Source organism: Rissa tridactyla, chromosome 1 (assembly GCF_028500815.1).
Source record: "Rissa tridactyla isolate bRisTri1 chromosome 1, bRisTri1.patW.cur.20221130, whole genome shotgun sequence".
Taxonomy (NCBI): Eukaryota; Metazoa; Chordata; class Aves; order Charadriiformes; family Laridae; genus Rissa; species Rissa tridactyla.
The window spans coordinates 100,763,946-100,880,254 of NC_071466.1; the positions used below are offsets into that span (position 1 = coordinate 100,763,946).

General features: G+C 42.0%; 2 protein-coding genes across 2 annotated transcripts; both read right to left on the reverse strand.

The window, feature by feature from the left end:
- Positions 1-2,677: 2,677 nt before the first annotated feature.
- Positions 2,678-54,513, reverse strand: PCP4 (Purkinje cell protein 4). The gene is made up of 3 exons (XM_054186372.1): positions 54,410-54,513; positions 34,471-34,522; positions 2,678-3,033 (listed from the first exon to the last, which is right to left on the reverse strand). Exons 1-3 carry the CDS (start codon positions 54,416-54,418, stop codon positions 2,906-2,908), a joined length of 189 nt encoding a protein of 62 aa, XP_054042347.1. The 5' UTR covers positions 54,419-54,513; the 3' UTR covers positions 2,678-2,905.
- Positions 54,514-73,882: 19,369 nt separating this feature from the next.
- Positions 73,883-110,096, reverse strand: IGSF5 (immunoglobulin superfamily member 5). The gene is made up of 9 exons (XM_054188198.1): positions 109,845-110,096; positions 106,844-107,041; positions 98,283-98,600; positions 96,950-97,258; positions 91,714-91,845; positions 91,179-91,203; positions 86,837-86,949; positions 84,759-84,835; positions 73,883-75,787 (listed from the first exon to the last, which is right to left on the reverse strand). Exons 2-9 carry the CDS (start codon positions 106,899-106,901, stop codon positions 75,719-75,721), a joined length of 1,101 nt encoding a protein of 366 aa, XP_054044173.1. The 5' UTR covers positions 106,902-107,041; positions 109,845-110,096; the 3' UTR covers positions 73,883-75,718.
- Between the last annotated feature and the right edge of the window lie 6,213 nt (positions 110,097-116,309).

Sequence of the window (116,309 nt, forward strand, 5' to 3'; positions counted from 1 at the left end):
ATAGGTAGTGACAGTTAACTATACAGCTCAGTGAATGTCTGGAATTTAAAAGATCCACATAATATCTGGACTGTTTAAGTGTCTTCTTTCGCCCATCTTAGTGAAATTCCTGGCTGAATCAAACTCCTTTCCTCACCTCAGCAATATTCAGACAGGTCTTTGAAAAATATGACTTAGTGGTAAGAAAGGAAATTAAAACCTGCCACTTTGGATATGAACAAAGGATCAATGAAAAGCAAGACTCAGAGGTGAGAAAGCTCTCCTCTCCTGGGAACATGAACTGAATCTGTGATGCAAACACATTTCCATAAAAAGGAAATTGTCTGACGGGGCAGCCACAATTAATCCAAGTTTCATGCCAGTTCACTATTTCCTCATTATGTTTCACTGTATATTAAGACTGTATTTGTAAGATGCACCCTGAACTTCAGATTAAAGAACAGCCCTGCTGCTAAAAGAGCCATAATTCATTCACTAACAGCCCTTGTTGCTGTGCTTCAATAATGTAATTGTTTTCTCCATGTCCCAACCATACGATTATTCCTGTTGTGTAGGAAATTTAAGTCCAAGGAATGTCAGATCAAATATAAAAGCCTAGTGCTTACCCACAGTTTTTATTCAATTAGGTAGCCATTACAGAGCTCATGCTATTTCAAATGACATAATGCAGAATGCAAATGCAGTCCTTTATTACAGATATATGTTCATCTAAACAAAATGGCACCAACACAATCCAAACCCATTACAATTTTTAAATTATTATGCTAAGGCGATTATTATATGGTGAGCAGTCACTGTGAAAGACAAGTGGGGAATCCGTGGCCTCCACAAACCACGCTTTGAGCACAGCAGCAGCATTATTTGAGGTTTATTTGTGAAATTCCTAAATGCAGAGAAACTGTGCTGCTAAAATACGCTCCTAGAGAGAAAGCACTTTGCTGCAGCTTGGAGCACTCTGACTTTGCAGGTGGTGTGTCATGCATAGGGTCCCAACGCAGACAGAGGTGCCAAAGGCAGGGTCTGGGCAGCATTTAGATGTTTATCTAAGATCTAAAAAGCCATGACCATTCCCACCCAGTCTTGCTGTGCTTATTAAGCACTTCACACGTTGTCTCGGCACATGCCTTCTATGTCACCCACAGGACCCTTAAGGCTTCCTCTGCTCAACATCTCTGAGGGCTCCTCCTAACCAGCACCTTCCCAGAGTTCCCATCACCCACCACCAGGTTTGGGCTCCTCTCTTGCCCAGCACCGTAAGTGCCTTAACCCGCAAAAGGCTGGAGGCCTTCCCTTCGCAGTCCCGCGGCCCACCTTTCAGGCACAGCTCTGCACCCCTTCCGTATTGCTGCTATGGTGGGCCCCCATGAGAAATGACTGCCACCGGTGTGAGATCCTTCCTGTCCCTCTATTTCTACCCCTTGGTTGTAGCTTTCCGTTTACATGAAGGGCCTGATGATATATATGTCCTCTGCCCTGGTGGTGAGAATATTCCTGTGGGAGAGGAAGAAATGAATCTCTCTAGGCAGAGCTGGGAATTATACCTGAATCTCTCACACCTGAAGCAGTCCCAGCTCCAGGCTGCTCAGTTGCAGGCGGGCAGGCTGTCACCACTCAGCACGCCTGCCTCTGTCAGCCTGGAGGGGAGGCTCACGCTGCCTTCTTGGAGAACCACTCAAACACCAGTCCTTCAGAAAAGGCTTCTGTCTCCAATTTCCCTAGAGACGAAGATGCCTACTGGAACCCCTGAAATCTGCTGATGAAGCCAAGAAAAGGATGAGAGTTTTTTACACATCTCTGTGTAGTGCATTTCCCGCTTGCTCAATCTAAATAGCTCCTTTTTCTGAGTACAAGGTACTTGTTTAAACCTTTTTTGAACTTTCCTCCTGCACTATATGGGCACCCAATTCCTGATGAGGTCTGAAGCCAGGCAAGATCCTTGCTTAGATCCGGCCTTTTTGTTAATCAAAAACTGGGCTAATACAGTGATAAAGTAAGGGGCTCCTATAAAGTGCAAGAGAGAACGGTGCAAATGGATACAGGGAGTCTGTTATGATTTACTCATCAAATACTGAAAATAATATGAAAAGAGAGAGATGGCATACAAATAGTTACTGACTATGTAGAGAGTGAAAAGCTGCATGAAAAAGAGATTTTAGAGGGTTAGTTTCTATTTTTACAAATAAAAAAGAAAAACAACAAAAAACTTCCAAATATTTCTGGAATTGTTTTTTGTATTTCGTGTCCGATTCATTATTTTTTTTTCACAACAGTCAATGTGGTCCAAGCTGGGTAATTCTGAACACTATCATGCAAAGAGGAAGGACAAGGACAATTTCCCCACTTAAGCCACTTTATTGGCATAATTGCAAGACAAAAATAAACTGCTTGCTGCTTCCTACACCTCTTCCCCTCATGCCAGCTTCTGTCTGCAACTTTTTACTCTCAGCTCATTACGAGAAAGTAATTTCATTGTCACATTTGGCTGGCAGCTGGAATTCTCCAAATGAGGTGAGCAGGGCTGAGATGCGTGCTCTCATCCCTCAGCAAAAACCTTGTAACATACGGTGCTCTTATGTCTCCAAGCTTTACGTCAGGAGGAAAACAGGCATCTGGGCAAGGTTCATTTGTAAAGCTGTGGTTGCTGGATTAATATGAAAAGACAGATGAAGGCAGACACTTTAATTACTTCACCCTAACTTTTTATTACAACATCAAGTAAAATGGTGAGTTACAGAGGATAATGGGCGTGAAACATCTGGGATGAAATCACACACAAGCTCATGGTTTGTTAACTGCCAATGGGGTTTTAAATATTGATAATTTCTGTACATGCATCTTTGTGTTATTTCTGATTTTCTTGATAAGTCATTTCAGGATTACTTTGTTTTAAGCTGTGAGGTAGCTACTAAGACTGGGACCCCGCTTTTTTCTTCTGGAATTTTCTGAACTGGGACTGTATCGCCACAGCCGCCCGCTCTGTCTCTGGTGCGTCCATGTCTATGTCAAATTCCTCTTGAACCTTCTTCTGCCCATCTGCTCAAAGAAAACAAAACAAAACATCAACAGTTTTTTCAAACAGTGATAACCACTGGACAGCACAGATGAAAAACCCTACCCCTCTCTCCTTCACAGACGCAGCCGTGACGATGGGAAGCATATTCAGAAAAAAAAATGGGACCAGTTTCAGCAAACACAGCTGATCAAATCCCCCCCGCCCCTCAAAGGCAGAGTCTGTGACAGCCGGTTAGTAGCTAGGCACCAAGGAGTGACATCTGAATGACGCAGTCACCAAGCATCGCCCTGATGTCTGAGCAAGTCCCCTCCTGCCTGGGGAGCTAACAGTGAGGGGCAGAGGGGCCCTCCTGTGTCACCTTGCAGGTAAAAGTTACTCATATCCCCATGTTTACTGTAAAACTAAGGCATCTTAAAATATTTTAAAGTAGGGATTAAGACCCTGTTCCTATCACACCTCCTGCATTAGAGGAAGAGATAATACTTCCTAAGGCAAATTTCTATCCTTTTCACTTATTTCCTGCCTCAACCCTTTCAACACGTACTGCTCTTCCCCTTTGAATCTTTTATGTTCAATCTCTCTGCCACTGTACGGCTTCCCTCACTTCTCTTTGGGCTCTGTTGTTGTTGCCTTTCAGCCTCGATCCTTGGCTCTTTGCCTTCCTTTATTCCCAGTCCTCAGCTTTTGATTCGACCGCTTTCGTTCTCCACATGGACAACCCCGCTGACTTCGCTGAATTTTGCTCCATCCACCTACATGTTAACAGTGCAGCCCTGGGAAAACTCCTGCCCTCATTGCAAAGATAACCCTAATCTGCCTGGACCAAAAAAGTGTGAACACACATTCACTCCACTAACCTCGTCCTACCACTGAGTTTCTCCGCTATGTAAACTTGTTTGTTAAACTCACTTATATAATTGTCATATTCCAGAGCTGCAGTGAACGTCATGTCATTCTGCAGACAGCTCTACTTAAAACAGTTGTGGGAATTCACCCATTTTGAACAACTTTGCTTTTTATTCGTGAGATTAATACCTCCAGGATGCTCAACCCCAAGTACTGATAATGCAAATCAAGGGAAATACTTTCAATGTACCATTAAAATGAAAAGAAACTTATTCCCCACTCTCTCTCTTCTTCTCAGTAGAAAACAGGGATACCATTTCATGATTTTAGCATGAGTCTTGCAGTATTTCTTGTGTTTACTTCTTGTTCTTATTGAGAACTCAATTTTTGCATCCATTTTCCATGACCAGATTCCACTCTATACCAGGCAAATATTTAAAGGGAGTGTTTTGCCATATTCCATACTGATTTTATTTTAACTACAATAACCAAATCACTGCAGCTATGTTAACATAAAAAAATGTTCACTTAATATTTTGTTTTACATTTAAGAAGAAAGACGAACATGTAAGAAGAAAGAGGAAGTCTGGAGAGGAAGAACAGCTTGAGAGCTTTCCAAAACTTTGATTATTCAGTATAATGAAAAGTTAGGCTACCAAAATGAAGATTTTATGGAAGAAAATGAATTATACCAACATTACATCACACTTCCACAGCCATTAAACCTAAGAATCTGCATGTTTTGTATAACTGTTCAGGCAACATAGCCACCTTAAGTACAGAAATACAATTATTCCCTTAATTTTCACGGGGAAAGGGAGGTGAAGGTCAGAAGTGACCTCCTTATGCTCGCAAGCTGTCGACACAGCTAAGGAGAAAACGGAACTCTCCCATTAAAGCCATGTTACATACTGAAACTTAAAGCAGCTTGTTAAAGCAATAGAAATGTCTGTACCAGTTCCTAAACTAATAATTATAACACAGCACTTTGTGAAAGTTTTCCTATTGCCAGCTACCATCTCCTCCACATTGCTGCGTACACAGCACAGAAATGGAGATTATTTTATTAATCACATTTCAAAAGGAATTATCATTTTTATAATGACTTAGTATCTTTTGTTAGTATTTTGGGGGGTTGGTTTTGATTTGGTATTTGATTAAAGGGAACTAAGAAAAGAAACCACAACACTTTATATACAAACAAACCAAAAAAGGACTTCAGGTCATCCTGTGAAAAACCAAGAATTTTCAATCAGAACATGTAAATATAGACTTTTCATTTGAAATTTTTGAGTGAAAAAAGTCAATAGCCTGATCAGCTAGCTCCAAAAGTAACCATTTTGTGATATCAGTAATAAGAAAATAAAATCTGTTTAACTTGTCCATATGTCAGAAACTCGCCTTTATTAATAGGGTCCTATTAACTTATTCTAAAGAGAAGAGTATCACTTATGGAGAAATGCTCTTATTTCTTATGGAGAAATATTTTATCAAAATGTTCATACTACCAATGTAATAAGCATTTAATCAAGTTGGAAATTGATGAGACTAATATATTCTCATTACTTGACGACTTTAATTTTTATTGTAAATTCTGAGTTTTAGATTCCACCCTATCCACTGACTACACAGCTGTCAGTCTTAACAGGAGAAAACAAAAGTGGAGCTTTATGCATCAATTTTAACTTTTCAGTATATAAATTACTGTCCCTTGGAAATGTCAATAGGGAAAGCTACATGGATGGATGAGTCGACACAATTGCTTTCATACCTCTTGATGAAATCTGGCTTGTCCAACTCATTTCCTATTACAGCCAAGTCTTAGCAGTATGCTAACCTCCAGCAGTGACTCAGCAATCTTACACTAAGATTTTATAGATTTTAAAAACCCAGAATTTAGTACAATTTTTCTCTAGAATTTTCAGGCCAGTTAATCTTTGCTTGATGTGAATCATCATCACTGCCTTAAAATCAATTGTACTACAGTAGTTTACCATGCCTGAAGATCTACAATAACTTACCATATCTTAAGGGCTGAGTTCCTTTTATTTTTGAGCCATTCTCGTTGAAATCAAAATTAAAATTCCTTATGAACTCTTTTTGTATTTCTCTTTTCCCCACCACTAAGGAGAAATGGTAGGATGAGAAGTTTTCAGACATGATTTAGACTCATAGATTAAGAAATTAGAAGTGTTCAAAAGGGCCAAGACATTTATACGGGTAATGAAGAAATTCATTGTTAGTTTACAGATGGTATAGAAATATATATAAAATTACTACAAATACATGCATAATGTACATTATAAAAAAACATGCACATCATCTATATATAACGTATATGACATACGTGTGTTTTCTTTCTCCCTATGCCCACCTTTCTCTTTCTATATACATCTGAATATATAGAAAAGCTATATGAATATTTGTAGAAATACACAGACATATCTGCTTAAAGAGTTTTAAGTCCTGGGTTAAACTGAAAGGAGCTGGATGGGGTATTTCCTAAACGTTGGGAGTGGATTTTCTTGGAGTTCTCCCCAAAACATTTTATATTGATGACTGTCACAACAGAGGTACTTTATCAGATGGATTGTCAATCTGGAGAGAGAATTAAGTGGTGTGCCTTCTTTGGCTTTGTCTGTGCTAAGGGAAAAAGATTTTAGCTTTTATCTTGAGTTGCTTTACTAAAAGTAGCCTAATGATCTAAAATATATCACACCCTGCTAACTACACTGTTTTTTGTTTTCCTGGTTAGTCAGAGTTAAGCACATGAGTTCCAAGCCCCCATGGAAGGGGGCTGGAACTAGGTGATCTTTAAGGTCCGTTCCAACCCACACCATTTGATGATCCTATTGTTCTATGAACTAAGAATTGACCCATTTAGTTACATTGAAAATCCAGCCTATGCTCAGGACCTGCACAGACTAGCGATGACCTCACTACACCAATATGAGTAATGGAAAGCCTTTTTGGACCCTTCCTACTATATATGCACCACACTAACTTTTACCTGTCAGTAGTTGTTCATATATCTCAAACATGCAGGCTATTGGGTTTGAATGCTCAGATTATGAAATTTATGCAGAGAATTGAAAGCAAGCCCATATTTATGTCCCTCTTTCCTTCACTGTCTCCCACTCCTAGCTTTCCTTTCACAGGGACCACTAGCTTGGACGCGATTTGAAAACCCAGGAAATTTTCACTCTTATTGGGCCAGAGCATACATAAGCACTTGCACAGGCTTTTCTCTTGGAATTGCTTTTTTCTTTCCTGCAGGTAGGGGCCAATGATTCTGTCAAACGACCCACCTTTTTCTAAGCTACCTTTATGTAGCAATAAAGATAGATCTGGATTCCCTCCCCATCTTCAGTCACACATGCACACTTTTGTTAATATCTACACTTTCTCGATTATGCAGATTTCTTCCACGTGGATATTTGAGGATCTCTGGACTACCACAGGCCCATATGAGGAAACTAGGAGAATCAAGACTGTTGTCAGTAAACTTTGATTCACAAGCTACTTGTGATTGTGAGGGACTCAAAAATCAAAAAGCAGAAGATAAGCACTGGCCTGCACTTTCTGCGGGGATTCGGTTTCATTAGCACCACAGAAAACATCAAACCCCCTAACCTTTCTCACTACACTCAGCTATTTCAAGGCTTTCCCTGAAAGATTTCTTATACTCAGTCCAAATTGCCTCTCCTAGGTAGTGACTCCCACTCTTTCTCTGAACATGCCATGACAAGCTGGGGGAGTCCCTAACCCAGTCCCTGCTGGGTTCTTGATCACTGCCAACAGGGGAGGTGAACAGAACAATTTCATGTCAACAGTCGTGGGTTGGCCATAACAAAATTGTAGTATCTGATGAGTTTTTCAAAATCACATGTTTAACGTGGACTGACTCTGGTCATGTGTCAAATCAGGCAAATCTGAGTTGTAGTGGAAAAAATTCCTTGAAGCGCAGCCTCAACTGCTTGGTGAGTCCCACCATCATAAGGAGTACTCCATGGCCCAGCACCAGGCTGGAGCTACAGACTACTTTGCAGGACTAAGACTAAGACAATTTGCAGGGTGCAGGTTTTACTTCAGTATATGCAATAGTCATCCCAGCAGGAGAGCCTGAAACAGCATATAAACATATAATTAGCTGTTTTCCAAATCTAACATCCTGAAAGTTCATTTCACGTTGTTGCAATTGAAAAAGATCTATTTATTCCATTTCCAGATGAAACATTAGAATGCTGTCTCCGTAATCTGCTACAGTGCCTCATAATCCATTGCAAACACTGGATGGATAATGAAGCTGCCTGTAACAAGGAAAACAATCAAATCTTACACACAAATCTACCCAGCAAACTCTCAAGAAATGTGGTGCAAGTGTAATTATTCACAAATATGCCTTCAGCTATTTCTTTCATTTACTTTTCAACTATAAAGTAACATGAATTGTGACAACACTGGGAAAAGAAAACACTGCTTATTCCATATGGGCCAAAAGCGTAAAGCAGTCTTTTGTGGTCTTTGAACACAGGCGAAACAGACTAGTCTTTCCCAAAAGTGTTCATGGAAGGGCAAACGCTAGTGGGATGGACCTGGGGGAAAAGAGGACTCATTCTTTATTCTCAGAATTTCTCCGTGCTTCAGATGAGATAGAGATTACTTGTCACCTTCTGGAAAAACATTCAGCATGAAAAATTGCATGGGATGGAGCCTCTTACTGGCATTTCATGTCTTAAGTGCTATCCTCCGCCCCTGCTCACCCAGCCTACATCCACCAGGAATTATGGGACTATACTGAAGATGGAATATACTCATAAAAACATGGCATTTTTCAGGGGCTAAACTGCAGCATTTGGAAAAAGACTAAATGAAGTGTGGGACAGAATCACAGTGTCCCATAACATGCCAGAAGCGGTATTTTGCCTCAGGCAGGATCATTACCTCCCACTGCTCAAAAGATCATTCAAGCTGTGACAATCTTTATGCTACTCTGATTCCAAGCTATTACACCAGTCCGTCCAATGAGGCAGAACAGTCCCTAATTAAAGACGACCAAAATGGGCAGGAATCTCATGGATGCTGACATTCATATGGAGCATTATCTTTATGCGATGGGAGGAGTCATTTTATCTGACTGGACTCCACAAAGCAACCAGTCGGCTAGAGAAAACATATGGTTGCTTAGGTGTATGAAGGCCAGGTTTAACTCCTTGCAAGTACCAGTTTTGAAAGCCAAGAACTGATGTGACCATTCTTCTCCCTCTGTATTCAACTGAGGGGTGAGGAAGTGAAAGTCAGGGTCTCATCTTCTTCTAGGGCAGTCAATCTAAGCTTTTCCTTCTGTGCAAGATGAGGAAATATAACACCATAACTAACCTTATGGCTGAGGAAAGGAGGCAGCCTACTTCTCAACAATAAATCCTCTCCAGTCAGTCGCCAGGGCCACGCTACCCACCAGGCTGGCTCTGAGCCTTTGTTTTGGGCGCCCTGCTGCTTCCCAGCAGACTCTCACTTGACAAAGCAGCTGAAAAGATGGCAATGTTGGGACAATGGACTTTGCCCACGCCCAAGAGAAGAAAGAAAGTAGTACTGGCATGCAGAAGAGAGCCTGAATCTGACCTTGCCTCCTTTCATTTATTTCTTAGCCTTTTCTTCTCCTGAATGAAATGCCAAGTAGAGGCCTCTCTGAGATCATCAGCTCAGCAGCTACAGTTTGTTGCTCTCTGTGGTATCAGGAACAAACATCTCCCAGAGCCTTGAGCATTGCACTGTTTTTGCGACCTTACTAACTTAGTGTACACAGCTTGCAGCTGTGGTCTGTGGAAACAGGCTGCTGCGAGGACTTTGTCTCAGCACCCCTCCAGTGATGGGATAACCCAAAAAGAATTATTTATATGAGGAGCCTGTTATGGCACAGTGGGCTGATGAAAGCTCATTAGTACAGTACCTATACATTTTGAGGGACAGACTCCACGGTACTGCTGGTGTGATGCAATATCCTCATTGTCTAGAATGACCTTACTGCATTGAGGATATTATTGGCCTTTCTGTTAGCTCTGTCTGCCTCCTGAGTTAGTGTCTAGGCACAAAACTCTCAGAGATTACTTTTTTCATACGCATGTTCCTGATGTCACAAAACAAAACTCTATGAAATTTTGGTACAACTTTCCTAGATTGATGCAGTAATTTAAAGCCATTGGTTCTTGTGATATTACTGGCTAATCTCCAGTTTGGTGGTCATTTGCAATAGACCCAAATCCCTGGGAGCCTTGTAATTACTTGCTTGACCAACATGTTAGCATAATGCTAACACAGTATCAGGCTTCTGTGGATATACCTCAGTGTGACAGTCTTGTGGTCCCACGAGCTCCTCACCAACAAGAGGCACAATCCCTTCAGTCTTCTGAGCCAGCAACCATGGAACTATGCAAGACAGAAATTCTGTCTTCTTCATCTTCCTATCCATATCTGCACAATGGGGTATCACTATCTGACTGTTGCATGGATAATCCAACTCAAGTTCAGCTACTTCATTTTTAAGGACAGAAATTTTCTCTAATTAGCTTAGGAATAACACAATAATTTTTCTTTCTACTCATTAAAAATGCTGCAGGGTGAGATAGTCGTTTTGTGACAAGGGCTACATCACTACATTTGTTCTTGTTTCTTCACTCCACAATGAATTCAGACATTCAAGGGCCACCTTCCAAAGTGAACGCCTGCCTGTTCTGTTTGAGTGTCAGTAGGGAGGCACTCGATGGTGAGGGAGGTTATGGGTTTATAGAAGAGTATTAATTTTCCATGGTTAATCATTTGACGATGGCAGGTGCTGGAGAAACACAACGTCCACACAGCAACCATCTCTGAAACTGAAGAGCAAACTCTGGAGCTCAGCAGCCTCCTGTGACTTCAAAACCACAGTGTGAAGGGAAATAAAGGTTATCATTAGTGATCAGATTAAATGTAACAGCTATTTTTATCTGAACCACCCCAACTGGCCCCTTAATATCACTCAAAGCAAGCCAGAAAAGAATTATCATTTGACTCAACTGTACATTACAATTTGGTATAAAGAAGATGACTTCATTAGGGAACCAGAATCTTTTCTTCTTCAAATTGACCTTTACTTTTGTAATGCAGTGTTGTTATCTTGAATTTGAAAAATTAGTTTTGCTGTAGAAAATAGTGGTTGTTCTTTTATTATTTTAAAAACGTTATTTCAGCATGAGACTTTTGAAGTGTCTGATTGATCTTTTTTTTCCTAGTTGTAATAATGTTGGAGAGCAGCAATGCTATTTCTGACATAAGATAAATGAAGTAGCACAAAATTGTGTATGTACGTATATTGGGGTAACGTAATGAAACAGAAAAGAATAGCAATAAAATTCAGTTTACAAAAATTATATTTTCAACTAATTCATAGCCAACTACAGATGAATTGATTTTGCTCAACAATTAACAGAGACAAACATTGTTTTTATTTAAATGTTAATATTATTTACGCAATTATTCCTCATCTTCAAAATAATTAATGTATCACAGACTTTTAAAATGGCTTATAAATGCATAACTGATGCATAGATAGGTATGTAAGTGCTAATGGGGATCTACAAGGTATTCTGGGCATGAAACTAGAGGCCATAATTCACATCCCCGTATGGAGACCAAACTTTGTGGAAGCTTAACTAGGAACATAGCAGATTAAAATGGTGATTTTACCTGTATAATCTCATCTCTTACTAGCCAAAGCTCCATCTGAGGAGCGCTAGACTGACTGGCAAATGCAATAGAAGCCTCTGGGAGGTAAAAAAAAGTGGTGCTGGCGATCAAGTGCTGGCACAGTCAGGTCCCTCTGTCACTGCAGAACAACGCCCCACCAACAGGGATAATACAGTGACCTCTAAGTCCTCTCCTCCAGGAAAGAATGCCATTATCCGCCTCACAAATTCAGTCCAAAGTTATGGGAGTCTCTTTCTGCAGCTGCATGCATGTGATCCCCAATGTCCCAGCCAAATTTTAAATGGGAATCGTTACGATGTGTTTTTAATTTCCTGTGCAATTTCCAGTCCTCACTTCCTCAGTAAACACTGTGCCTTTAAACAGCTTTGCTGTTCAACTGTGGAAAGAGCTGCATTTCAGCAGTGCGTGAAGCAAGCCGCCCTCTTGCCTCGCTAGTCAACTGCTTGATTAATACATGATCAGTTACTTTCCTATTATGGTAGCATTCAGGCGCTCCAAGTCATAGCTGGGAACCCTAATGTGGTTACAAATGCAGAACAATAAATTCTCCCCCCTCCACCGCTCCTCAGTACTATGACCTTCGCAAAAGTGTCTTCAGCAATGAAGTTTAAAATAACAACAGCAGAACTTCCTCAAGGCTGCCTCCTAGGCTGTGGCTACACCAGCACTCTACCCAAGGCCACAGTATGGCTCAGGCACCATCCACAGCTTCTCTACAGCATGTAACACTCAGCACAGCCACTGGCATGGCTGGGACTGTTCCTGCCTGGCTGCTGTGGCCACATAGCATGGCCAGGACCCTGCCTTGCAGGCAGGGTGAATGAGAACACCCTGGGGTTTTGAGGGAGAGTTTAGCCCTATTGATGCAAGCCATGCTGCGCCACTTTGCATCAAAGTCAAAGAAAAGGGGTTAGCCCATTTTATTTTCTTATAGAGATGTAGTCTTTGTAGCTCTAGAGTGCTAGGAAACTGACTCAAAAATGAGTTGGCAGTTGCCATTAATTGTGCAATGACCAACAGTACCTGAGAGCCCTTGCAAGGAAAATGTGAAATCTTCCAACGTGGTACTTGTGTTGCGTAATGGCCTCGCTTTCCAGGAATGCTTCCCCCCTACACCCCGTTGCAGTGTATAAGAGTAGCTAGGGAATAAGCTCAGAGAAATGGCAGTGATCACAATATGCCACGCAGAAGGAGCAGAAAAGGGTGCTCAAATTCACGCACTGCCAAAGTGAGATGAACTGGGGAAGATGGCATAGGTTACACAGGAAAACCTGTCAATCAGAAAAAGGAGGGTAGTCAATCAAAAGAACTGTGGCATGGAGTCAGAAGGTGTTTCTCTTCACACACAAAATGAAGAAAATGAAGAGCGAGATTTTGCCCTGCTTATCTCCAAAGTGGAAAGTAAGGGCAGTTTCTAGGCATCACTGTATACAGGCAGATCTCTGTTAGCAACTAACGGGACAGCTATTTTAAGTTTTCACAGTAACTTTAATAAAAACTGTTACCTGAGAGCTTGGAAAGTCACAGTGAGAAGATGTTCTCCTCTTGTAAAATCCATCACCAGGTTTTAATTACAAAGTATTTAACCACGCACACAGCAGTGGACAGTGTAAAGTATAGGGATGGAGCTTTGCCATTCAACATTGCACTCAAGCAAAAGACTAATTTCAGTATCTACCATGCCTTATCACACAGTATCAAGAAATGTCTTGTAAATAAGATTACCTGTAAGAAGCATTTACTTTACTGCATAGATTAAATGCAAGAAACAACATCTTAAATTATGTCTAAACACTTCTATTGCACGAACATGGGCACTGTTCTGTGTTGGTAATAGGATAATTACTTTGGCACAATCCCATCATGAAAAAGCCACTGCTTTAACACAGGTACGTACGGTGGGTTTTTTAACATCTTGCACTACATGCCACCTTAGGGGTGCTTGTGGAGGCAGTTGGGCCATTCTCTGTCTTGCAGATAGAAGTGGGGCTTGCAAGATTAAAAATGCCCAAGGAAGCATCTGGAGTCCTTTGGAGACAGAACAAAATTGTCACAGGGTACCTGATCCAGCCCACAGACTGAGTTGAACAATTGTGCTCTAAGAGATTCTGTTGGGAGTGTATTTGGCAAAAGAAAGTTTGTCACCCCTCCATAAAGCCAAACGCATCCCATGAGTAGAGCCCCAGAGATGCGATGGATATAAACCCTAGGCTTCTGGAGTAGCTCCAAGGTAGTTTAGTCATGGTCTGAGAAAAGACCAGCATACTCTGATAGACATCTATTTACCATGAGACTTGGCCTGCCAGTACATCTTACATTTTCCTACACCAGTTGGCTTTGTAACTTCTACTCCAGCATCCACAAGTGCAAGCAGATGTAGTGCTGGATTGATGCAGTCTGATTCAGTCTTACTGAATGTTCTGTATAGTGAAATTCTCTCACAAAAGGTACACGTTTTTAATGTGTCTGACTCCTGAAAGCAGTTACTGAGCTATAGTTTTCCACCATAAAGCAAAGAAATTTTGTTGCAAAAGCGTTCTAGGAAATTTCCACTGTTTTCTTTTGCTTGGACTGTTACCCGAATAGAATCATTAATTTGAGTTCACCATGTCTCCATTGAACACAAAAAGCCACATTATATGTTTATTTCCCCTGCAGGCTGGTTTGCTTAACTTTCTTAGGAAGAGAAGGGCACCTCAGGAGAATGCATGATAGCGTTGACATAGCAGTAAGGGGGAGACAAATGAAGATCCTGTGGCAATACGGCTCTGAAAGAGGAGGAGAAGAAATTATATGATGGAGGCTGTTGTCAGTGTATTGCAGGCTGTCTTGCCCAGCAGCCATTTGGAAAGCCATGTTACATGTTGTGCAGAAGCTCATTAGGTCAAGCATTTAAAAACTGGATTCTATATAAAAAGCTCTGTCCAGATCCTGAGAAAAATTCACCTAACCTAACTTGCAGGTGTTTACATCAGAGTTCATCAGCAGCTCACTTTAGAAAGAAACCAATGGAGAAAAATAGGCAGTTTGAGGGTGCAATTTATCTGACCTACTTTAAGCAGACATTTTAGGATGAGTCTCACCCTTGAATACCCTTCCTATATTGGCTAGCTCTCTATTAGCTGTAAAGGGAGCTCAGGGTGACTAGTTCAGATGTAGATACTGATACTTAACCAAACGAGTAACATTCCCTGAGCCTGAGTGGTATCTGAACTACACATTGTAGAATTTCATATGAACACATTTTCTGCTATTTCATGTGAAATTCTTTCTCATCAAATAAATTATTTAGCCGTTATGAAAGGCACCACACTGAAACTGTAGCAGCTAAGAAATCTTATTTGCTTCAGGAAGGAAGACAATCAGAGAGAGAGAGGCATACCTTCTCACACTACTCCATCTGTGTGCTTCCATCCTATTCCTAGCAAGAAGAGAACAGCTCACCTCCAATAGAGGGTCAAAACGAACATTTGTTCCCTCTGCTGAGATTGCCAGTGAACCTGCCAGTTGTGCAGCTGATCTGCATCCTCTCGTGTTCCCTCAGGAGCAGACTGAACAGTCTGCTTACGTTTGTCTTTTTATAGATATATAGTTGAACAGACAAAAAAACTGTATCAGCACCTCTTGCTATCCTTTCAATTTATTTCAAGGATAGTGAATTTTTGTGCATGTATGTGTGTCTGCATGCTATGGAGAGACTATTTCATGCTCAAAAGCCTTTTATTTTAAGTGTACATCAGTATGACTTCTTATATTTCCCTAATAAGGGATTACAGTTAACACCACGACAAGCAATATCAAACGCTTCATATGAACAAGCAGCCAAATGACAGTTGCTGTGAGAACTATAATTGAATTTGCAGCTACTACAAACACCAAATCTCTGCTCTGCTATTTAGCTAATAATGAGCCAGGTGATGACTGCTGCCATTCTGCTGAAGAGTGGAGATGCTCAAAGATACCTTTTTGCACCTAGCATGTGTCAAAGGCAGCCATTACTTGACTGCAGGATTGAGACTACATAAAGGAGAAGAAATAAAATGGATGAGTCAGATGCACTGGATGTGCTGAGAAGACGAATGCCTTTTAAAAGGTATTACTAGCCATGCTTCTCGTTGCTGATGCAAGCCAGGGAGGGTCCCCACTGACTTGAGATTATAGTCTGCATGAAGTGCACAGAAAAGCATAGTGACCACCTCTTAGTACATTTCCCCAACGCAATTTCCCTCTCCTTCCTTCCTGGGTCCCGTGCAGCACCTGTGAGTAAGGAGAAGGCATGGCTTCTGCACTGAAATATTAGCTGATGTGCACTCAATAGAGAATTCAGATTTTACAGGGTAAGTATACACACATGTTCTTTAAATGCCAAAGCACACAACTTACTGCTTCATCATTCCTTAGCAGAAGAAATACAAACCCCCCCATACATCCTTGTCTTTTTTTTTTTCCCCTCTCCTACTGTAGAAACTGATACTAATGTGCTGACTAATGACTATTGGTTCTGAGAGAGAACATGAGTATAACTCAGGTCTTTCACAAATTTCCTGTCACGGAGTAATAGAAATGACCTTATTGTCACATAGAACAATTTACTGTTTGGCACAAGGGAACAAAAAATGGCAATTAACAGATTCTCTAAAAGAGTGGGGAATGAATTCAGAAGGGCAAGGTGTCCTTCTCATCAGCTTGTTCATTACTTATAGACAGTTACTGTATTGTGAGGCTAAAGCCTGGAATTCTAACAAGTCAATACCAAAGCTCTGTGGGATTTCTCGTCCCTGACTTTAGTGTCTGTATTTATTGAGTGAGGACTGATGGTATAGGGTAATGTAATTTTCCAAGCCTTTTCAAAGTAGCAGAGATTAATGAGCAAGGTCAGGCACCAAAGGCACTAGACAGTACTTCAAACCCTGCTTCTACTTATTTTTTTTCCTTTTCCCCAACTCATAAAAAAATAAAATTCCAAATCTTCTAGGTCCTAGGCACTGACTCAGCAACATCCTCTTCTGAACTTGATGCTATTTCAGATAAAGGGTGGAGGGGTTGTTCTCCCATAAGAATGCAGTTATATGTTGTGACAAGCGTCTGACTTAAGTGACATTAAGGCTGGGTTGCAGTGGGCTTATTCTGAGGTGTGTAGCAAGGAGAAGGAGCATTCACCTTTTTATAGCCTGTGCATTGATTAATCACACCTACATCTCTCTCTCTTATTTTTTTTTAAATGTTGGTAAAAGCAAGCATGGTTTTCCAGTAAAGTCCCAGTGGAAGGAGAAGGTAGGCCAATATTCCTAGCTCTTTATATATATCAGGAGGTTATGGAGCAGGGAAGGGAAAATGGTCTCATTATCCTGACAGATGGTGCACTTAACAAACCCACACAGTACACTGAGAACACAAAGGAAGGTTGTACATGCTTGAAGCACAGTGCATTTCTGAACTGCCGAAGTGGTGACTATGAAGTACCACACTGGCCCACCAACCAAGCTGCCTTCCAGCCCTCAGAGCGGTAACAAATTACTTTTGTCACCTGGAGCATTCCCTGCCTCCTCCTTCTCCATCAGGGACTGTCCCCACCCTTTTTTCCCCTCCCACCCTGGCCCAGCAGCACCTCTTTTTGCTTGGCAATCCCACCTAACAGGGTTCACGCACAACCACCCCTCAGTGCAGCCCCATTCATTTTTACCACACACGTGGCCTCAAGATGGAGGAATAGGAGGGTGAGAGCGCAATGGTGGACCTGTGTGCAACATGTTCCCCCATACGTCTGTGACTGGCTTTGTCCTGCCTGTAGGTCTCTGCCTTGTGCTGAAAGGACTTACAGTGACAGCGAAACAGAGAGAAATGGCATTAAGCCGTGCAGGGATTTTGGCAGGTGGTCATTGCAAATGTTCCTTCATTTGTGGGTTGGTTTTTTGTGTGTTTGGGTTTCTTAATTAAAATTATGGGTGGGTGTTGATCCTTTATGTCAAGCACAATTACAAAAAAACCTCACACAACTTCCAGGCAATAAATTGGGAAGTGCTAGCACAGTAAATTTTCACAAGGTTCAAAAATACATTCTTTGCTATAGATATATAGTAAATGTTTTGTACTCTTGCAGATTCACAAGGTCTCCCTGAAACTCAGAAGGTGATAGAGAGTGGTTTACTTTTAAGTATAACACATTTTAAATACAAAAATTGTAAAAATATTTTGAAGCAAAAAACCAAGCTTTATTGACAGGAGGTTGTCTGGAAGAAAAGAAGGCTTCCTCTTCATACTAACTTTGTTTTCACCTGGCACCTTTTAACAACTGCTATTTAAAAACAATTTTATCAGGAAGGGTGGGCATTGATTTAGCAAAGTGCTGCAATTGCAATTAGAGAGTTATTAAACCCAGTGCCAGATAGTCTAATTGACATGAAAATCTAAGTGAGGCCAGGGAATAAAGGCTTCCCTCCTGCTTAAGTTGTATGTTGTACACATAAAGCTATCTTAAAAGAATATTAAGGTTGCAAAGTTCAGCATGAAAGCCTTAGCAAACAACAAGCCACATCACTACTATCATGCAATTAATTCAGTTAATTTTCCACAGACAACTTTAATTCCGGAAAATCCTTTTTCAAATTCTTGACTTTGCAACCTTCATAGTCTTAGGAGCACGTCCTGTTTCCTAGATTTAAAGAAAAAAATTATATTCTGCTGCAACATATGGACACCCACATGGTTTCTCAGCACGACTGCTTGGAACTGTTAGATCCACCACATAGACCCCTTGTTTTAATGAAGTAACTGACAGTGGTAGTTGGCCGTTGTCCACTACTTGAATCAGCAGGAAATGGGATGAGTTGCATATTTTGCTGGTGGGTTTCATACAACTGACAGGAAAGGAACAAGACAATGGAAGGTATGGGCTGCAGGCTCAGAGCTTCATCGCTCAGTGATGCCTTCAGATGTGGTGGCCATTTCTGTACCACCTCATCGGTACAAACTCAGGGCTAGCCCCATCTCTTCCCTATACAGATCCTCATCATGGTTCCCAGTAGACCTCAACAATGCTGCTTCTTTATTTGGCTAGTCCTAGTCCCCAAAACTGTACCAGGGCATCCCCTAATCTCAGAACTCCACCCCAGCTCCTTCCCACACTAGCTGGCTCCCAGCCTCCTCCAGTTCTCACATCCCAATTCATATTCCTCCCTCCCACTCCCAGTTTCCATTCAAAAGTATCAAACCGTCCCTAATACTGTGGGGTTCTAGTTTCCTGATGAGAGTTACTGAACTCCTTTGCCATTCCACCCTTTGACCTTCCTGCTCCAGCTTCTGTGGAAGGAAGGAGGTACATTTCCTTCTAAGCCACTGTGGTGTCTTGGGAACATAGAAGGGGCACCGCCACACTCTTGGTTTCAGTTCCTGGCCAAAGTGTAGCTTACAGAAACATGTAGCAACAATTAAGGAAAACTACAATTTCCTTAAGCCTTGCAAAGACAGTGTTGGTTTAGTTGTTTCAGTGCTTACTATTTGGCCCAGTGATGCTGAGTTTTTATTAAAAAAAATAATTAACTGCTTCACTGAACACATGCAAGTGTAAGACTTGTCCTTCTAAACATAACTTGGCCCATTTTGAAGATAGAAAAGTCACATCCCAGATGGCAAGTCTAACATTTCTGTTCAAAATGACAAAGGCTCAGAACAGTCAAAAAAAAGGCCACCAGAAAGTGTTTTTAATTGCTAGACGTGCTAGCATTTTGTTCAGGCCTCATTTTTGGAAATAACTGGAATGACTTTGATGAACCCTTCCAAAATACTTCTGCTTGAGGCAAAGCAATCAGCATGACAAATTTCAGCCTAAGCAATCAGATTTTGGCAAGGCTGTGTACAACTGAAAAGGGAGTTTTTAACCACCAGAGTTCAGCAGCTCTGTTAATCAGCCTGGCCACCAGTCCCAATTGTAATAAAATAAGTGTATATGAGTAAAAGAATGTAAACTAAATGAAATGAAAATAAAAGTTACGGATAGATGGAAAATCTTAAAAAGGGGTTAAAAAAAAGGAGTGTGAATATTCCTGTGCTGGTGTTTTCAGAGTTGCCAATGATTTCTTCAAGTTTTAACCTCAGAAAAAAACCCCAGAAAATAATTGAGACACTTCAAATGATTACATGGAAGACAAAAATTAATCAAAGCTGCTCCTTATACATTCTGTGCCTGAAGATTTCTCTAGCACTTAACTCTGCTACTCATTGAAAACTTCTCTAGAAAACATTTTCCCTTGTGTGAATTTAAGCTTTGACAGGCACTTTTGGAGAGTTCTGTTTGGATTTACAGACACGTCAGATCATCGATACAGCTGATCAGAAACAGCATCTTAGCTGACACACATGGTTGACCAACCTCAGATCATTACTCCAGTCCATGTTTTTTAATCTATATAGATTCATTTTTCCTTCCCCTATTTCTGAGGATCACAAGTCCCATGAGCTTACAAGGTTAGGATGCAGAAGGAGGACTAGAAATTTCATGCATTTCCTCTGCATCAGTTAGTGCAATGAAGGATTTAAGGTAGGACTTAAATCCCTAACTAACACAGCAAGTATTGGCATATGCAGAATGCACAGTATAAAGCACACACCAGAAATGGTCCCTGTTGCACTAAAACCCACCTTATTTTCTTCACTGCTAAAATTTTAGACCTGAATGTAAACAGAACCAATTAAATATTCTTTTCTTCTCTTTCGCTCGGGAAACCTGATATTTACTCCGTCCTTCCTTCCCAAGCTGAAAAGGCAGACAGAGAGAACAATTAAAAGCCTTCTTGTTTCCAGTCCCGCTATTTTAAAGACTGTTTTGTCGCTTTCTTAAATATGATGCTTTTCTTCAAGATGTTTCTTAGCAGGCTACTCACCTGGTCCTTGCTTAAATCTAGTCTGGGAAACAGTAAACGTTTTGTGAGTCAGTAACCTTCCTTTGGTAAATGTATACTCTTTATTAAAGATTCAGACCAGAACTTTGCCTGGGAAAATAAGAGGAAAGAAGAAAACTAGGCAGTTAGAGGGAGAAGAAGCACTTGACCTAGCTGTGCTGAAAAGACATGAAATTCTCTGAGGGAGGAGAAGGAATGAGGAGTGAGACGGAGACACAGCATGAGAGAGACAGTAAGAAAGAAAGCCAGAGAAGAAACTGCTTGTGCAAAAGATCAAAGGAAAACCAGTTTTTATGAAGGTGGGAAGAAAGTAAGGAATAACTAACTTGACCCATCATAGCATCCTGGCCTGCCTGGCAGAGAGGACCAGTAGCTTGGAATCACCCCAGAACATCCTACTTCATCAGGTGCTTCATCCCACTCTCATGGGCACACTCACTTGTTGCCTGTGAGAATAAGGGGTCTCACTGGCAGAAAACAGTCTACTTATACAAGACAACGACTGCTTAAAAACTTCAGTATAGTGAATACCTCTTGGGCCTTGCATAAACCAGCAGAAATCACTGCCAGCATAGCTATGGCAATTTGCACCAACTGAGGAGCTGAGTCTTTGTTTTCTGTTGCTTAACTCAGTCTGTGCAACCTCTTCTGACTAGCAATAACCAGAACAATATATATATATTTTTATTTTTTTTTTTAAATCAAATCGATCAGACTCTCCTGAAACAAGCCACAAGAGGGATGGAACACCTTTTTTTTTAACTGTCTGAACTGAAACTCTTTTTGTTTTGTTTTCTGGCACGGTTGGTCAAGCTTATCAATTGTTTTGTCACATCCAGGCAGAATCACTTACAAAAACAAAAGGTATCCCTGATACTGGAAGAGAAGGCTGGCAGCTCTAGGCTGGATCACTCACTTTCTCAGCAACTATACCGAAACTTTAAGCTGTGGTGAACAAAGGTGGAAGTTGTACTCTGCCTCTTGCTGCTAGGCCAGAAACCTCACAAACCCAGCAGAATAGAAGCAGCTGCTCTCTATCTCAGCTCAGGTTAATTAGATACTAGTTTCTATTCTGCAAGTACAGTCAAAAGATCTGCACCTAAATATGCTTCATGGTACTTATGGTACTAACCCTGGAGAAAACTACCTACAGGCAGAGAAAATTACTGTGATATCCTGAGAGTTGTATGAAGCTTGAAACACGGGTCGGATTTATGTCAGTTATAAAATCTTTCCATGCAAAGTTTCAAGTAAATTTGGATCTATTTATACTTTGTAGAGGAAAACAATAACTTCTTAGTGATCTTGCAGAGTATCCGCTCCAAAAATAATGGCAGTTGTGGATGTGCTTACGTATAGGTTCATTAAAACCTGAAACTTAGAACCAAATGCAGCAGGAGTTACAAGCTCACACAAACAGATATAGGGGGGAGAAACCACAAAGAAGGACTAGTATCCCTTGATGCAGCTTTCTTCACTGATTTTTCTTTTGTGTATGTGTGTAGCATCTTCTACTCCAAGAAGAAAAAGAACTAATAAAAGGAAGAAAATAAGTATTCTAATTCCAACTCACTCTGGACCTCAGCCAGTCCACCATGTAATAGAGAAAATGCTAATGTTAGCAGCAGTAATCATCTCAAGATGATGAATAAAGACCAAAAATCTACACTAATTCTGCTGCAACTGAGAACAGCCTCTAGATTGCATTATTCACAAGATCTGCCTGTGGCATGAGCAGAATGAAGAGAATAGCCAAAAATTACAGTTTCTTTTTGATGTTCTTCCATAATGTAGTGTTTTTTAGCTGAGAGACCTCCAGAGGACTCCATCTTATGACTCACTCTCTTGCTTTTTATTTATGTGGTCCCCCATTCAAAAGCCATAAATACTTAAACAACAGTTGTGACACTTTCCTCCGGCATAGAGCCACAGTCTCAAAGAGGTCCAACAGTCAGTGCAGACTAGGTCCATCGAACCTCCTGGACATGGGCAGAACAGCTCCAAGTCTCGCACCTGTTCCCACTGGGCACATGACACAGGCCTGTCTGCTGGTGTGCTAAGCATATACAGTATTGTTTATGGATCCTTAATCTCCAGATTTCTTTCTACTAGAGTCTAGCAGAACTATTTCTCTCTCTTGAATTTGACAGGCTCAAGTTTGCCTGAGATGAGACAAAGTGGTGCTGATGGACAGAATGACAACTCATGACTGATTGGCAAAGCCTGTGTCTGTGCCCTCCACCGGCAGCATCTATCACCCATTGATAAAAAGATCCAAAACCACACATCTTCCATTTTTGTTCTTACTTTCTTGGCTAAAAGAAACCAGGAATGCTTTTTTCCAGCGTCTCCTAGGCAGCACAACATGTCTTTGCTTCCCAGAGGCGGACCTCACAAGAGATACACAGAGTTTAGTTATGAATAGGTTCATTGTAAAGGTCACCATGAAATTTTTGCCACTGAAAAATACAGCTGTCTGCTTTGTGAACAATATCATTAGATGAGATCATAATACACCTGTGCTTTGCACTGTCTGCTAGTAATTAGTCTGCTGGCTTCTAGACCAAGAGGTAGCTGCTTCAGGATGCCAAACAGCCTTGAATCCAGCTGCCTCAGCTTTATCTAGATGTCCTTCCCTGTGTGGGTTCTGCACCCTGGTTATTTGACGTGAAAAGAAAAGGGGTATTTGATTCTTATCTGTGCCGTATGAACAACCATCTGTATAAACCAGGATGGGGCATATACACTCCCATCATACCCCAAGATGGGGGCCAAACATAACTAGAGGTCTGGTATTACATGTGTATCCACATCTTTTCTCAAAGCTACAACACCTGATAACCTACATTCAACTCGGTGAAATCAGTATAAGGTCAGAAGAATAAACATATCTTCAAGCTTTATTACTCTCTCCCCTCCTACCTTCTGTTTAGCTGTACCACATCTGCCACAAACCAGAGAATCCAGACCAGAACTTTCTCCATAGCTAATTCTTGCTTCCTGTCAGAAACTCGGGATAGAAACTCTCTGCAGTGTTGATAGGGACCTCAGCTACAAATTCTTCAAGTGCTACCAATTTTAATGAGAATTAAGTTATTTTATGAACACTGAAATAGAAAATTGTTGGTAAAAATCATTTACATACAACAGTGCCGCATTGTTTAGCTGGAGGAAACAGTGCCTATATAAAGCGGGCAGAATGAACAGAACAAGCCCTTAAAAAACCTACAGAAGTAAAGGAAAGGACTGATCAAGGCTAATCAAAGCCTCAAACTACAGAATACCAAAGTCACAATGCATGGGAATTAAATGCACCACCACTGTGCAATAAAGCTAAAGATGTTCAGGTGAGGGCCTCTGTCCTACACATTGTGTTTGAAAGAGAGAGAGAGTTGTTACAACACATTCTCAGAAAGGAGCGCTTCTGAACAACCTATGAAAGTAGAAATTACTTAGAGTAAAGAGGTCATTAGCAATCCAAAAGGCTAACTCTTATCTATCTGGCTATGAGATCTGTAACTTAGATTAGAAACTGTGGAGCCAGGACAGTTACTGTTGGATTAGTACGGACACATAAAGAATTCCAAAATCCTACAATAATGTATTGTTTTTCTGGCTATTAGCCTGGATTTTAATTAGTTTGTGCTAATGAATACATTTGTACATGTCCATTTTTTATTGGCAGCTTTTAGAGGAGCTAGTAAATTGGTCACTGTGGAGTGCCAGTGTTTCACTAAAACCGAAAAAATAATTAATGCTTTCCCCACCTAGAGTCAATCAGCAGTCTCAGGGGGTTTTAGGTATAAATTAGAATGAAAGATGAGATACTCAAAATACAGTTAAAGTACTCATTCATCAACCGCGATTAAATAATGTTACTGTGACTCTAGAGAAGTGCCGAAAGCTGAGTTCCAGTCTCCAGACTACCCATGATATCTCAGGAGCTGCCGGAGCACCCTGCCCTATTTTCCACTGTGGCTCTTGAAATGCCTTTTCCATATCCAGTGTTAGCCAAGTTTCTTCTTTTCTTGAGAATTCCTCCTTGGAAAATATGTATTTTTCTCAGGCCTTCCTGTTTGTAACCCACCGTGGTCTGGGGAAAAAATGAACCAATACCAAGTGTGCTTGACCAAAGCAAATGCTTTCATCAGATCCAGTATCCTAGCTAACAAAGACCTCAAGCCAGGAAATATTTGGATGTTTTCACATCCTGATTTCCATAGAGAAGATGGCTGGAAGACATGACATGAGGTGGCCAAGATCAGCCAGGTCTAAATAAGGATGGAGTTGCCTGAGATAGGATTAAGGAGAAATTAAATACCTAGGTCCAAAACCGGCATTCTGAAAAACTCTGTTGAACATCCACTTAACTCCAGAGATATACAGGCTCTATAGGACTTCTATTTTAGTATTACCCAAAAATTCCTCAGCCTTGATAGAGCTGATCAAACGAGAGCCGTTTTATACCTGAATCAGATTAGGATCTATAAACACCAGGCTCTCCACAGAAGCTCATTCTGATAAGTTTCATGTCACAAAAGAAAATGTGTCTCTCTATTTACAATAAATGGAGCTTTAGGTCTCTCACGCACGCGTACACCAATACTGACAGGCAAGAGGAATTTCACCCCTAACCTATAGAGAGGGACAGAGTTTACTATTATTAATTCTAAGAGGTCCTGTTCAGCATAGGAACCCCAGATACATGTGGGCTGACGTCCCATTTTGAGACATCCTTCTCTTGCATTTTATGGGCAACTTCGGCTTTTTACATAAGGTCCTGAAACCCACTCTAAACATCAAGCCTGAAGGTGCGGTATTGTGCTGGTTCATGCTGTAGCATCTAATTCCCTTTTGCAGTCTTAAATGGTCTTTGTTCTGGTCACTAGTTCAGCTAAGGACCAAATTTTAATCGTGTCTGTAACACTCCAGCTGTTCTAAATTCTGATGACTGCTTACACAAGGGAGCCTGATAACACGAAATTACAAGCTAATTTTGGAGCAGCTAGCTAAGTGCATTAAGACGGCTGTGTGCTGTAAATTAAAATCTTAAAAACTTTCAGAAAAAAATGATTAATCATTTACCGAATTACTAACAGACAAGGAACTCGTAAGTGGAAAAGCATTTTAATTTCATTTACAAAATCAAGTCTGCTGGAAAAGAAACACAACAGAACAAAACAAAAGCCTATCATATGAAGGCAAGCAGAGAGTGTATACAGTCAAAAAGAAAAGTGATGTTTCTGCAACAGTAAATACTGGTAACCACTGTTGTGTATTGATTGTGTTCCTCTTTCATTTTTCACTTCCACTAAATTAAAAAACATGCTGCTGAGCTACATTCACCTCTTGTAGCCTTTTAATCATCTGTTGTTAGAGTCCAGGAACATGTAGAGATAGATATGCAAGTCAGTCCAGCTCCATGGATTTCCAGTGTAAATATGCTAAGCTTACACATGCCAGCTTACATATGCCATTGACTCTAGCGCTGATACAGCCTCAAACGATCCTTGATGATGTAGGGACAGATTCATTTCAGAGGTAACATTATTGGTTTTTACTAGGGTTATCTAGGGACTGGCTTGACCCAGGTCCTTCATTTGGGTTTCTACCAGCAGCAAAGCAGAACTAAATGTTCCTCTTTCAGAGTACTGATGACAGCAGAGTTTCAAATGAGTGCGCATTTGTGGAAGCAAGCCAATGCATGTCAGCTACGTGCCAGTCATGGAAAGAAGTCTCGTTCTCCCTGGTGCACAGTCAGGCAGCACACTGATAATTACAGACTGATTTCCAAAAGAAATATGGCACTTGTCAAAGGCATAATTTCAGTTCCGCCTTTCCTCATTAACACCTGATGGGAACTCCAGCATATTTATGAGTCATCTAAAAGGCAAAAACCACCAGCATCACCAAAGCTTTATCATCTTTTTCTTAATTTACAACTGACTTTTTTTCTTTTCTTCCCCCTAATGACCTAGCCTGATCTTTACAGACCAGCCTCTCAGAAAGGATCAGGGCTTCTACCACCTTTAAGGTGCTCAAATGCCCACTGAATTAGGCACCTCCTAAGTGCCAGAATGCCAATGCTGCAGGAAGCTGGATCCAAGTCACATTGTCATTGTTGAAAGGGCAAAGAAACCAAGACAAAAATCTTACTGAACAGGGAAGTAGTGGCTGTCATTTAAGGGCAGAAACTAGGAGTCAGAAAGGCTGAACACAGAATGTAACGCACCACAGTCAATGCAAATATCAAAAAAAACTAAGGACAAAGGCACATGTCAAGGTCCTTATGGATATCCTTAAGAGCCTTGGGTCTCTGAATTAAACAGTGATCTTTATACTTTTAGTTTCACAGACTTTATTCTTTCAGGCAATTTCACTTCTTTTCCATGTTCTCACAACCTGGTGTGCCTGACAACACAATAAGCTTTTTTTTTTTGGAACAGAGGCCCACACCATCTAACACAACAGGTCTGTGACCCTCATCTTGACTAAAGTTAAAAATGAGCTTAATTCATGAAGATTCCCTTGGGCTGCTTCTAATCTCAATACTGCGGGAATGCTGCAGCTCTATTAATTTCTACCTCCTGCAAAGGTGTAAAGGAGCAGACTGTATGAGTGACCATATATAAATATATATACTTGTACGCATGTGTTCCTTTCTCACATTTTTAGAAATGCAGCTGACCTCTCAGTTTGAGAGCATCACATGTAAGCAGGCACAAAAGTCTCCCCAAGTTGTATGCAGACACTGTGTGCAAAACAAAGATCCCATAAATTAATCAAGTTATTCTCGTAGCAAGCTGGAAAGAAAGAGATGGACTGAGGCAAAAATTGTTATTGTTATCTCTATTTTTAAATACTTGGAAGACACTCAGTTACTATGGTGGTGAGGACCATATAAGTACCTAGACATACTCATTTGTAGCAGGAGCATTAAGTGTGAGCGTTTTTTCCATCTCAAAGGTGCCAGCTAGCTGGGACCTCTTCCTCTAAGGGAAAAAAGAAGGAGAAATATATTTTAAAGTAATTTCATATTTTTAAATACTCAAAAAGTGAGTTTAAAAAGCTGAAACTGTTCTTCTATGGATGTGCGATTCTGGGGGTTTTTTTGTTTGTTTGTTTTTTTTTCTTCCTATGGGACTTCTGCATTTAATTTGCTCTCCTTGTCCTCTTTCATCAGATAGAAAATCATTCCTTTCCTCTCCAGTGCAGTCCTAGGGAGGGGAAAAAAAAAATCCAAACAGCACGAAAAAGCTGAATAATTAACATTATATACCAACATACACACAGACAACCCTTCATGTGCATATGCTATATTCTTTGTATCAGTAGATGGACTTATTTGGTAGTCATAAGAGTAGTTATAAATGACACACAAAATGAAAACTTGCAGGGGATTCCAAAGACAGGACATTGGCCAGACTACCTGAGCACTGCTGACTCTGCTAATTGATGAAACTTTTAATACAACGCTATTTTTTTAAAAGATATTTCTGCCTAAACATTTTAAAATTAAAGCTTCTCACTACCAGATGAAGTGCAGCAGTAATGCACAGTGTCAGCCGACTTGTCAGATAACAGAAGAATAAGAACGGTATCTGCTCTCTTACAAGTATTACTCAAGTTTAAATTAAGTATATTCATTACTTTAAACTCCACCAGAGGATCCTCTCCATGAAACCAGATGGCCACTTCATGTGTACAGACATGTGTGAGGGTAGATGAAGTTTCAGTACAGCAGGTGTCTACTTTATCTCAGATACAGATAAAAATTGTTGCTTTAAATTTTTTTGTTGCTAGATAAACATCAAAAGTTGTTAATACAAGAATTTTTGTGAGCAATCCTTCATAGTCATCATTGCCCTGAGTAAACAAACACACAGTATTCCTCTGGAAAGGACTTATGCATATCCCTGGCCTCAAGAAATGGAAATTCACCTAGGAGAGGAAATTAAGTTCATGTATAATTCCCCTCTCTTCCTTCAGCATCCTCTCTAGGGAAGCTCTGCAAACAATCCGAGAGCCTTGTTATTAAGGGCTCGATCTGTCTTCAGCTGAGACATGTTGGCTGCCTGAAGAGATGAATGGACTCCTTGATAAACAGACCAGCCTAGGCAAAGAAAGAGATATAGGCCGTGAGAGGACCTGAGACATATTTGGTTTGGTTCTGGGTAAACTTTATGTGTAACTGTGCCCAAGAAAGTGCCTGAAACAAAACTCAGTAGATAAGGTTGCCTGCAGTGTTTTTGCCATGTATAGCTATGCCTTGAGATGAGATTTGTCTAGAACTGTTTGCTTTGAATTTTTCTCCTAACTTTCATCTGAAACACTCTCAGCTACAGATCATGGTGTTTAGTTCACACAGGATTTTTACACCTTCCTCTGAGCCTGGGCAATCTGTACATGACCAAATACAACTTACGTAACTATGCTGAGTGTTCAAACACTTTTGTATTTAGGCTTTGGGAAGGTGTTACATTATTCGATGGTTGCATATACATCTAGGAATGTTGCCGAGACAGAGACTTCCTATTTTAAGAGATGGGGGATGAGGTACAGCAAATTATTCTCATCTCACTTCCTAAATACCCACTAGTACCAGCTAGGTTGCATGAAATAGGACAGAATTTGGCTCTGGACAGATTGAAAGAAGTGGAAGAGAGAGACTGCATTACTGACTGGGAGATCCTATTCCATGAAGGACCACTTTCAAGGGACAAGAAAATTTTAAACAGAACACCATAGTGAAAAGACACAAGCAGGCAAGATAATTTTCCTCCCAACACTCAACCTAATACCCAGGAAAACTCAGTATTAATTAAATTTCATGCAATACTCACCATTCTAACTTCTGATTAGTGCTGTGGGACTGAAATATCAGAAAGAAGCAGTCTGAAATGGTAGGGTTGTTTTGGGTGTTTTTTTGGCTGTTGGTTGTTGGGGTTTTTTTCCCCATTTTTTTTGTTTGTTTGTTTTACATTGATTCAGCAGTTGCTTGCAAGACCTATTTCATCTTCTGCCACACAAGCAATGTTTTGTGGGAAAGACAATATGCACAAGGCATTGCAATGCTACAGCTCAGTCACTGTCCTTCCCTGTGACTAAGGAAGTCTAGACATGGGCAGATAGAGCAAACCATGTTCCATGAGATCCTTTGAATATTTATACAAATTAGCCTCATGTGTTCCTTCCCTTTTCAAAAATTTTTTCCACAAGTAAGTTTATTTGTAGGGCTGTTCCCAAAACCAGTATATTTTTACATAGTCATTGGAGAATATTAATGGAAAATTAATTCCAAGTTCTTAAACAGATATTTATATTAGACCATACTACAATAATGATCCTGGCCTCTAGCCAGGAATTAAAGCTCTATTAAGCCAAGCACTCTGCATAAATAACTATGAAGATGATTATTCACTCTGTCGGACCTAGCAAGATTCTTTATTCCTCAGCGCAGCATGCAGAGAGTGCAGAATTTCACAAATTTCCTTGAGTAGATGAAATGGGTGAATGGACTGTTGATTGCACCGCAAGATGTGTATCTATCTACCAGGAAAGTTTACCAGAGAGACATCTCTATTATACCATGCATGAATGTTTTACAGTTCTTTACCATTACTGTTAATGTTTTCTAGAAGCATTCAGATTTAAGTGAGTTTAGATGACTCCATCTTAGACGTAAAAGATAAGAATTTACATTATTAACTCTATTCTTTCTTTATCCTTATGTAGAGGCATCCCATGGTGTAGCGTATGGAGAGGAGGAAATGCAGAACATTTATTAATTTATAGTTTTCTGACCATCCCAAAGCAGAGCTCATACACTGACAAGACAAATGCTCACGAATGACTAGAGACTGAAAAGAAAGACTTCACTTTTTCAATACAACTGACCACCTTGCCACAATTGTGTACGCCTAACCCACCATGACATGTAATCTCATGCAAAACCTATTCATTTTCATTTCAGTCAGACCCAGGGCATTATAGAATTCATCATATGAAAACACGTATTTTGTTATTATAAGAATTCATACTGCTGAATGATAAATCTGATTTTCCAAGGAAATTATTAACAAATATCAATTAAGAATCCCATGGCCTTACGTGCTTTCAGAAGAAAGGGTGGGATCTATTAATAGGAAAAAGAGTGATTCTAAATTTGAAGATAGAAATAATTGGTTCTGGTGCAATTATTTTCCTGCCAGTTGTGCTAGGCTGTAAAGTAACTAGGATGATAACAGCTTGCAAATTACATAGCAAAAAAACACAGGGTAATGTGAAACAGAATGAGAAGTGACAAGTGTTAGCATACAAAGGAACTTTGTGACATTGCCAAGGTAGTAAGAATAGTAAGGTAGTAACATCCTATTTTCATTTAGGATGCATTTGCAAATATGATAGACCAGATTAATCTAACCATGTGAGCAAAAAGGAAATTATGCCTTCTTATCCCACACTGATTCTATTAGACCAAGTCAGATTCATATAGGAGAGGATGCATGGGGATAGTACTGCTCTCTTTTCTTCGTATTTTCTGCTATACAGAACAGCACTATATAATGGAGTTTACAAGTTCATAATGGCATACACAAGTAAGTCTATCTTGGCTTTCAGATAGACTGAAGTCCTTCAAGACCCAATGAGGATAGGGCAGCTACAGTTACATCGTTACGTACAAGTTCTTTGTATTCAGGTGCTTCTGTACACATAGTATTACTGCTAATTACTAGTGTGGTGTTTCTTGAAAAATAGTCCTTTGACCAGTTTTCACCCAGGAAAACTAGTTTATGTAATTTACTCACAATAATATTAATGTTCTTCCCATTCTGACAACAGAATGAAATTACATAGACTTTCCTGACAGCAATATAGTATGTTTTGGATGGAAACGCCACTCAGCATTGTACGGTGCCCATTGACTTCACTAGCCACTGATGTACCATGAGAGCACATTGTAATGTAATAGTCACTCTTCCTTAGGAAGACGTTAATCACCATCTGATTCTTATCATAACCTGTAAAAGGACAAGCTACAACTTGTTTAAAAGGTCAAGACAGACAAATGTCATCTAGGGCTTCACCAGCATCCAGTGAGGTCATTGAAGGTTAACAGGAAAACTCCCAGTGAGTAAATGTTTCTCAAACACAAGTGATTATTCAGTTTTTATAATACTGACACAGCTGCAAGAACTACCAGGCTTGCTGCTGTATAAAACCCATGAAGATAGTTATATATATTATACAGAATCACACAGAATGGTTCGGGTTGGAAGGAACCTTAAAGATCATCTAGTTCCAACCCCCCTGCCATAGGCAGGGACACCTCCCACTAGACCAGGCTGCTCAAAGCCCCATCCAGCCTGGCCTTGAACACCTCCAGGGATGGGGCATCCACAACTTCTCTGGGCAACCTGTTCCAGTGCCTCACCACTCTTACTGTAAAGAATTTCTTCCTAATATCTAATCTAAGTCTACCCTCTTTCAGTTTGAGGCCATTACCTCATGTCCTATCATAACACTCCCTGATAAAGAGTTCCTCCCCATCCTTCCTGTAGGCCCCCTTCAGGTACTGCAAGGCCGCTATAAGGTCTCCTTGGAGCCTTCTCTTGTCCAGGTTGAACAGCCCCAACTCTCTCAGCCTGTCCTCATAGCAGAGGTGCTCCAGCCCTTTTATCATCTTCGTAGCCTTCTGCTGGATCCATTCCAACAGGTCCATGTGCTTCTTGTATTGAGGACTCCAGAGCTGGATGCAGTACTTCAGGTGGGGTCTCACAAGAGCAAAGCAGAGGGGCAGAATCACCTCCCTCGACCTGCTGGCCATGCTGCTTTTGTCTGCTAATGACCAGTGGTCTGAAAGGGGAGCAGCTTTGTCCCCTACACCTTACCACCTAGCAGTGTGGAAGACTACTCAAGGCAGCAGCTGAGGGAAGATAATTGCTGATGAATGAAGGTCCCGTGTAGGTACAACAGTCCATTCATCACCTTGACAACCTGCAGAGTTTGTGTATGAGATTTTTCTTCTCCCATAATCACAAACTCTTGTACTGTGGTATATCACTGCTCCACACTACTGTCTTTTCTGAAGCTCGGCTTTTTCCATTGCTCAGCCCCCTGAGCCACCAAGAAAGGCTGCTAGAACGAGGCAGTGCCAGTTCAGTAGAAACTGGGACTAAGCCTGCATTTTATGTGATAGAATCCTGAAAAACTGGAAGGGAAGCTACCTAAGAGAGACCCCTGCTGTGGTGGTAAGAACTAAATAGAACTAAGAATTTAACATTGCTATCTAACAAAGGTCAAACAAGAACATGCATTCAAAAATGTTCACCAGAACTATCACTACTTTAAAAGGAATTTTCAGAGATTTAGTTTCCGCAAATGCTTTACAGTGACAGCAGTGCCACACATGTCTTCAAAGAGGGAGAATGTTGATTGCCATAGTCATTAGTTTTATTTTCTCCAGTTTTGAGCCATCCTAGAGATGGGCCCAAAATTCATTTTCTACAAACAATGCACGAACAAAACTTGTCCCACAGCAGTGTCTCCACTGTGTGAATCAAAAATGCGGATAACAGACAATTGTCTTTATTTGTTGTTAGGGCTAGTTTTCAGCAGCTTTTCCTGATCTTGTAATCAAGAGCAAGGACAGTGACCAGACTAGTTTGCCTTTGCAAACATTTTCATAGGATGACTTTTTTCTTTTTAACAAGATTAAAGGGTTTGGGGTTTCTCCCCCCACTCCCCCACTTTCAACATGAGGGAAAGCTTCCTTTTGACAGGGAAACAAACATCCAAAGAGGCCGATAACAACCACAATGAAAACTTAAGACATGGACATATTGCAGACTTCTGGCCAAAACACACGTAACAGAGGATTTATTGTGTATGTTGTGTATTATTTTGTATTGCACACACCAATTTTTAGAGGAATAAATCACTTCTGCTTGAGTTCTAACTACATAGAGCTAATAAGAACAAATAGCTATACATTTATGCTTCTTTGATTTAGAATTGAATCTCAGGTTCAAAGTTTGGATTCTGCTTTATTTTCATGCAAGCATGTGGATTGGGGAGATCAGAGGACTCTATTCCATCTCCCCTGCTGCTCCTCTGTTTTATGTAGGTGACTGGTTTTTTGTTATAACTTCATTACAAAAAATAATTGGTATCTATTTGTCTAAGATTAACTGTGCATCAGCCTGTTTATATTATATTAAAAACTATGCTACAGCTAGAACCATATGTATTTGTTAATCAATGATGCAGCCCTTTCTCACTCAAAATTCCCTTTGAGAAAAAAAGAATTTGCTTTTAAAAGGCTGCAGGATCAGTAAATCTAAGCTAAACTTGACAACAGGACAATTTTATTTGTGAAGAAATTCAAGGCAAACGAGTTCAGTTCATAATGTGCTCAAGCAGTAAAGAGAAATACATGCTTCCCGTGCTGCCCGAATGGCTGACATAATTTTGCTTGCTTTCCTTTCCTGTTAACTTGAGAATGCAAATAGCTTTGCTGTCAGGGTACATTTGTTCCCACTAATTCAAGACACTATAACAAGCCAAAATATTTATTTCTTTTTTCCACCCTAATTTGTGGTTTATCATATTGGGAACATCATCTACGGATTTCATTTACGGTAACATTATGCAAACAGCCCTTATGGGAAAGTCACCTCTCTGTAATAGGAAAACTAAGCATAAAGAAGTCTCTCAATGTTTCAGGATGTGTTGCCTCAAAGGGCACAAAAATTCAGTTCAGACCAACACGTAAAGGCCAAAATGCATATCCAAAATAACTGCTCAAATATCCCATCTCTGAAAAACCTTGGCTTTTCAGAGAAGATACTTTTCAGTACACAGGACAGCCTACCAGAACGTATTCTTGTAATTTGATCTATCATTACAGTAAAAATATTTTGGCTCACTTTGACTCAATATTCTCCATCAAGAAATAAAGTCTACTCTTACCGTTCTCACCAGCTGTCTTATCTTTTCCATTTGTAGCTCCGGTTCCTTGTCTCTGTTAGGGGAAAAGAGAAACAAACAAGTGGTTGGAACAAAACTTGAACGTGCATTTTCCCCTTGGAATTACAAGCAGTTACAGCCTGGTTTCTCCTCCATACCTTGGATAGTCATTTACCCTCAAGCAATATTGCTTTGAAACACTACCCGTCAGAACAGGAATGCGTGGTGCCATGATTCAGGTACAGCTGTATAACTATGTGTGCAACTGTATATAATTATCACATGTTAGAGATGGCATATGTGTAATCAAGTTTCCAGCAGTGCAACGGTATGAGCTACAGTAGAACATCTCTTCAGGTCCCTGCTGTGTCTCCATTTCCATGATTCTTCTTACCTGACTTTGGCCAGAAGACTCATCTTTCCGCTTTGGCCACAAGTGGAGATGGAGCTTCCAACTTCAATCCACTTTGTCCAAGGAATAGCCTCATGACTTTCCATGAAACAAACTGATTTAAGTCACTCCAAGTAACATGTGTCAAACACCACTGCAGTCCAAATAAATATTCACAGTGGCAGAGCTGTATTAGTGTCATTACACTACTAGGTAATTTTCTAGCTTAGGAATGGGCACTCTATGAAAATTATGCTGCATCTCTCAGAGAAAGCATCTCACAGGTGGAATTAAGATACTTTAGCAAGTATGGCAAAACTTGCATTTCTTATGCAAAATTATTCATACTTGTCTGTATTACTGAAATAGACTAATTCATCATCTAGGGTTGTACATGTGAAAAAACAGGAGTATTAAACTAAGTGAATAAATCCAGCTGCATTCAGCCAACAGAGGCAGCACACCCTCATGCATCAGGAAAGTTAACAGCCGCAGTAGCACTGCAAACCAAATGGTTTGTACCAAACTATGGACAGTCATATTGATTCTCTTACGAAAATTCATACAGGCATACTTATCTGAAGTTATTTACTCCAGAATATCTACTTAAACCCTTCTCTGCTGCTCTGGGTTCTGTCCTTTATCTCCCACAGTGGTGTATTTTCAGGGTATTCTGTGTCTATGGACGTAATCACGATATAAGTACAAAACCTTCATGTGTACTCTTGGCTCTTATTATAGAAGCCAAAGCGGGAAAGAAAGCTCTTCAAACCCCTCAGGAGAATGCAAAAGAGCTACATATAGTCTATTGTGCATCCACACGCCAGTGGTGGGGTTACTCATCTTCTCCATGGCATACTTCAGTGCATTTATCTCTGCTCTACTGGGTCTGCCTCATCTCTCACTCCGTGCAATGAGACAGAGCATCCCTAGAGAAGACAACTCTGAGTCTATAACCAAAGCTACAGTTTCCCCATACGTTGAAAATATATGGTTTCTCCCTGGAGCCTCAGAGCTAAGACAGGAGAGAAAACTTGGCCAATAACACCAAAAAATGGGATTCGAAAGGGATAAACATCTTTTATGAAAGTGTAAGTTACCAGCAGCCAGAAATCAATAAATCTACCCAACAACCAGTTTTGCTAAATATATTAACGTTTATGCCTTTATTTAAAGTTTAGTTAATATTTCCATATTTTAATCCACATTTGAAACTAGGTTTTATTGTTAATCTACTGGGACCTCTCAAAAAAACAGAATACTGGATTCTTCCTGTCTATATGGCAGCTATATTGCTTTTCCTTCCCTGTTTTTAAAGGCTTTTTCAAGTTGTCTTATTTCATGTTTCAGGCTGTGCTGCTTAGCCTTTATGAAGGCTTCTCTTTCCTCCCTAGGCTATACCTGTCAGGTTTGGTCTACTATTGATGGAGTGCTGGAATATGGATCCACACATTTATTTCATATCTCAGGAATACCCCTCAGGGAGAGGGGAAAGTTGTCAAAGAAAATGAATGAAAACTTCGCTTTGGTCAATAAAGGTTTTTCTATTCATGGGGTCAAGATTTTTCTTTAAGTCTGAAATCAGCCTAAGCATTCTACAGCCATTTCATTTGATGGTGACCACTGGACATATATAGAATGAAGCCTGAAAGTCTGCCAAACAAGCTAGTGATAGCTTTTCCTTCAGTTATATACATATTTTAATCTGTAAGCACTGTGCTGTCTTCCAAGTGAGTGCAATGGATTTGAAAGTACAAATCAGTTTCTCATTAACAAGGCACTGAAACTTATGAAAAAGCCATATACAATGTGATCATATACCTGCAAAGCCTTTAGCCTTTTATTTCAATACATTCAGTGAGCCTATTTTTAAAAACATTCTCAAGATCCTGGTATTATTAGCAGCTGGAACTTCTTGCTCCTTTCATCACATTTCATGATGCTACCGAAGGCTGCAAAACAAAGCTTTGCTTTTAGTGTCCTTCAGAGCACAAGAGGATTAAACACGAGGAAGAGTTACTAGGGGTATTTTCAAGAAGCAATGGATGAAAGCCCTCCAAAAAGCAATGGATGAAAGCCCTCCAAGAGCTCGTATAACAGATATTGTCCTCAGATGCAACAGATCAAATTAAAATCAATGAAATACAAGAAAAACAATATTATATTCTGGGTTTTGTTTCTAAAGAGAAAATCCTCAAGTTGTTGACCATATTTTAAGTTATAAAAGCAGTCTAATGCTTTCTGTTTCCTATAACTTCTAGCCAGCTTCCTTCATTCAAACACTGCTTCTAAAATTCCCCAGCATTTCTTAAGGCAAGTACTAGGACAGAAGCATTGAATAAACTTTCCACTAGGCATTGAAGAAGAAACATCAGGGCCAAAATGAACATGAGTGCAAAACCATAATGACTATACAGTAAAACAAGATAAACAATTTTGTTGCTATGTGGCGTAGGAGGAAACATAGTTTATGACTGCTTGGGGCTATATTAATTTTTAACTCAGTGGTTTTACAAAACATCAAAGGCGCATCATTAAAAATGTTTCCAAAATCAAAGTCACTCCCAATTTGTCAGAAGAGGAAGTAAAAAGGACTACTGCCATATGCCCAAAATCCCTATAAGGACAGAACAGGTTTACTTTCCTGTTAAATTCTCAGTGCTATACACATCAGCTAGTTAATGTGGTATGAAAAACTGTACTAAATTAGTCCCCTAGGTGTACAAACTAAGGTCAAAAGTGAATTTGCAGCCCAGAGGACTTTTCAAGAAGAATGTTAAATTACTGCAGCAGCTTTTCTACTCATTATTCTAGCCCCTCCTGCACCCCCAGCCTACTTTTTGCTTTTAATCTTACATTCTGTTCTTGTCTTCAAATAGCCTGACCTTTTCAGTTATGCTTCCAATTAGCACCTCAGTGTTAGGCATTTTAGCCAGGTGTTGACTACAGAATTTTGAGGGGCAGAGGGGTTGTTTGGTTTTTGATGAACCACAGAAAGCCCAAGATCAGGGACATGAAACTGCCGGAAAGTTCTCTGACAAATGTGCCTTTACAGTAATAACATTATTCTGCCACTTCATCTGAGTGCAGGACCAACAAGGTACAGCAGGCTGCATCCCAGTAAAGCAGTGGCTGTAGATTTTCAAAAGTATATTGTTTCTACATCAAAGAATGAAAGAGCATCCAAGGGTAGAGTTAAGAGAATAGAAACAGCAGAAAGTTTGTGAAGTGAACAGTAGGAAGAGTCAGTATAGACTTGACTCAGGACAAAAAATAATTTCATTGACACATATGAAGTGTTATTAGGATGTTTGTACTCATTGACAAGAGGAACAGCAGTGAAGTCTGTGCATATCCTAAGCTTTTCTTCAGCGTTGTTCCGCTACCAGATCCATCCCTGACAAGAAGCATTACATGTGTGACGGAAGGAAACACATGTTGATACAATGCAGCACAAAAGTGGCTGTGGGTCAGCCAGCTGTGTGCCAAGCAAGCCTTTATTCTGCATTACCATCTGTTCTCCATATAAAGTTTTCTCTGTAAGAGATAAATTGAATCAAACCAAACTATTTCATAAGGGCCTTTTTTATAGCCTTCTGCCTTAGAGAGTTCAGCTGCTTTAGCCTTAAAATGAAGAGCACTGAAAAACACATTTTTCAAATGTATAAAGTTTATAATCTTTCTGCAAATAAAAGTGTCACTGTAAATATCTGCTAAAGGACCTTTTATGTTTTCCAAGTAAGGAAAGCTTCCTAGTCAACAGCAGAATGATCAGGAGATACAGCAATTTCTGCCTGCTGTTTTTCAGGACTAAATACCTCCTATACAGTTTCTCAAATTAAGACAATTAGGGCTGACTTTATCCAGGAACAACGCAAGAAATAAAGTTCTTACAGGCTGATCTTTACTTAGTGTTGGTTGATCTTTGAAGATACTGAGAATTTTAGACTACTGAAGCCCCAGTTGAGGTTCATTAGACTATAGGCATAGGTAGATGCCAAGGCGTACTTAGTATGTAAGCATTACTGCCTGAAGGCTCATAGTACATTTTTTAGTTTCATCTAGGTGGATTTTTGAGGACATTACATTAGCATGCACACTTCCTGCAAACGAAAAAATGAATTCGAGAGATCTGGATTGAAAACACAGAACAGCAGACTATCAAATGTGGAACCAACATACTTCATAGTCTCCTTTTACAGGTACCTCCTGTCCAGGCGTATTATATTCAACTCCCCTGATTCTAAAAGCCCAGAAATTTCTAAGCTTTTTAACACCAGGTATAAATTTGCTATCAAAAAACCCCAGAAAGACAACATACTCACTTTAAAAGCAATCAGTGGGCACTGAAGGAAACATTAAGTATTGCCAGTAGATCAATACATTATGCATACATGCCACTTGAAAATAATTATGTGATGAGGTGATACCCTGAGCTCACTGAAATCAATGGGAATTCTGCAACTGCTTTTCTTTCACACTCTAACAAAGAGCACAAGCTCTGTGTCAGAAACTAAATGAAGATTCAAAATTTAAGTAGGAGCAAGAGCCAAGCAGCTATGACCTGTGATGAGTGAATACACTCTGCCGAATTTGGGATTTCAATGTGATTAGTTAGGTTAAACTCTTCTTTACCAGAGACTTCTGTTTCAGTATGTTTGACAACCTCTTTCTAATGTCATGTATTGACTTGAAACTCTAGCACTCAGCATTTCACACATTTAAGTGTGAAAAACATTACTCAACTACAACACAGTAAATAATTTGGTAATAAGAAGGACAAAAATATATTACCATGTTTAAGATAAAGAGTAGGAAAAATGATGCTGCTGTGACAGAAAGATTTCTGTTTACTGAAGCTGCAAGGGATACCTGGCCTCTAAATAATGGGAATGGAATTTTAGCACCACTGTATTTTTTGGTATTATATATCAAAGACCATGAAGATGAACAGCTGGAGAGACAAAGTGTACTGCTGAAGAGCACAAGTGCTGCCATTTTACTCGTTCTCTCCTATTGTAAGTCTCAAAACTGGTCTGCAATACAGTCAGATGGTAAATCCCAAAACAACTTCTGCGACATAGAGGTTCACTGACATCAGTAAGAGCTAGTCACCTAAAGAACATCTGCAGACAGAACTTAATACTCCCAGAGAGAAGCTTGAACATAGTATTGAAAATTGCATTAGAAGCTACACAAGTAAACTTCCCTCACTAGTCTATTTGTGCCTCCTTTACAAGTTCCTCCACTTTTTTTTTTTTCCTACATTTTTATAGACATGGTACTGAGTATTTATGAGATTAAAGTGTCTTTCAAAGCCCACATTTAAGGTACTTGCATCAGGTACAGAACATCTAGCCAAAATTTTGTCTGAATGATGGGTAAATCTGATAATGTGTCTGTTACTTCTGTCTTACACATCATCTTAAGAAATCAAGACCACATTTTCTGGGCACTTGACAGAAAGGAGAAATATTTACCAACATAAACTTCAGTGCAAAGGAGCCCATTCCTGGTTATGACCAAGCTTACATTTCTGGTAGAAATAGCTTTCTGGAAACTACCACTTTTCCTTGGCTGCTCTCACCCTAGAATCTCAGTTCTTTAGGATATGGCCTCTACTCTTGCCTACATAGCACCTTCTCTGCATGCTCCTTTACACAAAAGGAATTTTCTACAGCCAGTTTTCTGGCTGTCTTGCATTGCCAGGGCAGGGTAATATTGCCAGAGCAAGAGTGCCAGAATCCATCTTTCAATACTGGCTGTCAAAACTAAACGATCCCTGGCACTCTGATGATTTCTTTAATTATCTTCATGGGTCAAGCAGTGTTCTACTTGACTAGCTCTTGATTGTCCTTAATTTTATTAAGGCTCTCCTATAGCTATTTTAATAAATTAAAACTCCACAGGTGGGCTGAGATGAGCTGATGGGATTCAAACTGCAGTGGCTAGAAGTTGGCACGGTGACCAGCACTGGTTTTCTATGACTTTCATAGTCACTGAAGGCACACGCTTGTGCACACACATGCACATTGTCATCCTAGAAACCACAGTGATATTTGTCAGAAATTAACAACAAGGCTGCAGATAACTATAGATTATTTTCCTTCTAGACCCTGTGGACCAGTGCCTGGCTATTGCTATTGCAATGATCTGGGGAAGATACAATGTCTCCGCAATTTTCTTTCATCTTTCTATAAAGGACACAACCTGGATCTCAGCATTCATATCCTTGCATCTTTGACAGTCATTTACACTGGTGCAAATTAAATCTCAAACACAGAAGGAAAGCACTGTATTCAAGGTGTAGCCGTCCATACAAACCGCAGCCTGTATGAATTGCAGACAGTTTACCAGGTTCACTGTTGATGTACTGGTTTCTCCAGGAAGGAGGACATGCAGGTGTAGGTACTGTTTACTCAGGGTGAACCCACAACACCCACAAGACAGCACAGGGAGGCAAGCTGGTGGAATGCACTGGCCCTCCTGTTGATCCATCGGACCACCAGGCACAGAAAAAGCAATGGGAACCAAAGGAGTAACCCTGATGCTGGGACTTCTCAGAGCAGCTGAAAGACAGTTGCAGTCCCTGGTCCTGGGTTATTTTGTTTCTAAATGTCATTGTCCATGTAAAATACACATTTTATTGACATGTCTATGCAAAATGCATACTCTACCAAACAGAGAGAGTGCCTTAATCACAGGGTTGCTCACAGAGTTAGGGCATTTGCCTCAATTTGAGAGGTGTAATTTGTTCACTTTCCTCCACATAGAGCTTTTGGCTCGAGCTAAGTCCTCAGAACCGGCAGTTCTGAGTGTACACAGAGCTTCAGTACCCAGCACACTTCCAGGTTAAATATGGAGGCACATGATGGAAATGGGCAGAGAGAATCAGTCTGGGATACAAGAACTGACTTAGAATGCCATTTTAATATATTCTAATAGCACAGAGAAGAACTTTCACTGTGCCCCACTTTTGCCAGTGCTGGGCTGTAATTTATAAATCAGCACAGTGAGAACCTGCTGATTTTGTATTCAGATCCAATATAATGTTCTAAACAGAATATTTACACCGACACCAAATGTAATCAACATAATTAGCACAAACAGTAGCTTGCTTAATATTTAGGTTATTAGCATATTTTGAATTAAAACATTATTAAGCAGATATTTCTCCAAAGACATTGTAATCACTTTTTTTCTGAGGCAGGGATTAATGGAATCTTTGAAGTTAATTTTGAAAGCAGCTGCAAGAATGTATTTCCCAAATCCTGTTAATTACCATGCCAGCCATGAGAAGTAATCCCCCTTTTCTGCAGGAAATGGAGGATTTGATCCTGCAAGGCTTATTTACAGGGGTAACTCATATGTGGACAAGTAATTGTCTTCAACTCAGCAGAATTACTTGCATGAGTAGAGTTGGAACCTCAATGTGGTACTGTGTAATTTCTCTAAACTGCATGTTAGGTTTTGTTTAGCAAAGGGCAAAGAGGGTAAAATCAACTACACAATAAGCCTTCTTCACAACACTTGCCAAAAAATTACCTCAGCTCTCATTTGGACATGGATGATACAGCCCGTATCCTAATTACACTGGAAATTGGTAAAAACATCAAGGTGACCCAAGAGGAATACTTCAATTACATAAAAATTGATCAAGCTAGATGGCATAAGTGAAGTGACTGAGGTTCTGAAGGTGGTCTCTTCCTTTCTCCTATTATTTCTTATCTATTGGTAGCATCAGCAGCAGAAAGGGCACTTTTGGGCAGGAAACCTGCCTTAAGAGCTCCTACTTCCCAGTCTAGCCCTATCCAGCCGCACATTCCATTCCCCAAGGCCTTGTTTGTTTGGATACAATTGTTTGCAAGGTCATACAAAAAATGGGAGCACTAAACTTATTGAAGTTAAAAATAACTCTTCAGCAGAGCTGTGTTGAAAACAATCACTGGAAGTGATCCAGCTAAAAAAGACATAGTTAATTGTTTCTGTTGATCACTTCAGTAATGTAGTTGATATCTCTGATCCACAGGGCAAGGGAACAGGCAACAAACAATACCATGCAACACTGAAATTTTGTTCTGGGAACTGAAAATCAGAGCAAGTCAGAGCTTTATTCCACAAAACATAGCATGCTGTATCTCCCTGTGATGTTGCATTATCTCCTAGCAATCTTTACTCTGCAACAGGTCAAAACATGGAGCAACACAGGTACATCTACACAGCCTCAATTGTAAGCCTCGGCCACCAGTGCAGGCAATACTGATAGTTAATGGCAACTGACTGTCATCTGATAAGGAGCAAAACAGAACCTTGGGAATCTGGGAAAAGCATTTGGATTGACACGGTATCTTTGCTATCCTTTAATATTAGCATCGCTAGGCAGGAAGAGTGCCCTTAGTCAATTAAGGGGTCAGGGTCCTTGCCTAGGCATAATATAACTGATTATGGATGGTGTTTTTGTAACAAATGTTTATTTTACATTTCATTCTTCCGAACCCTTCTGAAGTTTAGGGTAATTTAATTTGCTGAGCTACAAACTCAGCTGTAATTGAGTTAGAGGCTGTCTTCAAGGGACAGCTTGGGTTATTAATGGCAAAAGTCTGCACTGACAAATTGCTTCATATCTGATCATATTGACTATCATTATTAAAACAAGCTGCTTCTCCCCAGACTGCAAAAATTCTGGCTTTTTTCCTCTCTTCATTTTTTTTTTATTTCCAGTTGTACAATTAAAATTTGTTCTCAGTTTCTTTCTATTTCCCTACATATTTCAGAGGTATTATTACACTCAATTAGACTGCACTAGTAACTGGCCAGCCAGCTTTTAAAAAGGTATTAATTACGGTAGTTTCAAGTTGCCATGCAAAGGAACTTTCTGCTTTCACCCTAGGGCAATGCCTTCTGATTTTCCAGACAACGTCAAGACGAAGCTGCAAGGATATTTATGCATCACTTACTCTGCTCCTCAAACCCCCAGGCAGCCAGCCTGGTCACGGATAGCAACTCTGAGCAGCCCCAGAGCCATCTGCAGTTATGACAGTAACTTCTTTAGGGCTATTCCAGTAGCAGGGGAATCACTGGACTGAGAGCATGCTGCAGCCTTGGCAACGTACCCTGCCCAGGGGCTGCACAGAGGGATGACGCAAACCTGTTATCTCTGGCTCTGTGCCACAAGGCGATTCATGCAAGGGGAACCCTGAATTGGCGGATGAAGCTGCCTCAAAATGTGGCCTCGCTTGACAGAGGATTTGTCCCACATTGTTCAAATCGGTATCAGAACTGACCCGCTGAGGCTTAGGGGGAGCTGCTGTGTTCAAAGAGTGATGCAGTTCACAGCAAAGCTGTCTTGGTACACTATGAGTCTGAACAGCAGCCAAGCCATCAGAAACAACCCTTCCATACTAAAAAGGAAAATGGACAGGGTGATGCACAAGGTCACCTTGATTGCCAGGAATCAGGGACAACAATCAAATACGCTCACATACAGCAAGCAGAAAAGCCAGGTCACTCTGTCCGAGAGCTGGCCAAAAATAAAGGTTTACTCAAATCAGGAGCTCCCAGGACCCCGCAAGTTGCTCCAGTGAAATTGATGCTGCCATCAGCTTCATTGTTAATAGCAGAGAAAAAAGCAATTTTCACTGAGCAGCTGCAGGTAGTTCCCAGGGTCCCTGGCCCCAGGACAGACCCACTAGGCTACCTGCCCTAAGACTAAATGCTCTACAGTTTCTGCAGTGCCCTAGCCATGGAATAAGTCCAGGGGATGTGTGGTCAGGCAGATTCAGCAAAAGCCCCCCCATATTGTTTCAAACACACTCCCTCCACAGAACTGTGTTTTCCAATTCAAATTCAGTGAAAACTTGCAAGTTTCTCCACTCCAAGTGGTCATCAGTCATTCCTTCTGTCTTCGGTCTCCCATTATGTATCAGGCTCCATTCTGCACTTTCTGCCTTACATATGAAGTGAAAGAAATTGTTACCCACCTAGACATTTTCACCTTATTCACATAGGAACATGGCAAACCATTATTCAATGCCATTAAAAAGGACCCTATGTGCTGTTCTCCTCCAGAAAACAGTCATGCATTCATTTTGATAATATTCTAACATACCCATCCCATGACTTGACAGAAAAAATAGGTTACTCAGAAGTTTCATGCAGAAAGCAGACAATAACATTCACTTCAATCCAGCTGTGTGTTGCCTGACACACTGCAGTCAGACAAAAACATCTATTAAAGGCTTACATGGCATAACCGCAAAAGCTATTGCTAGAATTCAGATAATTTGAAACTTGGGGTTGGTTTTTTTTTTTTCAGTTTACAACATTAATGCTAGGTCCTTTGCTACCAATGTTTCAGCATCTTCAGATCCATCCCATAAGTCCAGTTGCAGTGGAAATGCACCAAGCTTTTAGTTCAAGCAAAGAACACAAGGCAGCGTTCAGAATAAAACCCCTGTGAAACAAAGAGAGGGTCTCCTGTAATCTTATTTGAGATGTTCATTCAACTTGGCCTTGATGTTAGTGCTGTCCAGTAGCTTGCAAAATATGCTGAAGGAAATAAGTGATAGCTTGCCAAGTCTGACTGGCAAACTAGGATTGGCACAGAGCTGGCCTGCCTTAGGCATTTGGCTGTCCCGCTTAAACTGCGGCACACGTGTGCTGGCCCATGCATTTTAAAGTCTGCCAAGCCAACAACGTGTTTGCTCTCTTTTCCAGTGGTAAATGTGTATCTGTCAGATCTGAGTGGAACAGTGATATATAGGAAGCAGCTATGAAGCCACATGTCTTATTTTTCTACCATGTCATCTTCAGAAAGCTGCCTGCCTAGCCATCCCCTCTTGCCTAGCATGCTCTTCTCATTCCTACCAAGTTAATGCTTCTGATTTGTAGCAGTTTCAAGCTTCTGTCTCCCTTTTACCTCACATTTTACTAATATATGTTTAGAATTCAAGGAACCAGATTTTGATGTTATTCAGATTCTTTTCCTGAACACCACATAGTGTGTAATAAAATACATTCTTCATAAATAAAATACATTCTCCAGAGTATTCAAATTAGTGTTAAAATTATGTGCTTAAGAAGTCAACATCCAGACTATTCAGTATCTTAAAACAAAGTAATTTAATTCTGGGGATTTGAAAGAAAAGCATGTTTTCTACAAGAGAAAAGGAGAGACAGCAAGAATCCCATTACTCCAAACATCCAAGCTAGGGTATGAAAATGCCCAGAATTCAAATGAAAGAGATGCTAGTGATTTTTATGAGAATTATTTTTCAGCCTCTGTACCTCTCCCCTACAGCCCCACCCAAACTTGGACTTTAGCATTTTCAGATGTGTTTTCACATTTAGCTAGGCATTACATGCTGGTTCATCACAGGCAGGCTTCTCTTTCACCAGATTATGCTGCATCTGTCTGATGGAAGTCTGCACTCACCTGGTTTGGAATTGTTTGGTTCCTTTTGAAGGAAAGTCCACCTTGGACATCCAAAGCTCAATTCCCACATCCCATTCCCTCTGATCAACCCAAACTCATCCTACCGCCTATTGAGGGCTTCACTGAAACACACAGCTTCTTAGTAGGCAGGCAAAGGTATAGTAGTCATGTGGGTAATGGCACCAGTCAGGACAAATCAGTTGAATATATCTGGCTTAGAAATAGCAACTCGCTAAAGCCAAATTATCTGGGGTAAAGTGCTACAATGTCTATAAAAACATCCCCACAAATCACTGGTCTTCCTTTGCATCCCAAGTGTTATTAGGAAATGGTCCAATATCACCAAAATTCAAGAAGTCGAAAATGTCTTCAGATCTATTCAGCTTTTCATCGTCTGCTTAGTTACCCGCTTGCACTAATTTAGGAGTTAGTTATGATCTTGACAGCCTTTTCCTTGAAATATATCATTTCCTGTAGTCAGAATGCTGCCAAGTACTATTTCAATGACTGGTAATCCCTCTAGCGTTAGATTCATAAAGAACCAAGCATCACCAAAGCAGTTTGTCAGCCAGGTGCCCTGACCAGTGGTACTTGTTGGGTAACAAGGCTTACTTTGCAGGTCACAGAAGACAGAGACACAAAGCATCCATGGGCATTAGCAATGGGTACTGTCTGCTTTCCAGCACTCTGCCCAGTGATTCTGAAACTGTGCAGATCCCTAGTTTCCTTGAAAGTTCTCCTCCACCCCTTACAAAACTAAGACACTTTCTGTGAAAAACTGCTTCTTGTGCAATGCTACTAGTTCTTACTGGAGATGCTGACTTAACAGGACTGTTCCAGCAGCCTCACTGATTAGCTCTAGAAGAGCCTGCTAACTCATGTTATGCTAAAGCTTGTTACTCCTGACAAGGAGTTGTCCCGTTTCCAGGGATAGCCCTAGTCAGCGCTAGCTTAGGCATTTCTGGACGGTGCTCCATCATTCCCAGAAAAGGTGCACCTAAAATCCCTACAAATACATCTCCACCAGTATGTACAGCTAGCCAGGATCCCTACAGGTCCCTTCTTCACTTTCAGGACACTCATATTGTGCTGCGATACAACACAACCTTCCCTTGCCTAAGTGCACAGCAGTGCATGCCCCTTCCAAATTTAAACCACTATAACGTGAACATTTGTTTCAAGTTTTTCTGTTTCTACTATTGCAGTTTTCTAGTCCTGCTGGCACTATCTGGCAGCTGGCTCCAACAGCACAGCTAGAATCAAACCTGCCAGCCAAGGAGCAGCAAACAAGGCTGGCAACAGAACAGCTCAGACCTTTCTGTCAGGCATTTGGACACTAAGAATATGTTAAAGACACTAAATATACACTTGCTTGCATTTTTCCATAGTTATAGCTCTGTCTCTCCACACATCAGAAAATCTGAAGCCCTCATACCTGGTGCCACCCTTCTCACCAGCTTGCTGTCTCAGTCCAGGTATCTTTGAAGTCTCCAAAGGCAGACAAGGACATCACCTTTCACAGTTCATTGCTTTTTTTTTTTACCTCTCCTTTTTCTCCTTTTGTTTCTTACTTTCAGCTTTAACAAAAAAAATCTCTAACATCATTCTGTCTACTGTCAGTACTCAGAGTATCAGCTGCACCACAGTTTCAGGTCATGTTTCATGCACTATATACTAAGGTGATAATGTAAGAACATTCAGTGTCTGTAAAATAATACTTTTCTCTAAGAGGAAAGACAGTTCAGCTGTAACTAATATTCAAGGCATGTAGGCAGACAATTTTCATTTCTTCTGACTAAACTTGCGCTTCCTCCTCCAAATTCCATGTTACTGCATAAATAAGTCTATATCCCACTTGGTATGAATTGATCAGGTGACATAGCACCAGCCAAAGACCTGGCCTATGTAACATTTGCCCAATTCACCTCTAAGTAGACTAGTCTGGTCTCAGAGAAAGCAGACATGGAGAGCAGGGGTAAATTGTGACCTCAAATCCTGTCATTAATAATAAGTTCCACAGTTGCAACTCTTCTGCAGCTGCTTACTCTGAGCTTATTCCATCAAGATTGCCATCCATTTTCCTATTAGGAGAAAGGTAGCCTATATAGTCTGTTCCATCTCTTTCCATAAGAGAAACAAATACTGATTTTCTTAATTAAAACTAGAGGAAGAAAAGGAAAAAAAAGATTTGTTAGTTATGATTTGATCTAGTTTCTACTTATCCACGATGTCTTTTTTTTAATTTAGAAACTCAACATCCAAACAACTGAAGGAAAAGAAAAAGAACACCTTTTCTTAGAAAAAGGGAGAATGTACGTTATTCATCTTGATTAGAAGATCCTATGCCGTATAGAGAATAAAGCATTATACAGCTCACTGAATTTAAGGCTCTGTTGCAACAGACAGGCTGAAGACAGGCATAGCTTTCCTCTGATGTATGCAGCTGCCTTCTCCCAGTTCTCTTCAGCCAAGAAGTAGGTGTCTCATGATTTACATACCCAGTGCCTAGGCCTAGCCGCTCTATTACAAGTTCTTCTGTAGCAAAGATACAGAGAAGAGGTAAAATGTAAACACTGAGGCACATTTTCCAAGTCATCCCTAAAAAAAGGGAAGACAGACAATGGCAAATAGTGGCCTGGAAAACAAATATTTTATTCAAATCAATAAACAAACACCCAAACACCTTTGAAAGGGCCACCACTGTTCCAGCTGAAGTTAACTGCTACTATACACCACATTTCATCATAAGCATGACCTAGTTAATGCAGAAGCTGTTGAAAGATGACACTCAAACTTGCCAATGCATTACAAATCGGGGACATTGGACTAGAAACTAATGTGCTTTTGCAGCCTGAAATGATATTCTATTATCAAATCAAGTACTGCAGTATGAAGGTTGGAGTTTTCCTGTTTTATAAAGGCAGGAGGTTTTGCTTCAAGTTACTCTTTTACAGGGAACATGGTGTCTGAGGCATATTACTAAAGTGTTGTGTTGGCATTCTATACATTGCAAGAAAACTAGTGTGCTTCTCCCTAAGCAGTATGTCTGCCAGTTTCCCCAAATTAGGAAGTGATGTTGGAAATTGATCTAAGTGCTATTTTAGAAGATGCTTGATCCCACTGAAACCACACTGATGGAAGGAGTAGGCAAAGTGACAGATCTAAAACTTATTGTTCTCCCTCCTCCCTCCTCTTTTGAGCTGCAATTTACCACTCAGTAATAAATAGATGTGAGTTAAAATTAAAAACTGATGCTCATGTGCCTTATCTGTCCCACCCCCACCCTATAACAGCAGCAGAATTTCCTCCTCCACCCTGCCATGTTCTTGCTGCACTTTTTACATCTATACAGTTTTGTACCTGTTGTGGGTATAACCTCAGTGAGGCCAGTAGTTAACAGCTGGGGGTCATGGCAGTATCTGAAAAATGCATCCAGAAGGGCCCCCTAAGACCACCGTCTGGCTCAGATACCTCCAGGACCACAAGCTCCATACAAGAGCACAGGAATACCTTTAAACAAACATGGCATGTTTTCCCCCTATAAACACCAGCTCTTTGATTTAGTGCTATCAATCAGCATTATTGGCATAGTATCCTCCCTTCAGTGTTTAAATAAATTTGATTCGAAGACCCTAAATACCATTTCAGCAGAACAGATTTAACTGAACTCAGGAAAGCAACCCATGAAAGAATCAGTTATCCCATTTAACTATCTAAAGCAGTTACAGTTTCAGGCAGAAGCCTCCACACATGTAATGTTTCACAACTGGCCATGCCTCCCTCCTTTTCTAACAGCCTCCTGGTGACCACACTTGTCCAGAGTGATAGAAACATGTTCCAGGTTCTCCCTCAACCTGGAGAGAAGCTGATAGATACCCTCCATTACTCTGACAGCTTAGGGGTATGCCCAAACCACCAGGCCATGTGGTGCTACCAGTTTTGAAAATAGCCATTAGCAGAGATTGCCTTGGTAATTAGTGTTACCTCCCTCCACCCCAACTGGTGAAGGTCAAATTTCAAAGTCTTTGACCTTAGCATTAGGCTATGTCACCTTGCCAATGAAGCTTCCATCTTTGAGTTGGCTGCTTAAGTCCTCTCACTGAAGGTGAGCTGAACTCCAAAACAGATTCAGAATTATCTGAGCTCCAAAACAAAGATTCAGTACTCCAGGCTGCAGAGGAGAGCTGTCTGCAACTCATCCCACATGAATGCCCTGCACACCCCTGTTACAGGTCACAGGAGCACCCTTCATGATCATTTTGAAGATGGACACAACATAGCAGTTGCTGTAGTATTCAAGAGCCCAGAAGCAACATAAGGCAAAGGGAAAGAGCTTGCTGTAGCTCAAGGAAGAAACAAGACCGGATGTTCTTTGTATTCAAAGCCCAACAAAAATACCCTCTACATTTATGCAGAGATCAAGATCCCAGTTCTTAGCTCCCCAACTAAGAGACCTACACACTCTACAGAGTCAAGCCCATGACGGCTCTCCTCTTCTGTCTTAGGAACTTCATGTGCCTGGTTGTTTGACACCTGTTTCAAAAGGAAAGCTAGCATATTCTTGCTAGGTAGCTAGGCTGCTCCTCAAATATAAAGAGCTCCTGGCTCAAATCCTGCCTTAGGTGCTGCGCATCAGCACCCTGGCAGTCAGTACAGAGCTTCACTTGCATTGTGTAAGGCTCTTCCAATGCAAGTTCTTAAATCACAGGTGCCTCAGGCATGTGGGCTGATTAGGTAGATTTCCTGAATGGCTCTCCCAAAGTCAGTCACCTAAAAGCATGTTAAAGCTGAATTCCTCCCCTACCCCAGCAATACCACTTTAATATCAAAAGGACAATTTAATATCAAAAGGAAATAAATACATCCAACAAGGCAATCTCTGCTAATGCTATTTTAAACTGCAACTCCTTACAAATGCACTTCATCCCCAAACCACTGGAACAGGATCCAGGACAGTAACACCATACTACCTAAGTGTGCCCCTTCCCAAGTCCAGACGTGATTCCTGATGACAGGCAGAATCATTCACAGGAAGCAAGAGTGGCAGTGACCACTGTAAAAATGTTTGTGGGATGAAATGCTTCTTGTGAAATGCTTCATGCCAGGAGAATACTGTCACCATGACCAGACATCATCTACAACATGTCAGATAATTAAAGAACTGATAAGAGGACAGTATTCCCTGCGGAATCAAGTTTATGCCAGTTGTGAATCTAGAGGCTCACTGGTAAAACTGCTGTCTGTGAACAGTGATTTGGCATTGGTCTATAAGCCCATCACCCAAGATTACTTCCTCCATTTCATCCCATGTGACCAGAGATCTTTAATGGAAGAAGGGCTGCATCTCAGAGGGGCTAACTGACAGTAGCTGATATTTTCCAGCATGGCCCTTCTCTCTAGACTCATTAAAAAAATAACAGAACACACCTAGAGACCTAAAGAAAAGGCTTTTCAGTCATTTGAGGACGAGATTTTCAAAGCTACTTCAACACCTAAAAATGCATTTCAGTATATAGTGATGTTCCTGAGGAGTTCCCCATTCAGCTAAGTGATCTATCTGCCTAAGTGATCAAAGCCTCCAAGCAGCAGGAGGCACTCACCATATTATGCAATGCTACCAGGTACACTCTTTTACCTCAAGTTCCCTATAACTAGTTACAGGACCAGACTTCTGCCCAGCAGACGGAGCATCTTAAACACATTTTCAGACAAACATTGCAGAGTAAGAAGTGTAGGGTTTTTCTGTAGAAAAGTTCTTTATCCTTCCTGAAAAAAAAATGTTAGCTGCTAGAAAATAGAAAAGTACTATAGTCAGATGAATGGCCGCTTCCTGTTCAGCTTTCTCCACCAGGAGACTGGTAATCATGGCCCATAAACAGGAAATAAATTAATTTTGCTTGAAGCAGTAAAATATGAATCCATACAAAGTCTCAGGAAATAACTTGATGGATATGAAAGCTCTCTTCAGAGATTTCTGTAACGACGTTTCAAGCTCCACTCAAATCCCGGCAATTGTTAACATAAAGCAAAAAGCCTTCCCACCCTCCCAACACCATTCTATTTGGGATAATCTTTTGATGGCTCTAGATGAGCTTCTTTTCAATCACCCTGTCCTCAGATTTTCTAGCAGATTAAAACAAAGAAAATAAAAATATTTTTCAGTTACAGCACTACAAGTGAAATCCACCAAGACCCCCGTCCAAATACAGCAAACAGATGTCTAAGGAGCTTGCTTTCTGATAATCTTTTTTGCCTCATTTTTTAACAACAGTCTTTTGCAGTGAGGTGGTTTGGGGTGGTCCAGTTGCTTCCATTCGCATTTTGGGAAAAGAATCATCTCTTGATTAATAGCTGATAGGCAAGTAACAGCAAGGAAGCTTTTCTTCATTGGTGCTGCGAGTGACAAACTGATCAATATCATCACTTGAATGACAGTAGCACCAAAGACATTGAGTGCAGTGCTAAGTGTCATATGTACAGGGCTTAGTGCTGCACCGGGAAAAAGACATCATTTCCACCTGTGGGGGTTTGCTAGGAATACTGTTTCCTGAGACTCAAGGAAACATATTATGAATAGAGAACCCCTAGGCTGGTATTAGGGATGATCTTGGTGTTTGTTGGGACTTTTAAAATCCACAAGGCACGCAATCTAATTTAAACTATGAAGGAATAATTACTGAGCAAATACAATCCAACACAGGACTATCAGAAGAGTGCCTTGCACAGTTACAGTAAGTACAGCAGTATCACCCAATCATTACTCCTCACAAGATTTTTCCCCAAACACTATCTTTAAGCAGCAGAATAGCAGTGCTGCATCTTACCGAACACTTCGGCTAGCCTGGGTGACAAAGGGACAGTGACTACAAAAAACCCACACCACATGAACTCTATCTGGTTGATACAAATACAGGCAGCAGCTGAAAAGAAGTTACAAAGAGCCTGGTGCATTACACCTAGACTGACCAGCCTCTGGAAGCAGCAGAAAAACACAATGAGGATTTCCTCTGCTTCCCCCATTTAGCCTGGCCTGCAAGCCAAGACATAAACTTCTCCTAAATCCCTGAACCAGAGACCATGCTACTGCGCTACTCTGTCTCAGGTTTACACCTCATGTAAAGATACAGCAGAGTAACACCCGCACAACAGCTAGTCAGAACTTACTTGGTGTCACTCTTAATTTTACTCTTGCTGCTAAGAAAGGAATACCCATTTGTTAATGAAGCAGCAAGTCTTTTATAACAGAAAATAGCCTCCAAAAATAGGTGCTGGTTAAGGCACAATTACAGGTATCCCTACTGATTCCTACAGAAAGGGTTACACTAGCGAATGTGGGATCTGCTGGCTGAACCTCCCCAGCATTTGACTGACTACACTGCCAAGTAGTCATCCTGCCTGATGACACTTTTAATAACAAAAATACTAGTTTGCCCCAGAGAACTTTTCCACTAAAAAAACAAAACAAACAAAAAAAACAAAACAAAAAAATACAAGCCAAAGTTTTCAGCTTATTTATTTATAAGGGTACAAGTGATCGTTACATGCTTGGCACTATTTACATTTTTTCCTTAATTGTAATCCTTCCCATGACGCTATTTATAAAGTTTACATCAGCATCCAACTACAAATAGGGCATTTTTTTCCATGAGCTCTAGCAGACAACTTCCATGCAACTTACTAAATCCTTCTTTCTGCACAGGAAAGCATTACATACATCTTTAAATTATTAGGGTTTCTTTTATCTAAATGATTCTACACTGGTGCACATGGTCCTCCAAAGGGTAAAACATCACCTTGTTTTATGCTTTGAAGGAGCATGCACACCTGTGGAGACCTGTTCATCAGAAGACAGGGTTTATATTTGACGCTATGTATTTCAGACTCCCCACCCAGCAAGGAGACACCCCTCACTCAGATCCACCAGCTCTGCCGGGAAGCACAGCAGAGCCTCAGCGGGCTCCCAGGGCGGGAAGCACCCATCCCTCGCCACCCGCCCTCCGGAAGGGGACGGTTACGGTCAACGCCAAGCGCTGCCCACCCTCCAGGGCCGCTTTCCGAGGGGCTGTGGCGGTTGCCCGCGCCCCAACGGCCGTTCGCCCGCCCCAACGGCCGCTCACCTCGCTCATGTCGCGCGGCAGCGGCAACCCGGCTCGCAGCAACCCGCCCGGCACAGCGCTCCCGCCCGCAGCCACGCGCCGCCCGTTAAGAAGCGGCGCCCCGCGCCCGGCCCGGCTCGCGCCAGCCAATCAGCGCCGCGCCCGCGATGAGCCCCCTCCACCCGCCCCGCTCCCCCATCCGAGAGGGCGCGGCGCCCCCTGGCGGCGGCGGTGGCGGCTGTGGCCGTGGCTGAGGCGCGGCGGCGTGTGCCCGGGCCCCGGGGGGGTCCCTGTTCCCTCAGGGGAAACCTGCCCCCGCGTCCTCCTCCTCCTCCTCGGCCGAGCGGGCCTGGAGTAGAACCTGCCTTAGGAACTACTGGGTCCAGAGCCCCGCTGCACGCTCGTCCTCGGCAAATAGTGGTTAGAAGCACCGGGAGCGCTGCTTTCCCCGCAGGCCCCGCAACCAGCAGCGCTCCCCGCAACAAGCAGCGCTCCCCTTCTTTTTTTTTTTTTTTTTTTTGGTGGGGGAGGGGGAATCCTGGAGCATCCCTGCAGAGGAAAGGGACCGTCACCGAGGTCGCAAGTGCTACTTCAGCCTGGGAGCTGTGGATGGAGTCCGACGCCCTGGTCGGGGTGGGAGCGGCCCTGAAAATGGTGTGTGCTGGGGGTAGCCTGAAAATGCGAATTAATGCTTACAGATGGCATTAAATAGTCAAAGTTTTGCTGCTGTCTTTACCGCCTGGCTTTGTTCTTTGTTACTGAGGAGCTCAGCAAGTCATAATGTGAGTCTCACAGCCATTTCTGTTGAAATACATAGCATGTCTTCAGCAGCTGCTTTTGCAGGTATATGGAAGAGAGTACTTCTGATAATTTTCCTAAACAAGCAACTAGAACAAAACTTTGGGAAGTGTGCTGTTATACTCCAGCATCCATCTTTTGATGGAGCACAATTACTATATTTGGCAATACACGTTCAGATGCTCTGACTCATGTATCTGTGGAGAAATATAGATTCAATTTGCTCTGGGAATGCATTTAACTCCCTCAAATTTTTATCAAATCAATAAAAAGGTTAATGCGTTATTTTGGAGAGCCTGAGAAACTTGCCAAACCTTTCCACTTCCAGGGACTACCTTGCAGCAGCCTCTTCATCAATACCTATGTTTGGCTCCAATCTCAATAGAGACGGTGAAATAAAGTTTGTGAGATGTTTCTGGAAACCACCTTTCCCCTTTGAGTTGCAGAGACACAGGCACTGCAGCACAGTGACAGTCAGGTGAAGACCCTGGTGACTGGAAAAAGGGAAACATCACACCCATTTTTAAAAAGGGTAAAAAGGAAGATCCTGGGAATTACAGACCAGTCAGCCTCATGTCTGTGCCCTGCAAGACCAGGGAGCAAATCCTCCTGGAAGATATCAAAACATATGGAAGACATGGAGGTGATGACAGCCAACATAGGTTCACCAAGGGCAAATTGTGCCTGAATCATCTAGTGACCTCCTACGACGGATTTGCTGCATCAGTGGACAAGGGAAGAGCTATGGATGTCATCTACCTAGACTTCTGTATGGCCTTTGATATGGTCCCCCACAACATTCTTGCTGTTAAGTTGGAGAAATATGGGTTGAATGAGTGGACTGTTAGATGGATAAGGAATTGCTTGAAGGGCCGCATCCAATGAGTTACAGTCAATGGCTCAGTGTCTGAGTCAAAACCAGTAATGAGTGGTGTTCCTCAAGGGTCCGTACTGGGACCAGTACTATTTATATCTTCATCAATATCATAGACAGTAGGATTGAGGGCACCCTCAGCAAGTCTGCAGATGACAGCAAGCTGAGTGGTGCAATTGATTCACTAGAGGAATGGGATGCCATCCTGAGGGACCTGGACACGCTCAAGAAGTGGGCCCATGTGAACTTCATGAGGTTCAACAAGGCTGAGTATGGGGTCTTGCACCTGGGTCGGGGCAAACCCTGGTATCAATACGGGCTGCGGGATGAAGGGATTGAGAGCAGCCCTGCCGAGAAGGACTTGGGGGTACTGGCGAATGAAAAGCTGGACATGAGCAGGCAATGTGTACTTGCAGCCCAGAAAGCCAACCACGTCCTGGGCTGCATCAAAAGCAGTGTGGCCAGCAGGTCAAGGGACGTGATTCTGGCCCTCTGCTCCGGTCTGGTGAGACCCCACCTGGAGTACTGCATCCAGCTCTGGGGTCCTCAGCATAAGACAGGAAAGACATGGACTTTTCTGACTGAGTCCAGAGGACGGCCACAAAAGTGGTCAAAGGGATGGAATACCTCTCCTATGAGGACAAGTTGAGAAAGTTGGGGTTGTTCAAACTGGAGAAGAAATACTCCAGGGAGACCTTATTATGGCCTTTCAATACTTAAAGGGGGCTTACAAGAAAGATGTAGAGAGCCATTTTACCAGGGCCCACACAGGGCTGTGGATATGGGGGTGACAAACTGGGGCAGAGATTGGTAGCAGGAGGGTGGTAGATGTGTGGTTTGCCTCCTGCTTCTTTCAGGGTGCTAGGAAAACGGAGGAAGTTGGGGGCACGATTGGAAGATGGGCACTGCAGTCCTCAGCCGGAGAGGGAGGTAAATTGCCTCTGAAGAAGAAAGTGCTGCCTTTTATTTTTCTTGATTTCTCCGATTGGCAAAACCTAACCTGCCTACCTTTGTGAATCCATTCATAAGCATTTACTTGGACTGATAAACATCTTATTGTATCAGCTCAGAAAGTTGCTGGCCTGACTTCTGGGAAGGAATAAAATGCTAAATTGTGATTTATCCTTGCTCTGGAGAAACTTGCTGGCTCCCAACAAGGTAAGAGCGGCACAGTTCTCGGTCACTGATGTGATGACTGGTCTGAGCCAACCACTAGGACTTTCACGGCCTTGATTTTCAGTGAGAATATCTGGGATCTCAGTCTTGCGGGGAAGTAGAGCGGTGGACAGCATTATGTGAACCCGTGCAGTATTGATCCAGCAGCAGGAGGAGGACTTTCATTTGCCCTGTTAAATACCGTGGCATATTTGCAGTTTGTGACATGATTCAGCTAGTATTTGATCTTCAACCTGAGCCAGTGTCGTGTTTGCAGATATGCATAGTTCCTTTAAAAAACAGTTCACAGCATGAGGTGGTTGGAGAAGAATCACCTCACCAAATGCACGGATGCATGATTTTTAGGTATAGGTTAAGGATGAATCCTGCCATTCACAAGTGGGGATCACAACACTGCAGGGACTCTACTTTTTATTAATTTGAAGCCTGAACAGATACAGAGGTTATCTTTTCTTCTTTTTTTTTTTTTTTTGAGGCTTCCCCAGGTTACTAGTGATAAAAAAAGAGCGGAAAGACCCCACTTAAATTATCATCTTTCATCCTCTTTTATTATGGTGATATTCCCAGGACCTCCACCAGCATCTGTCATTTTTTACAATTTACATTAATTGTCCCAGCTCTTGTTGTGAGTAGACCAAGTGGGCAATAAGCATAGTAAGAGTTCATTGCATGAGTAGCAGTTTGTTCTGCAGCTTCAGGAGTGTCAGTACAGTGTAAGAACCTGAACTAAATATGATGAAGTTCAGCCCTTGAAGAAGCTTTTGTATTACGTGATGACATTTTCCAGTGAAAAGGATTGTGCATACATTGCATTAGTATTCATATTCTGTGCCATCAGTCTGTCAGCTTATGGGTACAAGGAACAATGCTAACACAAATTAATTATTAAAGGAGCATTTCTGACCAAAGGGCTCACAATCACATGGTAAGTGATACAGACCACTGAGAGAAAAATCTTTTCAGTTCCCATTGCCATTGATAGGAGTCCTATTGATCTCACGTCACCATTAAAATAAATGTGTCAAATTCAAGCAGCAAATCTCATGGTGGTGATTCAGGCTGTACTCCACTATGCACAGAGAAGCATGTTTGCAGAGAAGGCTCTTTGCACTGGATTCAGTAGGGGAACATATAATGCTTTTATTTTCTGACCTGTTTTTGAGGAGTTCACAGCTTCTGAGGGAGGCACCCTGGAGAGCACACTCAGCTGCGTCTGGGGAAGCCCAGAGGTCCCATGGCACTCAGCCCCGTCCCCTTACTGCAGCCCCCACCCGCTGCAGGACATCCCTGCAGTCCCAGTTCAGTACCTGTGCACAGGATTGATGTGAGCTGACATTTTGAGGAATGACCTGCCCAAATTAGCTAGTGGGGAAAGTGGAGGAGGGTGAAAATCCCTCCCTTCTCAGGGCCCTGTGTTAAATTTGAGTTCATGGCCAGGTGCCACTCTTTTCAAACACAGCACCAGGCATGGTCTCTTCTTCCACAACAATGATACTGATGGTGATGGCAGTGCCTTCCATGCAATGACTCACTGCTCTAAGGACGACTTGCATATATTGCAGCATGCAATCACAGGATAAGATGCATAAGCTGCCCTCAGACAGGTTCCTGAGTGAGCAGAGGACTCCCTCCTCCCCAGTGAAAGCCCTTGACCTTCAGAGATGCATCTATTCTCTCTCTCCCTCTGAACAAATCTTGTTCCCTGCCTCACAGGTTTGCAATTCATATGCTGGAGAAAACTTCCACAGCCAACCAAAGCAATCTAGGTATAAACTGTGGGCTGAAATGTTATGTGGCTCTCCTGCTTCTTAGTGTGGACCTACTGAACTTAATAGCTCTTGAACAAACAGACACACAGATATGTCCTAATCTTGGGTACAACATGAGCTCTGACATTTTAATTTATGAGCCAGATTAGTTTGACATATCTTGGCTTCTGGAAATGCAGCAGCAACTGGAATTTTTCAGAAGGCTTTTAGAATAAAGCTAACCTTAATATTTATTTTATTTATATTGTGTCATTTATGCTGTCTGATGGCATCAAGTTTTAGTTTTGAGGTACCCCTTTGCTGGCAGCCTTTCTAACCTATGGCAATCCTTTAACTTAAAGGTGCCCCAAAGCTCAGCTTTTACTTAAGTGCACAGCTAAGTAGTGACACTTCTAAATAGAGAAAATGTTCTAAGCTAATCTATTTTCAAAAGCCGTTACACTCTGAAAATTGACTATTAAAATACCACCTTCTTATTCATCATGTCTGCACTCGGTATGTGTTCAATCTTGTCTGCTGGCATATGACTGCAATTTTACTGCCTTTTACTCCCACTTACCTGAAAGACTCAGCAGAGAGGAGAGCATCTGAGTTGGATCCTGAAACAGAAAGGCTCATAGGCTTCCAAGAAGTTTCACCTGTGCAAGGGGACTGAAGCCAGCTCTGCCCTGCAAGACTGAGCAATCTGTAGTTGGAGAACCATGTGTTGCACATAGGTAACGAAAGAGCTAATTGTACGCTCAGTCTTTGTGACTGGCAATGACACACCACTGCACGGTCTTGCTTCACTTTAGATCCTGCCATTGAAGGTGTCTACTAAGTGAAGTGGTTTTATTAGAAGTATGGTTAGCTGCAGAATCGCTCCAGAAAAGACAGTAACACAGAGTGCAGAGGAAGATGACTGCTTAGGCTGCTATATTTTTCACTCAAAATTTGATTCAAAACAAACCAAACCCCAAAAGACCAAAATGAAAATATGGCTGTGCTTTGAAAGGTGTTCCATATTCCATCAGAGCAGAGCCACTCTGTTTGGTAGAACATATTTGAATTTTGACTGTGACTGCAAAAACTGAAGTTTCCCAGCGCTTAAGATTGGTACACTGAAATGAAACCTATGCCTCTTGCTGGTTTTAGAGTCTATGAATTATTAAAGAGAAGGAACAATTTGACACAAACTTTCCAGAAAAAAAAAAAGTCTGTGTTGCAGCTGAAATCGAGGATGTTGATTTCAAACGGAAAGCTTTCATTTCAGAAAGATGTGTTTCTTTGAATACTGGAAAATAGAAGGGGATCTGCAACACGACCTTAATTACAGAGAATATACTGTAATTATAGGCTTTGGTTTGCTCCTTGATAGTAATAGATTTACCAAGCATAGCCCTAGACACTGTATGATGTATGACTGGCCATATCATACATATCAGCTAATTTGCCCAAGTAAGAAAATTAAAATGTAGAAAAAAGACAGTTTCCACGGGCTTAACTCCCATTAGTATGCCTTTTTACCTTTTAATTAGGAAGCTAATAGCTGTAGGTAGTTAAGCAACAAAATACCGTTGAAGATCTGGGCCTTAGGGCCTTTGTTACAATCTAACCTTTGTTCCCATGCAAGAGGAATGAGTCAATGGTTCCAACAAAATCTTATCGCTGTCGGTGTCACAAAAATATCAAATATAATTTGGAAAAATTGAGTCTTTTCTCAGGAGAGTTGCATGACATGACTTACTGTACAGTGTGAGTCATCTTGTATCCTAAAAAAAAAACCAAACCACCCAAATATAAGCATCGATTCTTTAGTCTGGCCAAAGAATTTTGAAGGATGTAATTCACAGATGTGTCCTTAACTTTGGTGTAAAGAAAGCCATTCTCAGTTTAAGCCAAATTCCCTAAACCTTTCAAAGCCTGAAGAGTGTTGTGGGTTTTGACTTTTTGATTGGCTCTGTTTTGCAGAGGCCAGAGGATGTGAAAATATATAGCGTTCACATGTTACTTGGCACTTACCCATGGCAGTTAACTTTTTAATTAAAAGGTAAAAAGACATCATAATTATCAGTTAACAATTTTCAATCTCTGTACAGACAAGGGAATTAATGTGATTATAAAGATCCACAACAATTATAACTTGCAGTATGGAGAGAGAAAGAAGTTTAAAGTATAATCCTTCCCTTACTTTACTTCAGTGACTTTGGGGAAATTAAGGTTAAGGGAAAATTCTCTGTGCTCAGCATCTCTTTCTGTGCCCTGTGGATTAAGTAAGCAAAGGAAAAATCAAACTCTTTCCCCCAAAATTCTCAGTGGCGTTTTACAGAAATTAGGAATTTCTTGTCAGTACAAGCTGAGAGCATTAGGTGCTGCATATATATATATATGTCTGTAAGTATGTCTGTATGTATGTTTGCTGCATATGTCAGGGTGAAATAAGACTTCTAGGACAGTCTCACTGGCTCTTGACCATTGCACCCGGATCGGGGCTCAGGAAGCCTTTTCCCCTTTGTATACACCCTAAGTCTTTATTCATCTGGAAGCATGGCTCTAGAAGGCTCCCAGCTTCAAAAGGGCTGAAGTGTACTGCAAAAGTAACATCCCTGCCAGTATTAACCCCTTCAGGGAACTCAGGGATCACAGTCTTCTTTCCTACTCCAACTGCAGAAAACTAATTTGACCAAAACTGAAGGGTAGTGCTACAAGAACCCTTCTACCGTGCACCGCCTGGCACTGCTGCTGTGACTGCTGGAGCTGCTGGATTATTTTTTTTTTCTCTTTGTCTTTATAACAGCATAAAGCTGAAGTTCAGAAAGGTTTCTGCCCTGTTTGCTTTTCAGCTTTGCACAGAGCAGAAGCTTCAAAACAACCTCTGGTCTTTGTGTCGTAGCACTCCCAAATTTTGCCAGATATTTTACAGGAAAAAATAAAAGTCAAGACATTCAAACCCTTTTTTTCCACTTACCCCAGAAACCTTTTTAGTGCTGTATTTATAGTAATTACACAGAATATATTCCAGTAAAAGGAAGTCAAAGTCACCAGGTCGAGTGATACATAATTAGCAGCTGCCAACATGAGGATACCAATGTGAACATACTTAATCTCTGCCCTTCCCTCATGCAAATACACGGTGGGGTTCTTCACTTTCTCAGAGGGCAGGACCCTGCCTCTGCTACACAGGGTGGACCAGCTTAGGGCATGGATCAAGACGAAGCAGTTAGCTGGAGAGGGAAAACCTTATCAGTGCTAGGATTCACACATAGGAAGGTCAATAAAAAGGAGGATTTGTCTCTATTGCTAAATATCATTTTAAAAATATATTTGTGGATTGATATGTGAAGCTTTGGAGTTCTCAACCTCAGCTTCTGGGGCCTTTTGACCCTTACATGTCTGGTTAGGATTAACGTTACATACATACATACAATGTTGGCTGGAGGTATGAAGCAAGATACGGACTTGATACTTCAAGAGGTCCCTTCTAGAGCTATTTCCTACATTTAGTTTGTTCACAAAATGGAATCTCTTCCACTTATCAAGGTAAAGATGTTTACTCAACATTCAGAAATTGAGCTAGTCAAGGAAAATGTAACATCAGCACTTCTTAATTTCTCAGCCTGAAGCGCAACAACAGACTGAGACGGATTGTGCTGGCTTCTAGAAATACCCATTTAGTAACGGGCTTGCTCAGAGGCCCCAAAACCAGGCACTTTAACACAGCTTGTTCTGTGCCACTGAGTTAAATCTCTCCTTTTAGCAATGGTTAGTTTGCCGAGAGGAGTATGAGGCATGGAAAGGAGACATAAAGTGTGCAAGGAAAACACAGCTATGCGTGTTCAGCATCTAAAAACCTAAGCTGATGAATAGGTACAGCTAATTTGGCTGATTTTTTTTTTTTACTGAAATTATTTGCATTTTTTAAGTTAGGAATATATGGAGATGGAAATAAAAGCGACTCCCAGCTGACTGATGGGAATGGATGACCCGTCACTTTTAAGAGAAAGAAATGCTTAGTTCTGTTTCCTTCATCTTTCTTCTACAATGTCTGTGTTACCAATAATAACACCTCCTTTAGCTATTTCCTATGGGCTAACGGTGACATTTCAGTTTAATGGTTGATGACTTTTCTGAGGGCCCAGTCCACCTTCTGTCCTTGCTAGAAAGTGCTCTCTCTCTGACCCAGTATCTTTAATTCAGGTGTTATTAAGTAAAAGTTCTTGTAAAGGTCAACATAACTCTAAAATAGATTCATGAACACAAAAAAGACGTGATTCTCTGTCCTCACTCACTGCAGTGCCATTCTATTCAGCACAGAGTTTTCCTTGGTGGTATTTCCAAAGCACCGCCAGAAGGTGTTCTTGCAAGGGCTGGGCTCTCGGGGGTCTCTCTGCGGACCATGAAAGGACAAGTTTCCCCAAGGGAATTTCAGGACATAAATGACCAGTCTGATTTGTGTCCTAGCAGAACATCTTTCTCTCTCTCTACCCTCTGCTGCCTCTCCTTTAACTTTCTAGTTAGATGAAGGAAAGAAAAGCACCCGAAGCTATTTTTTAGCCTTTGTGGGTATACCCCTAAGCTCTGGTACAGAAACCCTTCCCCTAAAAGTGGGATGGCAATGGGGGAGGGAGAGAAAAAGGCCAAGCCGTGGGATCCCCCAGCTCCAACCTCACAAGCTGTGTGTCTGGCACTGTGCAGCTTCTACAATTTTTTCTTCTTCTCCTCCCTCATTAAAATGCAAGCTAGGTCACATGTAGCTTGTTTAACACTCGCTGCTGCACAGAAATTAAAAATAGTTGCGTTACGTTACTCAAGACTAGAAAAAAAGCACAGTTAGATTTAATGCATTCTTGTGTAGTTGATTTGCCCCTCTGCAGCTGTAGCGCACTGAAGCTTAGAGGAGTCTAGCATTTACCCTGGTACACTATGATTTCACCAAAACAAAAGTCCAGTACCTACTCCCTCAAATGATCAGAAAGAAAATAATTTTGAGTTGATTAGAAGCAGTTCAGGCACTACAGTGGACTTGGCAGCGTGATGGAGCGCTGGCTATGGCCCTAATGGACTAACTAGCTCTCATCTCAGCTGCAAAATTCAGTAGTAGTCCTGGATTTACATTTTTGCAGGCATTTTGTTTTTATGAATAATAAGTAGGTTCGTTTATATAAATTACTCGAAGGAGTTTGTGAAGGTCAGTGGAATCTAATCCGAGGTTCTCTTAAATATTTAGTTTATCATCTCCTTGTATTTAAAGTTTCAGAAGCTGAAACTTTAATGATGTTATGCAACTGTAAACAGATGAGTTCACCTGATATTGAGGAAGGGAGGGTATTAAATAACACACCTCTTATCCAGGAAAGGCCAAAATCTTGCTAGCTGCTTTTACAGAGGATGTTGCCATTCTGGGAGGCATTTCTCTACCTTGTTTCATGTTACAAACAGATTCATAGATTTAAAGAATAATTTAGATCAAAAAAAATCTCTAGAGGTCATCAGGTTCCCCAGCTCAGTGCAGAGCCAGCATCAGTGAGATCCTTATGTTGCCCAGGAACAGCTATGAAATACAGCCCACATAAGGAAAAGTAGTGCAACCTTTAGATATAAATTTCTGGACACCGTGTGCAAGGGATTCTGACCTAGAGCCTGGAAATTTTTTGTTTGTTTCTATGTGTGTATTAGCTTTGTCAATAATGCATTGTTATGTTGCCAGGTGGCATGGAATTAGATATGTGAAAATATTTTTATACAAATTTCAGATGAGTAAAGAGGTCTTCTGTGTGTACTATAAACTCTCTGTATTTCCTATCTCTAGCACATTTTCTGTGTTTGCAGGAATATCTCAGCAGTCCTAATGCACGCTATCAGGGTTCCCGCTGCCATCTGGTCCCAAGTTGTTCCTTGGGTGGAGAACCAGCCGACGTAGTTACTTGGTTGTGGTGTTATATCAGAACATGTCTGTGACAGTCTCCCCCTGCATGTGCTTCTTAGTGGTGCATCTCTAGAGGCCACAGCACTTCTTCGGCTTTGAAGTATGCCCAAGTTTTCTGGGAGGCAGAAAAAAAACACCTTCGAATGCAGGGCCTGAAGACAAGGGCTGCCTCATGTTGGACCTCGCTTACCCTGGTGCGGGAGGAAAACCCTACCAGTCCTGCAGCAGCCTGTATGGGTGAGTCAGGTTCTTTAATGAATTCTGAAGCTTTACTTCCTAATGGGATTTTCTGTTGTTGTTTGTTCTTGAGAACTCAATTTGATGAGGCACTGAGGCACTGATCAGGGCAAGGACTGAGAAGCAGGTGAAAGCATATTGTATACATACCCTCAAGCTCTTGGGTGATACTCACTAATACCTCATTAAGCAGGATGGTTAATTATACTCTCAGTACTGCATCTGTAAACAGTTTGCTACTTATCTGCTTAGACCAAATTTAAATTCAGTATTAAAAAGCAGTGACAAAATACTACCGCTAACCTATGCACCATGTATTAGCAATATATGGGGTTCAGTGGGAAAAGGCAATTATGATCAGTATAAAACTGGAAAACAAGTAATGCAGGATTTGACTCTTGGGGGAGCTGTTAGCAGAATAGGCCAGTACCTTGTCCCAGTCACTCCAGAGGATCTTCAATGTGGTGTCTTTAAACAAAATCGTTTCAAATGAATGAGGTTCGGTTTACAACAACAGAAAAGACATGAGAGTCAGCTTCTTTCTGCTTTCAGCTGCTGAAATGTGACTTTCCCTCCCTGTCCCTGTTCTCCTTCCTCCCTCGCTGCTGCAAAAGAGGGGCAACTATTTTGGACTGGGACCAAGAGCATTGCCAAAATATGTTCCTTGCTAGTTTCAATTAATACCATGCAGAGAGATGTGCAAGCACATAAACATCCCAGCTCAAGTCCATATCCATATTAGATGTTTGTTCCCCTTGTTCCATTATACATATTTATAATTTAAAGGAGGATATGACTGATGCCTAGAGAACAAAGTAACCATTATGTCCTTTGGAGTTTTTGTGTTATAAGTTATCTTGGCCATAAAGTGCATTAAAAAATGTACCTGGCTATTGACAATCACCATGCTCTGCGCATTGAAATGCCAATTCTAACCCAGGGGAAGGAATCATTAATTGGGTAATGAAATTGAAAGCATGATAATAGATTTATTACTTAAATTGTTGATTATGCCAATTGACCTTTTAGTTAGATCTTTAAGCCTTCATAAAGTCCTCTTGCTCCTTGACATGAAAAAACCAACAACCCTGTGCTAGCAATTATATTCATTTGACAGCTGTGTTTGTTTGCGAAGCAGAAAACAGAGCAAACGGAGCAAACTGAGTTCAATGAACTCTTACCTATGAGGTCTCCAGCATAACATCAATGCAGGCAGCGTGAGCTGAATACTCTGCCCCGTACACCTGCAGTAGGAAAAAAACCGTATATTTACAGCCTGGCACTTAACGTGTAAATCATTGCAATTACAGGCTATTTTGTCAACGCTTTGAATTAACTTGGTCAATGACCCACAAGTGTGTCTGAAGGGAGTGCTTCCCTGGAAGATAAACACACAGAAAATGAGAGATGGCATGCACTCTCACTTACTTGCCCACTGTGAACTTTTATCATTAAGCAGCTACAAAGGGCACAAAGGACACAGGTGGCTGCTGGGCAAATCTTACCCAGTGGCAAAATTAACAAATACAGGCAAAGAAGTGACTTAAGCAATGTAACATTGGTAACTATAGCTCGTGGCTCTTCTTACAGTTTCCATTTCAGAGCACCATCAATGACTTCATAGTCATCTGACATTAATTGTATCTACCTCTGCCCTATCAAAAGTGATTAGCAGTTGAAATTAAGGAAACTGAGGCTTTGTAACTTATTACCTATGAAGCTGCTGAGTGTAGCAATACAGCAAGAGAAGAAAGAAAACCTCCCTGGTTTGGCGGATGATCTTCCCAATATGCATTAGAAAGTCTTCATTAATTATTTCTGATTGGGTTCATTGCAATAATTGAATCGCATCTGCAATGCAGGGCAAAATTTGTCAGCGGTCTGGCCACTGAGGGTAAAGGGATATAGATTTCCTTCCTTATTATTTCTGCAGTGCCATGTAGCTGCTCGCGGAGCTTCACAGGCAGCTGAGGAGTCATGGCACCTGCTCTGAGGCGTTTGGGTTCTGATTAAACAAGTAAAGCTATGAGAGGTGACAACAAAATGAGGGCAGAGGGGGAGAAAAGAAGCATATGCAAAGGGGGAAGCGAAAACTTTTCTGGAGGGAAATAAAACATTATTTGCAGTAGTGCAGCTTAGGTACGCGGAGTTCAGATGTGACTTTGTTGCAGCTGCTCAGCAGGAAAGCACTTGCACCCAAAAGGTTTCTGGACAAAAATGAAATTTTCTTTAGGCATCTGCTTAGGAGAAGCATCACGGTGCAACAGGAGTGAGTGGCTCTGGCCTTCCTGTACTGATGTGCAGATTAATAAAGACAAATGGCTTGTCTCTCTCTTCCCTGTATGACCACTGGGTAGACTATTTGTGCTCCCATGTTATGGGACAAAGCTGCTCGGCTTCTCCATTTGGGTAAAGGATGCTCCCACCTGTGTCCCGGGAGTGGTGTAGGGCAGCATCCATGCTGCAGTCATTGCAGAAAAAGCCCCTGCAGCAGGACCACCTAAGGGTGATGCTGCACCTCGCTGCCTCATGGTGGAACTGCACTTACATCTGGAAGTAAATCTGTTCCTAAATGGCTGGACTAAATGGAACCCTAAATGCATTCCTAAATGGCTCCTTGTTGTAATGTGCAACCAGTGGGAAACTACAGAAGGCATCCCAGCCACTTAGCGCGTGGCATCTGTAAAAACAACTTTTAAATCTGCCCTCAAAATAATCTTTCTTACAACCTAAGGAATCCCTACAGTTGTTTTCCAGCAAACTGAGGACTTCTACGCAGCTCAGAAAGAGCCCTGCAGCAGCACATGTTGCAGGAGCAGCAGCGTGGGGCTGCTCCACCAGGCAGGCAAGTTGCGAGCTGCTGGGGACCGCAGGGCAAGCGGGGGCCGGGTCCTTACAGGGGGCACGGTCCCATGGGACCCAGGGAAAAAGAGCAGAGCAGCTCCAGCGACCATCACCAGGTCAGCCAAAAGCCCAGGTGACCACACAGCTCCGTAGTGACAGGCAGGTTCAAGGTCCCACCGGCAAGTGAAGCCGGGACAGGGCCAGCGAGGTGCAAGGGCTTGGCTACCTACTTAGATCACCGTAGTCTTCCTGAATAGTGTGATCCATATTCCTACTTCAGAAATACCCGCTCTGCCACGACTGAGCTCCCAAGGCAGGGAGCACAGGGCGCACGAGCAGAGGTCCCGCATAAGGCTTCTCACGGCTCTTTCCCACAACTCAGCTGTTTTGACAGAAGCGTGATAGAAGGTCACACGGCAACACCATATTAGAGCAGAGCTCAAAGGCAGGCAGGTAAACACTTAGATGTGTGAAGTGGAAGAGGTTGCAGAGGAAGATTGCAGAGAAAGATGGCTACAGAGTCTGTTGACATACTCAAGGCCCTGACAAGCTTCTTATGAATGCTATCAAAATTGCATATGAAAGCCACGCCATTTCATAGAATCATAGAATGGTTTGGGTTGGAAGGGACCTTAAAGATCATCTAGTTCCAACCCCCCTGCCATGGGCAGGGACACCTCCCACTAGACCAGACTGCTCAAAGCCCCATCCAGCCTGGCCTTGAACACTTCCAGGGACGGGGCATCCACAACTTCCCTAGGCAACCTATTCCAGTGCCTCACCACCCTCATTTCATTAAATCTCCCAAGACCTCAGCTATAAGGTATCATCTCAGAGCAGTGGAAATACGTTTGCTACCATAGCCTGCTCCTCCTTTACCTTGTACTTTCCAGCCCTTGCATCTCCCAATGTTCCATCCTCTTTAGTGCATGTATCTTGTAAATACATATAATACATACAGCTAATCATTATAATTTAAAAAAAAAAAAAGTAAAATATAAAAGCTTTGGAAGGAATAAGTTTATTTGTAACTCTGGACAGTCCTACCAAATAAGAAAGGCCTTTTAATTTTAAAACAGGCTTACCCCACTGAAATCAGCAAAGATTTTGCATGAACAAAGGGAACAGAATCTTGACTTGTGATTTAATACAAAGTTATAAAATTTCCTCAAATTTGGTTGCACAAGACAATATAGAATGTCACAATTCTTTTCAGGATCCTAAGGTGAAAGATAATCAATAATTAGGTCTTATGTTCATATTGCTGCTATTTAGGTAGATTATGCCCAGCTGATGTTTCTTCACCAAAACGCTGTGACACGGTGCCACAGGAGCACAGTGCCACAGTAAAACCTTGCCTCATGCTTTAAAGCATTGCACAATTCAGCTATAGCCCCGGTATGACAGAAACCACGATAGAACCATCATATAGAATTTCATGGAAAAAAAGGGTTAATTTCATTTCAGCCTGTTTTGCAGTTACAGCTATTCCTCAAAGTACATTGCTCTGTTCCACTGGGGGAGCAGCACACTGCCCTGCCACCGGGCGTGAGGATTCCTGGTGATGAGCCGTTCTGTCCTGGTCACTCCTCTGTGTTTGTCCCCTGCTCTGGCAATGGATAAAAGGAGTAGGGAAAAGTAACTGTTCCTCTGACAGCTCGGATGCCTCCTCAATGAATTTCGGTGGCGCGACATAGACTCTGCAGCTCTCTTTGTCCTCTTTGAGTTGTTCATTTCGCAAATGGAGACTATGAAGCGGTGAGCAAATTTAAAGTCTTTTCTGAGCTCAGGCTGAGGTACCACCTCCTCAAAGGCAGCATCAAAGGTCTGAGCTGATAATGTAGATCTTAATGAGGATGTCTTTAGAGGACCAGGGAGCAGCCTTGCAAATTTCCAAGATGCAAATCTCCACAAAAATGGCTGCTGAATTTGCTTGTATTTTGACAAAACAGTCTCTGTTTTGCAGGGTTTGACTGTGTCTGACTGCTCTATACCAAAAGATGACACAATCTAGAGTATATAGGGCTAATTTTCAAGCAGGAATTGCTACCCCACCACTCTTGCGGTGTGCACCAGCAATCATCGTGGAGATTACTGGCTTCTGCAAAGGTGTTGCAATATGAAAGAGAAGTGCTGAGACAAACCTAAAGCGTTCATTTTAACAAATCGTATGGCTTTGTAGTAAAAACAAATAAATGTATTTCCTTATCAAGGGGGGTTCGTTGACTGTCCTTTGGAAGGACAGTAGGGTAACATCTAAATGAAACCCTGTGTTTCTGAAGAGTGATATGGAACAGTCCCTGCATCTGGCAGGTCACAGCACCTTGTGAATCCTTACTCTGCTGGGAAAGAAAAATACAGTCTGCCATCATCTCTGAAAGACTGTCAGCCGTGGGGCAGGAGGTCTGACCCACGAGTCTCCCTTCGTCCTTTCACAGTTGGTCTGAAATGGGTGGTAACAACACTGGTGTTTGCAGCAGAGAGACACGGGGTGCATGAACACAAGGTCCAAGGGAGCGGAGCTGAGACCACAGCATCAGCATCTGACTGGAAAGTCATTGGGACTAAGGGGATCAATAGCACAGATGAGCTGATCCAAGGTCAGAGCAGCCCCTGGGCTTTTTGTAATGGGAAGCTAATGAGTTGGAGGCAGAGTCGAGATGGATTTCATTGGCTTCTCTAATAAAAACATCTCAGTATTGTTTTCCCTGGATTTTGGCATTCTTTCCCCAAAACAAAAACAAACAGAGTGTTTTGCTGGAACAGGATTTTTTAAAAAAGCACTTGGTGTAAGCCTCATTTGAGGGAGTGATCGTACCTCAGTAGAAAATAAACAATATAAATAACATCTGCGTGACGTGAGTTATTCTATGAGAGCTAATGCCTAATGACACGGGAAGCTCCCAGACATGAATTCTCTGAGCTGAAAAGGAATAGCCTATTGCAATATTCCTCTGAGCCAACAAATATCCATATTCATTTAAATAACTATCCGTGCTAATCTAGCATAAATAATCCATGATTTCTGGGATAATGTAAAGGAGTTGTTACCAACCTGCGTCTCCCAAAGAACAGAGAGCAGGGTGAGGAACAGGTAAGAGAAAACTGAATTCCCCAGGGCAGAAAGGCAGGAACCTCATTCAGAGCTACAGACCGCAGCAATGCAGAGCGCTGCTGTCAAATCCCACCTTCACAACAACACGGATAACTTTTCCTCTGGCTGAGGAGCTTTGGTGCGGACACGTCAGTGTGGACACGACTTGGCTTCTCTTTCTTTCTTTCTTTCTCCAATCTTTCCCAACGGCAGTTCAGGAAGGTCAGCTGAGATTTGCGTAGTGTCCACCTGGCGTCCCGGTGGGTGGGATGATGGAAATACACAGCCATCAGTGTGTGCGCGTAGGCCGGAGAAAGTTTGCAGGCAGAGGTAGTATGTTTTATTGGCTCGGCTGCTATTGCTGGAAATATTAGGCAAACTTTCAGGTATGCAAGCCCTTATTCAGGTCTGAAATAGAAGCAGCAATTTTCACAGCTAAATGCAAGCCGAGAACAAACGCTCAGATGTTAATTAGGTATGTATCTATTAGGCCTTTGTTTAAAGAAAAGATATTTGGTAGCTGTGGAGAAGAAAGGATGGTAAAGAGGGAGGAAAGTGAGAGAGAGAGAAAGTTAAAGTTAAATGAAGCTGCTTGTCACCTAGGGGGGAGAAGAGGCAGGTAGTTTATAGCCTGGGGAACAGGAGTCGATCGTGGTGAGTAGGAGGAGAGCCTAATCATAAAAGTCACATCTACTGAGAGCGTGCTCCTCCATATCAAGTGGCTTTATGAATTTCAATCCTCAAGCTCATCTTTAGAAGGAGTTTTGGAGGCTGTTCGGAAAAAGAGTACTAAGATGCCAAATGTGTTTTGGGAGCAGTGTTTTCCTACTGGCAGCTAGGGTGGGTTTTTTTATTATAGCTTGACCATGAGACCGTTTTGATCTATACCGATTGCTTAACTTTGCTTACACAGTTACCATGAGACCATTGGATTAATTTTATTGTATTTCTGGGAATGTGGGTGTGGGAATTAGAGAAATTCAGGGAAGGACGGTTGGGGATGGGCCCTGTTTTGATGGATAAGTTCTATTTGGGTGGAGACGGAATGGTACTAAGATGAATTACTTGCAACACTTTGAGGGGACTGTCCTCTGGTTTTCCAGGAGCTTCTGCTGGGGAAGTTTGTAGGAAGCTGTGTCCTTCCTGCCTCATGCAGGGTCCTTTTGAAGAAAGAGACGGCAAGGTCGGTAACAAAAAAGTTACCATCTCTGTCACTGGGAGGCCGAAATACTCAAGAATGGTGTATTTTAGGTTAGCAGCATCACATATTATGCTTTCTATCAAATAAATATTGAAAATAGAGGCTCTATTCAATCAGATCAGTAAGAAACCAAATGTTTTGTCAATATTGTGAGTACCCTTCAGTAAGAGTTCATCTGTTGATTCGGCTCAGCCCACACAAACCTGAGGTGCTTTTTTATTGCACAAAGAAACCTCCATATGAAGCCAGTGTTATTTTTAAGGGGCTTTGTATTAAAGGTAGGCTGAATTTTCTGTGAAATATAAAACTGGTGAGACAACTTTAGGAAACCTTACTGTAGAATGAAATACTGTTTATCTTCAATGCATTTATTCCCACATATACATGTATGGAATTCAAATCAGAACGTTTTGTAAGGAAACATGGAAGGGTTTTATACTATCAGACTGTGCACTGTTTGTGAGCAGTAAAAAACTAGACACTTCTAGATTACTAAAATGTCCCTCGAGTCATAATTATAAATCAATATGCATGTGTACAAAAGATTGGTGTCTCCATAGACATAGAGTGCCTGAAATTCAATATTTTTAGTCTACTGTGTGTTCTGAAAGTGCTTGCATATTTTATATTCCCTGTGTGCTAAAAATTGTCTCTATATTTTATGTATTGTTATTTGTGGAGCTCTATTTGCAAACATAAGTAACAGCTAGTACTGAAGATGATATACAGGATGTATAACATGCCTGAAGAAAACAAATCTGGAAGCGTACAAATGCTCCCAACTATAAATTTCAAGGACACCACAAGAATTTTTAACCTCATGCTAATACTGTTAAGAGTAGACCATAGCTGTGTGGGATGCATTCTCGTAGCTGGCAGGAAGGAAAATAGCTCCAGACTCTGGTTAATGTGCACGTTTCCATGGTTGTGGTACCTATTTGTGCAAAACGCCTTCATTTGTTCGAATCAGTGGGATGTGAAGTCAGTGGGGTGTAATTCCTATTGCTGCTGTGCGTTGTCCTCTGTCAATCATCTGCTGGCAAGTGGCCCCCAAGGTTAGCGTGGCACGCTAGGGCACTTTCCAGCTCCTAGGCAAGATGTACCGCTGGAGGGTGACCTGGCTGCCCTGCGACAGCTCGGAGGGGGCTCCCACATGGTTCCCAGATTAGGGGTCCCGCATCAGCTCCTTCATTCAACAGCAATGCCGGGAGGTGCCCAACCACAGCCAGAAAACCAATTTGGGAAGCAGTGTTGGTATCTTCTGAAGAGCTTTAAGCACCAGGTAGCACAGCGTGGAAATCGCAGTTGGGGACGCCCCAGCGTGGAAGGCACCATACCATGATATGGGAGTTTGTCTTTTGTCTCATAGCATGTGTCCTATTTCCCATGACCTCAATATAACATTTTATTTTATTAATGTGGAAGGATATAGATTAATTGGAGAAAAGTTTTTCCTCAGTCCTAGTTTGGCTGCTTAATATGATACCAAATACTACTGAAGCTAAGGGGTTTGAGAGAAACACCATAGTATAGTTCAATTCCTTTTCCAAATACATTCTAATGAATCAACATTTCTGCTGGGAAACTACTGTCTCCAGGCAGTTTCCATTTTTGGACCACAGGGTTACTTTTCTGTCAACCAGAACACTTGCTAGCCATGCACATGCACAGACAGCCAAAGGTCCATGGTTTTTATCCCCAGGCCACAGGGTGGTGTAACCCTGGGCCTGTCTCTCTCATGCCACGGACATTCCTCTAACAAAGTGGATTTTTGTTTGTGTTTAGGTTACATTGAGCTGCAGTAGTAACTAGGAGATGTTAGCAATACCAATACTGGTATCAGAAAAAGGTAGATGTTTCTCCCAGTGCATTAATATTTCAAGGAAAAAACACACATATTCCACAAAGTAAACTGATTCTATTTTCTCTGTATAACACTGTACCTGTTTACATACCGTGCGGTTGGTACAATTGCATTCAATGGGAATGCAAGTCAAAGCTCCTCCTTAACCAAACAAGGCAGAAAGAGTGTCGATGGCAAGAATTTGAAACAGCTTTGAAAACAATTGCATATGGCAGACCATGGACTGCTCTCAGCACTTCTTCTGACAGACGGACTGAAAATGCGACTAGCAGTGCAAAACCTGCCACAACTTAATGAGATGCCAAACGCTAAACATGCAAAACAACTTCTTTATCCGGCGATCAGGTTTCAAATGTCTTATTTTTGTTGCACAGATAATCACTGAAAGTAACTCTGTGTAGCAGCTTCTCTCAGCGCTCAAAGAGCACCTGCATTAGTGCATACAAAAGATTAACATGCAAAACGCTGAATAATTCAGAATGCTTTGAGTGGGTAGAAAGATGAGTACACTGAAAATAACATGTTTTTCTGGAAGAAGTTTGCCTTTTTGTAGAAAAATAATAAGCTCAAACTTTTTTATTATGAAAAACAAAATTTCAGACAAGACATTTCATCTAGAAATCATAATCTTTAGATTGGGAAGGCACATATAGGGTCCATGTGCCAGATCTGCTCTACTGACAGGTTTGCCTAGCTAAAGTGCATTTCCCGTGGTCGTTGCCACCCCTATCCCTGACGAAACAACAGGGTCTATCAGGAATACCAGCAGCCACCATTTGCTGTGACCCAAGTCATTTGGCTGCCAAACTCGGCCCACAAGTAGAACAGAAGACATAAAGCATTCAAGCAACAACTCTTAAAAGTCATGAGATTCAAATCCACATTTTTCAGCTTAAGATTTTTGCATTTCAATCAAAATAGGGTTTTTTTGGCACATGAGCGATTGTTTTTTATTTAAAAGTGGAACATCGGATTTAAGACAAATACCTTTAACAAAAGAACGAACTGAAATGAAACAAATTCATTTCTCATCCAAAGGTAGTTTTGTTAGAAATTCTGAAACAGCCCTCATGAAAACTTCCCTTGATTTTATTACAGAAAAGAAATTTTAAAATGTTGTTGATCTGTAAGCTCAAAATGATCAGCTGTACACGAAGTACATAAAAAAAACCCAGTAGATATCGTATTAACCATTATTATTATTAACCATTTCTTCGGAACTAATAAATCTTATGCAGTTCCAGTGCTGGATCTTGCTGTGGATAATCTAACACTTCGGTCTGATAGGAGTTTTGCTGATTTCCTTGGGACCCAAAGCACATGTTCTTGTAGAACCCCATCAAATTCATTTTCTCTGAAGTTAAGGCTGTCATTTATGTCCATTATTTTGCTATATAATATACTATATTATAAAGGTTGCAATTTTATTTCATTACATGAGGATAAAATGAAAAATAACTTATGGCTTAAAGTGAGACAACTGGTGTTAACCCCTCTCTATTGCACAAAGCCATCCAAACGTGTGAAATGCAACTGATTGATAGAGAAATTTCCTGGAGAAGCACATCCTAAACAAGTGTCACGTTTCTGGTTTTCTTTGGGCTGATCGGATATTCAGTACGTCTTTGAGGTCGCACCTAGGGGAGAGTAAAAGCAGTTATAGAACTAAAAGAAATCCTAGAAAAGCAGTCTTGCAAGGGTCCTCAAGAGGTTACCTGCCACAGCCCCACCCCAAAGAATTATACCAAAATGAAATCTATCATCAGCAACCCACTCAAAACCTAAATAAAAAGGAAAGGATGAACAGCAGAACAAAACAAAAGCTTCACATGCAACACACTGATGTCAGTTCGGGGAATTCATTAATTGGCCTTATGTTATCTGAGAACATCCTGTGGACTCTGCAGTTTATATTCTTTTTAGCAAAACATGATGTTGGGTGTTTCTCCTCTGGTTCTCTTAAAGAAACTACTCATTAAGCTGTTAAGAAAAACTTAACATCTGACATTGCTTTCCAAATACGTTAGAAGTTGCATCAATAAGCACACCATTGTTTCATGTATCTGAAAGACCACTCTCAACATCTCAGTGTTTATTCAAGGCAGGCTTTTTTTAAGGTTCCCATGACTGGCATGATTCCACTTGCACTGACAGCAGCCTGTTTTCAAACTGACCCCAGTGGGATCAGCGCAGGGCAAATGCTCAGCAGTTTTGAAAACCCTTTCTTCATTTGAAATCAGTGCAGAGGATTTCCAGTCCTAATTACTTATGCCTGTTTACAAAATATCGTTGCAGAGGAAAAGACAAAGAAAAATTCATTCTCAAATGCATTCACAAAACACACACTTTGGATATTTAAATGTGGTAATGAGAACTCACCTAGATAATTAAAAAGTAACTCTAAGGAATGAAAATTTATTCCAAAGTTATAAACATGTATTTTCATAGAGCTTCCTAAATGTAACACTACAGTCCAGTGGTTTGCTGCAGGCAGCCCCAGTGTTGGTTTTATCCACCTCCAAGTAGATGCTAGCTGATGGCTACTGTTTCTTGCAACTTCCCCACCTGTCTCAAGCCCTTGGAAAATAATGGAAATTTCACTGTTCTTCCCAGTGAAATTTTTTATCAAACCAGCCCGTGCTGGTTCCTAACTATTGACCAATCTTCTTGTGTTTTGTTTATGGAGCATTAATCATGTACAGTCTGTATTGCCTTGGTATTCTTCCAGTATTAAACATATTAAATAATGCATTTGGTACCTATACATTATTGAATAAGCCATAGAGGAAAATGTTAGATAACAAAGGTGGACAACATGTCTCTGGTATTTAATGAGTCCCAGCACCTCAAGGAAAACCATGGGATAAATATAACTATCCTAGAAACATTTCATAAGACAGCTGCTTTCTGTTTTAAACACAACTCTCTCTCTCCCCCCCCTCCACCTTCCCACCCCTTTTTTGTTGCTAGAACATGCTGCTGTTTTCTAAATTTACCCTTCTTTGCTGTTTATTTCTGCAGAGAGGAGAGGTGCTCTGGGAAGTAACAGGATTGCCTGCCTCTGCTCAAGACACCTTTTCCAAGATCTCTCTGCTGCACTTAATTTCTTGCAGTTCAGCCCAAAAACCTTACTGGTGCTCAGCAAAGACATCGCTCATTCATTTCCAGAGCACATCAGAAGTTTCCTCTGGTCTGTGTCGCCCTGGAGATTAACATATGATGAGATTTGCTCCATTTATGGCAGAACAGTTCTTTGGCGTTTCCTGACTGCTCACTTACAGGTCTGCTATGGCAGGCATTCTCACTAGGACAGAGGTTTTGAGAAGCTCCCTACTACTGCTCCCCACCAAAATAACAAATTTACAAGTAGAATGGAAAAAAAACCAAAACAAACATCTGAAAAATGCTGAAGGCAAGCATTATGTTTGTGGAAAGCAAGTATTCCCAGATACTGTGGGCTGTCCTTTGAGTATAAAGTATACTGAACTAGTTAGCATACTTGAATAATCAGAAAGTTTCAGAGGGGGTCCAAGAGCACCTCATTGAGCGCTGTCTCTGAAACTTCCTGAAATAGGTCATTATTTGAATCCCATGTTTAGCAAAATACAGGGGTGGGAGTATTTCCCAGAGCTTGTTGCACAAAAAATACTGTATTGCACTCAGATTTACTAAAGGGAAAAAAAACCCCAACACATTAATCAGAAAGTTCATCAAGTAATCTTGCTGAAAGACACAGTGTTTATAACCATTAGTAGGAAATACTAATGAAGAATTTGGTTTGCATATGATTTTGAATAGGAGGGAGCCAGAGGACTAGCACCAGCTGGATAGACTGCCCTATTCTTGCCTGCCAGCACTGGGGAAAATGTAAGCCAAGCATGCCTCTCTTGCTTTAAAAATCTCCTGTGTAAGAATGAGCCATCCTGCCCCTGCCTTGTTGTGCCATTTCTCCTCAAGACCAAAGGAGGAACCGAGCAGCAAGTTTGTCCCTGGGGTGGGGACTGTGCCCATGATGGTTCACCTCTGCCCTGCTGCATCTTTCAGAGTTATTTGCTTCAGAGCAAATGCCCTGGGTTACTTACATTTTATTCTCACTGCGCTCTGATATCAATTAATGAATAATTTCATGAATTTCAATCAACTCATGCTGTGTACTGGCCCATTTTCTGTGGAGCTTTCTCTGAAGTAGCACAGCCTCACTGAGGTTGCAGTTCCCCGGATTCAGCTTCATTGAAATGGAGGCTGCTGTCAGTGACCCAAACCTCATTTTCTGATGCGATAGAAGATCACGTATAACACATTACAAATACCAAATGCAGAGGAGTGAGACCACAGCAACCATTTCATATTTAAACCCTGATATCCAACAGCTGCTAGAGTCTCTGCTTGGTTTTGATTTCAAAGTTGTTTCTTCTTCAGATTAATTCAGTGCTCTACTGGTCCTGCCAGTCTTTGGCTGAGAAAAAATGGTTTCATTATTCACTACATCCCACATCAGAAGGAACAAAAGACAACTCTAGTGGTTCACTGCACAGCCCAACGTTGCAGGAGCAAGTTTCTAAGGTGGTCCCCTTTATCAGTAAGGATGCAATATCGTCAGCATTTCCTTTACACGGTTTTAAATCTCTTTGTACTGTCAGCTTGGCATCTAGTTAACCATGGATATTTGACAGTCACGTGTTTCAAAGTCTGCCCTGTTGACTTATCATCTGAGCTGGATGTTTTTTTATAGGGTTTACTATAAAGGGACTATTACGCTGGGAAAAGCTTTGCATGGTTTGTTGGTTTGGTTAGGGAAACAGATGCCCAAAACTTTCCAGCCCTTCAGCCAGACAAAAAAAAAAGAAAGAAAGCTAGCAATACATGGATGAATCAGAAGGTAAAATGAGTGTGTGTATCTGCTGATTTCAGGGATGTTTTGAATACTGATCTTCAGTCAATGAAAGAAGGACTTCTGCTATTACAAGCATGTTGTAGTCATTTTTGCAACCCATATGACATCAGTGATATGAATGATGAACACACATCTGGCATTATGAAACAGGGCTCTGATCTTTAAATTGATTTGACAGATGGCAGCTCCTCCAACACTGACGCTGTGGAAACGTGTGATAAACTGAAGGCTTTGCCTGCTATTAGCCAGCCAAGAAAAATCCAAGTCTAACTGCATTAGAACAAATTGCTGAAATTAATGTGGTAGGAGTACTTCCAAATGCGTCTGCATGCATCACACATTTGGCTAACTGTTAGAACAAAAAATCAGGGAGACATAGCTTTCTGGTTTTGAGGGTTATTTTCCCCCTTCCCTGAATTCTCATTTCAAATTCACTTCATTTACAGGAAAACACCCACCCAAAAGTTCTGGATACCCTCAAAATAATTCAGATACACCATTGCTTCAAATAGCAAACCAGTTCCAGCCTGTCGGCTTTTCGTACACTTGCCACGTTTCCCTGTCCATCAATAGACACACAGCCTGGAAATTCCTTCTCATTTCTCCACAGGTTAATCCCACCCACGTAACTTCACTCCTCCCCTTCCTCCACAGACACTTCAAAAAATTATACTATAAACTGCACCTGCCTTTTCTATATCTGTATCATCAATATTTATTGCTCTCTTAATCAAGATACGCTGACCAGTGAATATCATAACATGACACAGTCTACAGTACATTTCATCAGTAAGGGTAAAATTATTTGCTGTCATTGGTTTATATTTCTATTTTATTGGCCTTTTAATTTGATTTTGATAGCTTAATTTTTCATCTCGAACAATCCTCAGAGTCAGAGCAGTTATACACAGTGCAGTAAATGGAGCTACAATTCATCATTCATTTCCTTCCCAGTATAAAACCACAACCACAACTAAATAATATTTCCAGTTTATGGAGTGCCATTTGGAGTAGTTAAGAAGAAAAATAGATCCTTCCCCATTAACAGAGCCATGACTCACTCTGGACTGGAGAGGAAGAGTGTGGCTGTGGTGGCGAGTGCAAACCTCATGGAGCTGTGCTGAAGTCAGCTGAATTACACCAGAGATGAATCCGGCCCACTATGAATGAGCACTCACTCCCTCTTACAAAATGGTGTTCTGATTTGCCATAGAGACATTTACAGCATATTAAATGGACTAATTATGAGGCTTGCGGAAGAGACTGTCCAGTCCTGCAAGATGCTGAGTCCTCAGAGCTCCTTTTGTAGCGGTGGGACTTGGAAAAATGCGGTTCCTTGGAGGTGGCCCTCAGGACCTGGCAGAACTGGCCAACGGCCCCTGTTCAGGCTAAACTGTCTGTGGGACTGCCCCAAAATCTGCTAGAGCAAAGGTCTAGGGCCCCCTCACTGCACTTGGGTTTTGGAAGGAGCTCTGTGAAATGGGTCAGGGCACAAGAAACAATTCCCCCTTGGATGGGACCTTGGTCCCTAACACCCATTTGGCCTGCAGCTCAGCCCTGGGACTAGGAGCAAGGATCACTCTCCTCCCACCGCTGACAGTAACAAAATATGCAATTAAATAGAAGCCTGTAACTCTACTCTCCATTTGACCTTTTCTTGGCTAATGTAATCAGAACGAAGACCTCCCAGCACCCCTAACTGATGCTCCTGGCCTCCTCTTCCAGTGGCTGGTAATTTTTTCCTCAGCTCAATAATTTAGCTCGATATTCATCATTTTTTAAATGTCTCACACACTTTTTTTCCCCCCTTCTTCTTCGCTGAGGTATTACTTTTTCCTAAGATGATTTGCCAGATCTTTTGTTCATGTTGTGAATTGATCAGTGCAATCGCTGGGAAACATTTATCTTCTGTGAACATTTTGCATTAGTTTCTGATGCAAAGAGGTTGGATTGCCAATAGCTGACCTAAGTGGTTTTCTGTTGTCACCTTTTACAATGAAACCCACAGCAGGTATTTCAGGCTTTGTACCTGGTTGGGTCCATGGTCAAGGACTTCTGAGGAAACAAAAACTTGGATACAAAGTCTCCATTAATCTCTCAAATCATTTAAAAATGTAACTTTTTACATATGCAAAAGAAGGGATTAAATTTGAAGCTGTTACTCTCAGAGACCCCGGGGGAAACTGCCTGATGGCTCTGACCTGTGCTTAAAATTTCCATCCAGTTTTCTCCTGAGAGCGGTAGGAATGGGCTGTGTAGCAGATGTTATCACCTCTGTCTCGTCAAAATGCTAACTTGAAAAATCTTCATCCACTGTGATTGCCCTGCTTTTCATCTTGTCCCCACATCTCTGAGCTGCTTCTAATTTTAAAACTCTCCATTCAAACTTTGCCCATATGGACACATTTTCTGGCCTTATTGCTGTGGTTAATCCTGATCCCATAAGTGACAAGGAAGCCAACTGCAGAAATCCTAACTTCTTCCACCTTGCAGAGGCAGAGAGAAAAGGCTTTAGATCTTCAGCCTCTGTGACGCTTTCTGTCAGTAGATGGGCTCCTTGTTCCCTCCTCACCCTGGTCCTGAGGGAGGACCTGGGTTCTTCACTCCTTCTTGACCTCCACAGAAGCACTGCAAGGATGTTTGCTCATTTTTCCTGGTTATCCAGGGAGAGAGAGGCAATTTGCTGGAGTCCACCTTTTTATGACCTCCTTCTCTGTGGAAAAAATTCTCTGCATAACTCCTCTTCCTCCTGTTTTTTTAGCCTCTATTTCTCATTACAAAGTCCAGAAGAATAAAGACGAAAAACCTTTGGGAATGGTTCCAATGCCCAGGCAGGGAAAGCCAACTCACAACTTTCTATGCTCAGAAAATGCAGTGGTAGGAAGGCAGGTGGTTTCTGAAGAGATTGTTTGATTCCTCACTAATCAGCACACAGTTAAATGGCTTGCTGTCTGATTTCTCCTACTTGACAAGAAATATGTTCTAATGAAAGAAAGAGCACCATAATGTTTATTATGCAATACATTGGCAACAGCAGTGATTGAACTTTATTAAAATGCATCCATGTCAGAAAACCTCTATTATGCAGTTAACAGGGAAGGTTACGAATGTAAAAGAAAAACACATTTTTTTGTCTGGGAAATGTTTTACTATGTTTGTATATAATCCCATAAACTTAAATCGTGAACTGCAAATAGACAATTTAAGGTAAACCTTCATCCACCTATAGCAGATCTTGTACATACAAGATGGGGCCATCACAGTATACTGAGAAGCCCAGTTCAAACTGTGAAATAGTTCATCTTCACAGGCCATTTTTAGATTGCTAAATATTCCTCCAACATACTGAAAACAGTTACAAATTATTTTTACCTCTAGATTATCTCTTGATATTTTTCAAAAATATGCATGCGGTTACTGATACAGCTAGAAGCTACTGTAACAGAGTTGTACCAAATACTGTCCAGGGACAAATGGTTTAACAGAAATGGTTCGATGTTATGCCGTGTGCCTCTGATGGATCTCAATGTTTCCTTAGCCACTGGGCTGCAAGGGACCTCCTTGGCCATCTAATCTAGCACTTGACATGCAGGGCTGCACCTACATTCGTGTTTCAGTTTCAATCAGGAGCATGAACCCAACACTTGTGAACCGGTCTCCTGATGGACCTTACTGACAACACTGTCATTCTCACTGTGGATCTGTCTGAGAGCACCCAAAGTGGATCCCTTTCAGATGACACCAAATGGCTTGATGCCCCCTCGGTGCACGACCAGCTCCTATCAACCACCAACGAGCACCCAGTGAGTGGGAAATGGCTACAGCTAACCGAAGTTACCGCCTTCCCCTGAAATGTGTATAGCAAGGATACGCGGTCCTCAGCACTATCTCTTCTGCTTCTCAGAGCAGACCATACTGTGCCACATGCCCAGTACATGTAGACATAGCCAGTGCCTTATAATCCTGTTCATAAGCATATCAAACACTGTCTGAAACTGTTGTTCAGGGTTATAGATCCACACTAAACCCTCAGCTGTTTTATACATGCTTTTCAGCTTTGCTTTAATAGTATTTTGTTTGACAAGTAATTAGTGTCAAACATAATAACTACCAGCCATAAATACATCAGTATCATTGCTATTATTTTTACTGTTATTATTTTGATCATTGTTTTAATCATTGATTGAGTACATCCTAAATTTCATTGTGTGCCAAAAGAACTAGACACACTCTGCTATGATTTATATGCAATGTCATCCCAAGACAGATTTCTGCATTGTAGATATTGAAACAGCTCTTCAAAAATAAATGAGTTGTCACTGTGTTGAGGAGTGAACTTGGTACCACATTACTGCCGCTTTCCCAAGAGAATATTGGCAAAACCCATCATGAAGGTGCTAAATGTATTTTACAAATCTGTGGCATAAATGAAGATCCACGTTGCTGTTGTACTAGAAGCTAAGAGAGCCCAGCACCACCCTTCAGAACGGAGGTAGCTGAGAACAGAAAAGGTAGAGGAATAAACGCTGAGCTCTACCTCTTTACATGTTAGACATGTGGAAAGGGGGCAAAGCTCTAGGGTGGACTGGATGTTAGCTGCATGCTTCCCCTTCCATCATTTACTGCCCAGATATCAAAGGTCTCTAAGATTAGTGTAAAGTTCCTGACTGAACCAACTTCGACAATGCGGAAGTGTAGTTGGAAAATAAAATCAAGAAACGATCCAGAGAAAACGCACATTTACGTATTGCATCTGCACTGGGTTCGCAAAGGAACCTCAAACTCCACCTTCAACAGTGCCTTCATCTTATACTCACATCTCATCCAGTCTGGCAACTGGGGAGAACAACAAAAATATTGCAGACCTCCGCTTTGGGAAGGGCACCTATATAACAGCTGTCCAGAGTTATTACATGCCCAGAGCAAAGCAAACCTCCATGTTATAATGGTTTAATGTATAACATGCACAGAGGAGGTAAATTCTCAAAAGTCAAGCCAGAGTTACTCTGTCTGGCAAGGCTGAAAGAATTAATTAATGGTAATAAACGGGCTTGTGGAGAGAAAGGAGGAGACTTTTTAATCCCAGGAATGATGAAAAGACAATTGGCTTTACTTACAGGAAAGCCCTGTCCCAGCCAGGGCTACCCATCATGCTGGCCAGCAGAAAGGTCTAGCTGACATTTGGAGGAAATGTAAAGGAAAGAGCAGACACTGACTGAATGCCTGTCAGAGTTCAAGAAGCAGCTGGATGATGCTCTTAGTCATATGGTTTAGTTTTAGGTAGTCCTGCGAGGAACAGGGAGTTGGACTTACAGGTCCCTTCCAACTTGAGATATTCTATGATTGTATGAATATATGAGGGGAAATCTATGACTTCATAACTTTAGCCTGGGAGGTGAGGAGGAAGAAGTAGCAGGGTGCTGAGGACAACAGATGTGACAAAAGGTTTATTAGACATTTCTTCCAAATATCAGGGTGTGTTGTTTCTCCCTCACCTCCCATCCTCTACCCAAATCAATCTAAGTCTGAGGCTAACACCTGGGACACTTATCCTTATAAATCAAACATTCAGAAATGCTGAAGGAACATTCTATTTACCCAATTACAGCTGTAATTGACTTATAAATGTCTACCTCCACCCAAAATCGATATTTTGATATAGTACGATACACTCTGTGGGAACAAAAAGGTCAAGATATCAGCATTACAATTACCTTTGGTATAGAACTCTTATGTAGATCTGCAGCAGGGTCAGTGAACTTTGAAGACATTGGGGACTCAGAGGGACTTCCTGTAACAAGAATATACAAGATTACTGTTATTTGGTGTCCACCATGGCATGAACATGGCACAAGCCATGCAGGAATACAGCTAAATATGATTTGATATTGTAAGCCAAAATCTAGCTAACTTGATGGGCTAACACGGCAAGGTTTTTTTTAGAGGGGGGAGCTTGTCTTCTCTCTTCCGTGAGAAGACACCAGGAGTTACCCCCATGTTGGACAGAGACAGTTCCAGCTGGCTCCAAGACGCTCCTGCTACTGGCCAAAGCTTAGCCCACCAGAGACACTGACAGCACCCCTGCGATAACATATTTAAGAAAGGGTAAAAAATGCTGCACAACAGGAGCTGGGAAAAAGGAGTGAGAAAATGTAAGAGAAACAGCCCTGCAGACACCAAGGTCAGTGAAGAAGGGAGGTGAGGAGGTGCTCCATGTACCAGAGCAGAGATTCCCCTGCAGCCCATGAAGACGACCATGGTGATGCAGGTTGTCACCCTGCAGCCCATGAAGGATCACGGTGGAGGAGATATCCACCCTGCAGCCCGGGGAGTACCCCATGCCACAGCAGGTGGATGTGCCCTGAGGGAAGCTACAGCCTGTGGAGAGCCCACACTGGACCAGGGTCCTAGCTGGAGCTGTGGCCCCATGGAGAGGAACCCATGAAGGAGCAGGTTTGCTGGCAGGAGCTGTGACCCACACTGGAGCACTCCATTTCTGAAGGAGTGTACCATGGAAAGGACCTAGGCTGGAACAGGTCTTGAAGAACTGCAGCCCATAGGAAAGACACATATTGGAGAAGTTGGTGAAGGATTGTGTCCTGTGGGACGAACCCACACTGGAGCAGGGGAAGGGTGTCAGGAGGAACAAGCAGCAGAGACAATGCGTTACAGACTGACAACAGCCCCTGTTCCCTGTCCCCCTGCACTGCTTGTGGGGAGGAGGTAGATGAGCTAGGAAGCAAGTTGAGCTTTCGAAGAAGTAGGGGTGGGGGAGGTGTTTTAGTTTTGTTTTTCTTTCTCATTATCTTATTATGTTATTAATTGGCAATAAATTAATTTCATCTTCCCTGAGTGGAGTCTGCTTTGCCCATGGCAGCAATTGGTGAGTGATCTCCCCTTCCTTATCTTGACCCATGAGCTTTTCCATCTTATTTTCTTCCCCTTTCCTGTTGAAAAGGGGGGGTGATAGAGTGACCTGTTAAGCACTGGGTGGCCAGCCAAGGTCAACGCAGCACAGTAATGAATATGAGAGGAGCCCATCTAGGGCCCAGTAGAATCAATTTGTCCAGGTTTACTTAGTTTTCCTTTTATTTTTTATAACTGCTACATTTTACAATACCACGTGCTCTTGAAATCTCTCCACTACACTAATTTCTTCACAATTTATTTGTTAGAGAGAAAAGGATTTATGCCTGGATTATAGACTGCACAATAATTTTATGTCATTAAGTGTTTGATTAAACGTTTTGATAATAATGTGGTTATAAATGCAAGTGGTGGGTAACGATTTGGTGCAGATTTACATTTGCTTTTGAAGAGTCTTTGTGCTTAAGGACTAGAATTTATAATGCCTTAGTCATCTACCAGTAAAATCGTAGTTCACTAACTGCCTTTTTTTCTTTTCTTTTCTTTTTTTTTTTGGTGGTGGTGGTGGATTTTTTTGTTATAACAGACTAACTGCAAAATATTATCTAAATTGGCTATCGTATGGGAATCCAGTACTTACACCTTTGGCCACAGAAGATATTTGGAAGAACGAAGGAATTTAAAAAAAACAAAAAACAAATCCAGGACTAAAACTAAATTCAACTGCAAAGAACTCTGATGTTTTCTCAATACTTTTGAAGGACCATACTCTAGAAAATCCAAAATGTTCTGAAGAGGTTCAGGCCAAGCACAAGTCCTTCACAAAGTATTGTGAAATCTTGTAGTGTAATTACTTGACACGTTGTCCCAAATGCCTGTGTTGAGAAGCAGTTTGACAATATGTGATTTAATGGCTTAGACTCACTTGGGATGTATTCTGTATTCCACCGTTCCTCTGGAATGTATCCCTGATTTTCACTACCACGCCTTTGCCTGCTTTTCAAATCGCCATCTGTTTTCTTCTCAGCTGAAACTTTTCTAGAAACAAAAAGGTCTGTCATTAGAACTTCATTATGATATAAGAACTCTCGGGCAGTAGGCTACAGAGAAAAAATTGGATGTCTTCCTTCAGAAAAAATAAGTGCAAAAAACATATCTGAGCCTTCCAAGTAATTAGCTAGTACAAATCTTGTCCCATATAAGCATCACCTCTGAAATTCTGTTTAGAAAGTTTCCATCAGCTGCATTATCAGAAAGCAGGAAAATAAAGTGAGCGATCTTCAAAGAGTAAAGACTCCGTTCCAGATCATAGGTTTGGTAGGAAATTAATTTTGAACTGAGTAATAAAAATTATAAATTACAGGATATTCAGTGGCCCAATAATGGAACACCACCTAGGTCACTTATGACAGCTCATAATTTTTGTGATTTCAGCCTCCCCGTTCCCTGCAAAAAGAAAGCGTGTTCATAGAATCATAGAATGGTTAGAGTTGGAATGGACCTTGAAGATCACCTAGTTCCAACCCCCCTGCCCTGGGCAGGGACATCTTCCTCTATACCAGGCTGCTCAAAGCCCCATCCAGCCTGGCCTTGAACACCTCCAGGGATGGGCCATCCACAACTTCTCTGGGCAACCTGTTCCAGTGCCTCACTGCCCTCACAGTAAAGAATTTCTTCCTAATATCTAATCTAAATCTGCCCTCTTTCAGGTTAAAACCATCACCCCTCGTCCTATTGCTCCACTCCCTGATAAAAGAGCCCCTCCCCGTCTCTCCTGTAGGCCCCCTTTTTAGGTACTGGATGGCAACATGTTATCTCACATCACCACAGTTAGCTCCTAAGTGATACATTCACTCCAAAGTTAATCTTTCACTTTGAAATGTACAAGTGAGCATAGCCACAATGAAGTTGATAGAACTTCCTTGGTTAAAGTTACACGTCTCTGAATTTGCAGAACAGTGACCTGCATAGCTGCACAACTAGAAGAGTACCTTTTTACTCGAATCTCTTATGCTAGAAGAGATGCTACTATTCATCTGTTCCTACCGTGGACTCCTCTCCAGGATGGTCTCGGGTCCACCTTTGCCTAGGTTTCTGGTGTGGTAAGCACAAATTGATGTCAGGACTATGACAACCCAGGGATTTGTAGGAGAAGGGGGAAATATTCTCAGTTAGCAATATTTGTAGAAACTGCTGCATTTCCTTTTTTATGTTTATTAGGAATTACTTTGCAGGCCCGTAGAACTTCAGATGAGCATTACTGATACACCTGTAAATCTGACATGCCAGCTATGACTACGTGGCTTGTTTAGGAAATAAACATGTTGGATACCACTAAGAAAGCTGTCACAGTTGCTAGAAGACAAGAGCAATTGTTTAGGAATACCACCTCCACAGGTTACATGATACTCTACTGTCTATTTTATCTGATCCTTAGATCTCAACAAACTCAGTGTAGTATCCAAATGAAAAGCAGCTACAAAAAAGTGTAGGAGGTACAGAAAGTTAGCCAGCCAAGTCAAAAATAAATGTGGGAAGTAAAACAATATATCTTTGGTCTCACTACTTCTTCACTACTACTACAACGCAGCTTCCAAAATCTGGACAATCATCATTCTTTTTTCTGCAGGTAGGTTCCCCCCAAGAAAAAAAACACTGAACCTACAAAATCTGTAAGTGATTGTAAATAATTTCTGTGATTTCAGTGTCATTGTTTACATATGCTAAAACTTTGGAGAACTGTCAACACTGAGTTTCCAAGTCCAAGCTGAGCCGTAGAGCCTGGACTCATCCCAGTGCTTAAGTATTTGCTTAAGCCTTTTCTTAACTTTCAAAGTGTAAGCAATGTTTACGAAGTCAGTATGACAGCTCATGTTTAAAAGTAATGGGAAAATAGGAACTTTACTGTACTGAGATCTAAAAACACACATTCTGTCATGAAGATATAATTGTATTTGCCCAGACTAGATTCAAAGACGTAGGGGGACAGTAATGTTATGCCCTATTCTGGACCTGTTCAGGTTGTCTGAAAGACAGCAGTGTGCAGACCCACATCAGCAAGGCAGGGTTCTGGTAAGGACACGGACCTGCCGTACCAGTCCCCACCGCTGGGCAGGTGCTTCCCTGCACGTTCAATTCATTTTGCCTTAGCAGGGTTGACCCTTGCAGAGCGCTTTTGGCAGAACCAAGCAAAAGGCTTTGTCGCATTTTATTCATAGCAAAAACAATATGCAATTTGTATCTCCCATTCCCTGTTCATTTAGTCCTGCCCTGTTTATGTAGTTGCAGTTGGTAAAAGATCAATTTAGCATTATAAACTCAGAAATCACATGGAAGTTTACTGGTGTGGCATGGCATAATTAGCACCATTTCCTCATGAGAAAATAGTATTTACCAAATTTACCTGTTTTATTGGGTATATTAAAGCATTTAATTAGCTAAATAGTATTTACCTAATTAACCTGATCTAGTGGGAGGTGTCCCTGCCCATGGCAGGGGGGTTGGAACTAGATGATCTTTAAGGTCCCGTCTCACCCAAACCATTCTATGATTCTATAATTTCCTTATTTTGTTTTGTATCAATAAAGTGCTGTATAAATGGAAATCTGTCAACAGACCTTCACACAATTTCCCCACAAGAGGCCGTTAATGAAGCTAGGTATTAGTGAAGTGTGAGGCAAGGTAGTGTAACATTTTGCAAACTCGTTAAGAGACAGGGAATTAAAAGCCCCACAAGCACAGGCAGAGTATGAATTTACAATACTCCCTAGAAGCTTAGAAAAAATAACTCCATATAACCCCACTGACGTTGCTGTCACAGCCGCACTGGTGCCGATAAATAGGATCTTAATGCTGATAACCATCAGCTTATGATTTTTATGCAATAAATGTACCAACCAACAGCTTTGTACTCAAGGTGCATCTGATAATCACTTGATGAAGTGTAGACACTCATCATCGGGGCAGCTTTATTTATTTATTTATTTAAGTTTTACCGGTCTAACGCTAACGAACCTTCAAAGAGCTGGGGAGACGGTCTAATTTGTCTGCCAATCCCTCCCAATTAGCTTGCGGCAAGGCTTTTGGTTGGAAGGCGAGGGGATCGCCTCCCTTCCCCTCCCTCCCCTCCCCGCGGCCGGCAGCCCCATCAGCGCTGCTGGGCTCGCAGTGACCCCCTGTGGCGACGCGGGCAATCGCCCGGCAAGCTGCGGGCAACCAGGCAGCTGCAAGGCAGGGCCCCCTCCCTGCCTCCCCCGAGGCAGCTGGGGGTACAGCCAGGTTTTAAGTATTTGCTTTGCCCGTCAACTTCCGTAGGACTGTGTTTTCAGTCTGTCGTTTCTGTGCTTGCCGAATCAGAGAGGTGGCGTTTGCAGGATTTTCATAGAACCATAGAGTCGTTTTGATTGGAAGAGACCTTTCAGATCATCAAGTCCAACCATACACCTAGCACTGCCAAGTTACTACTAAAGCATGTGCCTCAGCACTACATCTACATGTCCTGTGAATACCTCCAGGGATGGCAACTCAACCTCTCCCCTGGGCAGCCTGTTCCAATGCTCGATAACTCTTTCGGTGTAAACTTTTTTCCTAATATCCAGTCTAAACCTCCCCTGGTGCAACTTGAGGCCATTTCCTCTTGTTCTATCACTTTTCACTTGGGAGGAGAGACTGACCCCCACCTCTCTACAACCTCCTTTCAGGTAGGTGTAGAGAGCGATAAGGTCTCCCCTCAGCCTCCTTATCTCCAGGCTAAACCACCCCAGTTCCCTCAGACGCTCCTCATAAGACTTGCTCTCCAGACCCTTCATGAGCTTTGTTGCTGTTCTCTGCACCCGCTCCAGCACCTCAGTGTCTTTCCTGTAGTGAGAGGCCCAAAACTGAACACAGTATTTAAGGTGGGGCCTCACCAGTGCCAAGTACAGATAGACGATCACTTCCCTAGTCCTGCTGGCCACACTAGTTCTGATACAAGCCAAGACTTTTGTTCTTTTCACCCAGTTTATTGTGGGAACAGAGTTCTCAACCTGCTGTGAGCTGTGGCCCTCGCTTTCCGCCCCTAAGGTCAGTCCCCTTCCCTGCATACTGCCCCCCTTTCCCCTGCTGGGCATACAGAAATGGGCAAAGTCACACAGCAGTGCAGCACCCACGCATACTGGGAGTGCTGGGCAGTGGGGCATGGAAACGGGCAGCACATCCCTCTCACCATCCCGCAGCAGCCTGAAAGAATTCAGTTAAAAGGAAAAATTCTCCCACCTCATCCAGCTTACCTTATTTCTTTTTGGTACGTAGATTCTGAGGAAAGAGAAAGAAAAAAAAGAAAAGAAAAAAGTCTTTAAAATTCAGGAAAATAAAATGTGACCTACTAGAGAGCTCCTCTTAGAGGGTGCACTGTGTTCCAGCTACCACACGGGCATCTCTCCCCCCGTTTACAAAATCGTGTGACTTAGAACACTCACACAGAAAATTAGCCACACAGCACTGAAGGTATGCTTCAACAAAGAAAACAAAGAACCTCAGCATAGGAACTAAACGCCATTGAAAGTTAACATACTCCTGAAAAACACAACACCCTTGTAGTTAATGTGAATGGTTGACACTGACTACTTTGGAACCAATTTATAAGAGAAACAGCAAGGTGAAAGTAAGGAGCGTCTTAACCAGGTCATGCTTAAGACCAGGATGTGTCTGCTCACACTTCAGCTTACAGGTCTTTACACAGCACCAGAGCTGACACAACTAGGAGATTTACATCTAATTGAAGATACTTTTTAACATATAGACCAATTCTGAAGGTCCACTTACCTTTTTTCTTTAGACAACAGCAGCGTACGACAACCGCAATAATAACAATCAGAAGAATAATACCAACAAGTGAAAGCACAGCTGCAAGTACAATAACCCACGTGTTTCCGCTGTCTTCACTGTAATCGTTTTCTGTTAAATTAAATGGAGAAACATTGCATTATCAGAGCCTCAAAACATCCTTTTCAGAATACTTACCTTTTCTGTGAGAAGCTATTAACAGCTTGTTGATTATTTAACAAAGAGTCTGTGTTTTCCAAATGTATTTATGGATGGTGCCCAAGAATTTAAAATGTTTCCAAATGCAAATTCTTTATTGCAATTGTACCTTCTCCCACAGTTTTCTTCTGAAAAACACAGGGTTGCAATCTTCCAACCTAAACTTTATTTTGTAGCTATGCTGGGCCTCCCAAGGTCCTTTGGAGACATTTGGGGTTGGGGAGAGGGGTTAAGATTTGATTCAGATGTCTATTCTGCAGATATTAAGCATCTTGCGTAGCTGCTCTTGTCAGCGGAGAGAAAATAGCTATTTTGGGTTACAATTCATTTGGCCAAATATGTATGTTTTTCTTTGCATAAGATGAACAGTTCTGAAGAAGTGTCCATTTTTCCCCACAGACCACAGCAAAAGTCTTAGGTGACTAGTACAGATGGAGACCTCTGGCCAGTAGATAAGATTTTCTGATGAATCTCATCTTGAGATTTCTCTCACTGATTTCAGAAGGTGTTTGAATTTGATAGGGCATCTGTTATCTGCTTAAAGAGTAGCGAAGAGCAAAACCTGTAAAGAGTAGCACTGTCTGGGAATATGCAGCTAGTAAACCATCTTCATGACTGACTTTCTCACATTAACTTATTCCTTTGTCTTTGCTGCAATCTACAGGATTAAATGAGGTGATTTAAAGATAATTCAGTCTCTTGCTGAAATCAGTTGCTATGACCAGTTTTCCTACAGAGCTCCCATGTGCACAGAATTTAAAAAATATCTCAGAATTCTTATGTAGCTGGATGCTCAAGAAAGATGTCAGTTCTGATTGTCACATTATCCTGCCCTTTGGTTTTCATCAAGTATTTCAGAAGCACCTCTAATTTGGCTACCCTTTGAAAAACAGCCCCAAAATAATTTTGGCAGTTGTTTAGAAACAAGCTTCCAATCCAAATATCAGGTGTGAAACACATCCAAACTTGACAAAACCCATTCTGTCACACTGGGTTTGTGATTGTCATTTTCTCATTAGAGGTCCCAGCTAATACCTGCGTGTCCACATTTAGCTGACAGCCTCCGGAAAAGGTACCGCAGCAATACAGGTGACTGGTAGCTGTGCAGTCTCAGGGCTATTCCCCTGATGTGTGAACCAGAGTACCTATGGCGGGGAATAAAGTAAATCCTTCTTGTCTACAACTTTGTCTGGGCATCTATTTGGGGTTTGGAGGTTTCAGACTCCAAAGATACAGGACCAGGGCCTCCTACAAAGCTTGCACCTCTGTTGGGAGTCTGCATTCTGCAAAGCTCAAGTCCTTATGATCAAGAAATTTGTTCCAGTCTTCTCTAATCCTAATGCTTAATCAGCATGTTTTGAATTTCTTCTGCCTATTAAAGAAAACAAGCACTCAGTAACCTGCAAACTAATAGTTAATTCTGTAAGCTGGAATCAGTTGTGATTATAATTAATTATAAGTTGTTCATAACATTTTTATCTAGAAGTACTTCAACAAATATCTATATTTTATTATATTTTGTTCCATAGAGCATGCCACAGGGATTTCAAGATGCCTAAAATATGAAATACAGCTATTTAGCTGTAAGGGAAAGCTTAACCTTGATGTGAAGGGAGGAGCTAAACGCACCTGCACTGGTCCATACCTCCAGGCTGGCTGCCACACCAAGGTATTTCGCTCCATGTCAGGTTCAGGTTACATGCCAAAAGAGGATCTACTGAGTTGAAGTGAGAAGGACAGGATACAACACAGACACTCCCGGTACTTCAACATTGTAGTTTCTCCCCAGTTTTGGAGGATCCAGAAAGAAACTGCAGCTGGGACCAGCAGGTATGAATGCAAGAGCTGCCAACTCCACATGCAAGTATGGGTGCAAGAGAGGGCCCTGAGGCATGAGGCCATTAAACGCCTTTTAGCCTCATTAGTAAATCCACACCAAGTTACATGAAGTGCTTAGCATGGACAAAGCTACTTCCTCATTCCATAGGGCCCATCCTCTGCTGCTATCCAGACCTGTGGCTCCTCCCAAAGCTGCCCAAAAATTTACTTGGGCTAAGTATCTGCAGAAAAGATTATTTTCCCTGGCACGTGCTGGTGACCAAGGAGAAATGAGAGACCAGAAAAAGCTGTACATCACTTCTTGGACACATTGGAGCTTTCTGGCTAACTTAAAAAGCAAAGGAGGATCAGGCTTATGGCCAATTCCCTATCTTCATCTTCTGCAGGTGAAAAGCCACGTGAAGTCAACACTGAAGCCAAAGAGACCTTGGGCCCAGCTAAGGGACTCTGCCATGGACTCCATTTCACAATAACAGCTCTGTGAATGCATCTGCTGGGACAACTCCATAGGAGTTCCCACATTTGGGACTCCGCCAAATACCACTGAGAGTGAGGTAACTCTGGAGGAGGAATGACTGACATAAAAATGCATCACCTTGTATGGAAAGGTCTAAGATTAAGACTAACCTAGAGATGCAGGAAAGTAGGACACTCATTGACCAGGAGATGGCTGGCTGAAGAGGCCTCAGATTTTTGGTTGCGGTTCTTGTGAATAGACAGGTATTGCTCATGAGGAACACGGAGGAATTTGATTCCTCAAGCTTTTCAGTGAAGACTGAAATTGATATTACAGTAGTTTTGGGAAGGACTCCTTAGATGTAGTCATATTCCTTCCTGACAACAGCTAGCTAAGGCTGAGTCTGTACGTGAAAAGTCAGACAAGCTGAGTTTTCCAGTGTCATATATACGTTACATATCTTCCTCTGTCATAAATGCCATGTCTTTATTTCATTCTAATAATTTAAAGACCTCATATTCTCATATCCTGAAAAATTTTGAGTGTCTGCTGCTCCACAATGATTTTTCCAAAGAGAAATGAATGATGGTCCTATACAATAACTAATTATACACTAATGGTGCTTCATGACATCTGTTTTTCTCTTCTTCTGATTTACAATGAGTAGCTATGGAAACTGAGGGTGGATACCTCAGTACTTCACAAATGAGTAGGCAGTGTAATTTCTTAATTTCCTCAGGATAGTTCCGTTTTGCTTAGTCAGTAATTAGGATCAATGTGACTACAAAAAAGTCCTATTAAGAATGGTGAAATGACCTTTTTCAACTGCATTACAAAGCAAGTACTTCTGAAAAAGGCTTTCTAATAATGACTCATACTTAAAATTAAAGGCACAATTACTCAACCTCCTCAGTTGTTTTATGTCGAAACTTCTATACCAAACTCCTCATCAATCCACTATAAGAATGTCTTTGTATGTGCTGTGTTCACCCATTACAGGAGAAGAATCAGTTGATCAAGAGAAGCTGTCAGCAAGATTGTAGAAGTTCACGATGCTCACCACATCATAAAAAGCAACATAGATTCAAGGCCCTACTCTGTGTAAAAGGCAGCCAGGGAAGCACTACAAAAACCTCCATATAATTTATGCATTTCCCATACCACAGGATAAGGCTAATAAAAGGGATGTCACTGTAGGGTGAACTGTGTCACCATGGGAGGCAATGTACCTATACCCAGTAACCTCATCTCCCTGCCATGCAATTAGGGCTTCAAGTTCAGTTTGTCTTGAGACTCCTCTACCTGGCAGTTGAGACACTTGGCTAGTCCCAACAGACGGACGGTTTGGTATTGTCTCTCCCATCTGCATTAAACACTACTGACCCACAGGGAGATAATTCCTCTTACTTGCTCTTATTGGATTATGGTTTGGAAAAGAAAAACATTTTTCATAGGCTTCTGTTGGATTGTGAGGCCGGTCTGTAGTGATAGTCCCACTTGCTTTGTTCCATGCTGGCAGCACAGACCAGATAAAAGCACCCTTTTCCTGATGAACCTCTTAGTATTGTGAATGTGTTAAATTACAGAATTTTATTTTCATAGGACGTTAGTGAGGCCAAAGATCAGCAGCATTGCAGAAAATGCTGACAACCTTAGTGAAAATATTTAGGGTTATCAAAGGTCTTGCTAACTGCTCTTGAGAGATTTGTCCAACATCCATGCTTGAATTAATGCAACCTTGAATTTCCTTAAATAAAAGGCAATAAAAAGTAACCAAATGCACTGTCCAAAGAATTCCATGTATGCTGCTGCAGGTCATTTTTTACCTTTCTTTTAAGATGTGAAAGAGACCATGGCAGGAAGAGGAAAGCAGGCCCAGCGGCTCTTTTATCTGAGTAAACTGTGGGATAAGGCCCATGAATATGCAGCTTCTCTTGATGACCTGATTCTTGTTCTGTAATGGCTGAACACACCACCAAAATGTTTTTCTTATAGCAGATTGGTGTCAGGTATACGATATAGAAGTTCCTACATATAAATGGTACCATCTGCAATTAGGTACCAGCCTCAGTGCAGCCCTATACAGTTACCACTGTACTATAACAGCTCCATCATATCTGGTCACTGCTCATATGGAGAACTTTCTATTTGCACCTGAAGTGCTAGTACAGAGTCTATTCTGGGTTGTGCGTGGAAACTGGGAGTAAAATCCAGGGTTGTTTTTTTCAAGACAATGTAAAAACTGGCATTGAATATTAAGGAGAACAATTTCACCTGAGGGTTTGGCTTTGAGTAAATGGGGTTTAACAAATTATGTTATCTTGGCAGGCATGGCCTAATCAAGAATATTTAAGATCTAAATTCATTAGATGTTTACTTGGCCAAGGAGCAAAGGCCAGTTTTCTTAGCAGTTCTCCACAGTAGGAGTCAGTGGCAGATGTACTGCTTCATTTGTCCTGCTCAGTCTTAAGTTGCACTTTGAGGTTCATTAGACTTGTACCAGTCCTCTCACATATGCGAATTTAACCCTACCCATGTATCAGGCTGTGACTACTTGGGTCTTAATTCTATCACCTTTGCACATCTCATAGCATTTCATTTGAAAACAAAAGACTTTTCAAAATAAAACAAACCAAACCAAAACAAAAAGCACAGTTCTGAGTATAGGCAGTACAGTACAGGCACTACAGTATAGGCAAAGTACAACAAACATTTACTTACCGAAAGTAGAGTTGACAAAAATACAAGTTACAGTTGCATTCTGGGGGTTAGGGAGTGCTTCTATGTCAGCTAAACAGGTCAAAATCTCAGTGTCCGTCAGAGTCAAAGTTAGGATGCTCAGGGCATCATGGAGGCCATTAGATCCTTGACTTTGCTGAGTAACATACCTCGACTTATCAATGAAAGAGTCATTTGTCATCCAGGTAATGTCTGGAGCTGGAGCCCATCCCAAGGCTTCACAAACAATTTCAACTGTTTCATTCTCTTTTACTGTTAAGGTGCTATTTTTGATGGATAAAGATCCATTAACTGTAGGAGGGAAAAGATGTTTTGTTCCTTTAGAATATTTGGCTCCATTGCTTTCCTGCTGATAGTTTTAAATTTTATCTTGTTACCCAGAAATAGCTATACCTTGAGATATTAAGTCAAAACCAATCATTATTGACAGAGATATACCATATGCATGATATAAACATGCAGATATTGCAACTTCACAGACACATTGTCCAGTATCTCTAAACCATTAGTCTCAGCTTTCAGTCCCTTTCCAATAAAAAGCAGGAAATCACACTTTTTAGCTACCCTGATATATTTCCAGCTGAAGAACAACATGAAATAACAGTGTTTCTCTCTAAGCTTTAAGTACGCTTGGGTTTTATCAGGAAAGGTTTACGGGTAGATGATGAGATGTTCTCATTGCATGAAGCACCTCTTTGACAAATGGCTAGTGTCTGGTGGTTAGATCTCGCTTTACTGGCTGTAGTCTGTCACTACCGAAGCTTCAGAGAGGAAGAAGAGGTCTCATCTACCCCTGCTTGATATGCAGGAACTTTTTGTTCCTTGGTATCTTGCAGCAGCAATCATATGAAGAGTATCACCTTGTGTCTCAAGGGCTTTCCTTCTAAACACCATTAAATCAAACTCAAATAAGCTGGGTACAGACTGATTCTTGAGTCAAAAAGCTGGAGGGAGATCTGCCCTAAAGACAGCAGAAGATCCATGTGCACACGTTTGCTTAGGGGTAATCCATACTGTTTCTAATCCAAAGATAATTTTTGACTGACTGCTGGTGGACATGATATAGCCTTCAGGCACTTTAATGCAATCCAGTAAAGAACAGGAAAAAACAAGGGCAATTATAACCTTTGTCAATGACACTCTGAATGTGACTCTGAAACCTGCTTTGACAGTAAAATTAAGACAAGGAGGACAGGAGGCAGAGGATGGTAAATGAGAGCATATACTCCTTCACAGGGATAATTTGAGCAATTCATCAGAGGATTCCTTTAAGTGTAGTATAATAAAATAGCTTTCTACTGGTGGCTATACACACCTTGAACAGAAAGAAACGCAAAGCTGCTGATAGCTTGCTGGACGCTGCACTCAATTTTTCCAGAGTCACTCAGCTGGGTGTTGTGGATGATCAGCTCCGAGGTAAACCCGTTGCTACTTGTATAATTTTGAGAGGTGAAGCGGTCTAATGTTTCAAAAGCTCCTTGAGAACTGCTGACAGTGAGGACAGGATTTCCATTGGACAGCCAAATGAGAATTACCCATCCTTCTGACACAGTGCAGTTAAACCGAGCTTCTGAACCAGCAAGGACTGTCACATTAGTAGGGCCACTTATAACAGAATAACAAAAGGCAAGACCTGGAAGGAAGAAAAAAACACAGTCTGTAAATACATATGCACCACCACCACCAAAGGCCTTTGCTGTCAACAATTTAAGGCTAAAACACCACGCGTTCTGGTTGAAGTAGCATTATTCACTAGGAGCACTGGGGTGCTAAGCACCCAGATATTTATCAGCAAAGGCTGTTGATTCAGCTGAGCTGGCACTTCACCTCTGACAGTTGTCAGTACCTGATACTTTCAGGAAAAGATTCTTGTCTCATTTTCTATAATGCCTGTCAGTTAAAGATATGTATGGCGAATTGAAATTGCAACCGAGCAATGTTAATCTCACAGCAGTAAACAATGCTGCAATGTTATAATGGATCCCCAAGCCAATCGTTACAAACCCAAGAAGTACAGGTTTATACAGATTAAAAGATTTTAACCACTTCACAGATGGAGCTGTACAATCTACTCTTTCAGCTCCAGCTTAGAGTAAAAGGTTTTCTTTACAGATGCATTTGATTTTTGATCTCTCCTCCTCCCACTCCAAAATGAGCAAACTTTCTCTCTTCAGCAATTAACTAAAAAGCTGACTTATCATTTTGCTGAAAGAAAAAAGTTCCACTTTTAAATAGGAAAATACACAAGTTCTCTAGACTTTAAATAAATAAAGGACTATGTAACCGGTCCCTTTTCCATGTCTCAGATTGCCACTGATTTTTTGCAGCCCCAGCATACATCCTTCCATGCGCTTCCCCTATTCATCTGTCTCTTCCCTTATTTCTCACGCATACTTCACAAACATCCTTCCCCACCTTCTCAGGCTTTCTCTTAGCCAGAGCTCCTGTAATTCACAAGTTTTTCTTCTTAAAAGGTAGTATGAATTCTGGCTACTATTTGTCAGAACTGAAGCTCATTTCTAATGAAGGCATTCTGTTTTCCTTTCCTCCTCAAAAGACCCAGGGCCTCCCGTGGCCCTCAGAGGAATGAATGTGCAGCTGTTGCCCAAGCAGATGGTGGATCCCCTGCACGTGGGAAGGCAGAAGCACTTGCTTCTACCAAGCAGAAAATGAAGGAAGGATGAAGGCAGAGACCTTTTTTTCAAAGCAGCAGCTGTGACTTCAGTCACTGAAATAGCTAGGGGAAATGGGTACAATTTTGAAGGTGGGAAAATCTTAAAGTATTTCTCAGAGACAGAGCATCAGATACCCTTGTCTTCATGAGAAACAAATTTTCAAACGGTAAGAACAACCCAGATTATTTGGTTGATGTTTTAGGAAACAGGACTTGAGATAGCAGTGTTTTGTGAAATTAGGAACCTGCTTCTCTGGGTCTTTGCTCTTTGTGAATCCCTTTGGATTTTGGCTCAGTTACCCAGGAACACTCCCCCAGGATGCTGTGCCCATGTGCAGTCGAGCAAAGGCAGAGGTACCGTCGATGCCTTTCAAGGCAGAGTAGCTGACCAAATGGCTATAGAGTAATTCAGGCTGGAAGTGACCTCAGGAGGTCTCCAATCCAGCCCCTCTGATAAAGCGGGATCAGTTCTGAGGTTGGACCTTGTTGGTCATGGCTTTATCCAGCCAGGGCTTGAAAACCTCCAAGGATGGAGACTGCACAGCTTCTCTGGGCAACACGCTCCACTGCTTGACTCTTCTCATGAGGAAAAAGCTTTTCCTTTTGTCCTCTGTGAACCTCTCTTGTTTCAACATATGCCTGTTGTCTCTTGTCCTCTTGCCATTCACCACTGTGAAGAGTCTGGATCCATGATCTTGACAACCTCCTTGCAGGTGCTGGCAGGCTGCCATTAGAGACCCTGATGCTATCTCTTCTACAGGGTCAACAAGCCCTGTTCCATCAGCTACTCCTCACAGGGCACCTGCTCAAGCCCATTACCATCTTGGTGGCCCTCTACTGGACTTGCTCCAGTTTATCAATGTCTTTCCTCTATTGAGGAGCCCAAAATGGTACACTCACATAAAGCAGTCCCTTTACGAAGTCACTGCCACCCACAGACCTGCTGGTTGCAGGTGGAATGGAGGACGAGGGAGAGGACTGCCATTGCAGGCTCTGCTGTCACTGAAGTTCATCTCGGGGGACTGTCCATGCTCTGTACACATTCCACCAGGCTCTTTCTTATGCCCAACAGCTGCTATTGTCTCTTCACCTGCCTCTAAGCTCAGGTCTGCTCTCTTTTTGCCTAGTGCTTACCTGCACCTTGCTGTGACAGAGTTGCTCTTTGATGGAGGCACCGAAAAGTTTTGGTGACAAAGGACCTCAGGAAATCTCTAGCCCAACTTTGTGCTCCAAGCAGAGCTAACTTCACACTTAGGTCATTTGCACAGGACCTTCTCAAGTCAAATTTTTAATATCTCCACAGATGGAGATTTCACAAGGGCTCCGCAGACCAAGCAGTCCTGCCAGTGAGATCTACCTCACCACTGAGTTTTTCATCACTTGCTGGGAAACTTTCATGCTAAGGAAGCACCAGGACTGCCAGTGCTATGCCTAACAATTCAGGCAGTAGTCTGCATAATTACAGCAATTAAATGGTACAGCCCATAGCAGTCTAATTAAAACCCTGTGTCTGCAAATTTGGCCTGAGCATAAGTGATCAATTATTTTCCAGGAGAAAGAAACTCTGAAATGGCCATTACTCCCTTGCTAAGGGTATTCAGGACAATGAAGTGATTTTTACAGGTTTCATTCGACCCAGTTTTTGTATGTTTTATGTAGTTTATTCATTAATGGATTAATTACAAATTACTGAAAAAATCATTTTTCATTCAGTCAATAGCTGATGTGAGTAGGGGAGAATATACTGGATTGTTTCACACAAAAGAGATGTTTTATAGTTGTATAAATGGAACCAGAGCCCAATCTCAGTTACGGCATTGCAACCAGACCCTCAGTGAACGTGCCCAGGGCATAGGGTCTGTAATCTCATTGCTCCAATGTCAACATCATTTTCTAATTCCCAGCTCACATTTAATCCTAGGCTGTGTATATCTAACCAGGTTTGTGCCAAGAATTGTTCTTTAATATAAATAGCTCCTCTCTTTCCTTCCACCCTGCTGCACGGATTTACAGACAAGAGCCTTTTCATTCTTTGTTTTGCAGGATTATACAAACCTAGGTCTCCCTGGTTCTTTGTATGATTGACTCTGAGTTCTCTCATGTTTACAAAAACGTTTACAAAAATTTTCCACCTTCCTGGGTTATGTTACCTCTGCCATGCACCTCATTCTCCAAAGTATATCTGCGTGTGAGCAATAAAACATTAAATGGAAGGCAAACTTCACTTCCACTGATAGTTAATAAAGCCAGATAAGATACAGGAAAGCATATTTCTATTCCACTTAAATGGCTCATTTTTTCCAGTAGCATATATTCAAAGTTCTCTTCAGACTTGTAAAGGTGAACTGAAATTCTTTAAAACATGAAACAGCTTGAGGACGAAATCCGTAATCAAATCTATGTGCATACCGAAATACCTTGCTTTATAAATAGTTAAGCCAACAAAATGCCTAAAAGTCATTTTGCCTCATTTCTCTTTGTCACTTTCTGAATGTTAGGGATTGGCCACAGGTCTGTGGATGGCATTATTTACAGACCTGTGGGTTTTCTAATGAACATGCACCGAAGTACATTCTAGTGAGACCATTTGTCATATAATATGGCCCCCTTCCCTGATAGTCAACATCCAGTTGTCATGATTTCTATTCATAGCTTATATTACCAGGGTTGAGATACTGTGCTACGCTCAAATATGCCTTTGAATTAGCTGTTTTTTCTTGACTCATATTGTAGACACCCTTTGCAATTCTACTCCCTGTACCTCTATGGTGTCTATAACATGTTCATGTGCTGAATTTTTTTATTTTTACACTTCGTTTGAATTCTTCCGGACTTCTTGAAGTGGACACAAACAGCTACCATGATGACAGACACAGCCATGAACAAATTTCCTTAGAATTAACACCAAAATGCATTTAGTTGATCAGGAAACAGGAGGTGCAGTACTTATCCACATTGCTCCTCTTAATGCAAAGTGATCTCTGTGCATTTGTAACTTATTCCTATGCCTGTGCAAACACTTTACTGTCTTTAAGAGCCAAGGTTTTCCATGGCTCTGAATAAATGATTTGACTTTCAGTACACTGCTAGTTGTTAATTAATCATTTGCTATGAGATCATGTCTGTGAGTTCCATTATAGTCTTGAAATTTATCCCTAAACATAAATAATCAGTGATCGTCAACTTTAAAAATACATGGCTAATATTGGTTTTGTTTTCTTCAGACAATCAGGACAGTATAGTCAGGCAGATATGAGTTATTCCTTCATTTATCTAATATAATAATTTTTTATCAGTCTATAGGTAATGGTAGGATCTACATCTTCTCCCACCAACCATATCTGCTGGAGCAATAGGCAGTCTTTCACTGACTTCTGTGAGCTAGGGAGCAGGTCCATAAGCTCTGTATGGGGATCCTAGGGATAGCAAGAGGACTGAGGAGTGGGACATAGCTCAACCTTGCCTCCATTTAGATCTCAGTAAAGCCCCAGCACAACCGAAAAAGGAGCTTCATGAGCCTCTCCACCTGCTGCCAAAACATTTTCGGTGGTTTTAACTTTGCCTCTTTATCTTTTTGCTTTTATTTTTTATCCTACAATAGCACATGAAGTCCTGAACTAACAGTGTGTTCCATTGTTCAACCCATGTACAAACACTGATAAAGTAACTTGTGTAAGGTCAAAGAGGACATTCATGACACAAATGGGATCTAAACCCAGTTACCAGTGCTTTAAGCCAGTGCTCTAAGTCCTTTTGCTGGGCCTTGATTCTTGCGCTAAGGAGAAATTTAGTGCTAGTTTGATTTACATACTGCTTAAAAATACCTTGCAGATGGTTGCTTTTAGACAAATTAAGGCCTCAGGCTAGATTGCCATTGCACTTTACAGGAATTACGTGTTCATCTCTTAACAGCTGTTTTAACATCTGCTTCCTCACACACAACCAATAAGATATCCCACCCAGGCAAATATCATCTTTGCAATAGGGAAACGCTGGGCTGTCTTCACGATATTGCATTACCCCTTGACTTCTGAAGAACAAAGCTGAGTTAGGACACCTTCTTTAAGGCATATCACTATATGTTTATAAAGCAGTCACCAGTGGAAAAAGGTAGCTTAAACTGATAAGCATTTATGGTATTTCAGTCACTCACCCTTCCCAACAGCAAGCAGAGTGCACACCAACAACTTTATGAGCTGTTTATTCCCTCCTCTGTCACACAAATTCACTGTCACATCACTGGGGGTTTTGAAGAAACAAAAATGCATCTCATTCCCTGGATAACACCTGCACTGAGGGAGCCTCATTTGCCAAAGGACCGCCCTGGCCCTTCATCAACAATGGTTTTCTTCCCCATTTGAACTAACTCTGGAGAACCACTTCTTCATGCTGAAGGTTTCAGCAACAAGGACATTGAGACGTAGTTACATTCTTTTCCCTCCCTCCTCTCCTCTAATGAATCTGTCTTTCCTCTTTTATAAGTGACCTATTTGGATGCAGTGCAGTGAAGGATAGGATGGACTTATCCTTTTTCCATAATGATTCCTTTTTTTTCAGACTCATTATCGCATTTCAAAATAATCTCCCCCTCTATACCCGTATCATCCTTCCATAAACCCTGCCTTTCATCCTTTTTTTGCATCTAGTCTGTCTTCCTCCCTTCCTTCTCTGCTATTTCTGTTTGAATTTCTACATTTTTTTCTTTCCAGTCTATTATAAATTCCTTTTTCTTTTCACTTTCTTTAGTCTCTTGCTCATCCCACCTTGTCTTCTGCCTTCATTGCCTCCTCCCTGGCCAGCAGCAGCTCTGCAACAAATTGCTTTGGATTTGGTAAGATTTTTCTTCATCACATCTCAAGTTTATTTCAAAAACCAACAGGCCTGCAGCTGAGCTTTTTGAAAACCAAAATAGGTTAGAGCTTGTCAAAGCCTGCAGAGAAGGACTAGCTTGTTTGCTTATGTTAACAAGACTCTCTAAATTCTTATAAGAATGTTTCTGTTAAGTAATACCAGTCTACTGCTACTCAGCAACGCATATATCCACCCACCTGCACAAAAACCTCTCCACAGCCCCCAAGTGTGTCTTCCCATCTCTTCTCTTACTTACTGTTTGACAGCTGTCCCTGGCAGCCTCTCCTGGCTCTGCTGCTGGACTACTCCTCCTCTCCTCCTGCACTCTCTCTTGTGTCCAGCGGTGAGGGTCGCCAGGCTGGGAGCATCACAGCACCACAGTATCCCGGCAGCAGGGTGGGACCCTGCACTGCCTGTTGGCTATCGCTGCCAAAGGGCACTCCATGCCTGCCCAGGGGGATGTTCAAACCGGCTGTGCCATGCAGACATCTCAGCAGCCTAGCCACACTGCCCCAGTCCTTGCGACTCCTGACATCCCGAGAGCAGCAATACTTCTTTCAAGAGCAACACTTGTCTCTCTGCATACACTTCTTTCTCTCTGCTTTGGGGTGTGCTCCTGCGACTGCACCGCAGGGTGTGGGCAATGCCTGCTACCCCAGTATGGCTTGCAGGTGGGGTGGTGAAACACCCATTGCAGGCATGCTTGACTAAAAGCATTAGCGAAGGGCAATAGAAATGCTCTAAAACACGTAGCACTCTGCTCCAGAGGCTTAGGAAGACAGTGCAAGAAACAGAGCAAAAAAAAAAAGAGATTGAGGGTTCCTTCTTATAACTTTTCTGTGTCCAAAAATAAGAGATCTAGGAACTTCCTGAGCCAACGATTGCATCTGCACCTATGGATCTACCCTCCATGATATTTGTTTCTAGTATTTTTCAGCCTATTTATAATTTGGTATCCCCCATACCTAGTGACCATGAGGTTTACTGTTTAATTAGATACTGTGAGGAAAAGTACATTCTTTGGTTTGCCTTAAATCTTCTTTCTGATAGTCTTACTAGTTGCCGCTAGTTCTTTTTGTTATGAGAAATTGTGAATAACTATTTTACCATTCACCTCCATACAATTAATCATTTTAATAATTTTTTCACTATTTCTTTTTCACAAAGAGAAAAATATCTCAGTCTAATGAAGGCTTCCTCATACCTTTGATCACCTTTATCACACTTTATACCTTTCTCAGACCTAATATGTCTTTTCTTAAAATGGAAGGGCTGATAAAACATCCAATATTCAAGATACAAGCTTTCTGCAGATTTATATAATGCCAGGTTTTGTTGTATTTCCCTTGCTGAAGACACTAAGTGGTGAAATTATCTCTCTTTTTCAGCAATTTATTCTCTTTCCAAGATAACTCTTTTCCCCCACTAGACATCAGTTAAGTGATGCTTTGCATTGAATGTTTTCTGCTCCTTTATTACTTACTCACTTGGCATCGTGACATTTTCTGGCAAATCTTCCTAGTCTCTTTTTGGATTCGGCTGCCCTAAGTAATTCTGCACCACCTGCAAAGTCTGCCACCTCACAGTTCACTCCTCTTCACCAGGTTGTTTAAGAGCTTGTTGAATACCACACATCCCTGTGCAACTCCACTGGAACACCATTCTGCTCAGAAAACTCAGTGTTTATTCCTGCATTGTGTTTCCTTTCACCAGTTATTAAACCATGACAATACCTGCCCTCTCATCCCACTGCAGTTCCCTCTTTTCAGAGCCTGTTAAAACCCCAGCTAGACTATAATAAAAAAAATCAGCCCTGTCTCTGTTACCCAACTAATCACTTTACATGCACATTTTCTTTAAAACTCTGCCACCAAGATAGATACCTTTTATCTGAATTCACTTTGAATCTCAGGCATGTGAAATGTAAATTGGAGGTAAACTAGCAAAATGATAATTCGCACATATTTCTGGAAGAAAAATCAGCTGACGATATTGAGTCGTCTACAGATGCCCCCTCAAAAACAGTCCCAAACAGACAGGAAGAAGATGAGCACAATGAGAGGGAGGAATAAGGGGGACATCCCTGCTCACTGGAAGGGAGACAGGGCAGCCTCCCCATCTCCTCCCCACCACATCCACTGCTCACTCCTGCATACTGAAGCCCACTCTAAGCCATCAGATCATTCAGGCTTGAAATGCAAACTTAACCATTTCTAACAGTTTAAATAATCCCCCTCTGTGACAGACTGTTCAATCTGATAACACCAGTAACTGCCATTTACGGGGCTTTAAAATTAGTTTGCAAATTTTGGCCACAGTGGCTCATTTCATGGATTATTAATGTGTCCTACCTGGTAGCGAGGCAGTTAAGATGAGAGGAAGTAAAACGAATTTCCAGAACCTCTCCATTGGAGCATTCTCTCCTGGTCCCTAAGGCAGAAAGCCACCAGCAGTCACTGCATACTTCAAGGTGAAGGACAGAATTTATCGAGAAACTCGGTAATGAGCTGCTGCTTTGCGTCCTGTGATAAAATGTGACTTCATGTGACCTGTATTACCAACAAGGGGAGAAGACTAAATGAGGGAGGGTTTGGAAGGAGAACAGTATCTTTTCTCAAAACAACTGCTTCAAAAGAAGTAGAGAAGCTTTCTTCCACAGAGAAACCTCCCTCTACGGACCTTGCATCTTTTGAACCCTTAGTCCCTCCTGGTTATTACAACACTACCACTTCAGGATTGACTGTGTCAGGGGAGCTCCATCTGCATCATTAAAGTTAATCATGAGCAGCTGGGAAAAATAACTCTCTAAGCTGCCCGCAATTGCATGTGTATTGTGGGTGAGCCATCCATGCCGCCGCCGGCATCCTGGCAGACTAATGAATCCTGTGCTCCATCACTTACTGTCATGCAGGGCAACTGCGCGGGGCGCCATCTGCTCCCCTGGGGTCAGAGAGGCCCAGACCTCCATTCAGAGGGGTTGTTTACCCCTCCTCAGGAAGCCGGTGCCTCCTGCGCCAGGCAGTCTTCGGGAGAGGAAGTGGGAATATAGCCCAATGTGTCAGTATACCCAAAAAGTTTGTTTTGATGTTTTTCTATGTGCTTTACTCCAAAACTAACATTGCTATTCATATATTCTTCAGGGAGAGCCTGGTACCATCATTGCTATGGCAGTCCCATCAGGACCTTGCCACACAGGGGCCACCCCAGCCAGGAGGAACGGCTCCTGCCACCTTGTGCTCTCCATCCCACCTGCCTTCAGGCAAGGATGAGAAATACCAGATCTCCTCCCTGGTCCCCAGACTGTGCTCTCAGAAAGGCTGCTAGTGCAAAGAAGGTCCCCAGAATTATTTCTCGGAACCCAAGAGTGCCTTTTACTTTGCCCAAAATAAAACACCACCAGCTCTCCACCATGGTCGGAGATAAGATACAAAGCTTGGGTGGGAGCCGTCACCTTACTTCTGCATTCTCTGCTTTTACAGGGTTTATGATTCACTTGTCTGATATTATTCTCCTCCCCCTCAAAATACGTGGGAGAGAGTTTGACTATGCTGCTTGGTTTACAAACTTCTCAGCTGGGAAACTAAGCTTGCCTTTATGAAAGGGACATGGGCCAGAGGATGTGGTTTTGTGGTCAGACCAAATTTGTAGTCAGGTAAGTGTTTTTGATTTCAGGGGTGTTCTTTGTGGCAGCTCTGTGCAATGCATAAATATCAATATCACCACAGAGACACCCCGAGTTTCCTGTAACAACCATACTTTTTTTAACTGCCCTTTCACTGAAACCAAAACCACATCAAGGCACAAAACACAAAAGCCCTGGCCCAGCTGTTTTGCTGCCCTTAAGCAAGCAGTTCATTTTTCAGTTTTGTGCAAAGACCTTGCATTGATTCCCAGCAGGGCTTTTGTGAGAGCAGCGGTGGTGGGATGGCACAGGGGTGGATGGCAGTGCCCCTCACGAAGTGCCCATGTAGGACGAATGTGCCCAGACCTCCCCTGCCCGCTGCACTGCTGCCACCAACAAAAACCATTTTTGCTATCTTTCCAAACATGTGCAGATCGAGCTACACCAGAGCTCTGTTCACTGCTCAGTGCTTTAAGCAGGGGGTTTCACTGAGTTTAGGGCAGCAGTTGTGACTTGACCGGCTCAGCTCGGCCAGCAGCTCGGTCCGCATTTTCCTATTTTGCAAGTTTTCGGTTTACCTTGCGAACATAAGGGATGGCTCTGTCAGCTAATAAACATTTTAAGCCGAACCTGTGGGCTGATTCTTTCACCTGCTTGTTGGGTGGGGGGATAGTTTGTAGGCTGGTTTGGGTTTTGCCCAGTGCATTTTGAAAGGTTTTGGTTTTTTCTGACTTCCACGTTTGGTGTGCGGAGGAGTCCTCAGCGGGCAGCTGGGGCGGGTGGGTCACCATGCAGTGGGGCTCGGAGGGACCTCTCCTTGCTCTGCTACTGTGGTAGCTCTCAGCACGTACACAAACCAGTCAGTAGTTTTTAAGAGTTAGTATTATCTGTCACATGAAGTGAAACAGCCCAAGTAAAGCACCAGAAAATAAATCCAAACACGAGGGCCGTGTCCTTTTCCAGGAAGCTGCGGTCCCAGGCAGGAGCTGCAGGACTGGAGAGGACCCTGCCAGCACGGGCAGCAGCCCTCATACCTCCCCTTACAAATCCGGCTGCACCAACACAAGCTGGGCTGAGCCAAGTTTTATGGAGAAGAATAAACTTGCTAAAGTCTTATGCCCAAATTGAGGCCAAAATCAGTAAGCAGCTTGGGGTCAAGTAAAGCGAGAAGGGAAAGGAAGGGATCTGTAACATTTTGTTTCGCTTCATTTCAAAAGGGACTTTCAAAAGGGACAGGAAATATTACCCGATCCCCAGATGAAACTGGATATTTTGGCCAATGATGAATTAAATACCCGGGGTTTGTCCTGAGCTGCCTTCCACCTTTTCCACGGGTGCTCGGGCACCTGGCAAGGCCAGCGCTGCTGTGCTGGGGCACACACTGCACACCGGCTTGTGGCCCCGCTCTGAGCCCACTCCTTCCCGCCTCCACGCCAGAGGCGAGGGGATAATATCAATAATATCACCCGAAAGAAGCAACAACCAGAGCTGGCACGGCATGGCAAGGGGCTCTGATGCTTTGGGGACCCTGCACTGCAGGGGATGCCTGCCCCGAGAGCCGGGGTGTGCTGTGGGAGAGGGGGGCTGCGAAATGCCCCTGCTCGCCCCACTGCCACCGGCCTGCCTGGGACTGGCTTCCTCGCTGTGGCAGGAGCAGGAGAGAGGGTTAAATTATCTTTCAGCCTCCAGCTCGTCTGCCGGGAAGCGAATAATGGCTGCAGAGGGATTACCTGGATGGCTTCCCCAGCTGCCAAGAGGGTGTCTCCGACTGCTTTCCCTTCCACGACGTCCTGAGGGATGCAACAGGAGGCCGGTGGCGTTCAAAGCCAGGAGCCTCGGGCAAGCCCTCACCTCCTTGCCCTGGGGAAACCTCCCTCAGCCCACGAAGCAGCTGCCTGAGGTGCCTCCGGGAAGGAACGCCGACCTCCGGCCGCCTCTCAGCCGCCGGGCCCCGGGGCAGGCGCCCGCCCTGACATTCGTCCCCGTCGATATGGTGAGGTAAGGATTGCCTCTCCCCTTCCCCCCGCCCAAACACACCCGTCGCTGTGTTAATATTTAACCGGTCCTGCAGGAGGAAGCAAGGCACAGACGATAACACACAGACACGGGAGCAAACTCCACGCTGCTGTGCCGACCCGAAAAGCTGGATGGGTGCCGCCGCCTGATGCCTCAGCAGAGGACAGCCATGACGCGCCGTGGGGCACAGAGGGAGGGCTGGATTTATTTTCCCCGGTTTATAGCCGGGCGGGTGAGTGCACTGGTGCCCTGCAACATGGCAGAGAGCAGAAGGGCCTGCCTGCGGGCTCCGTGCTGGCTGTGCCCCCACCAATGGAGGCTGTCACCCACGGCTGGGAGTGCTGGGGTCCATCAGCAGCCCCCGACAGGGCGAGGGACTGAGCCAGGGCCGGCGAACGTCCAGGGGGTCCAGTCAGGAGCTGAAGGAGATGGTGCCGTGGACAGGACTGGAGAGAAAGACACGACATGGCACCAAGGGGCCCATCCAGGGCACAGGGCCAGACCCAGGGATGGGGCAGGCTGCGGCACCCCGGGGCAGGGGCTGATAGCCCCAGGGGGCTGACATGGTGCCCTGGGCTGTGGGCAGGGTAGGGGAACCCCAGGGGCATAAAGTGGGACCCTGGGCTGAGGGCAGGGGCTGATGGCCCTGGGGTTTGACATGGTGCCCTGGGCCATGGGCAGGGTTGGGGAGCCCCAGGGGTGCTGCTAAGGGAGGATCAGGCCCGCTGGTGCCCTCAGGGCCTCGGCAAAATGGGCCCTTACTCTGAAGTGCAGCTTTATAAGCAGCTGGTGAGAAAACTGAATTGGTTTTCCATATTCTAATGGAAAACACAGTCTCCAAGTGATTTTTTTTCCTTTTTTATTTTCATATTCCTAGCCTCCTTTCAGTTTTCGTTTTGAGGAATTTTTTATGTTATGTCAAGAAAATCTTCATTAAAACATTTCACTTAATTCTGTAATATTTTGTGTTTGTTTGCTCAGTGAAATCACAACTTTTCCTGCCACTTTGACAATTGTGTGTGTTCACCAAAGCTGCCATGCTGCTTTATGAAAGATGTTCTTTCCATGGCTGCAGCCTTCATCTTCCTCTGAGAGCTGAACTACATCCTTCACATTACACCATTGCTGGTCATTGAGTTGAACTGATGTGACACATCGGGAGATTTTTACGATGAGTCCGTCTGCCAGGAAGCTTAAATCATAAAGACAGGCCATACGACTTTTATGAACTCTATTTCCTACTAAGAACAGTAACAGTTCTAGCAAGTAGGAATTAATGCCACACTGACTCCAAATGAAAAGGTTCAGTTCAGCAAAGAGAAATGAAATATTCTTTTGGAGGAATTCTGATCAATTTCCAAAATTAAATTTCAAAACCTTTGTTTTATTAGGAAAAATATCACCTCAACTTTTTTTTTTTTTTTTTTAAAAAAAAGGCTATGGAGCCTGCAGGAAGTTTTTTTGACCAGTTATATGTTTTTCTTTTTGCTTCCTTGCTTTTACAAACATCTTTTTTTAAGTCTAAAATCTCACACATACGTTCCACCAATAGCCCTACTTTCATAATACTATTCTTGAAATACTTTCTTTGTAATTATGTCCAAATAAAGCCAGAGGAAGAAAAGGGTAATATCTAATAAGTAGATCCCATCTCCACTTGCCCAAGTAGGAAAAGTGCAGAAGGTTAAAATGGATTGACTAGATTTTCAGCTTGAATTAATGAAGATAACTCTTTGTAGAAATGCTTTGGAAAGGATAATAGCTGCTTTTAAAACTTATACAAAACTCTCATTTGGCACTACTGAGAAGAGATTGGCTCTGTCATCTTTGTAATTGCTCTTCAGGTAGATATAAGCTGCTAGTAGATCATCCCTTAACTCCTCTGACAGGCTAAAGCCTTGCTCCCTCAGCATCTCCTCACCAGTGCTGTGCTCTAGATCCTTGTCCACTTGATGTGCTACCACTGGACTCTCTATGGCTTTTCTACATTCTGCTGTTAAACTGAGGGGCACAGAAGCACACACAGATTTTCAGATGTGTCTAGTGAGGAGAACAGTTTGTTTGAATTTGCTGGCAACAGTTCTCTGAATATTCTCAAATACATGGTTTGCCATATTTCCAATGAAAGGACATTGTTGGCTTGTATTCACCCTGGTGTTCCTTTCACCCAGGTCTCTTCATCAAGATTTCTACCCACTGTCTCTTAGGCAGTAGCACTTCAGCCTATACTGCGAGGTTGTTGCAGCTGATGTGCAGAACTTTGTGTTTCTTCATGCTGGATTTCGTGACATTTCTGTTGGCCCAGTCCTCAAGCCTATCAAGGTCCACTTGGATGTCATGTTGCTGCACCTGTGCTACAGCTGTTATAACACTAGCTAATCACAGGCTGATTATCTATCACTTTACCACACCACAGTCTGTCACAATCTGTAGATTAGCCATATCCTTAAACATGTACACACAGAGAGATGCATACACCACTCTGCTGGCCCCCATCACAGCCATTTCACTCCCATCTCCTCAACGTAGAGAGGACAGGTTGAAGCCCGCAGCAGGAACTGGCTGCGTTGTGGCCTAGAGCATCCACCGTGTTTCTGTCTCTGGATCTGACCCCAGTGGGAATCATCAGGAGAGCACCTGTCATCTCCACCCACACACTTGCTGGTTTGCCTTCATCAGCTTACATCCTCCTGGGTGAATCTGGTGCACAGTGACTGGATTCAAATGTCCTTTGTTTTCCCTGGGGCTGCTTAGGCAACCAACACATGTATTAATATTTTATTAATTATTTATTACCGCCCTTGTTAGTTCCTTCCGTACTTTGACTTTCCTAATGAACTATGATATTGTGATGAATACAACCGTTGGCATCAGTTAGAATGTGCGTGGGGTATGACATTACACGGCATGGTAAAGTGTCCAAATCCCCAACGTCTGAGAACAGCGTGCGCGTACAAGGTTACCCATGCTCATGACTGTTCAAAAGATCAGGTCCTAAGTTTGCTGGTCTGATGCAAATGGAAAATCATTTTGTGAATCATCAGCCTGCATACCAGGCAGATTCCTACCTCCCACTCCAGTTTCTCTACTCTTCTTTCCAATTCTCCCCTTTTCTTCTGCTTGTGAGTAGGAGGATATTTACCGTTTTATTTTTTTTTCCCCAACCTTTGTAAACTCTATTTTGCACACCATATCATTTCTTCTGCATGGTGTGTAGACTGTGTAAACTGCTGGAGCAACCCTCAACGTTTTCTGTTCTGGCGTGTGTTAGTCTGAAATATACGTCTATACAGCTTGCTGTGCAAATCCACGCAAGAAGCTCCAAGTGAAATGGACTTTCTCAGAATCTCTTAGTGAAGCTGTCTGTCATTGTCATTATGGCCTTAAGTGACTTTTTTTTTTTTATCACAGGAGAATTGGAAAAAATGTCGTGATGGAAAATGGAAGAGCATTTAGACACCTTCACTTGTAAATTACATGTAAGGAGTGAGAATGCAGCAGGGGCAATTACCAGTCCCTACACTTCCATGCTGCATGTTAGCTTATTTAGCTCAGTCAAAGAAAATATGATCAGAGAATGCGAGCACTAAAATAACAGAGAAGAGGCACTTACGAATACAACATGAAAGCTTATTTGAGGTCAGGCTGAGAAACAGGAATAAAATTCTCCATTTCCCCATGAAAACTGGCTTGAAAAGGGGTTTGAACATTGCAAAGATTTTGAGAAACGGCTCCCTATTAAAAAATAAATGTTCTTTTCTCTAGTGAAAAACAGGAGAATTTAAATATCTAGAAAAGACTGAGGCAGGAGACAAGCTGACCTAGTGACTGAATTAGCTGTCTCTGTCTTGACGCCTACAGGACACTTCTCTCTAGTAGCCAATCAAGCCAAAGAGATGCTAAGCCATAACCTTTCCAGCTCTGCCTCCCTTTTTTTTTTTCTTCTTTCTATGCTCTTATTCCTTTCCTCTACTGTTTAACAAAATGTTTGGTATTCGGAAAGGCATGTTTCTCATTCAAAACCAAATTTATTAGTGTTAGCTATAGAAGTCTAATTGAGTCACGTAGACCCCTCTCCTTCTCTCACAAGCTTTAGTTTTAAAAATCTTTTAATTAGCCTGTTAATATATTGAAGACTCGTCACAGTGTTATGCTTTGATTCACATTTTTCTTTAATCAGAACCCTAGATGAAAAGCTCCAGAAATAACAGAGCTGTGCCATTTCCTCTTTGTATTACCTATGTGAATGTTGAGATACAATTTTCCCCACGTAGTTTCCGCTTTGTAGGGTATGACAGCTCTGAAAAACTCTTTCTGCTTTCAACATCAAGCACAGCAAAGACCCAGTGCTTGCCGTCTACTGCATATATTTTTATGAGAAAAATTAGGATACTTCAAACGTTCCTACACAACGGTGTCCTAACATTTGTATCCATTTTAAATGAAACCTCAGTTTGTAAAAGATGGTTTGCTGAGTGAACAAACAAGAATTACCGGACAGATCTATTAGTATCTGAAAGATACTGACTGTTTCCTGTGACTTCCCCATTGAATAGTTGATGTGATACAACGTGGGGCTGTGGGGGCACTTACAGAGGAGCTACAATACCAGCATGCAGGACCCCCTCCTCAGCTACTGCGCGCCAGCTAAGACACAGGCATCAATCCTTACCCACTTATCAAGGATTTTTTCTGTAGTCATTAAAATGTGTAAAAGCACTACCAGATGACGCTTCACCTATCCTGATACAGGAGTCTAAGCCAGGCAAGATATGTCACCCTTTGGTGAGGCCCGCATCATTATTTTCACTACAGAGCAGTCTGAAAGACTAGGTTAGACTGGACATCCTGGTTTTGGCTGCAAAAGTTGGCTGAGACCAATCCCACCAACAGAAGATGCTTCCCATTGATTTGAGGAATCCTGTTTTATCTCTTTCCTAGGAAGGCAGGTCGTCTTTGTCTTGACCTGAAGACTCATGAAGTGATGCTTCCATGAATCTAGGCCTGGGTAAATCCTCAAAAACCTCATAACACCAATATAGCTCATCTGATTTTTTCGCTCAGCTTTTTTTATTTTTTTTTTGATGATTATTACAAAGCCATAGCTCTGTGTAGAATTGCTGTGGGCCCTTAATGAGGAAAGCTTTGGATATAGTCTTCTTCCAAACTTTCACACACAGGAGGCCACAGGATTAAACACTTTATTCGCGTAAATATCCTTGCAGTTTTCATTTGGCCTTAATAAATCTGCACAACTGGAATGTAGTTCTCCAGTACTTTCCTGCCAGCACTCCTTCTGAACTGCATTCCATGTTTCCCCTTTGGCAGGTGCATTCCTCCTCTCCAGCACTGAAATCGGTGATGAGTTGTAGCTGGTAAAATGAAAACGTCATAATTCAGGGAACATAGATGAAGACATTCATCATGGAGTCCAGGCAACAATAAGTAAGTAGAAAAGTTTGTCACAGAATGAAAGAAGATGCAGCTTTGGTGCTGTTGGGAGGAGTGTAAATCTAGGAAGGAAATTTTTAGTGCTTTCTAATACATCAGTTCCCCTGGCAACGTTTTCTTTAGCTTTAGAAATGTTTTGTCTCTGGTCCAAACAGTTAGCTTAATTGCCCTGGTTATCATTCAGTTTATTCTAAGGAACTTTTCAATGTATGATAGCATGCCAAGAAAATGTAAACGTCATTCTCTACACTCATTATAATCACTATTACATTTTTCATTATTGCTTAGGGTCATGATTTTTAGATTCCCTTCTGAGCTTTATATGCACAGCCAGATTCTTCAAGGAGTTCAGGCAAAGCCCAAATCTATCCAGAGCTCCTTTACAACTGGCGTGCTCAACACCTATCAGCCAGTGCATGGCAAGTCCAGCTCTGGACATGTCAGATGAGCAGTGAACAAGCCTTGTCAGTGGTATGCACACACAAGCACTATGCCCAGGGCTCCAAATCCCACAGGACTTCCCTGATAAAGCCAGGAAAACCACCATGGGACTATGAAATTATACCCCTTTTCTTTCTTTCCTGATGATTTTGCTAGGTTGCCAGTTATGAGGAATGTTAATACTTACACCTCTGAAAACAGAATATTCATGAATACTCTCTAAGTGACCTGCAGGCATGATCCAAACTGACACTGCAATGATGAGAGAGCAGGTTATCACCATAAAA

Coding starts and splice junctions, on each gene's coding strand:
- PCP4 (XM_054186372.1), bottom strand. Junction 3,034..34,470: donor TAAGACAGCTGGTGAGAACG/GTAAGAGTAGAC, acceptor TTCTTTGAGCAG/ATGGGCAGAAGAAGGTTCAA.
- IGSF5 (XM_054188198.1), bottom strand. CDS start 106,901: ATGGAGAGGTTCTGGAAATTCGTTTTACTTCCTCTCATCTTAACTGCC. Junction 98,601..106,843: donor CTTAACTGCCTCGCTACCAG/GTAGGACACATT, acceptor TCTTCCTTCCAG/GTCTTGCCTTTTGTTATTCT. Junction 86,950..91,178: donor ACGTACCAAAAAGAAATAAG/GTAAGCTGGATG, acceptor TTTTGTTTCTAG/AAAAGTTTCAGCTGAGAAGA.